General features: G+C 45.3%; 1 protein-coding gene across 1 annotated transcript; it reads left to right on the forward strand.

Annotated features, from left to right (window-relative positions):
* The first annotated feature begins 7,926 nt into the window (after positions 1 to 7,926).
* LOC119401718 (tubby-related protein 3) lies at positions 7,927 to 113,824 on the forward strand. Its single transcript, XM_037668647.2, has 11 exons — positions 7,927 to 8,065; positions 15,601 to 15,697; positions 96,832 to 97,009; positions 97,933 to 98,082; positions 100,593 to 100,759; positions 101,776 to 102,024; positions 105,057 to 105,275; positions 105,827 to 105,925; positions 106,953 to 107,040; positions 108,206 to 108,289; positions 110,896 to 113,824. Exons 1-11 carry the CDS (start codon positions 8,019 to 8,021, stop codon positions 111,027 to 111,029), a joined length of 1,512 nt encoding a protein of 503 aa, XP_037524575.1. The 5' UTR covers positions 7,927 to 8,018; the 3' UTR covers positions 111,030 to 113,824.
* The last annotated feature ends 30,355 nt before the right edge of the window (positions 113,825 to 144,179 follow it).

Genomic DNA, 144,179 nt, shown 5'->3' on the forward strand with positions numbered 1-144,179 from the left:
GTACGGAAGTCCATCGTCGTGCTCTTTGCGAAGAAACGGGATCCCATGGGGATCCAAGGGCAGCTCCTTTTTCAACGTCATTTGTTGCATATCCCAGAAGTAGACCCCTTCTCAACAGTGAATTAATACATAATCTATATCTTCAGGTTTATTACATATTAGTGAGTTCCCCATGGCATGTAGAAACCAGGTTGTTTTAGAAAGGTTTTAACATGCAGTGTCCCTCTATGAAGTTTAAAGAAGAATGTTTTGTATTAAAGTGAATACGTGTATAACTAAACCATACGAATGCCTTGCACCCACGGTGCAAAACAAATGTAGAAAGACGCTTTCTTTGCAGACCTTACCAATTTTTGTTGTAGCGCATTAAACGTCCTCTGCAAGACACGATGCAGAGCCGACACGGAGGATTGTACATATCAGTGAAATTTTTCCTTTGAAAAAATTTAATGCCAAACTTGTGTTTCGGTGGTTCTCCTCTTTACTCTTTACTGTTGTATATTTCTCTATGGTCCCACTACGCGCCCGTAAGACAACACGCGAACCTGCACAGTTGCTCTCTTTGTTGATGTTTTTTTTTGCAGCTGATGATAATTAAACACGTCTGAGCATTTTGTAATACGTGAGCCTTTTAAGCACCCACTCATTTTGATTATTTTTTTATTTGCGTCTTCCTCGATTTTTCGGGTCACGGACAAGATGATTTTTCGCTCACAACCAACGACGCCGACGCCGACGCGGGAATTTCGGCGAAACGAGCTCTTTAACGCTATCGCGCTAACAATAAAAAGCTCATTTCCATGTTAACGGCGACTGGGAACCAAGGCATCAACGAGAAATTCGCGGGTGCCTCGAACGACGTTGCACTTTCAAAGCGATATAAATAAATCCTACCATGAAAGCAAATAAAAAATAGCATCGCTTCTAATTGCATTGCATAACGATAAGTACAACGTGACAATTCGAAAGCGTGGCTGACCACCTGAGCGGGTAGCATGGTCAGAGGCTCCGCACAGCTTATGTACTGTTGCTACAGACAGGCTGCGTCGACAATACAAAAGGACGAGCTCAACGGCCTCATCAGAGAGTCGTCGTGAGAGCTTGTAATTGGGACCTCAATGTAAGCGGCGTACACTAAGCGGTAGCAAACCTGGAATTAGCAGATATAACGCGAGAAACTTTCAGCGCGCCTGCCTAATGCCCCTTTTGCATTGTACTCTAATCGCTGTTCGTATTCATTTGGGCCACAGTGGTTTCACCGCCAATCTTTCCAAGTTTCGTTTGCATACGCCCTTCTACCTACTGCAATCGCTTGTAAGCTGTATGAAAATCGAACGCAATGCACCGAGAACAACGCTAGAAACTAACATAAAAGCTCACCCTGCCTGTTAAAGCTAGTTCGTATCACGCTCTCTGCAGGCCGTGCATGGCAATGTTGGTCCGTTCGAACCATCCCACGCGTTCATTAAATCGCCCCGAAATCACCGCGTCCGCCGTGTACGTGAAACCGTCGCTGGTCACGCGGAAACAATCCGCGGAAATAGCGCTAACGGCAGCGGAGTGCAAATGGAAATCCCCCGATCCAGCGAACGGATGAATCTGAGCGAAAACCACGCCCGTTGTAGAGCAACAAAAGGCGACAACCCTGGGCGTAACGAGAGCCGTTCTCCTTCTCCTGTGCATGCTTGGCCCGTTTATAGCGCCATCAAGCGGCGAACACGCATGCACATATTTCTTGTGTTTTTTTCTAACTGCGATATCAGTCTGAAATCTCTCAAGATGATTTGCTTTGTCGTCATCCGTCCGTTCTCTTTCCTACCCTGTGTGGAACGCGACGTAATTGGATAAGCGTGTATTTTATGACGCACAAGATACGAATACTGCGGGAAACGGGTTACTCTGACGAAGAAGAATCATCAGAACAGGTGAGAAACTTCTCATCCTTTATTGGTCTCAGAGAGACTTTGCAAACATCTAGGCGCAATGCAGACAAGGACGAAGGAAAGAAATGTGGGCGGCTTGCGCTAGTGGTGCAAGGCAGGACTAACAGGGGAACTTGTGGCCGACCTAAATTATTAGCAAGATCTTAATTAGCATGCTCATAAATAACACGATGTTAATCAGAGATGTAATAATTAGCGTTATCATGATGACCATGAGCCTAATTAGCATGGTGGTAATTAGCATGGTCTTCATTAAGAATACCTTGATTGTCATTATCTTAGTTCGCAAGGTTTCAATTAGCGGGGTCTTAATTAGCAAGGCCCTCTCTCTCTGTGCTAGCCTGCCTGGATAGCCGAGGGCCAAAAATTAAACGAGGTGGTCCGAGTCTAGCAAGGTTACGCAGTTTCTTCAGTATGCCGGACGGACTAACGAAAACCTGAAGAGTTCCGCTGTTAAACATTGTAGACAGGACGTCTTCGTCTTCCCAAAACACTGTAGACGAGGATGAAGACAACGCCTCGTCGTCTTCGTCTGCTTCGCGCCTAGATGTCTGCATAAATATATATGACTAACTACCTGAAAACAAAGATTCGTCACAGTCACAAGCGCGAGCAGACGATGAAGACAACGTATTTGGGTATGTAACACCTTCGTTAACACGGCGAACAATTATGCTCTACGGTCTGTCACACCACACTGCAACCTTGACCATTGAACAACCTGTGATCTCTCTTCCAAGCAACGCTAGAAGATAGCGTTGAAACCGAACAGCTTCTTTGGATTTGATCGACGGAAGTTTAGAGTTGCATCGTCTCAGTTAGGAGTGCAGCCTTATATACCTTGCCTACGTTGGCGACTAGAACAGGCTTCGAAGGTCTGGAACCGTAACCGGATTACCCTAACCGATCAATTCGACGGCGTTCAATACCGCTTTGTTCAATTCCTTCCATGGAGCTACCACAGAACAGCTAGCATTGCACAAGTTAACTAAACGCTTATGTTAGAACAATCAACAACGTGCAAAAGTACATTTTGTAGCTACATATATGACTAACTATTATACCGCCCAACTATCTTCTCTGTATTCAGTCATCATTCATATCTTCACAGTAAGGTAAGAATAAATGAAAATTGATTCAACACGAGGTCACCACGACATCGTCGATTGTGAGGGCATGACGCCGGGTACTGTTAGCTTTTTTAAGGAACTTAGCATTACCTCGCACTTTAAAAACGCAAGCAAGAACAGGTCGCAGTAGTACTTGAGAAAACTTCCAGCGCCAGCGTTACATGAATGCCAGCAAATACGGGTGAATTATCTAATGTTCATTTGACGTTTCCCCGCAGAATGCAAGAGAAGGTAATTAGACCTTTACTTCGTTTACTATAGACCAGAACACAGCGAATTCCATGCGCATCGCCATATTTGCATCGCGCGTCGCGCCATCTATCGCACACGCGAGGAAACAACGTGCGCGGGCTGCCACGCTAGCAGACGCCGCACAGAGCAAACGTGAAACTCCCGAAACTCAGCCCGTCGGAGAGCGTGTTTCGCGTCTTTTCTGGCCTGGACATTTTCGCTGATTTTATTGGAACATCAAGAACATCTTGCTCATGCAAGTCCACAATGTATACAGTACGTGCTGAGTGGGCTGCGGAAGCAACCTCGTCGGATACGTACGCTGTTACATTTGTAAAAAAACGTTCTCGCTGTAGTACGCGTGAATCGTAATCGCAGTGCAGCTCGCGAAAGAGTGAAACGATGTTTTGTTGCCCCATATTACAAGTTGTGCACAAAGTTTTGTGAAAGCTCATCATTTCAGCATTCATCGCGTAATAATTAGAGTACGCTTTACGGGTAGTTTCGCGGAACGTAATTTTTGTTTCACGAGCGCTCTTACAATAATGCGTCTTGCTCACAAAAGCGTGCTATCAGAGAGTATCACCTGCAGTGACGTTCATCGATCCCTTTTGGAAGCTATCTGCGCGATTTTATTCTTGTAACGATGGTGTTTTACAAGCGAAACTGTGCTACTATTAGTTAAGCCGGTTAGCTACGTCTGCGACGTAAAGGACACTGGCGCGAGTACTCTTTACTTACGTGCCAATATATGTATTATGTGCAGCTGGATGCGTCGTGTCCAAATAAATTTGGGGACATCGAACACTGCAGTGAAAGCACGAAATTCTGGCCAGCTGTTGAGGAGCACCGTGCCATTTATTACCTTTCGAAGACGAAATCTCGAAGGCGTGGATGCCATCAAAAGCACTAAAGCTTAATACTACGTTGAAAGTGGCAAAGCATGCTGATTTCTTGTGCTTGAAAGCACTACCTTGCACTACATTTTCGTCAAAGGAAACGCTCGAAGGTATGAAGTGCACCCCCACACAAAGCTCGCGCCTGCCTTCAACCCAGCTGCGTGTCACGCAAATTAGGTTCGCAAAACGAAATAGGTGGGCACCACACTGCAGAATACACGCATTTAGTGTACTTACTCGAGCATTTTCACTCGGCTCCTAGTTTTTTTGCTTGAATCACAGTTATCCACTCGCGGCGAAGCTGAAAATACCGCACCGGCACTATTTCCGTGGCGCGTCGTATAATCGTCGCAGACAACGCTATTATCCTCTTGTTGCGCTGCTTGTTTTGGCATCCAAAGACGACGCAGTAGTGCCCAGACGAGCTCTTATACGCTGAAGCGGCGTGAACGGGTACTTTTTTGCACTTTAAAGCTTCAGAACTGCAGCTTGCCCTGTTTACTTAGTGCAGCCGGCGCGCGCCTCGGCAGCCCGGTCAGCCCGGCGTCTGGGTGCGAGAGTATCCGCTCGGCTCGCCAGCAGCCTGGGTGCGAGACAGGCGTGCTCTGGTGTATAGCAATGAAGCATTGTTACGAATAGAAGAGTAATAGAGAGAGAGAGCGAGAGAGAAATGCTTTAATAGAATGCTGGAGGTGTTAGCCTGGCTACTCGACTCACATTCTAATCCAGGGGCTGGGTGGCGATTACGATATATACACTGATAAACACATAGCAGCTAGAACATAAAGCCGCACACAGAGTAATGACATATATATAAACGTATGAAAAAATGCTTTCGTATACAAAAATGCAGGCGGGATATCCTGTAATGTTACAATGAAAGAGGTAATGCACAAAACGCATACTACCTTCTTCAGTCAATCCTTCAGCAGTTACAACGGCAGCAACAAAAAGCATTACAGTATTTAATTGTTTCGAGGAACATAAACAAAGATGGAGTTCCATGCTAAAGCGGCTTTGTGTTACTCCTTATGATCCGCATTAATGCGAGTTCAATATGCAGCATTACGCGTACGGGGTGCATTGACGCCTTTTCGTCATAAAAAACAAAATCAATCGCGCAATCATTCATGCAACGACAGGACGCACGGCCACTTGCCATTCAACTCGCCCTCTTTCAACTCGCCCTCCTCCTCACACGTACATTGAAAACCTCTGCGACCATGGCCTCCTTCTCCTCCATACCGCTGCCTTTACCTGTGTCGCGCTGGCGCCGAAAAAATCGTTACCATCGGCAACCTACCTGGCCACCCCTTTCCCACGCGCCTGGTAACCCCGGGCAACCGCTTTGGTTTGCGAGGAAAACACTCGCTATTGTCTCACCCGCACGTGGTACGGGGACAGGACCTCCCCGTATGTAGAGTCGCGCTACCAAAAAAGTACGTCGTTTGCTCCGTACGAGTACGTCACGTGATAAATTTTTTGTGTTTGCTCGCGTCGCTTACTAGGAAACGCTTCGGGCAACCCTTTTCTTCGATCTGTGCGTGTGACGCCAATCGTCACTCACGGCGGTGCGTTCTTGTCGCCATAGCTGCCGTCGCTTCAAAACTATAGGGATGGAAAGAAGAGACGACGAGAGTGAAGAAAGGAAAGCCAATTTGCAGTGCTCTCGTATTGACGTCGCCTTGATGGTACGGTAGGTGTCGGCAAGGATCTGTCGACAGCTTTCACCGTGGATATCGACTGGAACGACCTCGTGTGACAGGGCTCTTTGTGATCTGTGGCCGCTTCGAGTGGAACACGCCACGCTGCCTACTCACAAGGTAGGCATTTCTGAGTGACACGCAAGGACAGCGCAACCGCGTTCTCGCAGATTGTCAACTCCGTGTAGCGTAGTGATCTTGAAGAAGTGATACTGAAGATGTCAATCAGAGAAGTGATACTGAGGAAGTGATATTGTGAAGAAGGAACCCTTTTCGTGACGAAAGTGTTGCATCAAATCTGAACTCGCTGGCAGTGTTCGTTCTAGTACTGCGTCCGTGATTCAGTTCCGTCGTCGTTCTGTGTATCTAGACGCCTTCAAGAACCCGGGAGCGAGCCTCTTGTTTTGACTGCAGTGGCAAGAACTTCTTTGTTTTGAAGTACTAAGGCCTTGAAGAGCACATAAACGAGGGCACACGTGTTCGATCTCACCACGTTCCTGCAACACATGTCAAATACAAGGTCGGAGCATTAGTTCAAGGTAGGCGCTTCATTCCATTTCGACTCAGGATCGATGACAGTCACAAGGTTGGCGCTAGTGGAGACTGCGGTGGCTCGCACGGCTGCTCATGTCCTTGGCCTGGTGGTGCTGAAAGTATCCAACTATCGTTGGGTACTTGGGTACTCACGATGACATCACCGAAGTCATGAGTACACTTCACATGAAAGGTAGCTGGATCTGCGCTAAGCAATGAGTAACTTCTGCTTAAAGAATGGGGGCCGTGTAGAGCTTAGAAACTTCATTTATATTGCGAGGCGCTGAACGATCTGTTTAGATAAGAGAGATGCTGGTAAGGGAACCTGTACGAGGTTTTTGTTGGGTAAACTGCTGGCAGAGTCATGAAAGCTAAAGCGCAATCAAGAGGCTAGGAGTAAGAAAAGTAAACACAACATCATTATTCAGGTGCGCGTTGAACTTAGCTGGTCTTCAAGCATGCATACTAAGGTTGTGATAAGTAACAGATGCGCGGTTGAATTCGCACACAAGAGCAGTGCATTTACCGATACCAAATTATAGGGTGCCGCTTTTCTCTCGGAACTTCCGAAGAGTACAGTGGCCACTACGCAAAGAAATTTCGTCATTAGGGGATGATCAGAACACTGCAAGGCGTTCAGGGTACCACGGTGGCTTTCAAATGTACTCAACGTGCCCATGCTTAGGTTTCGACAACACTAAAATAGCGTCTGAGTTGCGTTCCGCGCGAGGACAGCACACAGACTAGCATTCTTAACTAAATAGGAACAAGTTATGAGTTAAAGTGTTGGTATTGTTTCTTAAATAATGACTTCGTTCTTTACTATGGGAAAAAAATAGCATAAGACATTGACGATAGACAAGGAAAGGGGAGTACAACGCAATGTAGCTACACATTAAAGCCACAAAATTCATCGTTAGTTGCTCATTGTAGACTTCCGAAAAGAAAAAAAAGAAAGCGTGTGCTTGAAGTGCAGCGAGCATTTTTGGTGAACTCTTGGCGTACGATTATCCATAAAACTTAGTATACCGCACATTGTATACTGCAACTTAGTACACCGCAACTGTATGCACACATGCTTCGACTTGACAGATTACCAACAGAAAGGCAACTTGAAGTGAGACGCAATGAGAAAAGAAGAATCATCGGTCGTAGAGATACTGAAATGTGTCCACAAGAACATCTTGAATTGCTTACCAAAGATATTGAATGGACCCCAAAAGACAATCTAAGTCCTCAACTTAACCCTTGAAGCTATCGTGTACAAGTACCATGTAGTAGAACTCAGAGTTATACGGTAGTGCTCTTCTCAGACTGAAAACAACAGCGACAACAACAATATGTTGAACAGAGTCGTACTCTATTTAAAACGTATAGCTTGCTAACCTGACTCGTTTCAAATCATACCGCTCTGTACGATCTGCATGCGAAACAAAAAAAAGATAGCTGGACTAATTTTCAGTGTTGCTTTCAGATGTCCGCACCGCCATCTACCAAAACTTCAGAACCTTCGAGCAAAGAGTGAAATCAGCGTGACGTCGACGACATACTGCGTCATATACCGAAACAACTTGCAGCATGGTCACTCGCAGTGATATACCAGTTTGGTCAAGAGCGTTCAGCAGGTGAGCAGCTATTTTCTCAAATTTTCTTTACACAGTGCAAGCATCCACATTTGTTCGCGCGGCATAAAAAGCCATATTATCCAGATTTTAGACCTGAGTAGAAATAATAAAATACTGAGCTCTTTAGCAACACGTTCTAGAAAAATACGTCTCTGACCTTCCTGTGCAAGGTTATGACATGTTTTGGGTAAGTACTGTCAGAGCTTCGAGATGTCTGGCTAAACGGATATTGCGAACGGTTATTGTAAATGCTCAATGGACGCTTTATCCAGCTGCCTATGTTCCATTGAGATTACAAAGCACTTCTTTTGTAAATTCATCAATGTCCCCACCACACGACATCTCCGCAAGCTATTCAACACACTAGTCCCGTAGGAGATGAAGTAGCCATTCCTGAATATGCTTCGTCTCAATGTTTTGTCTTATATATGCCCCGTCAAAAGCAGTGAACATACCCCGGAATCGTTCGGGCTGTGCTCACTTGGGTACTATATATTCTTCACGCCACGAAGTACTTGCCCTTGACACACGTCATTCATGAAGTCTTTCTGACGCTTTACCTGAGCGTCTTTCCCATGGCAACTGACACATGCGAGCGATTCGTGGTGGACACTCTGGTAGACTTCTTCTTTGTTATGGAGAAAAGTCGGTATCACTGTTTGTAGGGCAAATACGGGTCAACGTTTCCTGCTCTCGGGAAGCAAAGTGCCTCAGGGCGTTCCTCAATGAGAAAGCTGAAGGCACAGGCCTCTCACTTTCGGCATCGGCTGATAGAGAGAAACGGTACTGGGACATCTTAAATAGGAAATCTGTTCCAGACTCACCGCGGGCGTATTTGTGTACATCCTTCTTGTGGAGCGCAATGCGATCAAGTCAAACGTTGTGTGATCTTTGTGCAGAGGTGTGGGCGAGGAGAGGGTAAATATCCTCAAGGTAATAAGATGTCTCGGGGTTTCTTTTGGTCCCTTGCGAAAGCCGACAACTGGCGGCCTTACAAAAGAAAAAGAAAGTTCCTTTCATCGAATGTTGCGATGTTCTTTTTGTTCACGTGTTGTTGATGCGATTTATCCTCTCAGTCTCAACGTCTTTGCTGAAGCTACACGCCTCCCGAAGAAACAATAAACTGCACGGCTTACCTTCTTTTATTATGAACCCTTACAAAATAGCTTAAGTTTCAGTCGTTTTAAGCAGGAAGGCACTATCTTCTTTGTGCATTGATGCGGGCGAGGTTAAGACGCTGAAAAACAGCTGGACATGAACGAGGTTTCTGTTAACACAAGTTAGTGTTCTGCTTGTGATGCGAGAGTCATTGACAAGTTACCGAAAGTCCAAGTTTAGACGCCAGAATTTTGAGGAACGCGACCATTTGATGTTGTGAAGAGGCCCTACAAACTAATGGTGCCAAAATATCTAATATTAGAGCGTTCTAAACATAGATCAATATCAATAAATAGATTAGCAACTCGGTTTAGCAATTCTTGTGAGGAGTTAGGCACCATTGTACTGTGGGCTACTTTTTTTTCCAGACGCTGCAAGATGAAGCAATATTTGCTGCACATATCTGATGCTTTGAAAATTCTGTCGACACCAATGCTGCCTATATATGTTCAATATGAAACATTCAGAACATCACTCAAGATCAATCAGTAAATTATTCAACTGGTTTCGTATTTGTTGTAAAAAGCTAAGCACCATTGCATTACCGCCCACTTTGTGCCACAACTCTAAAATATGAACCATGATTTCATGCTAGCACTTGATGTTGTAGATAGACCGTGGATATTAATTTCTCCAACATTTCAGTATATGCAACTGATAAATAAATAAATAAATAAACAAACAAATAAATAAATAAATAAATAAATAAATAAATAAATAAATAAATAAATAAATAAATAAATAAATAAAAGTTGCATGGAGGTTTGGCAAAATCTCATCACCACTATTATGCGGCCTAATGTTTTCAATTAACTTGAGAAGATAATGCGACTTGAGTCCAGCCTACATAGGAAATATCAATGCGATTACGGCAGCAGCCGTAAAAAACTGTAGACAGGAGGATATTCTAGTACATAAGCTCATTACACCCCATTACCATGAATAAAACCTGATTTCAATAAGGCGAGGCAGATATCTACTGAATTATTGATGTCTAATAAGGTTAGCGTAATAAGGTTGGGTAAGTGATTGGTAATAAGTTAGGTAATAAGGCTAAAAGCCACAAGTAACACTGATATTGAAAAGAAGGTGTGTAGCATCTTCATGGCCCGCAGTGGGTGCGAGCAAAGATTATTTAGGTCAACAACAACAACAACAACAATAACTAGAATGACGACGATGACAATGATGATCATATCTTTCACCATATTGGCCCTTCCATTGACCTCCAGCCTCCATAACGGATCAAGTGGGGCAGATCAGTGCATAATACGGAAAATGTTATGAGGGCAGCGCATTTGAAAATGATAGTTTGTGGCCTGAATTTCGAGTGTGTTGTGCGATTGCTATAAAGCAAGAAATAGATATGCTGTGAGCCATTATATGAGACTTTAAAACCAGAGGAAACAAAATGCAGTCAAGGAACGCAGGTTTTATTCTGATACTGCAGTGGCAGGATTCGAGTGGTTTATAAAGTTCTTGCTTTCTTGAATATCAACATTCATTGTATTGTAAGAGCTGTGTGGTAATCTTACAAGCTAACAAATTTGATATTTTTGTTTTGACCCTACGCTACTTTTTTCAAAGCGCTTTCGAGAGAACTACCTTCTAAGGCTACAGCTGATATAACCGATATCAAGAAAAAGTAAAGCTCCGTAACTTTAGTAGAATTCGAAAGTAAAATTTTGGGGCCAAGTCGACAATGCGATGACAGCAGAGCAGGGGTGGCGCCAGGATCTCTTTATTGGGGGGGGGGGAGGGGGAGGGCACCCACTACAAGTGAGCTTCTTCTGAGGAAACAGGCAGGCGGGAAACGTATGCGTTGTGTTGTGACTGTTTGCTCTTGGGATGAGAAGAAAATGGGGAGGGGGCATGGTAGGCGAAAATGGAGGAAAAGCTCCCCCCCCCCCCCCCGACGCCACCCTGCTGCACAGACGGAAAAGACAGGTTTATCTCGTTCGTATCTGCAACGTCAGGAACTGTCCTTCGTCATTTCAATTATAGCTCTAGCTCCCATCAAAGAACGTGCGTCGAGCAAATGGATCACACGCTCTGTTCCGGAGAATATCGAGGACAATGTTTTGTAGCCTTTGTTTTTTTATTTATTTACCTACAGGCAGGCGAGTGCACAGTCCTAAGTACCCACACAGGGCGTTATGGTGGCCGGGATATGATTACCACGAGCGCAGCCCGGCAGAAGTGCATTACAGAATAGGCCAGAGGGTAAACCGGTAATAGAAAAACAAAAGCTAGATAAATAAGCTTCGTTGCGCAGGTGTACAGTCGGGAAGCTTTCGATCGACCCCGCCCAGTCACGTGTCAACCTCATCAGGCAACGCCTGACAGAGGCCGTTATGCAACGGCGTCAGCGTAAGCTTGGATGGTGGCGAAAGAAAAAAATGCTACCCTCTGTTTCCTAGACAAGCGCCGTTTGCTACACGAAAGTGTAGTCTGCTATTAACCTTTTCGCGGAGGCCTCCTTGGGCGCCGTCATATACCCGTGACCGTACAAAAAGGCACTGCCGAGGCAGTGGTGTTGGTCTTTGTACTCCCGTGACGCATTCCCTAAAGGACATGTTTCTTCTCTCCACAGATAAAATCTATAGACCTCATCAACGGAGACGGCGAGCACCTCCTTTCTGGAGTGTGGCCTGGAAATACAAAGGCTGACAAACACTAACGTCGTTGCGTCGGCAGTGCACTTTCGCGCGTCAAGCATAATTACCAGAGCCAAGATGGCAATATGGCAGCCCCCAGGGGCTCTTAGTTCAAAAGGTGTACAGACCTTTTCAACGGAGGGAACGAACACCATTCTGGACTGTGGCACACGAATACAGAAGCGGACGTTACAGCCTCGGTAGTGCATTTTTGAGAGATCACGCATATTAACAACAGCCCCGATGGGATAATGGCGGCGCCCTGGGAGCCTTCGTTGACAAGATGCACAGGCAACTAGCGTTGGAGCTTGCGACAGACGCCCCATGAGGTAAAGCCTAGCGAGCGGAAGAAGCGAAATTGCAGTAGCATGATAAAAATTTGCCTTGCGCTGCGTGCTATGAACATTAAGCATTGAAGCGTGTGTGCTGTTCCTTCTAATGTACTCTCATTTTCTTCGTCTCCCGGGGCGGCCGATGTTGACGACACTGGTGCAATAACAGAGCACTACGAAGCGCCCTCTGGCAAGCCCAGGGTGCCTAAGGAAAACTGTCGTCTCACATGAAAAATGTTGTGCTAAGTGGTTCCACAACTGTGGACGAAGAATAAACCCGTCACCGTCTAGCAAAAAACTTGGAATGAAGGAGTAGGAAGAACGAGGAAACCAAACAAAAGAAGCAAATAAAAAAAATTAAGGTAGCTTCGCACTAGGGGTGCCAAGCCTGAAGGAAGTGCGGAGCTGGGCAGCCTTCTTTGTTTCTCTTCAGTTTTATCTTTCTTTCCTCCTCTCTTTCTTTCTTTTTCTCTTTTGGAGTTTTTCCTGTCTTTCTTCCTCTCTTCATTTATATTTATTTCTATTTTGTTCCTATTTTCTACCTTGCTTTTTTTCTCTTTCTATTGCTTGCTTGCTTCGTCTCTTTTTTTCATTTTTATACGTGGTTCTGCCTGCGTTACGCCAAGCGAAGCGATGACAGCATACGACAGCCTGGAACCCTAAAGTGCTCCGCACTTGACGTCATCAAGAAGGCGCTCGAAGAACAAAAGGAATAAGACTTCTCCTTGGCGCGATCGCACGCTCAGTAAGCTACAGATGGCTATGCTATACGTGGTTTGCCAGCGCTACGCCAAGCTATGTGAGACGACGACAGCATATCGTACTACAGCATACGACAGCGCGGGCCCCTAAAGTGCTCTGCACTTAAAACAAAAACTCGCGTGGTTTTGTCTTGTGTTCCAACACCGACGTATCTGCGATTGTGCGCTCGTAGTCGATAACCTATTGTTTCCGGCAAAACACGGTCCTGCCGCTAGCAGCGCCTCGCATTGCTGAGCAGTAGGTAGAAGAAAAGGATGAAGCTGCGAGTCCTGCAACCCTATTATTTGTGCCTCAGAGGGGTGTTTTATGCGCCGCGTCAAACCATGCTGTTCCGCCTCTTCCTGGAACAATATGTAGAACAAAGCAATTCCACAGAAACACAAAGGCGCATTGCTGGAACTTCGTCTTGGTATTTGCAGTATCCATGACAACGACAACAACAAAAGTAACAACAACAGCTATCACTAGCGTTATTCTCAACCCTGCAATCCTCTAGAGATATCGAGATGGTAGGAAAGAATCGTGGTTGCATTTTCCACCCCACATCTACATACGGCTGTTCCTTTTCTATGATTCTTTCTTGGAACAGTTTGCATTTTCTTTCGGCTGATGTTTACAGGAAGCCTACGCTACAACGCATAATAGGACAAAATTCTTGGCATTGCAATCTCGTAAGAACGTTAGCCACGCAACTAGCAAGACATTGCCAACATAGGCCATAAGTAGCAAAAGAAGCTTCCTTTTTCGGTAGAGCTTGCAAAAAAGAAGAACATTGCTTGAATGTGCAGAGGCTTTCACTGAAAGGATGGGAGCGAATAACGGTTTCAAAAGAAAACAGAACAGCATAATAGGCGTTGCACTTTGTCAGGAGCGTTCCATGGAACTGCAATATGTGGCTTGATTGTTTCATTTTCACATTCCATTTGGTGTTCTTGTCTTCTATTATCATTTCAAAAGCATTCATTTCGATAAAATTAGTTTTCTTTCCTTAGTCTGGTGGCGAGGTGATGTAGTAGTTGCGCAAATGCATTGCAATGCCAGTATTTGCAGCCCCGTATGTCAAGCAAGTATATTATTTGTTCATTTTTTGTGAGAAGTGTTGCTAAATTACACCTGAGGTAGAGCTCCGATTTAAATTGCAGTGCGTGAAGAGTCTGACACGATCTTGCGCAATACCAAACCACACACATACATACGTAAAGCACACAAGCATACATGGACAGGCACATAGCAGTATGGTACAGCAGCACTGTATGCAGCCTTACTTTACTCACGTAGAAACAAATGTACCTACACACACACGCATACACACAACACAGACACATAACACACACACACACTTGCACTCACGTACGTACTCATACACAGCAAAACACACACATACGACATGAAGCACACAATACCAACACATAATGCACACAGCACGAACACACGCACACACAAAGACATTGTATATTACACGGTTTTGAGATAAAACGCGAAGAGGTGGACGTATAAAGCAGCCTCCTGCTCGCTGCATATCCTCGTGGGGATCTGTGATGGGCGTGACAAGTTGCGTGCGGCAGTTTCGCTTTCTTTGGTTGAAGTTGACAGTGATTCATTAGGAGGCAGCAAATTAGCGCGTTCCTGCTTTCTTTAAGCATGGAAGCTGTCATAAATGTGTTTTGAACGAAGGGGGCTTCTAACATAATGTTGGGATTAATGGTGCAGGACTCAGAAAGGCGTTATTAGTCTTATTACCAGCTCGGGTAAGCTTGAGTCGCGTGCCGCTTTTGTAAAACAAAAAAAAAATATCGCCATGAATCCCACCATTTCCTGTTCCTTCAAGGAAAGTTTTGAAAGAAAGTTTTAAAACGTTCTACTTACGCCAATACGCCAAAACTTTGGGCAGGCTCTGTGACTTCCCACAAGGAGTCTTTGCAGGTGACATTCCGACTTTGATGTTAATTTATTAGTGGTACCCTAAGGAGAAGCACCACCAGAGGTTACGAATAGTAACAGAAGTTTCTCGACAAAAACACATCCAGAAGATAAAGACATCAATGGCGACGCGGCGTGAACACAAAGCAAGATGGAAAGAAAAGGAAGAATCAATTTAAAAAACCTAAGGTGAAATGCTCGTAGTGTGTGAAGCAATTATCGAAATAAGGCAGAAACGTAGTAGTACGCATGCAATATTTTATTGAACTGTTATGAATTTTATTAACCTATTATCTCTCATGTAAAACCATATGTACAGGGTCCTTGAGGTATATTGAATAACTAACTAAACAAATAAATATACTAGAAGACAGGTAGAAGAACGTGACATTAGCCAATAGTCAGCCAAAATTAGCCAACGTTAGTTTTATGCGAGAAAATACGATATGATTCAAATGACAATATCCCCTTCGAAAGTTAATTAATGTTCTACTGTACAATTTGTTTTCAGTATGGTTTTATATCATAGTCTGTGCGTCCTGCGTTATATCACTTAAGGCTTTCCCTTCTTTTTCAACGCACTAGATGCTCTTTTGAAGCGCTCCTTGCCCTAATTTCTAACATTTTTTTCTGTTTTGAATAATACAATACGCCTCGCAAAGCATGAACAGTGTCTTACAAGCAGCTCATATGTCTTAAATTGCAGCACGGAGTGGCCCGCAGCGCCTCCTGGGAGCGCAGATGAAGAGAAGACCCCTTCGTCACCACCTACAACTCAGCGCCAGAAAAAGCTCGAGCATCAGGTTAGTTACAACACGTCGAACGGAATCGACCGCACGGCAACCTTGCACGTCAGTGCCAGATTACCAACCTAATTAAGGAATGTTTAACTTTCACAGTTTGTTTAAACGGTCATTTGTTATATGTACATGGTGTACATATAAGAAACTCAGTGACGTCACGTGTAAGGAAATGACGCCAGTGAGTCCTCCCATTAGTCCGTGGACAATGCACGTGAAAGGTGTACTCTGCCGTCGTGCTTCGAAGTGGTCACTCTTCGCGAAGCAGGCGCAATAAACGTTGAAAGAGACGCAGACATCTTTTGGCGCTACTCGTTTTTAAAATACATATGTTTCCGTATTCACGTTGAAGTTCAGTCTACAACGCGATGCACTTTAGGTAAGTGCCATATGTGTGTGTAGTCCAGAAGCAACTCCTGCCACGTGACTGCCGGCCGGCAAAATTAGGAGAAATGTATGCAGCGCGACGCTGCTTGCCGCGCGGTGGCGTGGGTGAGTGGGACACCATCGCGGCATGCGTTCCGCGGTAGTTGCGGCTACCCCTCGAAAAGCTTTGTTTAACCACTGAAGCAATGTTTTAGATTGGGTTGGTTGGTAATCCATCTTCAACAATCGGCGCAGAAAGGACAAGGGACAAGAAAGGGAACAGCAGCGCTCGTCTATGTCCCATTTCTTGTCCCTTGTCCGTTCTGCGCCGGTTGTTGAAGTTGTTTAAGAACGTTCAACCACGATTTTATTTTGATAACAATTATACGGATACTCCTGGCGGGTTTCGGACGTCGGCTTCGTCCGTCTCCATCGTGTTTCATCTATCTATCTATCTATCTATCTATCTATCTATCTATCTATCTATCTATCTATCTATCTATCTATCTATCTATCTATCTATCTATCTATCTATCTATCTATCTATCTATCTATCTATCTATCTATCTATCTATCTATCTATCTATCTATCTATCTATCTATCTATCTATCTATCTATCTATCTATCTATCTATCTATCTATCTATCTATACGCAACAAAGACAACTAATTGAAAAGAAATATTTTCCGAAACGCGCGAGCACAGATTCGAAACTGCGACCCCTCGCTCCGCAGCGCGCTGCGTTAGACAACATCACCACGCAGCACACCTCCTCCAGCATACTAACGGCGAGCTATTTATATACACCATTTACCGCTAGCGGTACGCAGAGCTCAGAGGTCCTTCAGCGCGTTGCCTATCGCTCGCGAGACGGCGCGAAGGGTGCGTTTTAACGGTCGTCGCCCCGCTAGCATTTGCGATGCGGACCTCCGACTTGTACTTTAACATACAGGGCATGGTCACCCGTGTCCTCGCACTCATATCTTGAGGGGGCAGGTTTGTAGGCCTTGAGCTTTCAACGCAAAGTGTTCGTTGTAGCACGAAGGTCACTTCGCTGGCTGCTGTGGCCGCGTTTTCAAAAGGAGTGAGCTGCTAGCTAGACAAGCGAAAGTAGGGGCTAGTTGAAGTAACAGCTGTGACAGCTGGTAATTTGTGCTCATCCTGTGTGTGCCTATGCTTTTTTTTTCGTGCATCATTTTTTTGTGTTTGAGCAGCGCCCTGCAAGTGTCGAGCTGTGACGTTTCTTAGTTCGCGCCCGTATTGTATGTGCTTTTCGTGCGTATTTTCGCTTGAGCAGCGCGTTGGAAGTTTCGAGCTGCTTGCTGTTGTTCGTGTGGCATTCGAATTTGTTGCTATCACATTCTTTGCTTCATTCTTGTGGCTGAACTACGGCTTTTGTTTCTGATTCTCTGGCCCTTGGGAACATAGAACACCGGTGTTTTCTCGACTTTGTCGGCTTATGTGTTTTTTTTTCCTTTTGTGCCGTTACATGTGCTCCTTCACGCACACGTAGTAGGCGTTAGTCTCGTCTCGCCTTGGTCTTACCTATGTCACCTAAGCTTTCGGCTTGTTTTTTTAGATATCATTCAGTACTCATAAGCTTAGAACCATTCATATTGCTAAAATAAAACGCGTCAAGTATTGAGAACTTGGCGTGTGTCATACAGTTTAACAGCGTGTGAGTTAGATCTAATTGGTACTCCATACTCGACCACCATCAAGCGCGAAACCTCTGGAGGAAAGAAGCCCCAAGTCCGTGTCTTCTCGTGCTTTCGTGTAAATGCCTTGCGCCTAACGGTGGTCATACATCTGTGTAAAGAGAACTTGGCGTGGTTTCACTTGGCTGCGAATATGCTGCCACACTGCTTCAAAAAGATCGCACACAAGTGAAGCAGGACCGTATTCAGTTTTTCTAAATTGCTAGGATCACATTCACTACTTAGAGAGTCGAACACAGACCTGTCGAGATTGCAGTGCTCGATCGTTATAGGAGAAAAAAAAAGAAAAAAAAAAGATCCGAAATATCTCGCCGCAGGCAACCTGCCCTGCGCTCAAAGTACACCGAAACACCAATCAGAAAGCCCCGAAGCGACTTAGTTTTCACAGAGTGACCTCCAGGCTCAACAAAAGAAAAGCAAACGAGATAAAAAAGAAAGTGGGCACCGATGAGTTCCGAAATCAATTTGTCCCAAGTTGTCCTCCATAAAATTAGGTAGGGCCTTGCCTTCCGGGCACTGAGCGGTCGCTTTCTTCTTGGTTTAAGGCTTCAGAGAAAAGTTCGTTACCGTTAGTATATATATATGTTGAACCCCAAAGTGGCCTAAAAAAAGTTGGTTTCCAATGCCCGCTGGTACGAGCTTCCGAGTCGGCTCTGTATCCTGCAAGACGTGGCTAGCATACGAATGAGTACCGTATTACACGGTAGTGCTGACATCGTTTAAATGCACCCGCACCCCTCGGTATAATATGCTTAAATTGTGCCGTAAAGGGGAGCCACTGCCTTATGCATTATTACGCACTTATTCAATTATTTTATTCATTCGTAAAACCTAAAGGCCCATTAGGGCATTACTTAGGGATAAAGGGAGGGGGGTTAGTAACGATAACCCACGTCCCCACGATGCGATGGCGGCCGTCGTAACCACTTGTCTATCCAGGCACGCTAGCATAAACTCGTATAATATGGTAGAGCAAGATGGTGGAAATGGGAGTTGAGGGTGAGTAAGTTGTAAAGAGGGAGGGGAGACCGAGAACAGAGAGAGAAACAGACAGAAAGAGAGAAATAGAAAAATAGATAGAAAGAAAGGGAAGAAAGAGAGCAAAATATACAAGGCGAGAGAGAGACTACAGAGAGAAAGAGAGAGAGATAGAAACAAAGAAATAAAGGGAAGAAAGAAAGAAAGAGAAGAAAGAGAGAAAGGATAGAAAGACAGAGAAAGAAATATGCAAAGAGAGAAAGAGATCGAAAGACACAGACACAAAAAAGACAGAAGAAAAAGCAAGCAAGCATAGCCATGCGCAGTATAGCATAGGAAGGAGTGGGGGAGAAAAAGGTGAGAGGGTTAAAGCCTATCCAAGCCAAGACCAGCTATGAGCCCACCAGCTCTGTTTTGACGCACCCTTCGGCGACGTAGTGCAAGGTGCACTAACTTTTATTTACGTGATATTTAACCGCGATGTTAATTAATAAAGATTTCAAATATTTTGCGCGTTCAGACTTTTTATTCTTTTCCTTGGTTCTGTTTCCCTAGCTTAGTAGCTGACATTGGAAAGCCTTTAGTGAAGATTTAATCAAACGTTCACAAATATGTTAAAATGTCTCTGCTTGTAGATTTTGATTTTTTTTTGTGTGTCTCACTTGCAGTCAAGTATTTCTCGCTTTTTGCTGATTGGTGGACCGTGATGACGTTGGACGTCGAGTAAAGGGAGATCGTCGTACTCTATATTTTCTAGAAATGGTAGCGATATATCAAACATATTTCTGTGTAACTCAACATATGCCGTTGTGGTAAAGCATCAAAGGCGTTCAGAAGTTTAAAGAGCATATCAGCAGTCGCACATGCTAGCTTAAAGCTTTTCCCACATCTATATATCATGCTACAGGCATAACTTGTAGTGAGTGTTGCCTGATTGGGTGTAGAAATCTACTGATTAGACGTGTGCCGACTAACGCGGCCTAACTCGATTGTCCAACACGTTCCGCGATAAGTGAGCTATAATCTGATAACTCAGTTTGCAGTTCCGTTGCCTGCGTAGAGCCCTGCCCAGTAGTCGTTGCTCCACCAATAATGGAAACACCATATTTTTTCTGCATATTTCTCTATTTTTGTGTTTGTTTCATTTCTCTTGAACCTACCATCTGCTCGAACTTTAACTTACGCTGCGCTACCACACAGCCGGCTCATGTGTGTACGTGTATATTTTTTACTGCCGTGTCGTTACAATTGCCCCTTTCGCGTATATTCTTTTTTTTTTTCGGCGCATATCGACCAAGGAAACCCTCCCACCACAAACAGCCCTTGCTGAAATCAGGCGTGGTGTTCTGCCGCACCAATCAAAATGTCCGATATTCACCTAATGAATGTAACAAAAATTTCTGGAGCCGCCCTTAATCCTTGACTTAGGTGTCTGGTAGCGACACTTGCACCTCGGCGTTCATGTGCCCTGGTGTGTTCATTGCGTTAACATTCTGTTTCGTCGCACAGCAGATGCGGACCTCAAAGGCTACGACGAAAAAAGAGCGTGGCTTCAGATCGGCTTCTCGAGGTGCGTTAGCCATCCCGGTTGCTCACAAGAAAACCGTCTGCAGTTTCAATGAACCAATTCAATTAACTTTCATTCATTATCCTGACAGTTAATTGCCCTTATCATAGGTAAACTTATGCTGCGATATCATGTGTATCCAATATAACTCTTGAGTTCAACCAGAACCATCAATTTCGTTCCAGTATTATTTTTTACGATACTTTTTTCTGAATGTTAGGAAAACCGGAAGGAAGTGATCGACCGGAATTACTTGGAAGAGAAACAAGAATGTCACTCGTAGCACGTGTCACCAAAAACTCATAAGATGTGCTTTCTCAGAAAAACCGGACTGAACGAAACGTTGTGGCTACTCAATGGTAATATTATTGAGCAGTACTTTGACATTGGCATGGACATAAGGAATATGTTGGGTCATCGCAGAACATTATCCTTTCTTTAGATGAGAAAGCATCTTAAGGCCGAACCATATAGAGCGTTTTTGCCGGCGTTTTCCCGGCGTTTCGTACGCCGGCGTCCCTCGACGTCGACGCTACCGGTGACGGTGGCCGAAACGTCCACCTCTGGACGGTCCAGACATCACGGGCGGCAGCGTCGACGCCGGAAGCAGTTCGATGGACGCAGAACCAATCAGCGTGCGGCTGGCAGCGACTTCCGCTACGTAACGGCGTCGTCGGTGCTGCCAAAATGGCTGCCGCCCGCCTCGGATCTAATAAGTCGTCGCCGTGCGCTGTGTGGCCCTTAAGTTCTCAACTGATGCTTGTATTTGACTTAGCTTGTTCCCTAGAAGCTTCGACAGCAAAGGGATCGTGATATCTTTGAAATCTTTCCGAGTGCCGTACTCAAGTTCATCGGTAGGCTTAGCAGGAATGAGTGTATTGGCCGAATACGTGGCCTCAAAGATATACGGCAGCTTCAAGCTCAGAGGCCATATATTACAAGTTTGTGCTTCTTCTTAATGCCAATAGCTGGCGCTACAAGTCAAATAAAAAAAAATAGACTTTTCGGTGGCGTTGTGTCACTGTGACTCGTTTTCTGCACCACAGAACTGCTACTGAGACATAAAAGCTATAATCAGGAATATATCTTGTTGGTCCATTGACGGAAACTGTACACTGCTTTACGAGGTGTCAGGTTCATTCCCTCTGGTCACACTGTGTGACTCTGAGCTAACGCTCTTCATATGGTTTGCCGCCCTCTCTGACGGCGTTGATGCGACGACGCCGAGGGACGCAACGCCAGGAAACGCCGGCAAAAACGCTCTATATGGTTCGGGCTTTATGCTCGGGGCAGTGTCCGTTCTGAGGCGCCCGCACCCATACAACGCATGCGGCAACTCTCCCCCCCCCCCTCTCCTCGCGCGAGCGCGAGGAGGGAGGAGGAAGTGGCGTGAGCGCTGCCTCCGATTCGTTTCTCCTCTCCCATTTCTCTCTCTTCGCCACAGCTGTGCGCTCGTAAATAATACGGCGCGCGCTCGCTCCCGTTGCACTCTCCTTAGCAGCGGCGCTATGGACGCTCGCGAAGCTGAACGTAAACGGCAACGCCTGCAAGCGAATCTAGAAGCTGCGAGGCTACGAAAGCGCGCGTTCGCTGTGCTTCCGTCATTCTCTCTCTGTGCAACGGTATGCGAAACGCCATGAACAACGTCGGCGCTAGTTGCAGCGGCAGCGCTACCGCCGCGGAGCAGAGGAAGGCTCGGGAAGCCGAACGTAAACATCAGCGTCGGCAAGCGGTAATTCAAACGCCTCGACAACCACCGCCTCATAAATCACATAAGAGAAGGGGAAACTCGATGCGCACCCCCCGCGATGCTTTCGCATCCCACCATGGTTGACCGTAGGGGAAGATGATGTGTAATTTTTCTTTCTTTCACGAACCCTTTCTCCTTCCGAAGCTCCCTAACTGTCGTGGTCTTGTCAGCCTATTGCTTCTTGTGCTTGTTACAGGACGGTTGTTCTGACAAATAGTTTTACACACCCACACACACATACGCGCACGCACGCAAACACACACACACACACACACACACACACACACACACACACACACACACACACACACGCGCGCGCGCGCGCGCGCAAGCAAGCACGCAGACAGACAGACAGACAGACAGACAGACAGACAGACAGACAGACAGACAGATAGACAGATAGATAGATAGATAGATAGATAGATAGATAGATAGATAGATAGATAGATAGATAGATAGATAGATAGATAGATAGATAGATAGATAGATAGATAGATAGATAGATAGATAGATAGATAGATAGATAGATAGATAGATAGATAGATAGATAGATAGATAGATAGATGCTTGCACAGATAGGCGCTTGCACAGCTAGCTGCTTGTTACGTCACGGCTCGCGAGCGCGCCAGTGTTGCTCGACTCGCAGGCCGCTTGCGTGTTAATCAAAATTTCGCCACCTTGTTTGTGAATGCACAAGGATGAACCCACATAACACAGATTATAATCGAAAATTGGCTGTCATGGCCCCTTTACCAGAGGCTTGATTTGATCAAGGGAACAAATGGCATAATACGCACTCTACGTATAAATAGCATTGTGGAACTTTCGTCGTTCTGGCATCGAACAATAGCACAGATTCAAATGTAATGAGTATTTGAATGACACGCATATACAACTTCACATAGGCGCACACCTTTGAGTAAAATATACGTACTCCAGCCACTGTTAAAGAAAAAAAAAGAAGTGCATTCATAATTTTGAGTAGGAAACCAGCAATGTCAGCTTTGAGCAAAGGTCGTCAACTCAAAGTTGCATCCGTTTTCAAAGGAGAAAAACTGGCTTTCATAGCCAAAAAGCTGATGCGGGTACCTTACTGCTTACGGGAGCTGATGTCACTTTTGGGTACGAAAACATTATGGCGCTTCCTTTCTAGAGCGATATTCAGCCCGTCAGGTTGCACAGCACACAGATGCTAAAGAAGTACGGACGGAGTTTTATACGTTCATTTGCTGTCTATAAAAAAATAGGTCATCCATTTTTGGAAACCATTTTTTACTGCAATTTCCTTCGTCAAAAAGTACGCTCCTATTAAAGCGACAACGGGACGTCAAAAAAGACCCAAACATTCCCTCTATAAACAAGCAAACACGCAAGTTTTCGTAGCTAGTGTGGCATGGAGAGGCATCGTGAATATGTTTGTGTCAGAGTAAAAATTCGTATCAAAATGGGCTCCTTGCTGATGTGAAAACCACATCCACTACCCTTTCTGGGATATCCTTTTGCACTGGGATATATTTCCGAAGCTAAAGTTTGCTACTTTGCTTGCCGTGTACTTGAGTCCACCACCAGCCTCATAAAATAAACGGGCACAGATATCGGGTAGTCCGACAGAATGGGCCTTCAGTTTTTTAACGCCAAACTTTCTGAAACCCTCAATGATGAAACGGGTATTTCATGCCTTTCTTTACGTTATACTTTTATACGAGGTCGCAGATGAAGCCGATGTTTGCGTTCACCCCAATTTACCTTAGAGTAGCCCCTGTCCGGTTGCAGGGTCTCAAGTTACTGATGACTCGATCGCAAAGCCAGAGCAGTTTGACCCCGTAGTTTCGCTGCATCCTGCATACGTCATCTGTTTATATTTCAGCTTCCGCGACACGGGATATCGCTAGTGTCAACACTATAGCCTGTTCGCCGCAGCCTGCTTCCCAAGGCGGTTGAGTAAATGGGAAAAATAACACAAAAAATCAAGATCAAAGTATATCTACGCAGGTTGTGCAACTGAAAACATCACTTTCACGAAACAAGTTGCCTTTTCTCTGCTTCTGGTCGGAGGTCTGTCGCGGTGCATATTTTTCTTCTTGTCGGGATGCCCTGAGGATACGAAAAGTTTTTTATCCCCGTGTATCTTCGTTCACTTCTATTCTTCAGTGAAGAAGTTGACCACCGTGGAAGTGTTATCGCATTCACTGCCCGCCGGCTGTGCTTTAAACCATTCGCTTATGCTCGTCGGGGGCGGTCGGCTCAGCGCCGGCTGTGGAAGCAAATGGGTTGAGGTTTAGAATAACAGAGAGCTGAGCTAGTTGGTAAGTATTCATTCTAAAAAGACAGGGCGTGCAAACACGGACACAAGAAAGAAGTGAGGACACCACAAACGCCGACTAACCAGGTTAGTCGGCGTTTGTGGTGTCCTCACTTCTTTCTTGTGTCCGTGTTTGCACGCCCTGTCTTTTTAGAATGGGTTGAGGTGTTCGTCAGAGTTGCCTGACTATAAGGCTTTACACGTATCCCCATCCAGTTTTTATTACTTTCAGATTACCTTCCGTATCTTGAAGAGATGGGAAACCATCGCACATTTCGCTAGTTGCTAAACGAAATATTCATTATCCCTCATCTCTTTCGATAAGATGATCGAGTTTTTGAAGCGTCGGCAGTGTAGTGTGTTGTTGGTGCGTTCTAGCAGGCTTTTTGGAATTTAGCTGGCGCAATCGTACAGTGATAGTCGCCGCAGCCTTACTGCCATCGCCTGCGGTCATAATACGGGTTGTGATTCAAAGCTAAACCGAGACGCTTCATACACCGGAATGAGTCGCATGAACTTAAAGTTTAACATTATTTTGTTTAAGACACAACCAGTGGATTTCAGTGCGCACTTTAGTAGCACACGCGAAACGCCATTTACGAATGAGTCACGCTTACCTGAAATTACGCATAATGTATGTTATCTTCGTCGCCATCACCCAGTACCGAAAGCGAGGTAACCGAGAAATATTCACGTCCTTGTTCAGTATTCGAATGGATTACAAGTGATGTACGACCCTGCTTCTAAGCGCTAAATCAAATTACGCATAAGCTATGCTGAATTCTTAGCCAGACGCCTACTGCCTTAAGAAAGGCAAAAAATAGAAGGAGGGTACTTGTTCAAAATTTACATGCATTGCAAGTGATATTCGTAGATGTAATACATAAAATATCTATGTCAGGGAGCACAAAATTTCTATTCGCAGAGCACTGAGCGTGATTGCTTCGTGCCGCCAGTTGCTTCTGCATCAGCAATTTTTCCAACTGGTAGGATACGTGTCAGATGAAGCGTGCAGTGTATCCTCGTAAAAGACTCCCTAGGCTCGCATAAACATATATATATATATATATATATATATATATATATATATATATATATATATATATATATATATATATATATATATATGTGTGTGTGTGTGTGTGTGTGTGTGTGTGTGTGTGTGTGTGTGTGTGTGTGTGTGTGTGTGCCCAAGCTAAAGAACATTTTACACAGTGTTGTACCGAAAAAAGGGGCAAAAATTGCGATGTGTATGCGGCATACATATTGTAGCGCCCGCGATAAGAAATGGGGTGATGTTGGCTTCGAGTTGTTGGTAAACACGGTAACATATTTAAACACATTTACATAAAGCAAGAGGAGTTGAAGTGTTCTCACCAAAGGAAAAGAGGTGCTTACAATATTAATTATTAACGCTAGATGCGTATACCTTACACATATCATATATTTAGTTGGTGCCTCCATAATAAGCATGTAATAAATTGAGCCGTATTGTGCGCTTGAAAGCATTTCTGTGACACAGATTACAATTAGTGGGGGATCTACAAACTTATTATTTTTTTCGTTCAGATATACCTGAGAGTTTCATACTCTCTAATGAATCTCATTTTTTATCGATAGCTGATATTTATCATTTTTCGAAAGGCTATGCAATCAGTTTCGCAAAGCACTCCCTGGTGACATTTGGTGCAAGTACATGTTGAAATACGCGTAGTATCACATATTACTCAAATTACTTCAAATTCCGCAAAGAAAGAACAACTGCCCGTATGTGGTGTTACCTAATCAGTCTTTGTAGAAATCAAGGGAACCAACCAAGTTAGTTCCAGTGAAGAAAAACCTCATTTTCATAATAAATCGAAATGTACAAGACCGCGTTAAAGTGTGACTGACGGGGAACTCAACATGTTTTTTTAATGTATGTAGCCTACACAGTCTAGAGAATGTTAGCTTAAAAGAATTAAATTCAGTTCCAAGGAACTAATTCGCTTCTAATTACCTAAGCGGATGAATTCGCCAGGAATATATTTCTAAAGTAGCATTGCGGCAGATCGGAGACATAATCTATATTTCTGAAAATCCGCGTTTATAAAAGAACCGTGAAGGAGCTATGCCGTGCAGTGCCGCCTGCAAAGTGTGAATTTTCCGAGAAAGAAATCTCTAAGAGAACGCCATCTCCCCGAGTTTGTAAACTTTCACCCAAAAATAAAGGAAATAAGGGGAGAGTTGCTGAGTTTAGGGAAACCGAGAAGCAATCATTCGCACCAAGTCCCCAGAAACAGGAAAAAAAAAAAAACAAGAAATTTCTGAACTCGGAGTGCCACCTCGGAGTGCCAATAATGTGTTTTTGTGCATTCAGGCCAAAAGAGCGAGCTAAAACATTTCGCTTCGAACCCGAACCTAGTCATATTGTTCTATTTTCAATGTGTTAGATTTTACAACTCAATGGAAATGGAGTTGTTCGTTTTATTCTTCTCTTGCGGAGCACGTCAGTTTTTTAGGCAATGGCTTGTACTTTGCGAGAACACACGCGGGATAAACTTTCATATGTGGTCTGCACTTGCGCAAGAGTTTCATAGATACAACGGCCATCTTGCTTTGTTTATTTCGAAAAAATAAAACAACTGACTTCACCTACGAGGCAAATAACGTTTAAAGAGTATCTCGACTCACTGTCAGTTTTTCGAGTTGGGCAAACTAGGAATTCCGGAGGTCCCTGTCTTTTTTTTAGCTCCTTCCGTCACGCATGGCAGCAACTTTCATTCATAAAAAAGCTGTTACTTTTTGAACTACGTTTCGCTTTCTACTCGTTCGACGAGCTCCTGCTATGCAAACTCGTTATATGTCAATTCCAGCTGAAAGCAGTCAGACGCAGCCCACGCTGGCATCCGGGTACGAAAAAATCGTAGATACTATCTTCAAAGCGGAAACTTGCGTCATAACACGGTTTAAGTACGAAATAAAAAGAAAAATATGCACACGCAAGTTGCAGTAGTGGCGTGGCGAAGCTTGGACAACATATCACTAAATATGCAAATGAACGTTTCCACGCCGGATGCGCCGCTGGGTATGCAGAACAGAAAAAAGAAAAAGCCGGAATGTGAGGGACCGGAAATTCTATAGAGAGGTGCTGAACAAAAAGAGTTGGAACTCTAGTAGAAAAACAAAGCTTGACAGCCGGTGTTCGCAGTCGACCCGTTAAATTGCAGCCACAAGGGGGGGGGGGGGGCGCTGCAAAATGTCAAAAACGTACAGCAATCGTTGCCCGAATATTTAGAAAAACTGTTCACTTCTCCAAATGCACCGGGCAAGTGCCAAAGGAACAGGAAAATAGGATGGTTGTTGTATTCTTATGTGAGCTTCCAGAAACTTTCGCGCTGTTTTCCCGACCGTTGTCGCGCTAAAGAGGACTAGCTTGCGCATACAAATGCTGCAAGTCGCGCAACGTTGTGTTAAGTAGTGTAGTCATAGGCTGCGGTTATGCAGGTTCCGTTTAGGATCGTGCGAGGTTGGGCCATGTCTCGCTCGAGCACCATCAAACACCAATTGTTTTTTTTAAATTCAATGTGATTAAGGAGACGTTGGTGCCTTGATCTGGCTCTGGCTACTTCTGTTCCAGGTGCGTAGCCAGGGGGGAGGGGTTGGGGGGTTCAAACCCCCCCGAAATTTTTCAGTTTTGCTTGCGTAAATATACACGTGCACATCCAAACGCACGCACGGACATACATAAAGTATGGTTGAACCCCCCCCCCCCCCCCCCCGAAAAAATTTCTGGCTACGCCCCTGTTCTGTTCTGTTACATAATAGTTTTCATCGTGAAGTTGTCAGTAACCCACGTACTACAATTTTTACACATGAATGGATATTCACATACCTAATCACAGAATTAGAATTACAATATAATTTTCCAAACAGCAGCAGTGTTCACATACCTACTACTACTACTACTACTACTACTACTACTACCACAACTACTACTACTACTACTACTAGTACTACTACCACCACCAGTACTACTACTACTACTACTACTACTAACACTACTACTACTACTACTACTACTACTACTACTACTATTACTGCTACTATTACTACTACTACTACTACCACTACCCCCAACACTACCACTACTACCACTACTTCCACTACTAGTACTACTACCACCACTACCACTACTACTACTACTACTACTGCTACTACAACAACTACTACCACCACTACTACCACTACTAGTACTGCTACTACTACTACCACTACCACTACCATTACCACTACTACCACTACTACCGCTACTACCACTACTACTACTACTACATAACTGTCTATGCATTATCACTGTTCACACGTCCTAAACGACCACGCTTTATGGATGAGTTCATCAAGGTGACCACGCAGCAGTCGCTGTGCACTTGCGCGCAATTTAAACACAACTGTAATGATCGCAGAAACAAGTGCTAACACATACAAAAACACACCAAATCTTCATGGTCCGTAATATGACACCGAATATTCATTGTCATGTTAGTAGTTTTGCTACCGTAGTTCATGATCATACTACCTTTTAGTGTTATTTTTCTCGGTGCAATACAATCATGAACCTGTCCAAAGTTTCAAGCTCTAAGAAAAGATGAAAGTACATTAAGCATGCAAAAGAAATTCTTTCTCCCTGGATGTCTAGCTTGGTTTGCCTATAAAATATGTTTGGGATATCACGTCACCTAGGTTTCAAATAAAAATGTTGCAGTGGCTTAGCTCGGCTATGCCAGGATAACGTAGCGTTAGCAAAGGTTCAGCTGATTCTTCTTAGCTTTCCTGATTGTCTAGGATTAGTCTGATTATCATGCTTACTGCTGCTCCAATGACACACACACGGTATACGTATTATGTGGCACATGTATATTTATTTTGCCAGACAACTACTTCGGGATCCGATGAGTTAAGCTTCTTCGCTCTTCTGCGCACGTTGAGCAGCATTTGCGCTCTCCTTCTCCATGGCTAAAGCACACTGGCCAACGCCAATCAGAGGCGCTATCAAGCGGCTCCAGCGCAGTGCCAGACGGCGACTGCACAGCGAAGGCGAATAGCTGCGCGCGAGCCGGCTCCAGTACGTCTACCTTGGTTACGACGTCACTCCTCTGGAAAGCGCAGACCGGCGGCAGCGAGTCGCGCGCGGCAGCGGCGGAGTGCGCGGGAGGTGCCGGCTCCGATGCTCCAGCTGTGTGACATCACTGATTTTCGCGCATGCGCAGCACGGCTGTTGAGGAGCCACGCAAAACTGGCTATGCAAGGCCAGTGTAGCTAACGCAACAAAAATTGTTACAGTGGGCAATGCGGCTGCGCGGTGAGAGCAAGAGCGACCGAAGCGAGTCACGGTGTTTTGACGCGACAGCGTTAAGGAGCTCGTAACGCAGAAATTCACGTGTCAGCGTTGGCGGTGGCCTCGTTGATTGTGAGCGAAAAATCAGCTTTTATACGTGAGCATAAATTAGAGATAGATGAAAATAACTAAATTAATAAATAAATATTCTTCGGTGTGAGTGAGAATCGAAGCCAGACCTGTGCGACAAGCAGCTGTTCTACCAGGAAGCCATGAAAGTGCTTGGGACCGCTTCGTAAAAATGCGCTATAAGAATGTCATGTACTGAGAGGAGCCTGCTTAATGCACGTAATATTGCGTGGCAAAATCGTAGAACCGCACCAGACGTCAAAACATGTACTGTCGCCCAAATCTTTGTCGTTCGCGAGCAGCAATTCTTTCTGTGTATCTTCGCCATATGACTGAATTAAGTTCCAGAATGTGTGAGGGCAAGTGCACACACACAAAGCACATGCTCACAGAACAATTTTTAGCTACTTCGTTCAATTATCTGGTGCTGACACACATATAAATTGTTGCTGGGCACAATAGTTAAAGATTTGGATGGCTGTACAATGCGCAACGAGTGGGTGGTTTAAAACTGCTTACCCACACAAAATGTGCCGATACGCTTGGCACCTTACGGACACATAGTGGGTGCTCCATCAATTAACAAAAAGAAGGATTATGGCGTAGTAAGCACTTCTCAACTGTAATAGCAATAAGCATTCCAGGACAGTTTGAAACGGAGAATGTTATGCGAACAAACGTACCTGTCCTTGCTGCACGAGGAGTTCCTTCACGAGTAAAAACTCTCGAAGGCAAAGCTCAAGCATCCTCCAGGTTTTTAACGGCAGTACTCAGAATACAAACAAAAGGGCGAGTCACGGGAAAGGCAGTCGACGGTATTTGGTTTTGTTGCTCATTCAGTCGAGCACAAGGTGAGGAAGGAACTAAAGATGCTGTATACAATGTGTCCCGAGCTATTGCGTAGCCAGAGGGTGGTCAGGGGGGTGTTTCAACTCGCTCCCCCCGAAATTTTGCATTTATTGTGTGCATATACGAACAAACCTACAAACACACACACGCGCAGCCATATAGGGGAATCGGACTCGTGTCCCCCCCTCGTCCCCCCTAACGAAATTGTTATCTAATATAAAAAAAGAAAACCTCCAGTGCAACGGCATTCTATAAAACCAAATTCTATCTGGAAAAGTATGGCCAAATTAGACGCATTTTCCCCAATTCAAGAAGAAAAGCGGAGAGCCGCCATATTGTCCAACTTTTGCGCAATGTGCATTCGCGACGTCATAGTGTTAGCCGGTGGAGCTTTCTTATTAAATTTTTTTCGATGATATAATATGAATTCTCATAAGTTGTCTGAAATGGCCTCAACGAAGCAAAAAATACTCTAAAACAGATTGCAGAGACGACGTTTTTTTAATAGTAATTTTGTTGTGAGGTCTTCAAAAAGAACGCACCCTGCAGTACCTCAATTCCTTCAATAGTTGCATGTGAGGAAAAGGGACGACTGATTTACGTACGCGTTGTCAGATTCGCACACCAGAGACCTTAACGAGTTCAACGTAAAAACCTTGAAGACGTTTCGTCCAGTTATCTAGTCGAGGTGCTTTGCCGCGTATATACCAACACTGCGGCGGTGCACTCTTTACAGGCCAAAGTTCATCCAACACAGAAGCAGTTTTTGTGTCGTGCCAAGCTTCTTTCCGGAGATAAGCGTTAGGGCGGAGGGTACCGCTCTTCGAGTTTCCATAGCAAATTACTAAGTAAGTCCAAGTCTGAGCCTAGCCCGTAGTTGAGATGCGCGAAAAGAAAGGCGTCTTGCCCGGCGCGCATTAAATCATTTAACCCATGCGATATGAACGAGTACCTGGTCGTGTAACGAAAACGCCGTTCCAGGTATAAGCCAGAAAGCATGGGTTCTTTCACAATTCACTCGCATTACTGCGTAGAAAAAGTGTTTGCGCGGGACGCATTCGTAACTTTCGGTCTTCTCAGCCACGCAAGCTTAGGACGGAGTCAACCCTGTTTCTCGTTCTCCCCTGCATCCTAACGAATAATCCCACGCGTTCGCATTATGACCCAAGGTAAGGCAGGTCTTGTGAAGTCGCTGAAACCACTACTGAGAATAGAGCACGGGCTCCAAAACTTACTAAACGTTTGTTCTTCCCAACTGCGCTTTAGGAAGGTGTCATCCACGTTTGCGGTATTTCCTGTAACGTTGAAAAGCCTCGACGCGCTTAAGAATTAGCGGCACTGTTCGTTAGCGACTGAGTTCAGGTTAGAACTTAACGCGCGGTTTTATAGTCTGTGGCAGAGCTGGTTAAGATGCTCCTGCGAAGTGCGGTTAGAAGCGACTAAGAAACGTAAAGGAGAATAGCTCATGAAACGAGTTGCACGCGGGAAGAAAAGGTTGCTTTTGTGAGAAGAGTTTGCGAGGTTAATGCAACGCTAAGTGTAAGAAAATTTTATGATAGTAAATGCTTCATAAGGTAGCAGATGCTTCAACAGGAATTCCCCGGCTGGGCAGCAACAGGCGTACCTTTGGAGTGACAGCCGATAAAGAATACAGGGTGCTCAGACACGGACAATTGAGCAGGGAAGCAGCTATCACAAACACCCAAGATGTGACTGTGCTGGTTCCTGTCTCTGCGTCAGCATCTGCACACGTTACCCTCTTCCATGATGAATCCCTACCACGTAGCTTAACACAGTCATGACAGCGTACATATAACCTCACAATTAAATTTAATACAACATCAACGTAAACTTTCTCAGGTCAATAATTAATCAATCAAAAAAGAGAAGAATCTGAAGTGTGGAGCACTTTAGGGGTCCGGGCTGCCATCTCACAAGGTCTCACGTCGTCCCTTGGCGTCACCCTCAAAGTACCAATAGGGTGCCTTGATGCGCGTTTTGTTGCGCGTTTTGATGCGCATTTTGTTGCGCGTTTTGTCCAGGGTGAGGACATCTGCGGCGTCTACTGCGGCGCGGCTGCCATATTTTAGCCCACGGCTTCTTACCGGCGTCTCACCCCTCTACGGCAGCTGCGCTGAGAGGCACGAGACGCGGGGCAAAAAATGGCGTCGTGGCGGCATCAGCCCCTTCAAAGAATGGCAACACCCTAAGCACACTAAGTACCAATATAGGTCATAAGAGGTCGATATAGGTCATGTCATGACAATACCAAAGCTGGCCAAAAGAGGACGCTACAGGCCAAGTCAATACCAAAATTAGCCAAGAGAAGGCGCCACTGCATCACAAATGAATGTTTCCTTTCAAGCCATTCATGGCGAGCAGGCTGCGCGTTTGGAAAACGAACGCGAGCTTGCCCATAAAAGCCAGCGTCGCCGAAGGGCTAATTCGTCTCTCCGAGCCAGTGAAGCGATAGCTAAACGCCAGCGCTAGGAATTATACGAAGACCTCGGCGAATGCGAGGCGAAACATCGGCGAATGCGAGGTAACCCTCCGCTTCGGAAAACTCAGACGCAAGCCGATCGCCAACAAAGAAAGGCGAACCCGCAGCTTCCCCTCAGACAAACACAAGCCCAGCGTCAACAGAGGCAGGCAAACTCTCGGCTCTACTCCGAAGTTTGTAAATTTTTCACGGTGTAGAGCTAGCTGGATTTTTTTAATTAGACAAGCAGACAAAGTATGCACAGGAGCGTGAACTTGAAGACTGACCAGTCTAAAGAAACTACAAGCGATGGCTAATTATTAACCCATGCCATAATACGCTTTTACAGTATTTTCACGAAGCGAGACTTACATGCGCACATTCAATTTCTTCGACATGTTACGCTTCAGGGGCAATACGATGTTGACAAAATGATTCTAATTAGCCGACACACGATAATATCTTTTAAGTATGAAACGTGTCCAGTAGATCGTGTAAACATGCTGATAGTTCATTAAATAAGAGTGTATGGCAACCGCAAGTGCCAACGTCCCCTAGTTCACACCTCACTGGATTCACTGTGATGTTAGCATGGGCTAAAATCTGAAACAACTCAAGTCTTCGGATATGGCGTAGCAGCGTTGTTTGATAACTACCTTATGGAGCAGAAAACGAATTCGCTAAGCTTGCACTAAATCGCGCATGGCTTGAAACAGCGAAACTGGACGTTTCGGAAGTCTCATCTGGTTTCTTCTAGGTTGTTGCTAGGCTTTAGCTAGGTTAGTCACGACACGGAAGTCCAAACTCAAGAACAGAGTGTTCGCACCTCTCATAGAACGAGCGTTTCTTTAGGATCTGCTTTTCTCTCTATCATTCTTTCTCTTTATTTATCTCTTGATCTTTCTATTTTGTCTATCTCCTTCTCTGTCTGCTTATTTATCTCTCTTTCTGTGTTCCTCTTTGTTTCTTTTTCTCTCTCTTTCTATATCTCTATGTTTTTCTATCTTTTCATGTCTTTACGCCCGTTATTCCTCTGAATTTTCTCTCTCTCTTTCTATAGCTTTCTCACTCTCCCTCTGTCTCTTAGTGAACCGGTGGGGAATAGTGGGATTTGCCCAATTTCTGTGGCACATACCCGTTCATGATGATGATAGTTTTCTGATAGGCCACACGAATTACGGCTAGCTTAAACAGCTTTGGTGTTACAAGAAAATTATTCCATTGAACACCTTTCAGTGCCATTTACACGAACACCCTGCGCTGCCTTGCAAAGCAAAAGAAGCGCGAGAGAAAAGCAAGGAACGGCATGCAGATTGCCAGACGCAAGTCCGATTTCCTACCCTGCACTTGGGGGAGAGATAAAGGGGCGAGAAGTCAGAAGAAGAAAAGAAAACATCAAAAACTAATCTAGTTGGTGGACAAAAGAAGCGGAGTGGTCCGAGGGGCTCTTTTCTTTGTTAGAAACAACTAAATTAATCCAGCAGACGATTAAGCTAACGAAGGAATGGAGGACATTTATTGTCTTTTTTTCGCTGCCGTTTGGCAAATTTCATACAATTTGGAATAAACTGAAGTGTACGAAAAATACATCATTTACTATGGTGGAGCCCGAACCCACAACCTTTGAATTACACATCCGATGTTCTTTCAATTTATGTGAGATTTACTAGAGTGCTGTTGGAAACAACAAATAAGGTCTGCTAGCTTTAGTTGGCCTAATTCTTGGTTAGGCTCATTTGAATACGTCTAGTTGGTGCTGATTCAAATGTTTTGTGCAGCAGAAAATTAGTTCTGAGAAGCACAAGTGAAGAAGAGTACAGCACAGAAAGTAAATCACTGCTCAACATTTTTTCGATACACTATGGTCACAGGATGGAAGTGCACGCAGGCAATTTATTTATTTTATTTATTTATTTAAGCATACTGTTAACCCACATTTGTGGGTCATTACAGGGAGGGAGTACATAAAAGTAATAATTGGTATATAAAAACACTCAAGTAATGTCAACTGTCAACAATAACAAAAAAATCATCAACATTGGCGCGCATGTTCCGCATTTCAATTCCGCATGTCCAATTTGACGCGCATGTTCAAGTCCTGCTGCATTAGCCAAGTAGCGTCCATAGAGTTCGAAAGGCTGAGGGTCTCGCGATTTTACCAGCCATCTTTAGCTATTTCTCGAAGTATTGAAGAGCTGCTGTTTGCAGATTAGACCGAAGTGAAAGCTTTAGATCAAGGGCAACTACGATATCACAATTCAAATAAATTTATAACGTAGAAATAATTGCTTCAGGCAGTCGACAGAGCATTTGAATAAATTGCGCGGTTGAGGGAGCACACAAACTTGTAATAACCCGTACAGGCCCATGGCCAGGGAGGCGGGCGGGCCCCTAGGTCCCCCCCCCCCCCCGGAATTTCGGTGAAGTATGTGTTCTTACTAAATCTAAACAATAAAAAGAGGTGTTTTTCTCTAAAAGTCAAGGTTTTTTGCAAGTGCTCCCCCCCTCCCCGAAAAAATTTCTTGGCTATGGGCCTGAACCCGTAGAAAAAGATAAACATTATGCTTGAAAGTTTGAACTTCAAGACCAATAAAGCGGAGAAGATCATAGATCAGTCGAACAATGTTTAGGAATATCTAAATGCGTCTAGAAAACTAAATGCCACAGTGCTCTCATAGGCATCCATAAGAGAGCCTCTAGCAGACAAAATCATCGTACATGTCGCCCGTTTACACATGATAATACATACAGTGGTTCCGCAAAACTATTATTTAGAAATGGCCCTCCGCGGTGGCGCAGTGGTTACGGGGCTCTGCTGCTGACTCGAAAGACGCGGGTTCGATCCCGGTCACGGAAGTCGCATTTCGATGGAGGGGAAATGCTAGAGCCTCGTGTAGTGCGCGATGTCGCTGCAGGTTAAAAAATCACACGGTGTCAAAATTTTCGGAGTTCCTCACTACGGCGCGCCTGATAATCATATCGTGCTTTTGGCACGTGAAACCCCAGAAATTGTCCACTTGAAAATGGGAATTAAAGCAATCCTAGTATAACAAGGCTGCCTGGTTTAAATGCATGATTATTCATGCGATATGAAGTTTTTCTCTTGTATTTAACATTGAGGTAAAAATTTCATAGCTTGAGACTTCAGTTTCCTAAAAGTTCTCCACGACGAAGAAAAACATTGACACACAACATATAAATGCATTTTAAAAAGGTACAACATTTCAGCCGTTTCTTTCAATACAACTTCGGTAAAACTTAGAGGTATACTCCGGCAGTTTCTTTCTTAAAAATACGGTAAATATATTCGGTGCAGTAGCTGCGAAAAAAGAACTATCCCTCTTGTATCGTGTCGTCGGATAGGAGCTAGCCTTCCACTTAGAACCACATCTTCAGAAAAACAAAAAAAACAAGGCCCTTAGCAACTCGGCGAACAGAAGGAAGGCAAAGCTTTGTTTGTTCACTCAACGTAGCCATCGCCATGTCGCAGAGAATCATCGTGCTTCAGTGAATCAATGTTCAAGTCGTTATCATCCTTATAAAGCTTTTAGGGTTTCCCGAGAGACCAAAGCCTCGCAGCGTTGGGACTCCTTTTACAACGGGCGAACACGAAACTTTCGTGAAGCTGTCTAAGTGAGAGCACACAGGCTAAACCTTACAAGAGTTTCTTTTCAAGTTCATCTATTTCCTGCTTGCTCGCGCTTAAGCTTGGAAACCTTCAACAAATGTTCGGTGCTACAAGAAGAGCAAACATTGCTCCGGCAGGAAGATAGGCTGTTCCATTTATACACTCAGAAACGTGGGCGTACTTTTGTGTTGTGACAAAGAAGTCGGTATGCAATGAAGGTTGGCTCCGGGAGCACTCAGAGTCCAGGTAACGGGCTTCAAAAATTGAAGCGTAAAGATTCCTGCGAGTAAGTGCAAGATGATGCTGCGCGGCACACGTGTTCTCGTGTGCGAAAAAAGGTTTGGTCAACTTGAGAGCTTGCGTAAAAAAAATGGCTATCGGCTCTACGGGCATTTGCTGACGAATACATTTCTTTCTGGAACACCGCCGAGAATAGATGGAAAGATATGGTTTTGGTGTCCGTTGGACATCTCGATCTGAATTTCGAATCAGGTTCCCCCATACAAGGAACTTAACTGGCCAAGCTGCTGCTTCCTCGAGTAGATGAGACCCGTCAAGTGCCACAGTTATGGTGATACGGTAAAGCACTCTAGATACTGTCTCAAAGTGAACAGCAGTGGCGTAGCAGCAGCGATGCTGTAAAATTATTAGCGTAAATGTGCATGGCCCCTGCAGTGGCACATCGGTCACGTGATTTATCATAGCTGCATAAATTTACCCCGCTGCAGTGAGAGAAAGTGAAGGTGGTGGTTGATCGGCCCATCACGGCATTTCTAGGGGGTCGTGGTAATTAATCCCTAATTAAATTTAGATAGACAGTCGTCTGTATACCATATCACCATCATTAGTCTCTGCCTATGTTACGTCCACTGCAGAATGAGGGTTTCTCCCAATGCTCTCCAATACATTCCACCGTAAAAACACCGAAACGCCGACAGAAAGCCCCATACGCGAGTTATTTACTGGCCACAGGCACTACGATCGAAGAAGAGCGAATACTTCACTGTTTGTAACAGTTTGTGGTGCGCATGTTGACGCGTCTACGTTCAAAGGAGTCAGTAGGTGCGCTGTAATTTTAGCTGGAAACAAATAAAGGCATCCGAATATGGCACTCGGTTTCGCTCGTACTGATTACTTTTAAACTTTTAACGTAACAAAACAACTTTGCAGGAGCCACTACTAGTATAACATTAATGAGAAATAAGAGACCATAATGCCAAGGCAAGTTATCTTTTCGTCCACTTTCTTCACATTTATATTCTAATGCAATAACATCCCCTATACTTTCCTTGGCATTATGGTCTGTTAGTTCTCAATAATATTGTGTCTAACCAAGAAAAGCGAGCCCTTAAAAGTAATCTACTTTCCTTAAATACTAGTATAACGTGATTTACAGTTTGACACAGCCTAATGAAAACCAAGAGGCAATAAAACCAAGGAAGTTATAGGGGACGTTATTTGCTGTCTTTTAACTGTGTTTTAGCAATTTTAATATAAATATGAAGACATTACCCTTCGCTCGTTGATTTGAAATTTAGCTCTCGCCTCTTTTAAGGTGTGGCGCAAAGGCTTCATGATGATGGCAATGACAGTGTGTATTGACGCAAGGTCCAAGTGTGGCCAAAGGATCATTACTACGGATGTTCATTTAGCAGTGACAAATGAATTACAATAAATAATGTAAGAAGATTGAAAAGTGGTCCTAAAATCAATAGCTCCATACAGTTGTAATATTCTACGATTACGGGCTGTATGTCAGGTGATAATAATAATAACAAAAATGTCAAAGCATACACGCGGCACCGAATCCTCACCTACATCTTTTGTGTGCAAGGTCTTCAAGGCAGGTGCTTTCCTTAAAGCTGACGCAGCAAAGAGGCTGCACTAAAGGTCTTCTGGTTAAATGACTAAAAAGAAAAGTTACGAAAAATTCGTAAACAGTGTTTGTGTGCTGGAGCCGACGTTTCGACTTGTCGAAACGTCGGCACAGGCACACAAACCCTGTTAACGAATTTTTCATCGCAAGCATCCATGCTCTCCAGACTCCTGTCTTTTTTTCATGAGAAGTTAACGAATCTTAAAAAATTTTTGAAAATGATTCCGCTTTAGGGCACAAAGGCTTGCGGCTGCAAAGAGGTGCATTGCTTCAGAAATGTTGATAACTGTCACTGCCGAATGATTAGAGCTCCTGGAAAAGAGAACAGTTCTGTGGCTTGCAGCACGATTTGGCCCGGACAATGGTGAGAACATTAGTGGAGAGTACCCAGCTGAGCGTACACCGTGAATTGCCTAAAGCGAAGCATATTTTGGAAAGAAAAGAGAGAGTGAAAAAGAGGTCCGAACGGAGGGGCGCTGAGAAATTAACCTTTCACTAATCGAACACCGTTCCTGCAACAAGGTATAAGAGATGCGCGATAACAAAGAGATCCTGACTCCTGGGCTCCTGACTTCTTTGTAAGCGTTTAGACCTGCCGTCGCTGGGAACAATGAGCACCTTATCGAGTGCATAATGGCCGCATATAAAGTAGGCCGAGCGCCCCTAACTTCATGCGAGATTTTCTCGGCTACTTTGACGCTTTTTTCAATATATCCTCTTTTACATGACCCGGTGCGTATTTGTTATATTCAATTCTACGGGGTCCTTTTTGTTATATTCAGTGCTGCGATACGTTTGCGATGTATGCGTATGTTTCGTTCTAGTATTACAAACTTATACTGCAAATTGCGCTGCTTCAAAAATATCTCTTCTATATATTCAATTTCTTCATTTGGTTTCATGTGTCTGACACATCGTGAGAGTGTCACGTCATGCATTTGCCTAGGACAAGTGCACTGGCCGTCAATAATGTTTTTTTCTCTCTTTCACAAACAACTTTATGGTGTATCTTTATTTGCATTTCAATGTTAATGCCTCCCTCCTACTGTATTACCCCGCAGAGGTACTACATGTATTGCAAATAAATAAAGAAACAGATCCCAATACCAGTGCCCAATATAAGTAATTAACGTCAGCCTTACAAAGGCTACCGCTGAAACAATTTTTCTTGCCTCTGAGGCCATCTTATGACAAGTGAGCTCGTCTTCAGAGGCGGGAACTGGTTTCCTTAGTTTCCTGGCTGCCCCGTCACGGTGGTCTAGAGGTTATGGCGCTCAGCTGCTGACCCGAAGGTCGCAGGATCGAATCCCGGCAGCGGCGACTGCATTTTCGAGCGATACGAAAATTTTTTAGGCCAGTGTACTTAGATTTAGGTGCACGTTAATAACACAGGTGGTCGAAATTTCCGGAGCCCTCCACACGGCGTCCCTCATAATCATATCGTGGTTTTGGGACGTTGCACCCTAGATAATATTATTAGCTTCCTCGCTTCTTTAGGGTTGCATATGGTGTTTAATTATCATTAACCAATTCAAGCCGCAATTTTGCTGCGAACTTCCCCTATTTTTGTGGATTAGGTAATAAGACATCACTTTTTTTAATAATTATTAAGGTGTTTTCGTCCCCAAAACGAGGAAATGATCATGAGAGACGCCGTAGCGGAGGGCTCCGGAAATTTCAACCACCTGAGGTTAGTTAACGTGCGCCTAAATCTAAGCACTATAGGGCCTCTAGCATTTTCGCGTCCATCGAAAATGCGTCCGCCACGGCCGCGAATAGATACCGCGACCTTCGGGCCAGCAGTCGAGCACTATAACCACTAGATCCTCACGGCGGGTTAATAGTCATTTTCGTTCGAAACACATTTAGCTGAACACATAGCTCTCACATTTAGTTTATTTCTCAGCCCTTGTTATAAGAATCCTCAACGCTCTTTGTACAAAAACATAGAAAACGAGAAAACGAGAGACATAGCAAACGAGAAAACATAGAAAACACAACAGAACAGAGACACAAAAAGCACTTAATCCGTCTCTGTGTTCTCTAGCGTTCAAAACCTCCGACGCTGGCAGCAGTACCAGAAATAGAAACAAAAAAAAAAATGTGCACAGCTTACACTAGTGGCGCAACGCTGGAACAAACAACGGAGCCAGTTTTAGACCTAGCAAACATGTCACGTTGTACTCCCTCACTCATATGTCACGTGACTATTCACGTGGTTTTGACGGGAACATGTCACGTGACTAGTTGATACGTCATGTTACGGGATTTTGGTCACGTAACTAGTTGCGTGCTCATGTAAGCGGTTTCCAAGATGGGCAAGGAAGGTGCAACTATGCCAGGTGGTTGCTTGGTAACACGAGGTGACGTCGAAGCTAGGCAGTTTCTTGTCGATGCGAAACGGGTCTTTCGGAGCTCAAACACCTCCACTGTTTAAAAAGAAAGTTTTATCAACCTTAAAGCGTGGTCTGCACACTTCGTTTGAAAGTCTATTGATACAACAGAGGAGTGATGGGAGGGGTTGAAACGTTGGGAGACCTAAAACTCGCTATTGAAAGCGACAGGCCGATACACCAACGGCGCAGACAGATTTTCGTGTGTTTTCTTTTCTTTTTTTCGCGAGAGAACGAAGAAAGGTGAAAGTTTGACTTTCTAGCTACGCGCGGGCGTAACGCAACAACAAATAAAAAAAGCAAAAGGTTCACTACGGCGTTCGACTGCACTTGACACAACAAGGACCGGCATGATTAAATGAACCCCGAGAACACATTTTTACGAGCACTCCACGTAAACTGCGGAGTTGACAAAAGCCCTCAGTAATCGAGGAGAGCACACGCGGCTCCGGGCCGGGCGTATAGCATGAACGTATCTTACTTTCTTCATCTTCTTCACTTGAAGCTTTATTTATTAGCCTAGTCACCGCTAGGATCCCGCTGCCCTAGTAGTGAGGTAACGTCAACTTCATATAAACAGCACATATAGACTTCTCATCGGCCCAAGGTTTTGTATGCACCCAGCTTCACACAGAGGCAGTATTTCCTAGGCTTAGTGTGGCAATCATAGTTTGCCCCCGCCCCCGGGGCCATATATATTTTTATAGCCGGGGTGGGCGTCCTTCGTAAAACTAAGAGGTTTTCGGTTGGGTTCATTTTTTTTTTCTCTCATAACTTCACTTTCGACATCTCCTCGCGTTATGGTGTTTGGCACGGTTTTCGTATGTTACATCACCGCGTACATTGTTACCGCTGAAATTGCCACAGTTTCCAGGAATGGAGAACTTTTTTTTATGTTCTTTTGTTCTTTCTGTTTGCTATTCCTACCGCGTATCGTCGGCTCGTGGTTCCTTCGAAGACGTGTTTCATAACGGCATCGCCGGCAGGCAGATTAGGTGAGAAGAAGATGAAGGCACACGTTCTGTTGTTCCATCCTCATCGTGATTGGATTCGCAGTATAAGCCCATTCTTGCAGTAATAAAACGTATAGATTGCGTAATACAGCAGCGAGCTGGCTCGGAATATTGTCGCGCCATCTGGCTTGGAGGCGTTCGTGTTTGCCGTGAAAATAAGAATAATAAAAAAAAAAACTAGCCGGAATGTATAAGTATAAACCCAAGGTTCTTGCGTAAACAAGACAGCCTGGGGCGAAATAAATCAGCTTTCAGGCAGGGGGAATATATATTTGTTTTTCGTATGAAAGTACAGTTTAAATTTCGGTATAAGATCCGGAACGCGCTCAGACGCTTACAAAAGACGTTATTTGTAAAAGGTCTGTTGTCTGTGGGCTAAATTCTTCTCGTAATAGGCGTACTTTTTTCTGAAGTGCTATTGGATACCTTGCGCAGGTAGAATGAAAAAAAAAACCCGGGCAAATAGAGTTTGTTTTACTTGTTACATCGTTCATGATCGTTAGTAGCCTATATTATGCGCACTGCAGGACGAAGGCCTTTGCGAATGATCGACAATCTGCATTTTCTCACCCAAGCTGATTTCATGTTATGCCGGCGAATTTTGTAGTTTCACCACTACAGCACACTACAGGACGAATGCATTTGCAAATGATCAACAATATGCCCTTTCCTGAGCAAGCTGATTTCATTTTATTCTGACAGAGTTCCTAATGTCACCACCCCCTACCCCACTGGCTCTTTGCCGTCCTCTTCGGCTGCGTTTCATCTCGCGTAGTATTAATTCCGTCAGTCTCACTGAACAGCGGTTATCTGTCCGACATGCACTCGTATGAAAGCAACAGACAATTAAAGTCATGAAAAGAATGCCATGAAAGGAATAGTTTTTTGTTGTTTTTAAAATTTGAATGCAAAACAAGTAACAGAGAAATGAAATGACAGCTGAGGAGAAGGACAGCTTGTCGCATGCTGGACAGGTTAGGTTAGGTTAGGTTAGGTTGGGTTGAGTAAGCTGCCTTAGGCGAATACTATTTTGTGTGGTATATGTAGCAATTGAATCTTTTTTTGTTATATGTGCGACTAATTTTGCGAAATATAGCACCGGTACGTAATTGTTTGCCCAGATTTGAATACTTGTCAGAAGGTACTGTGGGGTTTGAATTCGTAACAGTAAAGGTGCCTCGCGAATCCGACCGAACGCCGAGCTATTGGAATAGAAGATTCGAAGTTTTGAATATTTGCACTTTCCTAATTGGAATACATTTATCTCATTTCTTGTCTTCTGAACCCATTTCTTAATTCCGTTTCATAGAAGTGAAAAACAACATTGGTGCTATGGAAATAAAGTTAAGCAACCCAGAAAAACGTTAGCAGTTTTAATATAAGATACGCAAACGTACAAACATCACCAATGAACGCGCGGTATTAACCTCAGCGAAGAGAGAAAACTAAGAACGACGTCTTGCATTCTTCAAGTTTACAGAAGCACAAATGGAATTTAATTTGAACGCCGTCATTGGAACATGCAGTGGGCATTGCACAGAATCAAGTACTTTTGATGCTCTCTCTCGTTCTTTGAGAACTATCATTGATGCGTTTTTTTTTTCGTTATTTATGAGTCCGCACGATACGAGATGCCCCAGAGGCAGCCAGCATTTCTCGGGCCAATGCGAAAGGAAAATAGCTAGGCCTCGTAATGGGGAACTCTGTACGTTAGTAATTCCACACAAAAAAAATAAAAAAAATGAAGCGTCGTAGATTCGTATGCGCATCGGTGACCCTCAAACCGAGCGTACCGCAGGAACTAGCAACTGGCTTTGTTCTTTATGGACTTGAAGATGCTCGCCTGTGATCAGGGATTTCCACTGTCTGTCTTCCATTTTATGTTTTTGCTTGCCTGTGATCAGGCGTTCCGTCGACTTTCATAGATATATTTTTTTTGCAACACGCAATCCTGTCGTCAGTGCCTTCTTTGTTCGGAGTGTTGGAAAGACCTCAACTTTCATTCCTAGAAGCGGCACGCTATGACTTCGCAAGAAAGCCAGGAGACCAATAAGAAAAAGGTGTATTAGCAATCGAGCTTTGGAGACGTATAGTCTAGCGTGATGAACACAGCAAAAGAAAAATAGAAAGATTGGAAGAAGGAAAGTGTATTACACGCCTTAGACGAAGTCTCGAAAACTTTTGTTATACGCCGACACACCGGGAAAGCGATGGTTGACGGCCGCTGGCACACACGGGCTGTTCATAAATTTTGCACGAGAGGCCCGGGTCCCAAATGAGGCGGATTATTGACCGCTCCGGCCGGCTCTTCTGCCTCAAATTGATCCGGACGCCTTTGTTCTTTCTTTTCTTTCCTTCCTATTGTTCTCTTCAGCGTTCGTCGCTATAAAACACGAGTGGCGCCAGTTTATCACATGTACAGCTAACTCCGGTCTTCCTCAACTCGACCTTCTCGAGAGAAACGCGCCCGTAGACAACCGAAGTAAAAAACTCACGTCACGCCTCGTGTGTCGTCTTTTTCTGTTTCTTTTCTGCATTTTCCTTTGCTCCAAGATAGAACACGCGGTAGGACTTTACAAAAAAAATTAGGCCTTTCCCTATTGGGAAAAGAGGGACAAGCAAGAGCTGGGCGCATGCTTGCCTGACCTACTACCTTTCTTTCTTTCTTTCTTTCTTTCTTTTTCTCTCTCTCTCTTCTTTCTTTCTTTCTTTCTTTCTTTCTTTCTTTCTTTCTTTCTTTCTTTCTTTCTTTCTTTCTTTCTTTCTTTCTTTCTTTCTTTCTTTCTTTCTTTCTTTCTTTCTTTCTTTCTTTCTTTCTTTCTTTCTTTCTTCTTTCTTTCTTTCTTCCTTTCTTTCCTTCTCTTCCTTCCTTCTTCCTTCCTTTCCTTCCTTCCTTCCTTCCTTTCTTTCCTTTCCTTCCTTCCTTCCTTCCTTCCTTCCTTCCTTCCTTCCTTCCTTCCTTCCTTCCTTCCTTCCTTCTCTTTCTTTCTTTAACATCCCGCTACGCTCCTTCCTCTTTCTTTGCTTTGTCGGGAATCGGACCTTCACCCTCTTGATTAGCAGCGCAACAATTCAGTTGCTACAGGCAACAACGAAGGTCACGCATTCGTAACCAATCCACAATTAAGCGTCTGAACGTGTAATGACAAATGAACTCGATAAAAGATGACATCGCCGTATCAGAAAGGGCCCACAATCGAGAGCATCGGTTATTGGAAAAGGGCACGTGGAATTCGGATGTCACCAGCGCAACTTCGAGGGGCGCATTACTGCACACTCGTCGGGTTCTGCGCGCGCGGGCGCCGCCACAGAAATCTGCGACTCGTAACAAGCGTCGCTCGAAAAAAGCGAAAGGGATGGGTGAACGTAGCGGAGAAAGAGAGTGCGAAGGGAAGACCTGACAAACACGGCGAGAAAGAGACCCCACCCACCCTCACAGAACTTTCGATTGGCTTCGCCACTTGGCACCCAGATGGCGCTAGTGAGCCACAGACGCTCGCGCATGCGTCGAAAGGGCCGAGTGCTCCACGGGCCGGCAGACGATGGGTTCCATTGAGCAGACGACGCTTCTATCGGGAGCACGTTCTTGCGGGCCATGGACTTTGGCTGTTACGCCGCGTCGAGGTGAAAAGTTCTGGAAAGTTCGTTTTAAGAACGTGTGACTTCGTGTAAACGACGGTATTGTGAATGGACATCGAGTGATTGTTCCGTGCGAGTGCGAATTACCGAGCGTCATGGTTCCCCTGATGTTCTTTGTCATGGTAAGTTCCAATGTGGACGCTTCCCTTTCAAAGCCGCTCATACTGTTAACTAAAACGTGACATGGGAATTTGGCTACGGTGCCGGTGGTATGATTTTGTCTAATCCATCTTTATTATCCATATAAGCATAGACACTGATGACAAGTCTCCTAATTTTATTCGAGTTACTTTTCACCACTGACACTCTCTGCGGAACGAAGTGTGCTGCGTGCGTGAATGAATGAAAATGTAGCTGACGCTAATGGTGACATATTTCACGGTAGTTTAGAAAAGATGAGCAAGTGAGCTGTGGCAACTATTCACCCGTCACTATTCAATATTGTTAATTCGAACACAATTTTCATAGTGCGCTTTTCATGTCCTCGGTTGTACTCAAGCGAAACGTTGATTAGACTCACGCATTTAGTCGGCCGCCTGAGTGGCACAATGGTCACGGTGCTCGGCGGCTGACCAGAAGGTCGCGGGATAGAACCCCGGCCACGGCGGCCGCGCTTTCGATGGAGGCAAAATGCTAGAGGCCCGTGTAAACATTAGATGGCCGAAGTTTTCGTAGCTCTCCAGCGCGGCGTGCCTCATAATCATATCCTGGTTTTCGAACCTAAAACCCCAGATTTCACTTCATTATTATTGCTCAGGCCGTTCTTGAAATAGGCATCTCTAGCATATGCAAATGCAATCTCGAGCAAATGAAATCTCTAGTGTTAGTGAAAGGTAACTTGTAGAAGCTGTGATAATTGTTCTGGGGGAAAACTAAAAGTTCCCATATCAGGTTGGTTATCTGCTGTTCCTATAATTGTTAGGGTTCAACATTCCAAACCAAATTCCCTCATATGAATATGAGGGACGCCTTAGTGGAGCGCTCCGGCAATACCGACGACCTGGCGTTATTTAACGTGCACCTAAATCTATGTACACGGGCCTCAAGCATTTTCGCCTCCAGCGAAAATGTGGCTGCTGGGGCCGGGATACCATCCCGCGACCTTCGGATCGATCAGCAGACGAGCAGCACAACCACTAAACCGCCGTGGCGGGTTATCAGCTGCTCCGTGGCCAAGTTACTGTGATGAAAGCTCCAAGTCCCTATCCACGATATGTCTTCAAATAATATCGTGGTTTTAGTGCGAAAACCCCCGGAACAATATTTTTCAATATTTCTGCGTGATTGCTTGCGTTTTTGATGCGTCGAATGAAAAATCGTAGGCTGTACATTTTTAATTTTTTTCGAGTATTTTGCTTACTAATGTATTTCTGTTTCTTGATTTTTTTCGAAGTTATGATATCTGTTGCACACGTGGATACCACTGTTACCTTTTATTTCTTACTCTGAAGCCCAGCGTTCTTCACTTTTTATACGAAACCAGGAAGTGATTCGAAAAGAACGTAGGGTAAATCGTAATATCTTCGTAGCCAGTTTAGAACAAACGTAGAAAAGTTTTCCGAAACGTTTGTTTGGATGAGTGAAAAGTTTCACCTTGATTTCTTCAGAATTCGCCCAGTGTGAAGTTTTAATTTGCCCAATGGATTGTGACATTTTCCATGTCATGATAACAAAGTGTCAGGTTAGTGAAACAAATTGAAACGTTACTAACATTTGAGTTAAAGTCAAATTTTCATGCATCAACAACAAATAACAATAATTGTTAGTAGAACAAACCCGTAATATAATTCATTTCTTGGCTAAGAATTTAATTTATCTAATTCTTCAACCCGCGCTGGCGGTCTAGTGGTTACGGTGCTTAACTGAAAATCCGGACGTCGCGGGATGGAATCCCGGCAGCGGGGGCCGCATATCGATAGAGGCCATATGCTAGAGGCCCGTGCGCTGAGATCAAGCGCCCAAAATTATTATTATTATTATTATTATTATTATTATTATTATTATTATTATTATTATTATTATTATTATTATTATTATTATTATTATTATTATTATTATTATATAATTCTTAGGCTTCCCCGTCAAGTTGCATTGATATCACAATGAGATCATTTAACCTATGTACGTCCTTGTTAACCATTCGATGAGATATCGTTTTAAGTACATCAATCTATATGCAGATATGAAGTTAAATTAAAAACGCAATCTGCGCACGATTCTGGAGCTTCGTCTGAGTGCGGCAAGTGGAAGTCTGTTTGAATAACTGCTTCACTTTGAACGGCTGTCTCCTTTTGCGTTCTGTTTGTTAGCTTTGCCATTGCTCTTTCCCATAAACAAAACGAGAGTGCGCGCATCTTCATTAATCTTGGCCCTCTCGCAATTGCGATCGGTCTTTCAGCAAAGGAGATTGCGCCGATTGCTTTTTTCGCGCGTTTACTACGGAGAACCACCATTTGCACAAATGGCTCGTTAAAGTTGCACGACGAAAAGTTCCAGTGCCTTAAAAGAAAGGCTTTCTTCCTTCTTAGAAAGGGCACTGATGCACTGGTAATCGCTTGCATATGTGCGCCGAAGAGCGCTTCTCAGGAGAGTCGAACACCAGTTATGAATGATGATGAGGACAATGATAACGATGATGATAGTTATTAGTAGCCCCTTTGAAACGGGGACGGTGACATGTAGCCTTGTAGCATGCTTGTTATCCTGAAATGGCGCTGATACAGTGCTAATGACTTGCATACGTGCTTTGAAGATAACTTTGCAGGGAAGTAGAATGTCAGTTGTCGATGATGACGAATATGAGCGTTATTAATATCCTTTCGAAACAGGACGGCGACATGTCATGTAGCCTGTTTGTTATAGAGTAGAGTAGAGTAGACTCTGGATGCTGTGGCTCATACCCTTACTAGGGATTGGCCAAGAACCTGTTAGTTTTTAAAGGCAAACTTGAAATTGAAGTTCAAACTTTGTTTAATTAATACTGAAAAAGTGTGAATGAATTAGAATCAAGATTCTAATAATAAGAATAGTAAGGAATAGAATTGAGGCAATAAAACCGAGAATTTGGAAAAAAGAAAGAAATAGAAATAAAAATTTCAAAAAGTAGATTTTATAACCTAACTCTGTTTGAACCTTTAAGAAACTCTTGCAATGCACCAGCGATCTTCCCCTCACTGTTGCCAAGAGAAAAAGCCCCGAAAGACGGTACATTTTGTACATGTAATTCTAATCTAAGCAATGGAAAACGACACCTAAGGTATTTTTGCGTAAGTTTCAGTACCTCTTACAGGAAATGAGATAGTGCTGCGTCGTCTCACGTATTACGCAAAAAGAACAATTAGGCGAAGCTGCCAGACCAGCTCTGTGTAGATAAAAATTTAGATAGGGAGTCTGACAACGTAGTCTTGTGATTGCGACTTTTAGTGCTCGCGATTGACATATTTTATTATTTCACTGATGATTGTTATGATCAAATGGCACTGATACAGTGATGATCACTTGCGTATGTCCTTCGATGAGAAGACAAAGACCAGTTTATGATAAAGATGATGATGATTGTCGTTATTAGTATCCACTTTAGAGTAGGACGGATGGAAGTAGCCATTTAGCCTGTTTGTTATCATCAAATTGCACTGATACAGTGGTAATGAATTGCGTATGTGCTTCTAAGAGCACTTCGCAGGGAAATGAACGCCCAATTATCGATAATGATGATACTGATGGTTATTAGTATAACTTTTTTAACGGGACGGTGACATGTAGCCGTGTAGTATGTTTGTTATCATCAAATGACGCGACTACAGCGGTAATGACTTGCATAAGCGATTCGAAGAGCACATCACAGGGAAGTTAAAGACCAGTTATCGATGATAATAATGGTGATCGTTATTAGTGTCCATTTTGAAATAGGACAGAATCATGTGACCATGCAGCCTGTTTGCTACCATGACCTGTTACTTTATTATAAGCAGTCAAGCATCATGGCTGTATATTAAGGCGAAAGCCTTAACTACCTCAACACATGAAAAACGCGTCTTTCGGTACAACAAGTGAAGTGACCTTAATAAAAATGAGATAACAGTCAGGATTTCATTGTATACCTCTTTTCTCTCTTTCAAGCACATCCGGTCGAGCACTTACGCGTGGTTTTAATAATGTCCATAAAAAGCCTTCTAAAAAGTAGAAATCGATGGCTGTGGTCCAAGGGTTATGTTGGACACGAATGATATCGCATCACAATTTCACGTAAAATAAGGGCCAATTAACGGTCGGGATAAATAACAAAAATTAATTCAGTGAGGTCACTGAAAGATTGGGAGCAGCTGGGATTGTGTCGGCACATCGCGGAGAAGATCTCAATCACGCTCTCCTTGCTACGTCGTGGCCTTTGAGATCCGCGTCGGTAGCGCGAGGAAATGCGAAGTTAACGCGAGGAATACACCAGAGCACACGAACGCCGAGGTGCGAGCGCCACTACCAGCCACCCAAGTGAAGAATGAGGGTGGCCTCCAGAATTGTTTTGATGCCGGGGTCCACCAAGACTTCAGTGACGTATTTCCGTCGCGGAAATGACGTCGAAAAAATACACACGATCAGATGGCAAAGAACAACTTAAAAGAAAAAAAGCACCACCTAGGGGAGTCGAACCCACGACCTCTCTGTCCGCCACGACAGATGCCGGGCATGCTATGCCCTGCGCCACGACCACACACTGTGCGAGCTTTACAAACGCGCCTTTTACATCTCGCACTTTCCTCTTTCAGTGCTCGGTCAGCGGGGTGGTGCCCTCGTCTGGGAGCGGTAGAGTGAAGTAATGCATTATGACTGCGGCTTCGGCGATGAGCTCCTGCAATGTGTCGTTGCTACGCGTCCGTCCCATTCGGCGCGTTTCCAAGAGAAGTGCACTTTTGTCGACGCCTTAACACACCGCGAGGTGGAGACTTTAGCCGAAGCCTCGGCCTCGCTAATAGCAACCATCCATATTAAATATAGCTCTGCGACGCGCGCCTGCCTTGCCTGGCTGTAACACCGCGTTCCTCGCTTAGGCTCGCCCCGAGAAAAAACGCGGCCGGTCTAGAGGGTATGCACGATGCGCGTTGCGTTTTCTCCTAGTACCGCCGTGGTGTTCAATAACTAGCGAGTTTTAGTATAGCGGATAACAGCAAACGCAAGGATTTAGCGTTAGCGTTAGCGTTGCGTGCTCCTAACTGCGCATGAGCAGAACGTAAACGTAGCCCGAGCTCTTACGTACGAACGCTATTTCTGGAATAGACACTTTTAGTTGGGCGTACGTAACGAGCCTACGTACGCAGCACGGCCACGGGAGAGAAGTGCGCATGCGCAGTACGTAACGTATCTATTCCAGGGATGCGCGCGTACGCCCGTAGCAAGACGCTGCGTACGTAACGCAACGCTTACTACGTTGCGTTCTCGCGAGATCTCGAACAAACCAGAAACGAGAGCCCATGGCGGCTGCAGTGGCGTTCGACGCAGACAGCAATAGTGAACCCGATGCAAGTCGTGTGTACTCCACATTGAAAGGCCATGTTTCCATGCCAGACAAGGTACAATCAAGCGGCACGTTCCGGCGTCCTGACCAGTGGGAAGACATAGCCTGGCGTCTCCCAGAAATCCTCAAGCAACCGTCTTCGACAGGTTGTGTGCGCGAACGCGCTATCTCTTTCTGTCAGGCCTCTCGGCGAATGACGCCGTAAAAAAAAAGAACGTGAGCTTGGCTCTTACTTTTATTCATGCCGCAACATAACGCACATTGAGCGTTGTGCGAGCTTTGATTCCTTGAAAGTACTGCTAGTAGATCAGAAAGTCAAGAATGCCTGCAATACGACCAGTTGTTGTAAGGTATACGCTAAGCCTCATTCACAGCCGCGCTAGATAGAACGCTGTGTTCGATCCAGTGCGGCCGTAGTCCATCAAACGCCATTCTTCCATAGTGTACCCAGCTTCAAAGCTGTGTGCACATAGTAATGTTCAACGTTTGCGGCAAAGGTCAACGCGCGCAACCAATGCAGCCAGGGACGACGCCAAAAATGCACACAGCGAACGCCGCGGCTTCACATGTATGCCAGTGGCCATTACCCAGGCCATCGGGAGGTCCTGCGTGCAGATCACAGAGGCCACGTTACTCCTGGGACCTAGCATTCTTCTGACGTCGGTGGCGCTGATAAGCATGCGAAAACACTCACATCTCGCGTACGACTAATCTATATGAGTGAAACGCATCAGGGTACGTTAAACTAAAACTGTTGTAGCACGCTTCGCTTGCAGCGTACGCAACGTATTGTGCGCAGCGTACGCAACTTCTGCGTACGCCCAACTAAAAGTGTCTACTCTTTTAATATGCGGCGGGATGGCGGCCTTACCTTAAGTTATGCGTCTAATCAGCGACGCTCTTCTGGCCGTGACATCGCTTTCTCTGATTACTCTCTCACCGTTAACTACTACAGCTATCCCAAAGGATTGCTTAATCATTGATCATGGACGATAGTCGTCGGGATGGACACGTGCCACCAAGCGTCAACGTGGGTGCATCCACGTTAAACGGTGCTATAGCTGCGAGACACCAATATTTGTGCAAGCTGCCTTATATTAATGTACAGTGAACATGTAACTACTTCTGTAAAGACACGTTTTACTTTCATGTTATACCAATTCCTACGACAGAGGGATCAACCATGTTTTTTTTAACCAAATGAGAATCTCTGTTTCGTTATTGCTGCTTTTCTCTTCGCTTTACTCTTACATTATCTCCTAAGGTAAGTCCTTCTTCTATTGATTCATAAATATAGGTAGCTTTGACGCCCGATATCAGAACGGCTTGTTATTAACCTTCCTAAAATTGTAGCTCAATCCTTTGACTGAACATAAAACTTTTCGCCGAATTCACAGTCCTAAAGCTTCAGGCTTAGATATGCCGCTTCATTGGGATACGTATGTACCATTTTCGGCAACTTCCTTGCCTTGGATTTAGTATAAACTGTCTCATCCGCGTGTATTAGCCCAGGAATCCTTTCATTCGCCATTTGCCGGTTATGTATGAAGATAAATCGAACCCTAAATCACTTTTCTCCAGTCGTCGTACTGAGTCCATTAGGTAAAGCCCGCACTAGATGTGTTCTCGTGCTTTCCGTTGTTTGGAGAAAGGGCTGAAAAATCACAATGACTCATAAAACTTTCTCATAAGAAAGTCTCGGTGTCAAGCCTAACGCATGTTGCTTTTGTCATTGTTTCGTTGCTCTATCACATTTTGCGGAGCACATTGTAGGAATGAATTTGGGTGATCTGCGTTTATTTTGTTGCCCTGTTTTTGCAATTTTTAATGCTCGTCTTCATCATCATCACCAGTACTACCACCTCTCCCATCTTCATCATCATCAATAATACCACCATCAGTTTCGCTCTTTTATAGGGAAGCTGTATGTATGGCTAGGCGAAACCAAAATTCGCCCGTCCTATGTGCGCAAAAACGTCTAGCCCGTATGTGCCAGATAAAATTGTGAAAGTCCCACTACTCACCGCTGGTCCACTAAAAATAGAAGTCATCCATAGGCAAAATCGCATGTGCCACAGAAATTACGTAAATCCCACTACGCACCGCTGGTCCACTAAGAATTGAAGAAGGGAAAACAACTCAAATTAAGATTTCAGCATAGAGGTAACCAAAAATTGAGAAACACTGAACCGTCCGGATTAACACAGTGATAAACACCGGGGCTGCATGTTTAAGCTTCATTGGGAAACCATCTGTACGAGGTGCTTGGTCGGTGATTTTTTAACACCGCCTACACACCGGACAATATTGCCTCTGCGTTAACCTTTTTTTTGTGGGAATAGTGTTCCTAAGCTTCCCAAGTTTCAACTCGGGCACTGATGATTGTAACGCAAGACAGGGTGAACTGTATTTTTAATCTTAAAGCTGTTCTCGTATAATGAAAACGTACCAGGCTGAGCCCTGAAAGGACTCAGCCTCATTTCCATTTTCATCGTCATCTGTTGATGCTGCTGGCTTATTATAAGATATAAGAGCACTTGCTGCATGTTAATGAACGGGCAGGAAAAAACAAACACGCCTACAAGACTTACACGTTTCAGCTTTCCATCCCAATCTCTCAGAACAAAATTAGTGCGTATGAACAATGTCATCGCAATTTTGACGTCACGCCACTTTGGAAACGTTGTTTGAAGCTTACACTGAAAGTGTATGTAGGACGCCCACGTTCAGACAATTAACAAGGAATGAAAACTAAGGTGCACCTTGACGAATTACGTACGTAACTGTACTGACAACTCTGACAGAAAAAGATAAATGAACGTGTGCACATTCGAAATGGCTCATTGCCATGTTATTTTCTTTATTTGTTTCAGTTTGCTGTACGTTTTTTCTTTACTTATTCATTTTTGTTTTTGGGTAACCATTTGTTCTGCGCTGCAGAACTTGTGCAAATGTAGTAGCCGATTTGTCATAAACCTCAATCTCTCCCCGGAAAGCCTGTTAAAACAGAAGAGAGGAGAAATGGTACGTAACTTCACCTCGAAAGAAAGAGACAGGCAGGAAGCATTCCCAGTTTCGTTAACGCTTCCCTGTTTCTTCTTTTTAAATTGAAACCTGGGATTTTAAGTGCAGAAATTGCGAGACGTGGAAATTAAGATGAATTCTGAGAATCAAGGCTTCCTCTATCACGTGCTTAAATCTTAGGACAAGATTGTTTCGTTTTTCGAGTTTTGCTGCAGAAGTATGATGTCACAGCTGCCGCGGACTTGATTAAAACCGCGACTTTAAAGCTCAGTAGCGTACAGGAGTTGATGCTTCGAAAGACTGGGAATGTCTGTCTAGGCCATCAGAACGGGAGCGTACTCCCTAAGGCAGTGCCGAACGGTTCATCAAAAATTCCCGAAGGGAGCCTAATGATTCACTTAGGTTTCTGGTAGTGGCAGTCCCACGTTCGCGTTCGTATTTCCTGGTGTGTTCCTTGGGTTAACATTCTGTATAGCGCGCTGCTGAAGGGGATCTCAGAGGCAATGTAGAAAGAAGCGCGCATCTGAGAGCTGCTCCGCCAGATGCCGCAACAATGCCAGCTGCTCACAATCTTCCAATGAATTCAATCAATTAGGCTTCATTATTGATCCTGACAATTAATTGGCCCTTATATTAAGTGAAGTTATGGCCCGATGTCGTCTGTATCCGACATTACTCTTAAAACCTGAACCATCAATTTCTGTTATTTACGAGAATTTTTATGAACATTCAGAAAATCGGATGTAAGTTCCGATCGGCTAAGCTTGGAAGAGAAGTTAGAACACCCCTCCGTCTCGTGCCTCTAATGTATGGTCGTCGGATCAGTCATATGCCCTAAGAGAACCCAGAACTAACTGAAAACCCATATGTACACTGCAGTGTACACGAAAATTCATCTTTTGGAAAACAGCGGCAAAATAAACGCAGTTCCATGACAACGTGTAATTTGTAGTACGCAAATTATTCCATTAATCATAGTTGCATAATGTGGCAGTGCATTTTTTTGTTCACCAGAGCTATGTAGGAAATCGTCAATAAAGAGCTATTGTTTCATATAGCTTGATCAAGAGATTCGCACTGTCATTGTACTTGATAAAGAAGTGAAAAGTTCTCAGCTATAAAATCGGCATTGCACGTGCGTACTGCCGATTCTGGTGCATCCCAAGCAAACCCCTCAGCGTAGTTACTGTACCGTATAACAACTTCGAGGACTTCGGGAGTGGTCGGTTTTACATCCCAAGTGGTTTGCACATTACCGGCCACGCACGCATGGCTGCTTAAGTACGCAGAAACACGATTTGCATCTCGTGTAGCCAACAAAGGCGCCGAATTCAAGTTTAACAAACCGGAACATCCTGCTAAGCTCTGGAGCATTCTTGGACAACGATTGCACGACTACGAGTTGACATAATGGGGGTTGCCAGTAGAAATAAAATTCCGTTTCCTTAACGTAGTCCGTGTGCAAGTAACCAAACGTTAGCTCATTGTGGAAAGTCAAAGTAAATAGTCATTCACGCATTCTGTGCAAAGTATTTCCTTCCTACTTCCAAAGGCGCTAGAGTGTTTTGCTGGAAATCGATAAATTGATTCGCAGGTGTTCCCTGACTCGGGAGACTGTTTCTTTTCTTTCAGGGACCAATTGCAAAGGGAACGAGGACCATGCCATACTAACTATCGAGTAAACCACGTTAGCGCAAAATAGCCCAGGGCTAGGCTAGTTGTGCTTGGTGGCGTTTCGGTCGATTATTGCAAACAATCGCCCGGGGTGCCTCGTTTCTGCTCACTATTATTGCTAGTGGTGGTAGTACTAGTTGGTTTGAACACGCTATACAATCAACGAAGAGGGACGTCGATGCAGACGAAGAAACACAACTGCTATCGAAATGAGCACTGCGCCTGGTGAGGCTTTAGGAATGAGGATATAGAAATGGAAACTGAAAAAATGGTTAACAGTTGCAAAGTCGATATGAAGAAAAAAGATTACGAATGGTAAATACGCAGCAAAACCCCGAGACATGGTGGAGTAGCAAAAACAATGGAATCGACCTCAGGTCACGCTAACTACAACACTACAAAATAAGTGAATGGCGGGAAAGGAAGCGTCCCTTCTATCGAAAATACTCGCTGCGGGCTAAACGCCAAGTATTTTTTTCAACTGTAAAGTTTAAAAATTATGCCAGCTTCGCTCTAGTGGTGCCAAGCCTGAAGGAAGAGCGGAGGTTGGCGACATTCCTTGCTTTTCTCTCTTTCTTTCTTCTTATCTTCATCTCTCTGTTTCTTGCTCTCTCTCTCTTTACGTTTTTCTGTCTTTTTATCTTCTGATGTCCTGATTCTGTTTATTTCTCACAATTTTTCTCTTTTTCTTTCGTTCTATAGCTTTCTCTCTCTCTTTCTTTCTTTCTCTCTATTTTGAATCACTTTATTTCTCTCTCTTTTTCACGTCTTCGCTTTCGTTTGACACTCGCACATGCTGCACATGGTAATGTGGCTTGCCCAATTCCTGTGGCGCATAGCCACCTGATGAGTTTTGCGCGATGGAGCACGAGCTACCGATAGCTTAGGCAGCTTCACTACGCAAATTATGAAGAAGCGCGTGCCGATTCATGATGATGATAGTTTTTTACGACGGAGCACAACTTACCGATAGCTTAAACAGCTTTGCTGTTAATAGAGGGGTGACGAGCGTATTTTTTCAAGTCAGATACTGAGCATGAGCTGTCATACTTGAACTCGGAATAATTGTGTTCATAAGAGCTTTGAGCCACACTATTTAAATGGCTGGCTTTCCTAAGGGAGCTCATAAAGTTGAGTTGGCGTACAAGTAGTAAGATTGCCTTAGCATACGCCATGGTCATATGGAAGAAAACTGGCACATAGCTCAGGAGTCTTAATAAATAAAGGCGAATACTACAATTGTTGTGGTAAAGGGCTGTGACAAAGTTGAGTTTACATTTAAGCTGAAAGTGTTCTCTTTATCAGAACTCTGAAAAATCAGAGTTAACATGACTTCAGGGAGAATTCTTCATAGGTGTATTATAGAACACAGACACTTGGTTTGAAGATTGGATTGAGGTGAAGACTTCGTTTGTTCACTTACTGCTAATCACTTGAGGTCTAGTCCCGATAGCCCCTTCCACTCATCAATACGTGCTTGTTTTTGTACTTTATTAAGATGTTACGTGAATCTCACAAGCACTTCAGGCCAACCGTGTGCACCTTGTAATCTCAGCCCACAGTGATGGAGCAGGTGACCTGGCACCCGCTATCCATTGGTGCCAGTTTACGTGCTATCCTTTTGTTTCGTATCTCAGACCTTCCGTCTGCTCCTTGCACAATAAAAAGTTATAGAAGAGATGAGGGCGAAATTTTAACTTTTTAATAGCATCGAATGATCCACCATGACGCGTCTTGCCCGATGTAAATCTGCCATGAATAATTGCAAGTACCCTGAAGAAGTGTAGCGTTGAAGCTTTCGTGGGCCCGATGTCGGGAATTTCTTCCACAGCCAAAAGAGAACTAAGAAATACTTACAAAACTTTCTGCTTGCGTTTGACCTCACTCAAAATACGAACCTATGCTAAACAAAACTTGTAGAAAAAATTCAGCTTTAAAGACACAATGTTAATACCCAATTCGTGGCCGCCCACACAAGTTTGGAGATCATAGAGGTTCGTATTGATGGAACCATGAAGATTGTCCTTTTCTCTATATCTGGAATGTATAGGCTATACTGGGGCAAAACTACGGAGCTTTCATCCCCGAGGTCAACGGATGGGTTTTATTATTCAATTACTGTGCCCCATGTTATTAGCTTCCCTTAGATGCATCGGGGGTCCATTATTCCCAGATATTCATGAGCGCCACTAAGGGGCGTGGTGCAGCCAACTCTCCACTCAGAGCCTGATATTTACACACACCGAGCCTCCACTAATAACAAGATCATGCTTCGCTCAGTCCAAGACAAAATGAGTATGTAGAGTATGTAAAGCAGTTTGGGAGATTACTAGAATACCGAAGATAAAAGATGGATTGAAAAAGAGAGCTCAAAGAAACAAAGTTTATCGGCACACAAAGCGACATTAAAAGCGATACCATCCATGTGCGGAGAGATTAGATTGCTGATAGGCTTGCTGCGTTACTCTAGGACGAAAAAATTCTATCCATGGGCTGGGAAATGAAGACTAATCTTCGGACGTGCAACACGAAGCTTTTCAGCTTGTCAGAGTTTATTGAATAATTTCGGTCTTGAGCAGTTGGAACGTTTACAGGCAGCGAAGTTTTGCATGGGTTATGAAGCTAAAGGGACGCTAAAGAGAAGACACCGCTTCAAATGTATTGCCGAAGCTGTCTCGCTGGGATACTAGGAGACACCCCCATTTCCATGCGTAAGTCTAAATACGCAGCAAAAAAATACAACTAGCGTCGCCACATGAAATTTCTCGCACAACTCGCCTTAATTACAGATAGATTTTGACAGCCCCTGCTGGGACACAAGTAATAGTTTATCGGTAAGCATAAATTACAATGTCCTGAATGGGCGCGCTCTTATCATAGCAACTGGCGGAAATTATTATGCACCTATATGAAAAAACAATGCAAGAATAACGTTGAAATTTGTGACATCACGCTGGTAATCCGGTGCTGAGATTCGGCGAGAATTTCGAGAACAGAACTTTGATCTTGAGTTTGCCTTGCAATAATCAACTTGTGATAAAGAAATGACCAATAGAGTTCTCAAATAAAAATTTACGACTTTAAAGCCGACTTAGTGTTTGGCTTTTGTCGTCTTATCAGCATTTTTGTTTATGTTTGGATACAACGTAATTTTCTCTTACAGACAGTTGTCTTTGCCAAATGTAGTTGCTAACGACAGCCATGGCGTCATGGTTAATAGCCACGGAAGTTTTTGTATCTTGCCTTCACTCTGTATTTTACTGCACTCTACAGGGAGCATTCGCAAAGGCCGTATCATTAGCGCTATAAATTTGGAGCGTCCGTGAACCAGACGCCCACCATGATCGCGCATCTGCATCAAAGCCACAGACCAAGACAGTATAAAGCTCATGTGACACTAATTCGTATATATGTAGAACTTTATCAACGTTACACCACGTAACGCGTTTATTTTGTGTGTCAAGACTCCGATCTATAATGCACTATGTTTCGGTTGCGAACGTAGGCGGTATGATGGAGAGCCTGAGAAGTTCGGAGAGGTCGTGCAAAATGTAAAGATGTCACTGTACTCGCGTTCCCTAACTAAAAGATTCAGCTCAGCCCCTCATCCACACAGGTAGGTGTTCGTGTGCGGCAACTAATGTATCAAGCCGATTCGATCCAAATTATGTAGAACATTTATTCTACCAAATTTCATGTAGCTAACACACGGTCTTTTGAGTTGTGAATGTTGCCAGTGCGTGTAGTTAATAACGAGAGTGCGGCCAGCGTCTGTTTCTGAATTAAGTATCAACTTTAACCTCATCGAATGCCACTGACATTTCAGAATATTAGTGACGTGCTTAACAAGTACGCTGAATGTACCGAAACGTCTCCTGGGTATGGTTAGGCGACGAACAATTTCCGTGAGAAGCCAATCTCTATTCTATAAGAGCTAAATTTTGCGCGAAGTACTTCGAAAATTAACAAGAGCGAAGAAAGACGGGCAGTCAAAAACGAGGCTCTGTTAGAAGACCACTTCCTTATTCCTTGACACGGCTGATATCTTAGGGAGATTCGGTCCGCTGCTTTTAGTGGGCTGCCGCTCCATACTCCGCCCTTTACGTTTCGTGGTTCATATCTGGTGCAGCGATACTTGTTATTATATCCCCGTTTTACTCTAGGCTTCTCCGTGAGTTTAAGTCAACCTAATGAAGCATGCAAGAGGTGAATAATGAAGTCGGTTCGTCCAATGTTTTTATCTAAAGGCCTGCAAGAACGTAAAAGTGAGAATCACTTTTATGGGTAGTGTAAGCTGCTTATTATGAGTTCGCTTATAAAGGGCTAATAGAATATTCCACTCATTTCGCAGCGTTTGTCAACCTAAGATGTTCTTTCGGATAGATAGATAGATAGATAGATAGATAGATAGATAGATAGATAGATAGATAGATAGATAGATAGATAGATAGATAGATAGATAGATAGATAGATAGATAGATAGATAGATAGATAGATAGATGCACAGACAGACAGACAGACAGACAGACAGACAGACAGACAGACAGACAGACAGACAGACTCTCTAGTCTTTGTTCTTCATGTAATTGGCCTGTAATTTCTGTGATGTTAGACGCCAAAACCACGATATGATTATGACGCATGTTTCAGCGGAGTGGTCCGGAAATTTCTACCCTCGGGGGTTATTTAAAGTGCACCTAACTCAATGTACACGAGCCTCTAGTATTTACTACGTGTTTCATATGCACAAGTCCGATGTGGGCGACATTGCTACATAACCATGACATTAGACTACCAACAAATATAAGCGCTTAGAAACGCACAATCACATTTTTGCCATGGTTGTTATCAGGCATTGGAACCTGTTCAACACCTGTGTTGTGGCTGCTTGTTCCGTGCGATTCCAACGTACTATTTCACATAAAGATCTAGGTTATATGTTTGTATGTCTCTACAAGTGGGAACATAACAGATGATTTCCTGAATGAAATTTTTGAATCCAGTCGACCGTAAGTGCACTATAAGACGGCAAAGAGATATAAACATTTAGAATACCAGCAGCCGTTCTGGTACTGCAATGTTCTGTGCTTGATGTCACAACAACAACTGTTGTACACTGCCGTAGTTGCCTTGAGTCGCCGCGAAGCTTTCAAAAGTAGCGCGAAATGTTTGAGACGGCTAAAAGACGGTGACGACATTGGCTTCTGGTGGGTAGGCCGCTATGTTAACCTTTTACGATTTACCTACCGGCACATACTCCTACTCTATGCTCATTTATTTATTTATTTATTTATTTATTTATTTATTTATTTATTTATTTATTTATTTATTTATTTATTTATTTATCGCTCGTTCGTCAGTTCGCTCAATGTTTAACTGTGTCAACTATCGATGCACACATTTTTTATTTTACTTTTTGTGGAGGGCAGCCGCCGCTAACTTTACCGGACTCGCGACTTTGACTTCAGGAGATCAAAGCCACATCTAAACTACCCAGTGACGGGACGTCCTGTATATGTGTTGGGGGAAGAAGATGTTAATGAAACAAATCAGCATTGTCATTTTTGTTGTCATTACGTTTTTGTGTCACTCCGATGAAAAGCTTTAAAAATCCGCTAAATTTCGTTCATGATCTTAACACTAGCAGCAGAAAACGGTTCTTCGTAATTCTCAGACATAACCTCAGAACATATTTCAGATTACTCGCATACCGAAATATCGTCCCGAAAAAAGAAAAAAAAAGCGCAACTCGCACTAGTGGCACAAGGCCGGAACCAACCGCGGATCTAGTGTTCGACCTAGCTAAGTTTTGCTAGCATTGCCAAGCTTATTTTGAGAGGCTAAGTTTTTTCTAGTAGCATGAAGTGTGCCTAGACTAACTGTATGACATTCTGCCGCCAGTAAGGGCAAAACACACAAGAAAGACACGAACACGACAACATGGCTAGACTTGGCTAGACATGTCACGTGACTACCTTTTACGTGATGAGATTTTAGTCACGTAACTAGCTGCTACGCGTTTTTCGGTTGGACCATGTCACGGGCCTAGCTAGCTGTTACGAAGTTTATGGCAGGGACGTGTCACTTCACTAGCCATTACCCGATGTTGCGTGATTTTATTCTCGTGACAAAAATGGTACATGATTTTAGTCACGTGAACAGTTGTTGCGTGATGTTACGTGATTTTGAAAAATTCGAGTAGTTACATGATTTTACACGATTCTAGTCACTGGGCTAGTTAGGTCGCGCTACGTGTTATTAGTCACGTGACAACATGTTACGTGATTTTTGTCACGTGACTAGTTATTACGGGATAGTTTGCACTAGTGTCTCTCTCTCTCTTTCTATGCTATGATATGCTTCTTTCTCTCCTCCTCGCCCTCACTTCCCTTTCCCACAACCTTGATATACAATGCTGTACAAGTCTATGCTATGCTCTGCTGGCGTGCCTAGATAGCCGAGCGGTTAGGACGCTCGCTATCGGATCGTGGGTACGCGGGTTTGATTCCCGCTGCCTCATTAGGAATTTTTTCTACATGGGTTTGTCTTTCTTTACATCTCTCTTTCTTTCTCTGTTTCTGTATCTCGTTCTTTCTCTCTCTCTGCACTCGTTCTCTCCTCTGACCCATAAGGGTTATACAGTCCACGTCGGAGGAATCGGCGCACGTGTTTTAGGAGCGAAGCAAAAGTTCAAAAAGACAAAGTCAGCGCGTACCGCTTCATGATGATGATAATTACGGTTCGCGCTATCCGGCGCAACAAAAAATTTGCAGTGGCTTAGCTCGGCTATGCCAGGATATACGTAGCGTTAGCAAAGGTTCAGGTGATTATTCTGAGCTTTCCAGATTGTCTAGGATTAGCTTGATTGTCATGCTTACAGATGATCCAATGACACACACACGGTATACGTATTATGTGGCACATGCATATTTATTTTTGCTCAACGTCAGGTTGCTTCTTCATTCTTCGTACGCTGAACCGCTAATTGCCAGGCAACTACTTCGGGATCCAAAGAGATAAGCTTCTCGGCTCTTTTGCACCGTTGAGCAGCATTTGCGCTCTCCTTCTCCATGACGTTACCCACCTGAAACGCCAGTCAGAGGCGCTATCAAGCGGCACCAGCGCATTGTCAGACGGCGACTGCACAGCGAAGGCGAATAGCTGCGCGCCATGCGCGGCGCCGACGCGGGCGCCGGCGCCGCGCCAGACAGCCTGGCGCCGGCGCCAGTCTGTCTGCCCGGCTACGACGCCACTCCTCCCGCTCTCCGCCACCAGCATCGGGGAGCCGCGAGCGGCGGTGGCAGACAACGCGTGAGATGCCGGCTCCGCACCGATCCTCGCGCATGCGCAGCACGGCTCATGACGATCCACGCGAAATCGGCTCCGGCTAGACAAGCGTAGCTAACGCTACAAAAGCTTAAATTACAGCGAACACCCAGAATAATCTGTGAAGTTGCCCCGAAGTTAAGCATTCTTTCTCGCAAGCATTTCGTCGTCTTGAATCTGCGGTCGTTACGTTTCGCGATGCATCTCGAGGCAGGTCGGGATCATTTGTTGGTTCCTCCTAAAACTTCCGACAGTTTAGAGACAAAGTTAAGATATCCAAGGTTCTCCGCACCTTTCTCAGGCAAGAGCCTCCACTTAACCTTCTTTGACGCGTTAAAGTGAGACGATTTGGCTGCCTTGATGTGTTTTTAGAGTCCGCAGGGAAACACCCCGATGCCACGGTTGTGTGTGCTTGTGTTCGTGCTTTAGACGGGAAGTTGTGAGCCGGCCGGTGTAGATTTTTCAGCACGTCAAAACTACCCGGAAGTAGCGTCGCTTTCAAGCCGTAAACGAGCACGCCATATGGACCAGAGATGATATCAAAGTTGGCGGGCAGGGGGGGACCCAAATTCGAACAGAGATAAGAGAGTATATATATATATATATATATATATATATATATATATATGAAGGAGGATAAAGTTAGTAGCCCAACCTACGTCGTTCACGCCATCTGCTGTTCCTAAAAAAAAATCTCCCCAAACGGCATTACCGAATACACGCCTCCAGCGAGCGTTGGTATTTATTTCTCGATCACGTATGTCGTATCACTCGGAAAAAGCGCAAAGTGCCACCCCACCAGCCGGGAACAATACATTTAGTGCGGAATACGTGTTCGGAAAAATCACTAAGCTTCGTGATGCGCGCGGCTTTATGTCGGCGCACATTGGAAGCTATTCAGATTTGTAGCTTCCGTGACGCGTTTGGTTTTTTTATTGTGGGTGTGTTTAATTCTTTTGTATAAAAGTTCCCGGATATCGCGAGTTCCGCGTGCCGCTTTGTGTGCCTTCCTGGCTTTCGGAGAACGGTACTGCCAGTTCAGTAATAGTGATAAACAGAGCTGTCACCACCAATACAAAAACATTGAGGGAAACACGTTTCCTATGGGTGAGTGTAATGAGAAGGATTGGCCGTTCATGTCAATCATCGGAAACATATACGTGCGCACGGTTATCCATTAGGGAGGGGGGGGGACAATTTTTACCGCAGCGACTCCTCCCCCCCCTTCCCCCCTCTGCTCCCTGGGCGAGTTATAGAGAAATGAAGCTTTGCAATGGATGCGAAAACGAAAAGGAAGTAACGACGCGTTGCTCAGAAGGACCTGCCTTTGGTTTTCTGCTTTACGGGGGTATACGTGGAAAGTGAACCGTTTTTGCACTGCGACAACAGGGGCCTTGGGCTGTCATTATCGCCAATGCCATGTACGGCCATAACCCTGCACATTTAGGAATGACGGGGCAGTTCCGACTTAGTAAAAATGTGGGACTGACGTGGCACCCCACTTAAATGAATAGAAAGAGCGCCGACTCCCTCACCCCTCCACCCCCCCACCCCCACCCACGAACGCCGTTTTATACTCCTTTTAGTCTCGCGAACGCCACAAAGGCCAAGTGATCGCGCAGCTCACGCGACTCGAGTCATGAGGCGCGCGGGTGGACTTCATGCTGCGTCATGCGAACTCAATTTTTCTTAATCTCTTCATTAACGCGAACGCCGCAAACACAAAGTGAGCGCGCAGCTCGAGGCGCCGAGATCCACGAGGCACCTGGGTGGTCATGTGACTTTTCCAAAGATTCCGTTTTATTGCGATAGCAATTACATGGACAGTCTCGCGGGGCTTTTGCCGTCGCCGCCGCGCTCATGTCTCTCCCGTATGAAGTCCAAATTGATAAGGTCTCCCCGCTCATCGTGTGTTCTACCGCTGGTAAAAGCGCGCGAGCGGGGGCGACGAACGCGGCCGAAGCAGAGATCAAACGAACCGGCCCCTTTCCGTCGCTCGCTGGGTGCATGCGATAACATCACCCCGCTCGGGAGGCCTGCCGTCGAAGCAAACAGGGAACGCCCCACCCGTTTTTAACGAGCCTAAAAGACGCGAAGAGGGGGGGGGGGTGTCGCGCGAGCAGCCACCTTGAACTTTGAATCTAATGGCGCGGTCGCGATCGCTGGCGCGCGCGCTATCTCGACAGCTATCACAGCGAGTGGCTGGTATACTCTTCTACGTGCTGCGCTCTCAACGCGAAGTGACTAAGCGGAGAGCATCTTGCCCTGGGGCGGTCGTATTCTCTTACAACAGCGTTTTGCAGTTACGCAAGATCGGATAAAAACAGTTAGCTGCGAGCCTCACTTCATACAACACTACAATTTGTTGCTATCGCATTCATTGCTTCGCCCTTGCGGTGCAACTGACTTTTTTTCTTTTGTACGATTTCTGTACCACAGCTATTCGCTTGCAGGTCATGTACGCATGAGACAAACAAGGCTTTTGTTTAAATAGATTATTCAATTATTTAATTTCAGTGATACCGGCCCAGATGAACCACTCCGTCTAACACGTCAGTCAATCTGTCACACAGAATATCAGGATGGCAGGTCACAACGCAAATGCAGATGCGTGTCACGTCAAGCTAGCTAGTAACACGACGCGCAAACATTGGCGGCCGTGACTTGGCGAGAGCGATGATGAAATGGGATGCGTTTGACTTCTGTCCTCGTGCATTGATCGCTCGATGGGATCAGAATGAGCCACAAAAAAAAGAATGACCACTACTTGTTTATAATAAAGTAAAGAACTAAATCTATGAAGAATGCCTCGGCGGTGTCATATGGTTTCCAGACATGGCAAACAACGTGCACTTGTTAAACAGTGCATCCCCAATCTCGAGATTTAACGCCAATGTGGATTAGCAAAATTGAGCCTATAGAGTAAACAAATGGCGTGGTAAATGGTGCGGCCCATTCAAGGGACGATGGAATATAGCACGATGTGCTAGGAGTGCTCGCTGGACACACACACACACACACACACACACACACACACACACACACACACACACACACACACACACACACACACACACACACACACACACACACACACACACACACACACACACACACACACACACATAAGAAAGAAACAAAACGTGGACTGCAGCTCATTAAGTGTATGGAGCCTCGCCTCTTAATAGGCCCTTGTCGGCATTCCGCTGCTGTATCTGCATGCGTCACACGAGAAATGTATGTTTGATCTAGATGGGAAAATGAATTATTGCAATTAGTGCACCTTTTTGTAGATATCCACTTCTCTCTCTCTCTCTCCCTATATATGTATAGATATGTAATGTCCACACAATGAAAAGAGTTAGTCGGTATCATTGACAATCTGCGAGTTGTCTAGGGGACTAGGATTTAAAGCCAGTATCCTCGTGTCCCCTCTGTTCTCCTTCTTGTCATTCGAGTATCAATCAATCGATCAATCAACATCATTTCTCCTGTTTTGGAAACAGACCGTGGTGCCGTGAATAAAATCTGTCGTTCGATAGCTTGATGAGCCCGCTGTGCCTATTTCAGGGGATCACAGCAGCACAGACACAATTACACCATACATAACGCCCAATAAAATAATTATATAACATGATAAATATTTCTGGGCTTTCACGTGCCAACACCGTGATATGGACTTCAATCACGCCGTAGTGGAGTGCTCCCGATTGATTTTGGCCACATGGGGTTCTTTATTGTGCACCGAAGTCTAAGTACACAGGCCTCTAACCTTTAGCCTCCATCAACAAGCGACCACCGCTGCCGGGTCCGAACTAGCGCCTTAGGGCCATCTGCCAAGCACCATAACTACTGTGCCACCTCGGAGGATCCATCCACATATATGTACAGATATACATATACACATCAGAAAAAGATGCGCATCTTGCACGAGTGATGCAAGGCAAGAACCAACAGCGAGCTAGTGTTCGACCTAGCTTTTTCCTATTTTTTGCTATTGTTGCCAAGCTTTTGCTAGATACTAACTTTAAGCTAAGCGTGCTTAGGCTTGGCTATCATTCTGCAGTTTCGGTCGGCTCCCCACACTACACACGTACCATGTGGTTTTGTACCACATGGTACCATGTTTATAATTATTGTACCATGTTGTTTTGGCGGAAACATGTCACGTGAGTAGCTATGACGTGATGTTACGTGATTTTTCGCCAGTGCCTATTTTTTACGTGATGTTATGTGGTTTTGGTCACGTGTCTAAATGTTACGGCATGTTACGCCACTTTAGTCACGTGACAAGTTGTTACGTGGTTTTGGCGGGAACGTGTCGCGTCACCAGCTGTTACGTGTTTTGGCGGGAGCATGTCACGTGGCTACCTGTTCCAAGTTTTAGTCCCGCGACTTGCTTCGCGATGTTACGTGATTTTTTAGTCACAGGACTAGATGTTAAGCAATGCCACGTGATTTTTGTCACGTGACAAGATAATACGTGATGTTACTGATTTTTAGTCACGTGACTAGATACGTGATGTTTCGTGACTTTAGTCACGGTACTAGTTATTATGTGATGTTCCACGATTTAGTCCCGTGACTAAATCTTACTTGATATTGCGTGTTTTTTAATCACTTGACTACTTCTTACGTGTTGTTATGTTCTTTTAGTCCCGTGACCAGATGTCACATGATATTACGTGAATTTTAATCACGTAACTACTTGTTGCGTGATGTTACGTATTTTAGTCACGTGAGCAGTTCTTACGTGATGTTACGTTATTTCAGCCCCATGACTTGTTGTTCCGTGATGCTATGCGATTTTTAGTCACGTGACAGACTGGCCCATCATGTATATTGCATTCCATGGCGGAACAAAGCTCACGTGTTGTGGAAGCGAAGCAGAAGGCGAAGAGGACGAAGCTAGCGCGTGCCAGTTAATTTGTGTTCGCACTACTGAGCGAAACGAAAAGCTTTAAAGCTCCGCTATTAAAAATTGCGAGTTGGGCAAACTGGAGGAAATCATCTGTTACAGTACTATTAGTAGACACGGGAGTTGTGTGACTTTCTCGTGTTCACGCTCAGTACCATAATGACCACATATCAAGTTTACGAATTGTGTACTGTCTGTAAATCCGCCTCTTACGCGTTACCTGCATACCGTCAAGGCAGGTACAACAGATTAAGTTGTAGCTTTAGAAGATATAATTGAGGTGGCCAATTTCGTTAGAACCGGATTGCTGATCCTACAAATCAGCACCGAAAAAACCGGAAGGAAAGTTCCCTTTTTAAACTACGCTTGGTAGATTGGAATTTCAGGTCCAGTAATCCTGGAGCAGCAAGGAGGGAACCTTTATCGCAATCCCCCTGCTTTTTGTATTTTTGTCCTTTCTAGAACACGTTTCCTACTTTTGTTGGGCATGCTGGGCTTAGGTGGGCTTACTGGCTTTGTTGGTTTTTGCTGGGTTTGCCGGTTTACATGTTTTGCTGGGTTTCGCTGGATTGACGTTTGTCTCTATCGGGCAAGTATTTTGCATTCGCATAGGAAGAACGGAATAGTTTATATCGGCAGTGGGGGATGCAGATTTCTGGCTGCGTGGCGATAAAATTTTAATGTCAGAACAACAGCTGCAACTTTTATTTTATGACGGCCCAACGACGCGAACCCCAACAAAAGCGGCAGCGCTACCGGGGCGCAAGGCGAGCGTGAGACGCATTTGAAAGCGTCCGTAAAAACAGCGTCAGCGGGCGTAAAAATGGCGTCTCCAGACATTGCGATATGCTGTTGTTACTCGCAGCAGTTTTTAACGGGCGCCCGATGTAATTATCACGTTTCGAAACGCTTACATTTCAAGAAGCAAATAATGCAGATGCCGCTGCCGCCAGTCTTTCGTTTTCTGCCTTTCCGACAAGAAAAGGAAGAGTTAGAGAAAGATCGAAGGCCGTGTTTGTTGGATTTTGTCGACACATTGCTTTGCTGTTTCTGGGCTTACAGGGTTTACAATGTTTTCTGGTTTTGCTGGTTATGCTGGGGTGATGGCTTGAAAGGTGGTCCCGCCAAGATCGGTTAATGTCTCCGGGCACATCGTTCGACCACATCCTTGGTGAAATGTCTGCGACTTAACGCGTTTACTACACAAAACAAATAGTTTTGCTTGAGTCTATGTACTTTTTTCAGCAGAAACTGCAGACACTCCTTTAAACTTCCTAAGGAGCGTTCACCTCATGCGCGCACGACTTAGCATGAAAATAGTTCTTTCGAATATTTTAAACAAATTCTGAGTGCTCCATGCCCGTGGTATTGATGTAGCATTTGTGAGTCGACAGCACGAATTCTTTAAGAAGATACAGAAAAGAGAGTTAAAGTTGTACCGAAAGTGAGTTACGCGAATGACCACAAGGCCATTGGCAGTGTCCTCGAAAACTACGATGGAGTTTGCCGACTACAAGAACTATGCGATGAAATACGACATAAAGAACATGGAAGCTAGTGAAGCTGTGACTACGGTGGGTCTGGCATACTGAATGTGGATATAACGAATTTATATATCATCTTCATTGGCTAATTTTGAGCAAATAGACAAACCCAAAGATTCCGGTGTTAGTCTTGCGTATGACGCATATTATTCCATCAACGGCGGCCAACGGTGGTCTCAAAGTGAGGTGCTGTAGCACATAAGACACCCCGTTACTTCGAAAGTACAAAAATGGCATGGCGTTTTTTTCTTATGCATGTATTTCAGGCAAATTTGCTCACGTCATTTTGCCATGCCGGTGAAATCATACACCTTTGCGTTCACTTTTACACGGCGTCCATTTTCTCGACCAGAAACGATGGATTAGTCGAGTTAATGAGTTCGCCGGAAAATTGTTGTTCGACGTGTCTTTTGTCCGTGGACGCGACCTGTCAGAACTTAGCCATATAAGCCTTCGCTTTAGGGAAAGAAGGAAGGCACAGGAGAGAGAGAGAGCAAAGTCAGGAATATTACACGGCCTAGCAAAACTGCCATGCAAACTGCTATGGAAAGGGACAGGGGATTTGCAAAGTTAGAGGCTGAGATAAAGAGGCGAAGGAAACGAAAGCGTTGCGAAAATTCTTGAAGACAACAAAATTGCACCGGCGGTTATAGACCAATGGCGACATTGTGACCATTAGGAGCGTGAGAACTTTGAAATGAAGTGCAACGGTGAGAACAGTCGCTTTTAAAGCTTTCGTCACCAGAATAAAGTTCGATTCTAGAGCATGGTTCACGGGTGAACGTCTTCGTTAGCGGGGACTCTGGCGCTGCGATCGTTCAGCTACCATGGGAATGATGGGTAGTACACAAATTTGCCTAGTCTTCGTGCTTGCGGCTTCAAACGTACTTGTGGCTTTGTTTAATGCTATGTTTTGGTTTTCTCTCGGATAAAAGAATGGATCGTTGTGAACTTCGTGACCAGATTTGAATCGCTGAGCCTAAAGAAGTTAAAGTGGCGAAGTGAAACTGCTGACTTTTGCTGAAATTTGTCTTGCGACAAAGCGCATGCAGCCGACGCGGAGCCAAACGGAGCCGAAAGTACGAAGTTTACACAAATTTGCGTACTACCCACCATTCCCATATGCTGGCTCAAGCGCCATGCGTTGCAGCTCCCATAGACACTAGCGCCAGAGTTCCCTCTAGTAAGTATTGTAGGAAACTCTATGCCTTTCGTCCTTGTCCTGAGTTCACGCTACAACAATTGTAATGAGCTACCAACTAGCCCAAGTCACCACCCTTCTAAGTTAACTATACCGTTGCTAGACCACGTAGACAACAACACTTAATCGACCGAGGTTCCTTTAATGGTTTCAGGCGCACTTGGCGCTCTCATTCCACTCGACACCTTCTTGGTTTTCTTTCGTGTGAGAGAAAGCACCAAAAAGCAACGCGCTAAGGGGAAGGTTATCTAACTCTGGCAGCAACCTAGACCTGCCATCCCAAACCATTATCTTCGCCCCCCCCCCCCTCCTTCCATCGTGTTACACTCGCCACGCCACCTTGCTGTTTAGCAGTATTTGCCTTTAATGTGTGTTTGTTTTTTTCTGCACTCCTTTCCCAAGGTGTTCGTTAGTAGCCTCGCTTAATGACCCGCAGCCGAGTTCTAAAGAGGAGCCGGAGCTTTTCCCCGGCGTTCGTGTAAATAATGACGCCCATTCTTCACATTTTCGTCACTAACGAACCGGAACGGCCCGAGTATTGTGCTTCATCTGCCTGTACTAAAATTAATAATGAGATAAGAAGAAAAAGCAAAATGCCTAACGCGAGAAACTTGCCACTGCCAGCTCTCTCGTCGTCTACTTTCTAAAGCGTACGACACATGACAAGAGTGTATATATATATATATATATATATATATATATATATATATATATATATATATATATATATATAATCGCAGGGAGTAACTTCTTGGACGCGAGTAAATAATATGAATAAAAAAGATGACACACGTAGAAAAGCAGAATGGTTTCATAACGTGGCGGCCGTGGGACCGGCCTTCGTCAGAATAACCTGTTATTCTGTATTTTATATATATATATATATATATATATATATATATATATATATATATATATATATATATATATATATATATATATTGTTAAGGTATTTAATAGACAGCACTCAACGACAATGAGTAATGGCGACAGTCACGGCAAGGCACGAACTCCCTGCGCGAGCGGCGTTCTTTCTTCAAGCAGCCAAAGAGGATGACCCACTAGATGGCGCTGGAGAGGGTAACCCATTACCATGTCCCAAGGCTTCTCTACAATTACCCCGGGCACGAAAAGGGAGCCGTCCGGCGACCTAACAGCTCGTCACTATGAGTGGGTCATAGTAGGCCTTGAGGCGCTCCACGTTGACAATGTCGCGCCCTCGACGGCGCATGTCCGAAGCTGGTTCGATGGGTTCGATCAAGTAGTTGACCGGGGATGTGCGCTCGACGACCCGGTATGGGCCTTCGTATTTCGGCAGCAGTTTTGAAGAAAGGCCACTTGCAGCGGTAGGGACCGAGAGCCATACGAGCGCTCCAGGAAGGAACGTGGGTTCAGAAGTGGTGGTGCCATCGCGAATGCTCTTCTGCAGCTCTTGTTCCTGCGTCGTAAATGTCTTGGCAAGCTCGCGACACTCTTCAGCGAGCCTGGCTGTGTCAGAAATAGGCGCACACTCAGATGAATCTGGCTTGTATGGAAGTATCGTGTCGATGGTGTGCGACGGGTGCCTTCCGTACAGTAAGAAGAACGGTGAAAAACCAGTAGTGCTCTGAGGGGCGGTGTTATAGGCGTAGGTGACGAAGGGCAGAATGGCATCCCAATTGGTGTGATCGGCAGCGACGTACATTGACAGCATGTCGCCGAGCGTGCGGTTAAAGCGTTCGGTTAGGCCATTCGTCTGCGGGTGGTAAGCAGTAGTCTTGCGGTGAACAGCATGGCACTCTTTCAGAATGGCTTCCACGACTTCCGATAAGAAGACACGGCCTCGGTCGCTGAGAAGCTCTTGGGGTGGACCGTGACGCAGTATGAATCGGTGTAGTAGGAAGGAGGCAACATCGCGCGCTGTAGCCGCTGGGAGGGCGGCGGTTTCGGCGTATCGCGTTAGATGGTCAACAGCGACGATGGCCCAGCGGTTACCAGCCGAACTCAGAGGAAGTGGTCCATACAAATCGATGCCCACGCGCCCGAACGGACGGTTAGGGCAAGGTAATGGTTGTAGACCTGCTGGCGACACGTGCGTTGCAGGTTTTCGGCGTTGGCAATCGAGGCAGGCGCGAACGAACTTCTGCACGTAGCGGTACATCCCACGCCAGAAGTATCGTTGTCGAATGCGGTGGTAAGTTTTGGATACCCCAGAGTGCGCGCATTGCGGGTCGGAGTGGAAGGCCTCGCATATATCAGAACGCAGACTGCGGGGTATCACTAGTAGCCACTGGCGGCCGTCGGCGTTGTAATTGCGTCGGTGCAGGAGGTCGTCACGAACGGCGAAATGGTGGGCTTGACGACGTAACGCGCGAGTGGATGGTGTTGCCGTCGGATCAGTGAGCAAGTCGATCAGCGAGGTGATCCATTTATCTTTGCGCTGTTCGGTAGCGATGGTGTGAACGCTGATTGAAGCAACAGCTATGTGAGATACTGAGCAGGGGGCATTGTCGTCAGGCAAGGGAGAGCGCGAGAGGGCGTCGGCGTCAGCATGCTGGCGTCCGTTGCGGTACAGCACGCGGATGTCGTAGTCCTGCAGGCGAAGTGCCCAGCGGGCGAGACGGCCTGAGGGATCCTTCAATGACGACAGCCAGCATAGTGCATGATGGTCGGTGACGACATCAAATGGGCGACCATACAAATAAGGTCGAAACTTTGTAAGGGCCCATATAATCGCCAGGCACTCTTTTTCCGTGACTGAGTAATTGGTCTTGGCTCTGGTAAGCGTACGGCTTGCGTATGCCACGACATATTCGGGGAACCCTGGTTTGCGTTGCGCAAGGACAGCGCCGAGGCCTACGCCGCTGGCGTCCGTGTGTACCTCCGTAGGGGCCGTAGGGTCGTAGTGACGTAGTATGGGAGGAGACGTCAACAAACGTCGGAGCTTCGCGAACGCGTCGTCACACTCGGACGACCACGAATTTAGGGGTCCGTTACTTCCAAGGAGCTTCGTCAGCGGCGATATGATGGTGGCAAAGTTTCGTATGAAGCGTCGAAAGTATGAACACAGTCCGACGAAACTGCGCAGTTCTTTGACGGACGTAGGTTTGGGAAATTCGGCCACGGCCCGAAGCTTGGCCGGATCGGGAAGGATTCCGTCTTTGGACACGACGTAGCCGAGGATTGTCAGCTGCCGTGCCGCAAATCGGCACTTCTTCAGATTCAGTTGGAGGCCGGCGTTGCTCAAACGTGTCAAAACATGCCGCAGACGTTGGAGATGCGTGGAGAAGTCCGGAGCGAAGACGACGACGTCGTCCAGGTAACACAGGCACGTGTGCCATTTCAAGTTACGCAGAACGGTGTCCATCATGCGCTCGAAGGTCGCGGGCGCATTACACAGACCGAACGGCATGACGTTGAACTCGTACAAGCCGTCGGGCGTGACAAAGGCTGTCTTTGGTCGAGCGTCGTCAGCCATGGGTACTTGCCAGTACCCCGAGCGCAAATCGAGAGATGAAAAGAATTCTGCTCCTTGGAGGCTGTCAATCGCGTCGTCGATTCGCGGCAGTGGATAAACATCCTTGCGGGTGACCTTGTTGAGCCGTCGGTAGTCCACACAGAACCGCACAGAACCGTCCTTCTTCGTAACGAGAACAACAGGAGACGCCCATGGGCTGTCGGAGGGTCGAATTACATCGCGTCGAAGCATATCGTCCACTTGCTCGTTAATTACTCGGCGTTCTGTGGGAGATACGCGATATGGACGTTGCCGCAGTGGTGGTTGGGCGCCAGTGTCGATGCGATGCGTAACAGCGGACGTGCGGCCGAGGGAAGTTTGCCCGACATCGAAAGAATGACGAAATTCATCCAACAAGCACAGAAGCTGCGAACGCTGGACCGACGTAAGGTTGTCAGCAATGGAGGGACCAAATACATCAGTAGGTGACGAATCAGACGTGGAAACGGCACTGATGGTGCGGGAACTGGTACAGTGCGAGTCATCGGGTGCGTCCAGAACTTGTGCGTCTTCAACGGGTTCCACTTTGCCGAGACATTCCCCTTGAACCAACGTAACAATGCACGGGGATGGGTTGGTAACAAAAATAGTGGTGCTGCCCTGAGTGACTCGCACGGTCGCAAAAGGTACCAGCAACCCTTTCCTAGTGCAGACGCGGGCAGATGGCGAAAGGAGTGCAGTGGTGTCGGAGAGACCGGCGCAGTAGACCGACACAGCCGTTGACGAGTTTGGAGGCACTTTCGTATCGTCTTGGACGAGGATCTTGCTCATTGCCGATGGACTGTCTGTCGGCGTCAAATGTGAGAACGGTGAGAGTTCGATTTCGGCTGGTGCGCAACGAATTACGGCGTCGTGGCGGGACAGGAAATCCCATCCCAAGATGACGTCGTGAGAGCATGCCGCAATTATGATGAACTCGACGTCGTACAGAACGTCCTGAATGACGACGCGAGCAGTGCATACTGCTGTGGGATGAATACTCTGGGAGCTCGCGGTACGAAGGGACATCCCAGAAAGTGGCGTCATCACTTTTCGAAGTAAGCGGCAAAGTTTTGCGTCCATAACGGATACAGCGGCTCCAGTATCGATAAGGGCCGATGCGCGAACACCGTCCACAAGCACGTCGATTACATTCGATGGACTTCGCTGAGGGCTTTCACAGTTCGATAGCGTCGCAGCCCTTGCCCCCTGGACTGCGACGACTAGTTTTCCTGCTCTCGTGCGACCGAACGAGGCCGCATGGGTGACAGTGACCGACGTCGGGGAGACGGAGAGCGGCGAGTAGCTGGAGGTGGGCGTGACGTCGGCGACATAGGTGGAGGTGGGTCGTAGAATGCACGGCTTGACTGGCTGGTGACAGGTGACGCGACTCGAGGCGGCTGCACGCGTTGACAATAACGTGCCACGTGACCGGCGTATCCGCAAGCAAAGCAGATGGGCCGGTTGTCGGGGGTGCGCCATCGGTTCGCCGGGGTAGGTCCCGCCCATGTCGCAGTACGTGATTGACGAGCCGGCTGCTGAAATGACTGCATAGTGGGCTGCAGTCGGGGCCGAGGGATGGCGTCAGCATATGTAGCCGGCACACCCGCCTCAAAGAACGGAGGTCTAGCGGCGGCTTCGGCGTAACTCATTGGGGCAGCCGCAGGAATTACTTGGGGCGTCCTGGCGACAACTTGAGCGTAACTCTGAGGCGCAGGAGCCGGAGGTTGCGGGGTGGTACTCAGGCATGACCTCCGCAATTTCCTGCTCAATCGCTCGGCGGAGAGGAGGAAGAAGGGTGGTCGACGACTGTTGAACGTGCGGCGGGTGGGCAAAGGCGAGGAGGGAGATCTGGCGTGCAATTTCCTCGCGCACGAATGACTTGACTTCTGCCAGCAACGCGCCCTGGTCAGATATTGCCGCCAAGCCAGCAAGCTCTGCGTCGCGTGATGGGGACCGACGGGTCATCGAACGTTGCCGGCGGAGCTCCTCGTAGCTCTGGCACAGTGTTATGACCTCGGCCACGGTGGAAGGGTTTTTAGCGAGCAACATGGTGAAGGCATCGTCGTCAATGCCCTTCATAATGTTCCGGATCTTGTCAGACTCGGACATGGTGCCGTTGGCTTTCTTACACAAGTCCAGGACGTCTTCGATATAACTGGTGAAAGATTCACCGGCCTGCTGAGATCGCTCACGTAAGCGCTGTTCGGCTTGCAGCTTACGAACTGCTGGGCGGCCAAAAACGCTGATGACGGCGGTCTTGAAATCGGCCCAAGTCGCAAAATCGGACGCGTGGTTGTTGTACCACAAGCTTGCTACGCCCGCGAGGTAGAACACCAAGTTGCTTAACTTGCCTTCTTCGTCCCATTTGTTGGGGATGCTGACGCGCTCGTAAATTGCGAGCCAGTCCTCCACGTCGGTGCTATCGGCGCCAGTGAAGATAGGTGGGTCGCGTATACGGGATCGGAGCTCCAGGGGCATTGAATGGGAGCAGAGCACTCTCCACCAAATTGTTAAGGTGTTTAATAGACAGCACTCAACGACAATGAGTGATGGCGACAGTCACGGCAAGGCACGAACTCCCTGCGCGAGCGGCGTTCTTTCTTCAAGCAGCCAAAGAGGATGACCCACTAGAAGGCGCTGGAGAGGGTAACCCATTACCATGTCCCAAGGCTTCTCTACAATATATATATATATATATATATATATACATATATATATATATATATATTGTAGAGAAGCCTTGGGACATGGTGCCGTTGGCTTTCTTACACAAGTCCAGGACGTCTTCGATATAACTGGTGAAGATTCACCGGCCTGCTGAGATCGCTCACGTAAGCGCTGTTCGGCTTGCAGCTTACGAACTGCTGGGCGGCCAAAAACGCTGATGACGGCGGTCTTGAAATCGGCCCAAGTCGCAAAATCGGACGCGTGGTTGTTGTACCACAAGCTTGCTACGCCCGCGAGGTAGAACACCAAGTTGCTTAACTTGCCTTCTTCGTCCCATTTGTTGGGGATGCTGACGCGCTCGTAAATTGCGAGCCAGTCCTCCACGTCGGTGCTATCGGCGCCAGTGAAGATAGGTGGGTCGCGTATACGGGGGACACCGGGACATGTGCTCGTTGCGAGAGGAGGCGTTTGCTGGGCGGCGTCTTGAGGCATGGTAGATGGCAAGGTACGGGATCGGAGCTACAGGGGCATTGAATGGGAGCAGAGCACTCTCCACCAAATTGTTAAGGTATTTAATAGACAGCACTCAACGACAATGAGTAATGGCGACAGTCACGGCAAGGCACGAACTCCCTGCGCGAGCGGCGTTCTTTCTTCAAGCAGCCAAAGAGGATGACCCACTAGATGGCGCTGGAGAGGGTAACCCATTACCATGTCCCAAGGCTTCTCTACAATATATATATATATATATATATATATATATATATATATATATATATATATATATATATATATATATATATATATATATTAGAGCACTGCAGGGGCTCGGGCCGGCCCGAAAGCCTGGGCCGGGCCGGTAAGGGATTGTTGGATCGGGCCCGGGCCGGGCTCGGGCCCGTGATCTTCGGGCTCGGGTCGAGCTCGGGCCTGAGCCAGGCCCGTATTAGGCCCGGGTCTCACACGTATCTGTATAGTCACGCTCCGGACACCCGACACGTCACGTCGACGGGGATCGCTAAAGAGGCCGCCGGCTGGTTCACTTCGGCGCTCTAATAGACAGTTGTTTTGGAAGGCCTTAGTCCGGTCTCGCTTTAAGGCGTAACATTCTCAAAGATCGAAGGCGGTCACACGAAGACGACAACACAGCCATCTTCAGGGAACAGCGAGGACGGTGGCTCGCTCTCTAACGGGTGTGCCTCGCTTTGACAGATCCATGGCACTTCGGTGGCGGTGACTCGGGGAAGAAGGGTGGGACGAAGAACGTTCTTGTTTTGAACACGAAAACGTTGTGTACGTTGGGTGCAGTTGCCTGCCGAGGAGTCAACACGACAGCTTTAATTCATGTAATGCTGCCCAGCCTGGTGTATTCCTACCAGAAGCAGCTAGAGCACGTTTTTTTTTTCATTGCCGATTGTGCATAGATGAAGTTTGCATATTTGCTACTTTTACTCAACAGCCCTAGCTCGTATGCAATCGATGTAAAACTTAAACTAAAAATGTCTGCCATAGTTTTTTTTTTTTCAGTTTATGGAGGTATATTTTGTAGTCGTTCTTTGAAATGCAAAAATAAGATTACGTGGTTAGCACTGCGTGCGTACATGAAACAGCCAGCTATGACTCCAATTATATTTTATATTTCCCTGCAATTATTTCGCAAGAGTGGTACGGGCGTAATTAACCGAAAGTATACACAGTACCAGTGAAAGTCGTGACACTGAAAGAAGTTCCCAAAACAATATCTAGAAAATATCTTGCGTGTGGCAGGTATCTTCACAATAACCGAAGGTTGGACAGCGCCTCCTTTATGCTCAAGGCACAACTAGCTGACACGGGCCGGGCCGGGCCGGGCCCAAACCTTTCGGGCCCGGGCCGGGTACGGGCCACATTTAAGAACACCGGGCCGGGCTCGGGCGGGCCGGAGCATGGCGTTTTCGGGCCGGGCCGGAAAAATCGGCCCGTGCAGTGCTCTGATATATATATATATATATATATATATATGCACACTGTCATAATGCATTAAATTCATGATCGCGGACAGCCATGATTGCCATGATTGCGGACAGCTAACCCTCGCGCCCTGAAGTGCGTTAACTCATTGAGATCGATAATCCTTCCTCCCATGGTTCCCATATGAGCAGCGAACCATGTAAGGGTATAAGTTGTAAGTGACTTCTCACCGAGCATGTCTTTGGCCACTTCGCGCACAGCGCCAGCACTGAAAGCCAGAATGGCTGCCCGAGGATCAATAAATATATTTGCATGATTGTCATCTAAGAGAGCGGCGACAATGGCGACCTGCTCGGCTGCATTATCAGTTTGGGCGCATACGGGCGCCGCATCGATGTTAACCCCCTCGTGGTTGATTACCACTACCATATCTTGATGACAGTGTTGTAATGATATTTTTATCACAGGCACCACTTCATTTCAATGTTGCTCACGAATGCATCACCGAAATCCACGCTAAGAACAAACTTAAAAAGAAAGAAAAATAAGCAAGGCAGCGATACCTGCGGTTGCATCGGAACTACTACCTCACGTAACCGAGGCGTTAATGACTGGTCGTCCCTAGTGGGCTCAAAAAAAAAGTACAGTTTACGTAGAGAACCATAAAACGTTTAATTAAAGCGCATCGCTGTTATCCTTCTGGCAGCACTCCATCGCACCGGTAGGAGAAAAGAAAATATCGCCGTAGAGTTAACGGTCTTAAAGTGCGTAAAAGAAAGCCCCCAATTTTTCGCGGTATCGGCCTGGGACGAAAACGATTACGAGCCCAATTTATATCTTAAATCAGATCCCCCCCCCCCCGCCCTTTCGAAACTTTTACCGTACAGCCATCAATAAAGTTACAAAACTAAAGCAAGGTAAACGAAAGATATGAGGGAACAGCTGCCGTGAAGAACGGGTGTGTAATGAAAGGATGGAGGTTAATGGCCTCTTATCGGCCTGGGAAGCTCTGAGCTATGGATCTAACAAAAGAAGCCGACGGTTGGCAACAATAACAGAAACCCTCCTGGCACTCGCTTTGTCTCTTTAATGAGCGAAATGCGGGGGGGGGGGGGTAGGTATGTACGGAAAGACAGCTTCTGAGCCGTCTGTAGAAGTGAAAGCGGTTAGTGGTGTAGTTTCATATAGCTTTTCCTTCACGCTGTCACAGTCCGAAGATAGAGAGAAAGAATGAAAAAAGTAAGACATCGAGAAAGAAGTAATGAGAGATAGATAGATAGATAGATAGATAGATAGATAGATAGATAGATAGATAGATAGATAGATAGATAGATAGATAGATAGATAGATAGATAGATAGATAGATAGATAGATAGATAGATAGATAGATAGATAGATAGATAGAGAGCGAAATAAGGAATGAATATCGGTAGGAAAGAAGGCGAAAGATACCAGAACCGCTCATTTCTGCTGTAAAGAAAGAAAAGTCGTACAAAGCGTCGATCGAACCTAAACAACAAGCAAAAGGCTTGTTTGCTTGAGTTCATGTTGAAAAGGGGCGGTAGCTTTAGGGTAAGGGGCGGTAAACTCGTGAGAAAGACTGTTCAATGTAAACATAGTCACCGAAAACATGCGCAGACATGTGGTAAACGTCCTGCAGATATTTGCTAACTGAGGAACGGACAAACATTAGAAAAACAAAGACAGGCGAAGGTAACTTCGTTCAAACAAGGCTTCGCCATGCGGGAAGCGACGTAGCAGACGAAAAAAATATGGACAACCAAGAAAGGCATAGCAGACGATGGTTCCATAGTTTCACATCGCAGGAGAGACGACGCTCATTATTTCCACGTTGGCCCTCCCCCGTGTAAGTACATACCTCGTTCGTTGCTGTTTCCGTTTAGGCTTGACTTGTCTAGGTACTTTGTCTCTCTCTCTTTCTCGGCTTGCCTTTAGTTCTTCTATTTTACCGTTTCTTCTGGGGCTTGTTATGGACAGCAAATGACGCTTGGCCCCTTTTGCCCACCTCTGCCCCCTCATCTCTCTAGTTCCTTTCCGCTTCCCTCCCGTCTCCCCTTTTCTACCGCTGCTCCTGTGCGTATTCTCGGGACGAAGCGACTGCGAGGCTTATTTCCGCTAATGCAGCATCCATGGCGCCCCCTACATCTTTCGCTTCTTCTTTCTTCCGGTGAAGCCGAGTGTCAACGGAAGAAGGGTCCGTTTGTCAAAGCGTCGCCGAGGATACGCTATTACAGCGAGCTACGCCAGGGATGCCTTGTTTGCTTCAACTGCCGCCGTTATTTGTGCTTGAATACCGACCGAGAGACGCACACTGGAGGCCGTTATTGTTGCCATGGCGTTTCTATGGCTGCTCGGGATAGAGGGAGCGCGCACCATCACCGAAGTTGCATGTATTCAGTGTCTGCCTACACGTATTTTATGTGTCTGTGTGTGTGGTTCTGCGTCTCGGAAAGCATACAGACATCTTCACTACAGCGCCCCCTATTCGGAATCCCGGGAACGACACACGCGTTCCTTTCACTGAATATGACTCTGGCTCATTTTGTGCGACGCGCGGTATTCGTGTCGTTAAAGAAATAAATATCAAAAGACCGGAATCGTTCGAGGAAACGGAATCCCCACCCGCTACTGCAGTAGGCGCTCACGATCCACAGCTTTACCGGTCGCACATATTTTATTGCGATAGCAATTACACGGACATTCTCGGCGGATTTATTCCATCGGCATCATGTCCCGTATATGCATATGTATGTATATATATAAGTAAAAGCCACAAATAAAAATAATTTAGAAGACAAAAATTCCGAAGCGCTCGAGCATGGATTCGAACCTGCGACCCCTCGCTTCGTAGCTCGCTGCCTTAGACGATTACGCCATGCGTCATTTTTTAATGCACGGGAATAATGCCATCAAATCTTGTCAAATTTGGCAGATCACACGCGCCGTGGGAATCGGTTTTATGCGAAGCAGTCAGCGAGTACTTCTATGCGGCATTTCATGGCTTTCAGCGAAGTGTCACGCGGTGGATCGACGTGGTTTTGTAAGTGTAGTAGCTGTGTCCACATCGTCGCTTGGACTTCTGGACGCTTGTGTTTGTTTACCGGATTTTTGAAGATGCTTTGGACTGTGTAAAATTATGCGTCTGTTGTGCCTGTGTGCAGATGAGTGTAATCCTAAAGCGATGAATTCTATTGGAATATACGCCAGGCGTCATTCGTTCTCCAGGGTATGACGGCAGAATACAAACGGACACGGCGTTTTGGTTAAACGGACGAGAGTCCACTCATGGCAAAATTAAAATTATGCGAGACGCGGGCCGTGCTGCATCGTAGCCCGCGCTGCGTCTGCGTCGCATCGCTGGCGGCCCGCGATAGTTTTCCATTTTAGGGTTGTAACGCCGCGCCACTCGTGGACAGTCAGCCAGGGAAAAAGAAGAGTGTCTCGTGGCTCGTGGAGGCACGAGCTAGTTGGAACGCTTTCGCTCTTGCAGGCTTATGTCACAGGAGGGAAGAAACGAGACGGCTGATCTACAATATCCTACTTGTACGTTGACATACAGGGTGTGGTCGACAGGGTTCGCGCGATTATGGCTTCAGGGGAGTTTGGGCGTCTTGTGCTTTCACCGCAAACTTTGCGTTGAAGTTATAGACCGCACGAAGGTCACTTTGCTCCCTGCCGTGGCCGCGTTTGCGAAAGGAGTGAGCTGCTCGCTAGAAGATCCAAAGTAGGGGCTAGTCAAAGTAACAACTGTGACCGTTCGAGCTCGTCCTATGTATACCTGTGTATTATTTCGTGCGTCCTTCTTTGTGACTGAGCAGCGGGCTGCAAGTGTCGAGCAGTGACAGTTGTTAGTTCGTACTAGCCTTGTGTGTTTTTTTTAGGGGCGAAGCTCCTTAAGGCGGCACCCGTTCGTCCCTCGTAGTCGTCGTCATCGTAGTAGTCCGTAACAAGTCTTACGCTTTGACCTCCAAGGTGGTGCCGGTGGGAGATTTCTCCTGTGCGTTGTTGAAGAATAAAAAATTCGCAGCGTGCGCGTTAACTAAAAGCCGAATTCTTCTGTCTCTCATTCCCCATTAGCAGCCATTGGCATGTTCCAGTAGGAAACGTTAGTAGAAGTAGAAGTGTAAGTGTTAGCTAAAAGCCGACTTCTTCTGTCTCTCATTCCCATTAGCAGCCATTGTTTACCTCCAAGGTAGGGCCTGGTGAGATTTCTCCTGTGCGTGATTAAACAATAAAAATTTTGTTCAAAACGCCGTTGATTGATGAAATAAACCAACGAAAGACGCCAGATGTTTTGTAAAGGCAGAACGAAAGAACGCCAGATGTTTTTCTTAAAGTGTAGTAGTAGTAGTTGTATGTAGCCACCTCGCCCGATCGTCAACGGGCGAGGTGGACCGGCAACGGCGCGAGGACCCTGCCGTACGAGAGTTAAATCACACTAAAAGACATACTTTGCGGGCGATACACTCTAGTGAGCTTTCAACTTTTCGTCTTAATGTACATGGTAAAGAAATTATTTCTACGAAAAACGCAAGGCACACCTTGAGCAATATATTTGGTTTTGGGACGCTAAATGGAACCATGAGGCGATGCGAAGCCGGAGCACTTGCACGATCGCGTTCCGTTGGCTTTCGTTGGGCATGCTACCGACCTCGCGTCGTGGAACGCGCGTCCTGTCTTACCTCTAGCCTTGCCTTTAATTCGCACAGGGCGAGCGGGGAATGCGGTCGCTCTTGGCGCTCTTTCGCTCGGGAGCGGACTTCTTCCTTGCATTTCACCGATCACAAGTGATAATGAAGGGACCACGTAAACCAACAGTACAATAAAAGTTTGATGTTTAATATATACACGATGTTTCACACTCTTTATATTATGTACTGGGCGCATTTCACGGAAGAGTTTCACGGTTTACAGATGATTCCCTCCGTAGCTTCGCCCCACTCATCATCATTCACCCCGTGGATATGCTGTGATTTTTTTCCTGCGTGCTATGTGCTTGAGCAGCGCGCAGCAATTTTCTAGCTGCTTGCCGTTCTTCCTGTGAAATTACAATTTCTTGATATCGCATTCATTTCTTCGTTCTTGGGGCGAAACTGTGACTTTTTTTTTAATCTTGCCCGTATAGGTCGGCACGTGCGTTCCTGTCGCGAGTTATGCACGGAAAGAAGAGGATTACAGAGTATTAACTGATGTTTACGGAGCACCTAAGGACATGTTTGCTGGACAACTCACAGAGCCCTGACATCTTTAAAACCTCTCTTGCTTTAATCTTCCTGCTCTAGGCGTTATCTTTTAGCAATGATATCCGGAGTTTTATGTGTCAAAACCACGATATGATTACGAGGCACGCCGTAGAGAGGGCTCCGGAAATTCAGATAATCTGGTGTTCTTTAAGGCGCACTGGCATCGCGCAGTCTACGGCCCTCTAGCATTCCGCATTCATCAAAATGCAACTGCTGCGGCCCTGATCCGAACCCGCGACCTTCGGTTTAGCAACTGAGCACCGCAATCACTCCATCACAGATGTATACAGGCCGTTTGTTTGCTGACATTTACGTTCGAAAACTTTTTCGCGCAGGGACTTCCTGAAATTTCCCCACTGAAGACTAGGCACTTCCAAAGTTTTCTTGCACTTTTGTATCTAAATAATCGGAGGTCTTCAAAGGCCGCATAACGGCATTTGTTCTCGATGTTTTTCACATGAGAGACACCTGTTAGAGGACGCACTAACAGGCAATAAGAGACCAATATACCAGGCAAGTATATTGACTTTTCATAGTAGGAATGAAATATTGCATGAAACGCGCAAATCTCGCATGGAAATCTTTCTTGGGCTCCATAAGCGTGTACGATAAGACTTGCTAGGCGAGTTGGTTCAAACTTGAAAGGTAAATTGGTATGCGGAAATTATGCGCAAAGTCACAATAAAAAGGCTTGTCCGTGTTTTTCCTTACTGTGTCCTTGTATACAATTTGCGCATACCAATTTAACCTTACAAACGTGTACAGATCTATGGAAATAGAAGATCGCGTCCACGAATTTATTGGCCACGTTCAGAAGCGCGTCGACAAACTTTTTCCCAGAGCGAGCGCTCAACGAAGTTCTGGCGCCGAGAACACCCAGGAAGCGTTCTGCGCTTAGATGTTACGAGAGTTGGCGCTTCGTTCGCTATTATATAAACGAGCATCTCATTTGCCACTGCCTCTCGCCATTTAGTTCATTAGAGAGAGAGACTTCTTTTGTCGCTCTTAACAAGGGGCCCAATTGGTGCCTTTTAGACAGTTACGGAGTTAACGTCGTTGTCTTAGACGACTGCCTTATAAGCGAACAGTTCGGTACCGAAAAGTACTTCACATACAACTGTCAATACGCCGTGTCTCGGATGGAAATTGCGTGCAATGAGCAAGAGTACCACGCGGCTGCTGTGGACCAGTTCATGGCAGTCATGTTAACTCGATTTAGAGATTGTGCTCCCGAAGAGCTTATTGTCGAGCTCCTGAAGAGCTCAACTCTGTACAATCCATGCTGCCATTTCAGTTTTTCTTTGGTTATTTCTTTTGTGTATTTTCCGGCTAGATAGACTGCCATGCCTGACACTGCTTTCGCTGCAACTATAACTTATGTCATCACCGTCTGGTATTTGTATTTATTACGCGTCGCTCACCGTGTTCTGTTGTTGCGAATATGCGTACTTAGTAGGCGATGCAAGAGATGATAAGATGAGAAAGCTTGTTGTAGTTCATGTATGGCACTAACTTCAAAAGGAGGGCAATATGCGGTACAGCAACTTTTAAAGACCAGCTGTTCCAGTAGTACGGACCAACAAACCTTCGACGACGACCAGGTCTCAATACAAGGAATTGCCTATAGATAAGGTCGCAGTCCTCTAAGTAAGGAGCGAAATCGTTCAATAAGTATCATGGTTGGATAAGCCGTATGTGAATATGGATGAATGAAAAAACTAGAAGGCTTAACATGGTCAAGGAATAGACTGCTATTTTTCATCCGGGACATTCACGCCTCCCTCTCCCTCTTTATATATCACGTGCTGTGCTCATTACCCATTCCGGATTCATCATCACACTGCACTGAAAGCAACACTCTGCGACCACTCTGGTTCATCTACCACCAACTTGCGCAACCTATTGTACTTTTGCTACGCCAGCCATTTTCTACTTTCGCTATCGTTACCGGTTTTCTCTCAAGGGACCGGTGAGGGCATGGATCAGGGATCAAGAAAGCAGAACACTCAAGATCAATTTCAGAGTGGTGCGACAGGTGGCTGAAAAGATATCTAATAAGCCCAAAGTTTAGGAAGAAGGAATTGAGGGCGTAGATGAAATATTAAGATAGCTTAGTCGTGTCTATGATAAAAAAATTGGGAAAGACAGCCAAAATATTCTACGTCACGCGTGTTGGAAGCGCAATGATGCAAAAATATTAAGCATTATCTATAACGCGCCCTATGTCCCCGTGTTGTACTCGACTTTATATCAAGTGGAGAGCACGGTACATTAAAAGCATTCACCCGGTGAAACATCTGGTGAAAACGTTCATGCCGAACATCCTAATTACGTACCTTCTGCTACGTTCCATGTCAAACATAAAGCGCAGTGCCGTTCGCATAAGCACACTGCGCTGAAATCAACGTGCTGAAAGTTTGATCACAAGCTGTAGAATGATGACGACAAGTTTAGGTCCTTCCCTCTTCACAGTATCCTTGAAGTGCCGCATAGGAGTAGTTCCCGAAACAGGGTTCATTGGGAACATATGCTTATCTTGTGTATTTACTCCTATACCTACGCTTCCCTCACCTAATCTGGCGACTCGATCGTTTCATACAATAAGCAAAATGCATTTCCTAAGATGTAGTATTAAAAATGTGGCAACCTATGCTAAAGGCTAATTGCGTACAAATTTTTTAAACGCATTCGCAAGATTTTTTTTACTTTAGTTGGCAGACGTAGCGTGGCGCACTATAAAAGACAGCTACGATCGTGTTCTTTTACACTACTTCGGCAATGCTAATGAGAAACATATTGTCACGTGGTCGTGACGTTGACGAAGGCAGCAGTCAGCACGTCAGAGATGAAACTCTTCATTTGGCTGAACTTGTCGCCGGGAAACTGAAAGTCAAACTACAGCAATACACTGATAGCGGCGAACAGAGCGTCGACCGTCGATCAACTGACAAGTGGTGAAGTGCGTCGGCATTTATACATGTGACGTCGAATATTCCAGTCTTATCACTGGTGGTCGCGCAAGCTTTGGAATAATCTGGGCTGTTCGCGGCCTGCGCGCAATCTTAACAAAATGACCTACAATAATCGCGAAGCGTCTCGAACAATGCGGCGCGGTTTGCGCTGAGCGTTGCTGACAGTCTTTGTGGGCGAAAACCGAATACAGGAAAATAAAACATGAAGCGGGCGTGGCAGTATCATTTGCTGTTGCCTCCGGCTCAATGCTCGAACATCGCAAGCTGAAGATTATGAAACGAAGATCAAGGTCCCCAATAATGGATGCCATTTTCTAACCCATATTATCTTCGAAGCTCTTTTCTTCCAGAAAAATTGACAACACGCTTGCTGTATTGCAGAACATAGTGTTCAGAACCTTCAAGTATTGATACAGTGTTCAAATTAACGTCCTTCTTATTCGATAATATTCGTATCTGGCGTTATCGCTGTTCCTCATGTCCCGTAGGCCAAGACACAGTGTTTATCGCTAACGTTACGTTTGTTCCGTCCCAATTTATTACCCTTAGTGGTAACTTACCGTGTCCATTACGCGATCCCTTGGCACTACGCACTGACATTTAGAGCAGCATTAAGTTAGGCCTCCAAATGACACTGAATCACATAAGGTAACATAAAGACAACATCCGCGAAGAGATCGCACGTCCTCATAATGTATTCTCTGTACTTTTTTTGCGCAAGAGGGGGCGGGGGGGAGGATCTTGCCATGCGAGTAGTAGCCATATCACTGCTTTCGTATTCTCAACAAGCTACGGCTTCGGTCCAGAATCTCTTCTATTTTTGTAATCCTCAGAGGTGTGCAACTGAGTGGAGAAGGATCTTCCAGAGCGTGTAGTCATGTTTCCCGAGCTTTTACGTGCGATCACGAAGACATGGCAGGCTTAAGTGCTGTCGCGTGTTCTACGCCAAGTAAATAAGTGATCACGCAGCTTGTGTATCACTCTTCTTTTTTTTTTTCTTGTCGCTGCCGTTGCCGCTCCTTCTCGTTGGACATGCAATGCTGGCCCCTAGGGAATCGATCGCGATACTTCGAAAGACCGGTCACTCTGACTCTGTGAATCGCCTTACTTGATGTGAGCCCGTTGAAGCTGCGCTGATGAGTGGTTTTTTTTTTTGCTGGTATACAACACCTTATCTGAACTAGATAATGAAGACGAAAGGGAGTCTTCTTCATTATCGTAAACAAAAGCCGTAAACAAAAACATCAACAGCGTACGTTCCTAACTAAAACGGTGACAAAAAATTACGCAGTTGCAACACGAGCGTTGATATTTGCGTGAAGGAAAGTTGCCGCGTAGAACTTAAGCAAATGCTGTAAAGGCAATTTGTCTTCGTTATCCAGTTTTGCAACATAGCGACGCTGCGCGTACAGCCAAGGCGCTAACATGCCACACCTACTAACTCGCACATACAACCTAAAGCTGGCAACAAAAACTAAACAAAGCACGTAGAATGCACAAAACTTTAAAATACATTCCTTAGGGAACAACGTGGAAGTTCCGCATCCTCGTGGAAGCACCCCCTGGAAGAATCTAGCTGGAGAATAAATTGCATATTCATAGATGGAGAGAAAAAACAAGAAAAGGCAGGTGAAGTCAACCACGTTGCAAGCGGTTTTTAACCAGACACTGAGATAAGAGGAATGGTGTTTAAACTAAAAAGAGGGACACACGGATATTATCAATAGAATGACTTGCATATGGGTCTAGTTGGGCATATTGGGCATGTTGAGTGGTTGCAGCAAATATTAGACGTAAGTACGAAAGAAAAAAAAGCACGAGGACGCTACTATGTTGGTCAATGAACATAATGGAAGTGGCAGGAGAGTCCAGTGGACCTTGAAAAGTACCACAGTGCTCTGGTGCCTTTCTGTGTGAATTATTTCCACGTCTATGGTCCCGGTGTTCTCTCTTTAGCAGTGCTCTCTAAACAGTTGGCTAGAAGGAACACTCAGGGTCTTTTTGTCATAAATAAAAGAAGGGCAGCACGAATGCGTGGATTTGTGTACTATTTTGTACGAGAAGTTAATATGGCACGTTATGGGACAGTAGCAAGTGAATAAAAGGGCAATGATCAAAGGCCACCTTTGGCACATTGAAAGACAAGCACATCTTCGACCCTTTATCCCAGGTATTGTAGGCGCTTTGTAGAACCATGCAGCCAAACCGCTACTGTGGTTCAGAACAGTTATGGTTGAGAGCAAACGTATCTGCTATAGCCATGCGCAAGTATGTAAAGTTCAATCTACTACACTATTGAATCCGCGCGAACAATGTAAACTTCTTCCTTAGCCTCTAGCAGATAAAGAAAAGCGGGGTTCGGAACCCGCGTTGGTCCTCTGGAACTCATTTGCCCCGTGCTAGAGTCTTTCAATATTTCTTATGGTGACAAAACTGCCGCCTCAGTTTCGTAGGAAGCCAGCGGCCGCCGCCAGAGGCACAGCTGTGCATAAAAGGGCATGCGAACGCTGCTATCGCTGTGGTTGTGTGTGGGAGAGCCTCGGTGTTCTAGCTTTCTAAGCTTCCGCGATGGTCGCTTTATTTTCACGTAAGACACAAAATGCGTAAATGAGTGCCTGAGTGCGTCGTAACTCTTGAAATGAGCACCCGGGCGAAAAGAGTAGCCGCTCGAAACGTGCAGCTCAGCTCATGGTGGTTTCAGCCTAAAAGTAAGGAAATTCTGGATTTGATGCGTCATAATCATCATATGATTATGAGGCACGGCGACCTGGGAGAATCCAGATGCATTTTGTTTATCATCCAAGGCCTTGCACCAAATGAAATCGGACGGTAATTTTTTTTCGTCAATTTTTATTCACCCCGAGCGAAATGCGGCCACCGTGGCGTGGTGAGCACCGTTAGTCTCGACGCTTAAATAGGTTCTACGCTTTAATGTTTGTTTAAAATTAAATGTTGCGTACTCGCAACAATGCCCCAGTGGTGCCACTTGTAAGAAGAGGCAAACATCTGGGCTGTTGCACCCACATTCACCCGTAAGAAAGCGCGAGTTATTGATTGCGCTGAGAGCCCATTGTGCAGAGAGCCGATTGCTCACGCAGCACGGCTGTTAAATTTTCTGTCAAACCGTGATAATTATTTTAACAGGCTTGTTTTTGTCCCGCTCTTTCTGCGTTCCGATTGTTTGCGCTGCCCAAATTTCACATTGAATCTATACCAACCCCCCCCCCCCCCCCCTAGCAACCCTTCTGCAATTTTAACAGCAGTTCAATAAATCATTACTGCAAGCGCTGCTTCTGCAGAATGACTTCGTCTAATGACCAAGAAAGTGAAACTGAGGTGCTTCGCCAGCTATAAATTTTCGCCGACGTGATGCCACTTCTGAACAAGGTTTAGGCCATTCAAATTGGAATGGCAGGTAGTGACGATGTGCGAGGCATCATTGTGTTTCGTGCTCATACGCGTGCACATTTATTGAAAACTGGAATTACCGCTGTCTAGCAGAGGTAGCACCCACTTTCATATCTCGCGCTGCTCCTTGTTACTCCGTAAACGAAGCGCGTTTTGGTTGTTCCCTTTTAAATGGAACCACCCACCAGCGCGCAAAACGAGTTCGGCATCGTCATCCCACACGCACACTTCAGCTAAAGAAAACACCAGAAAACACCACAACCATCAGCTCGCGTCGAACCACGCAAGCGTTTCGGCACGCCAACTATGCCCTCTGTGGCAGCTTTCAGCAGCGTATTAAGCTCCTCCATATCGTGACGGTGAAGTTTCGTGACCATGAGAAGTATTAAAGGACTCTGGCGGTGCATAGCAGGAGGGCGTCCCGTCTGAAAAAATGTGGGCAGGCGTCAATGACTTATTCATAGCGTTATCTTGCTAAACCTACTAAGGACACGTGACAATGCAGCGGAACGCATATATACACAAACGCTGTTCTACAGACTTACACGGGCAGTTCTGGGGCGTTGCCTGCCCTACTAACCCTTCCGTTTATTGTTGTGTAATGTATTTTTGTGTGCTTGCGCTCCTATCGCCATGCTTTTGGCAAGACATTGCATACAGAAGTGGCAAGGCATTGCATACATTGCATACACGAGTGACGTAGGCGCCCGGCCAAACACACTTATGTAGAAGCTTCAACAGCTTTTTCAGGGCTGAACAAGCGTGAAAAGCGGGCTAGTGGGACAAGTTTTTAAAGAAGGAATAAACAGCGCAGATCCGGGACTAAGCGAAGGAAACACACGACGATGGGCGCTTTTCAGAGCTTAGCCGATCAGTGTACTTTATGTTTCTATGCGCAAAAGCGGATGCGCATATACATGTCATTGCTCTTGTCTTTGCTCCTTCTTGTGTGAGGCATCGGGATATGCAGCCCCAAAGCTGATACTCAAGGGTGACGTAAAAACAGGCAAACGCAAACACCCTGCGCCGTAAAGTAGGCAATTGCTTTTTTTATTTATGCTGTGCGCGACAATACTGTGTCGTTTTTTTCACACCCGGCCATTGCCACTGCTTCAACCTTACATCGTGAATAACTCATGGGCTTGCCGAGGAAAGCTCTGCAGAGCCTGATAAGGGAGGCGTCTGTCCTTACACTTGCCCCCAGATACGTGTTTTTGTAGGATACACTTAATAGGCTGTGAAGGAACTGCTAGAGGTCTTAAGGACAGAGAACCTGCTATTGCGGTTTTAGCATTCGGTGGGTTTAAGCGTGGAACGCGCGATCACACGCATGATAATGTGCGGAGATTGTGACTGGCTGGAAGTATACATACATTCTTCCTCCTTGCATCTCTGTTCTTTATGCACGTTCTCGTCTTTCTTACTCGGCCTTCTCTGTCGCACACTGCACAGCTTCGGGACCTGATTTACCACTGCAATTCGCTTCCGCCCTCCTGGCTTTGAAATCTCTCGTCTCCACCATATCTATCTACTCATGATGACTCAGTGCGAAGTGCGTACTGTACTCATGTAAACAAATGCGGCAGGCAGAGGGAGTGGCTGTTACGTGCAGTGCCGCCCGTGGCCACTGTGGAAAGGAAAGTGCTTCGTGGTGGTGAAACGTGAGACACGGAACATTCTTTGAGCAGGATTACTGCGCTGTGTCGCCGCTAAGCTACGGAGCGTGTAGCTGAGCAGTACTGTGGACAACCACACCACCAAGGAAGTAAGGCAGAACCAATCCACTGTTGTCCATATATATGCGAGGCCATAACAGGATCGACCCAGATAACATACCTGTTATATAGCTGCAGACAGCCCATCCCATCCACTTATGATGATGATGTGGTGAAAACCAGACCAAATTAACAAGTTCCTAAGGCTGGCAGTACGGATGTAAATATGGCACTCCAAGAAACCACAGCTTACTGTGCACCTGTCCACTGTTCGCAACTCGCACGTGCTTCAGCACTTTCCTCTTATCTCTATGATGTCCCACGGCTGTTTTTATTCATTGTACATACCATACTCATCACCCGACACCCCGAGTAGCAAGCCAGGCGACAAAGCAGGCTAACCTCTCCGGGATTTTCATTAAAGATTATTATCTCTCAGTAGCTTATTAAAGCGGTGAAGCGCTGTTTACGTTGTGCCCTTTATTGCCTCCATATATCGAGTTTAATGGCCTCCTAGCGTTAGGAACTCCGTAGCGGGGTACACATTGCAGACCCTCTGTCCACAAACAAGGAAGCGCTGGATCGGTACTACCGATCAAGCCAATAATGGCCTTTTTTTACAGGTTATTGTAACATTGCCCAGGCTCCAGCGAATCACCAACACCGAGGAAGTCGTGATGCATGCATGGTTTAATGAAAAGTATTGCCCCTTCTTCCGCATGTTTACCGCTTGATACGTTCGATAGAAGCCCCATTAGACAAGGACTAACTTCAAGCGTTCACACGGAGAATGGCAATGAGATAAGCTCCGCGAATCGAACCGACGATGTTGTGCTCGTTACCAAGCCACCGTGGAGACAACTGAACCCAACTTCCCTTCGTCCTTGTCTTTTCGCGCCCACATCCAAGAACCAAACAGCCGATTTTGATAAGAAGTAGTGAAGAGCTCTTGTACAAACGACACCTAAACGACCTCTAGTATTGCTTCCTAGATTGTCTTGATACACCGCTACACCCTCGCAGGGCTGCAGCGAAAGTGCTGTTCGCCTCAAAACGCTTCGTTACCTCTCGTATCTCCAGTTTCACGAGCTTAGAAGCGCCATCTAACAACAGGCGTGGCGTGTTTTGGAGAGCACCGTCACAAATCACGAGGCGTCAGAGGCGCACTACTGGTCCGGTACACTTCTTTTGCTTCCTTATCACTTCCTCTCTCACACACTCTCTCTCTCTCTCTCGTTTCATACTTTGTCTAGCATGCAGCTCATCCTAAACACCAACAGGAAGCTCGCGATTCTCGTCTGGCTTAGGGAGAAACGTATTGCATTGCCTTTCGCGTATTTACCACATGATGCGTTATCTAAGGACACGTTTAGACCAGGACAAACACGGGAACATCCACTGTAGTACGTGGTCCGTTGAAAGCGAGATAAGCTCTAAGCTCCGCTACCACTTTTGTCGATACTTACGTTGCCTCCCATAGCTGCGCGTGGGGCTTCGTCGAGTGGTACACGCCACATCTCCCCGAGGAGGAGTTTTAATCGGACGTAATTATGGATAATTAGAAGCGACGCCTCCTTAATGGACGGGTCCGTTTTCCTTTCTTTTTCTCGGTTCGCGCTAGGTTCTAACTGCGCTCCAAGGGTCGACTTTTTCTCTTGCTTCATTTTCTGTCTAGTTTTCTACGTGCACTTGTCAGACATTCGTAGAGTTGGCGTTTGCATGAAAAGTAAGCGGAAGGACTCTCATTCCCGAACGTTTCGAAGAGTAATTAAAGTTAACGAAAGCACCCTGCCCCACTTGCGGTACAATTAAAGACGCCCTCGACTCTAATTACAAGAAAAAGTAAGAATAACTGGATCTTCAAATTAGTCGGGACCCTTCCTTTCCCTACGCAGTTGTGTCTGTTTTCTCGTGAGTAATGAAACGTGCCTGTTTTCAGGTCGTCTGGAATATATTATTTGCAGATGCCTTATGAATAATGATAAGTCAAAAGGACATCGCCCTATAAGAGGCAGAGGCATGTGAGTTCTCATAATATAGCTGCGTATACTCACTCAGTTTGACTGCTTGAAATATTCAACTGAACGTTGGCGTTCGGAAAATGCAAAAAAAGAAACGATAGATAGGTCTACGGGCGTTCATTCAAGAACTGGGTTTATCTGACCACACAAGTTCACATGACAAGTTGGGTTTCGTTGATTTTTGAGGTCATTACCTTATAGAAGAGATTGTAATCATTAGGCGATACAGGCTACCATCACTCGCGTAAAAAGATGAAGTTTCAACAACTACCATTCAATCCTTGAATACATTCAGATAGCGCGAACACATTAAAATTATTGAGCACTCTTTTGATATCCAAAAGAAGCACCTTCAGCAAAAGGTGAAAATCTTCCCATAAATACTTCTTAGTGGAACGAGGGACTAGATGAGCGTTTGTAATGAGCTGTCATATCCCGCTATAAAGTAAATGAAGTGATTTGCCATTTCTTATACTGTGGGTAAAACTTGGACAGAAATGTGTTTGTGGGAACGTTCTATTTCAAAGTGAACTCCCGCAAGAGAACTGACCATTGGCATGTTATTTTATTTCTTGGTTTCAGTCCGCTATATGTGTTTTCTCTATTAGTAAATCTTTTTGTGTCACCATTGTCTTTTTTTCTTTTTGCATGACAGAACTTAGAGAAATCGAGTAGCCTAGGGGATATAAGCCTTAACCTCTGCACAGCAACTCAGAACAAAACAGAGCTGGTCTGAAGTTAGCCCAAGGACATGGATAAGGAAGCGCGATTATGCATTCTTATTCAAAAGCTTCATTGAAGAGATAACGAAATTGCCGGAAGCAGTCGAACAATCAGGTACGCATGTCAGAATGTTGAATACGACTGTCGCTTGTCTGTTGAGTGCTCTTCGCATCTGTCGTCGCCGTCGCCTCAGTTGCGCGGTCCGATAAGCGACATTTCATTAAAATACGCACTCCATCAGATTGCTTCCATCAGCGTCGTTCGATTTCCGGCAACAAAGAACTCGCGCTGATGGGAAACGCGTTCTATCGCGGCGACGCCCAATAGAAATAGAAAGAAAAAAACTTGCCGTTTTTAATCAAAGCCTCCATTCCCTCTCTCCTGCTTCATAAATGTAAAGCATTTTCAGTCACTTCACTTCCAGGGGCATTTCGAAACAACCTCGCAAACGTGACATGTTATTAATATTACGGTCAAGCATTGCTGTTATCAGCCGGTTAAGCTGATATTGGCAATTGTCCGTTTGTAGAGGGACAAAGACTGAGCAGCCGGAGATAAAGTCTCCTCTGACGGCTCAAGATTAAACTATTACGAATCCATAGAGTGGGGCCAATGCAATCAGGCCATCGCTATCTTTATTGTTGCTCAGTTGAAATACACTTGTTTAAAGTTTAAAAAGTGCATAAAAAGTTTAAAGAGTGCAGTCACTCCATCAGTTAAAGTTTAAATAGTGCAGTTTAAAGAGTGCATAGAATCTTCACGGATGTTTGGTAATTACCCCCACGCAACGTTCAAGAAAAACGCATTGATTGCATGTTTCATTTTCTTATTAATATTGTCTCCTCGGAATAGCAATATTTCTCGAAAGACCGCTCTCTGTAGCTGATACTCACAATAACAGAATAACTCCACACAATGGCAATGGTTCACATGCAGTTTCCAGGCTGTCCCTGTATGACAGTTATAAATCTCGTTCTATATCAAAGAAAAGAACAGAAACTGAGGTTAAAGTTCCCATAGGTGACACTTGTTCACTCTTTTGAACAGACAAACCCCAGCATTTACACTTTGTCTCCAACACTTTGCTCATCTCTTAATCTACAACTTCGAGCCTCCGTTTGTGACGCCTACTTTTCCATCTGGAATACCATATACCCCTCCTTTCTTTGTTTTTCCTTTTTTGCTATGCGTACATATTTAGCGTTCTCTTCCACGCCGAGGTCGGGAGCGAGTGACCAGGGAGTACATCAAACGGTGCTAAGGAAGGCAGCTGGTGCCTTGGCCCAGTCATCTTGTCAAAACGTTCCACCCAGTGGCATCCCATGTTCAACACTTTCCCATCGCTATGAAGAAAAAAAAACGCTATTTTACGGTACCGCACTTTTTGAGAAACTATGATTTTGCCTATTGGAGCTTTCCTGTGGCGGTCTCCTGTGCTTGTGCTGTTCTGATTATCTCCCTATTTTTCTCTTTATGATTCCTATTTCCTTATCCCCAGTGATGGGTAGCAAATAAAACGTTTGTAGGTTAGCTGCCTATTTTTTCTCTTGTTTCTTCCCGTTTTTTTTACCTCGACGTTACTTCCTCACTGATTGCGTGTTCATGGATACTTCTTAATAAATCAGCCGCAGGGGTTATTTATAGTGAGCGTTCGTTCTGTGTTCCTTTTAATTTGCCCTTATATGTACCAGTGTTAAGCCAGTGTGAAGCAAACATGTTCGTTCTTTCTGTCCCGCAGCGTCAGCTGCTGGAGGAGAAGCAGCGCCACAAGCGGCAGAGCCAGGGACTACTGCAGGCCTCTGATGCACGCCGACCAGCGTCCAATACGGTTATACGAAGCAGACTCCGTAAGGACGAGTCGCGTCCCCTCATGGCAGGTCTCAGCATAGAAAGGCCCGTGCAGGATGTCGTCAGCTGTGAGTTGCCATGCCTAATCACTCTCTTTCAATGGTGTGATTTCTTTCCTTCGCCTTGCGTTTATCACGGAATCTTTCTTACTACCCCGTGTTGTGCAGAGCCCTCCGTGAACGTTAACATGGAGCTCACCTATTCACGCCTTTCTTTCGTTAGGTAGCAGATGCCATGTTTTAGGCCTCTCAAGTATTTCAGTGAAGTTAACGTTGACTGTCAGAAGCGTTTGTAAAGGTTATTGTAATGCCTTTACGCTCTCATTTTTTATTCTACGGTCTGAGCGATTAACCACGCGCGGGAATCAGGTGGCTACTTGCGTCAGCGTTTATAGTAGCTGCGAAAATATAAAGATAAAAAAAAGAAGCCCGTCAGGCACTTCACCACCACATTCACTTCAGCTCAAAAGATTCTAAAAAACAAATATGTCCCCTAACATTCACAATCCATAGACTGATGTGAATACACGTGACTGCGCTAGAAACCTGCTTGTTCCTGCACGCAATATTAGGATTAGGGAGTGGCATCATGTGAAGGCGTGCGTTCTTTTATTTCATAAAGGTGTCTGGTGGAAGGAAGCCCTGGTGAGTAATAATTGTATTGTCAACAGTTGGTATACAATTATCGGGCTTGTGGAATGAACCAAAAACACAGCTACGTGACTCCTGATAGGCAAATATAATAAAGTGGACATTTGTGTTCCATGGTAAGCGTGCCTACACAGTGGTGTGTCTCGTGCACTTTCCTCTGATGTTTCAACCATTCGCGCTATCTTAAATGAGGTGTGGAAGGATACTAAATGATCCATCGTGGTATCTAAACTCATATATTTGCAGTGTTCCAACTTCTTTGTCACTAATGAATCCTCCTCAATAGTTTAAATAGCCACATCTGTTTCACTGCTTCGAGCCATCCGTGTCTTTACTTTCAGGCTACGACGGCCCGATGCTCTTCTCTAGCACCGACACCCTCGACGCACCCGTCGGCGACAGCTCCAAGGACACTGTCGTGCAAGACGACGTTGATGGAGAGAACACCCTTGCCATTGCTTTGAATAGCAGCCCAATTCCACCGTCTCCAGGTAAGTGACGTCGGATACAACATCTCTACTAAGCTGTCGTACGAGCGAGCCTACATGAATCGCACGTACGTGGTATAAAAGAAAGGCAACATCAATTAAGATACTCTACCGACTTTTTAGTTTCCACTTTGATACAAATGGATCCTCCTCACTAGTTTAAAGAGCCACACCTGTTCCACTGCCCATCCATCCGTCCGTCCGTCCGTCCGTCCATCCATCCATCCATCCATCCATCCATCCAAAATTTGTTCACCGTCCAAATACCATAATCTCGATAACGACGGAATGCCTTTCATCATAAGGGTAAATATTGTAGTGAACATGATGGAAGCATGGTGAGTGATGCTCGGTTTTCTCGTATGTACGTATGCAGTAATGAGTGTCGCATACGTTCATCGAGTGGATTGCCGCAATTTTCCAGCAATCAGTGCAAAGTACATAGGCTTGCGTGTACAAAAGACAGTGCGTATAGTCAAACATTGATCAGCTCTTCCTGGTCTGGCTCTCCCTCCTCAAACGGCCACGCGTGCTCTGCAAGGTAAATATAACAGGTAGGAAAGCTTCCATAGAAGCCCATACGTTAAAAAAAATGGCGGCTCATCAGCTGCTCATGGGGCCTAGCGCCATCTGTGTGAGGAACACCTCCGGCGGGAAAAAAATAAAGCGGACGCGATGCAGTATTCGGTAAACAAGTGACGTTATTTTGTTGACACAAGCGCGAAATTGGACCTAAAAATAGCTATTGTAGGCTCTGATCGCTGAGGAGTCGCGCTAAAGCAAGCCGGCGAATCCTTGTCGAGTGCTCTTCAAGTCAACGCCTGCTAAACTAATATTGACTCACGACTAGACGGTGTTGTTTAGGTGTACTGCTGTTTATTTCGCTTGGTTTTAATTGAAAACTTATTCTTGGAACTTTTATTCGGCGTTCCTGGCACTTCCGCAGATGTATAAAACAAGCAGCAGCGTAACTCTTATTCGCAGCGTTGAATGTTTGCTTCGCACATTCATGGAGTGCTTCAATGTGCAATGTGCCTTCAATGTGCAATGTGTCTCGCGGGCACCGAGGCAAGCGCTCGTCGTTAAGTGTTACCCGCATCGTGACGTCGCCCGTTGGACACTGTATTCAACACGTTCACCAACGATGACATGCACCTCACAACTCGTCGCACAGCAAAAATTAAATTCCCACCACAAAATTAAGAGAACTCAAGCAAGAGCGAAACACCAAAACACGTTAGGGGCGTGTCGTCGCATACGAACTTTACAAGTGCGCCTTTCCATGCGTCGCGAGGGCTGCAGCTGCACCAAATAGCAATGGAGGGTGCCTCTCTTACAGGGCTCTAATAAAACAATTTTTTGTAATAATTAAACACCGTCCTAAATTTTTTATTCACATTGCATCTACATAGTATTGTTGGGAAAACAAATGTCCTTTGTAAACCATAACGATTGTGCCGCTTTTGAGTAAAACTTGTTTTTTTTTCGTTATTAGTGTTTGTTCCCTCCACGCCTAGTCGCGTTTCAATCGCATCACCCAGAACTCCCTTTGCTGATATCGCTGGCTATAGTTTCCGAACCGCGTTTCTCCCGAAGGTTCGCGACCTATTTGGATCGACGTTGTGCACTACATTCAGCGATCTACTCATAACGACCAATTCTCCAATAGTACTAAGTAAGATGTAATTAATTTTGAAGGTGAACATGCGAGGCTGTTCTCTGGACCATAATTTTATGCAAAACAGCTGAACGTTTACTGTGCGAAATGCTTGCCAGAGATATTGTTCCCGAAATGAATAAGTAAAAACAAGGTTATTCGTCTAATGACGTTTCAACGACAAATTACGTATTGCGTTAAGCTGGTAAGTTGGGTATGTTGCCACTGATTCATGATGTCGAACAGCGCAGTTGAAAAGGGACGGTCGTAAAGACAATAGAACAGGCTCTCATCGCAACGAAGTTTAATCACATACGACTGGAAAAAGTGTACATTGGCACACAAAACACAGAAAGAAAACCAAGAGAAGAATGTGATAACAATGCGAACAGAAGGTTATATGGGCAGATGAAATTAAGAAGTTTGCGGGTATAACGTGGCCGTAGCAAGCAGAGGACCGGGTTGATTAGCTAAACATGGGAAAGATCTTCGCCCTGCAGTGGACGCAGTCAGGCCGCTGATGATGATGCTGTTGATGATGATAATTTCGTTGTAAATTCTTGGGATCCAAGAGAGCCAACGTGTCTCTTTAAAAGGAGTCATATACGTGGAACGTCAACATTTATCTAAAAGAGTAACATACACTCTCTTTTTTTTTTGCTTAGAGTCTACCTGCTCACGTGCTTTCTAAGTTTCATGCTCCCCCTCCTAATTCTCACAAATAATTCAATAAGTAATTAGGTAACCAGCTAAATAACTAACCAGCTAATAAAATAAATAAACAGCCAATAAATTAACTAAAATAAATAATCTGAGTAACGTTGGAAACATTGGGCTTTTTCTACGTAACATGCAGATGTGGAGAAGAAACTCAAGCAGCTCGACCTCAGCGATGACCTGACGAGCATCAACGGAGATGAAGACCTCGAGAGCACGCCTATTAAGTCCGAGGTCCTCTCGAGTCGAGGAATGTCTGCGACAGTTCCAGACACCCCAACGGACGTCACGGACACCATAGCACAGGTCCTTATGCTTTCCGACTCAGCACAGCGCAGCATAACCAATCGGACATGTTTCTGGCTAACCTCCCTGCCTTCTCCCTTTTGCTTTCTTCTCCATTTACCTTCGGCAAAGCCACATAGAAAAGATCCACCGTGGTTTGTGCATGGCGACGGAAGCGTGGCGTAGCGTTGTGAGTAATATTGAGGAAGCGAATGCGCACTGCGCACGGCGGAGAAGCTGGTGCGGAAAACATGACACAGTGTACAGGGATGTGCTTTATAGATAGGGCTGGGCAAAGAACTGTTAAGGCTGGATGTAGGGAACCGAATGAAAGAAATGCACTTTACGAAAGAACTGGCCTATGGGCAAGCAGCGCGATGAAGTAAATGAATTGCAATTTATAACATAGCACTGTGCAAGTACAAGCTAGAACATAGCACATAACAACTCAGAACACTGCTCGTCATGCGCAGGAGGACAACCGCGAGGTCTAGTAGTGTTTTAAATGTTCCTGCATGGGTCTGGTGGCATCCCGTGCATACGACTGTGGAGTTCACTTTTTATAGCAGTAATGTGTTGTGTTCATTTCTTTAAATATTGTTCATATTAATAAGTCCTTGCTTGTCGCGCTATTAACGTGAATGCTTGGGCTAGGGAGTACTCCGTTGCAGTAGACATTAACAGCGCGAAAAAATATCAACGAATGTCTTGCGCAGTGGAGTACCAACTAGCCTACGCATTAAGGTTAATAAGTGATATATCTGGTACATCGGGCCCTTTTTCCTCTTTAACCCTTCATCCATCAACCCTTGCAACACTAATAGCGGTTCACGAGTCAGAGCTTGTCTGTGTCGCCTCGCTTAGTCCTTCGCCGATATTGTTTCGTGCTGTAGCCTGCGAATGTCTTGCGTGTCAGAGCTTGTCTGTGTCGCCTCGCTTAGTCCTTCGCCGATATTGTTTCGTGCTGTAGCCTGTGAATTTCTTGCGTGAGTATACGATGCGTTGTTCTCGAGGAAAGTGTCCTTAACCCTGTGCAGGTGGAAGACGTCAGCGGTGGCGTTGGCGGCGTAGATGGAGGAAAGACGCAGCCAGCCATGTCGGTGCCTGTGATGGACCTTGGTCCCCTAGCCGAGCTGCTAGACAGGGGTCAGCTGGAAGAGTTCTCCACGATACCCTGTCCACAGGGGACCACGATACGGTGCCGCATCACGCGAGACAAGAAGGGCGTCGACAAAGGACTGTACCCGACCTACTACCTCCATCTCGAAAAAGAGGACAACAGAAAGGCACGTATTGAAGTATTCTTTTAACAGCGGAATTCTTCAAGCTCGAGGCTAGGTCATGCAAAGTGATCATGATCGGCTTCTACTTTCTAGCGCGTTGGTCGGCCGGCGCGCTTTTTCTTCCTCTTCTTCATGTTCTGAAATCCTTGCTGATGAAGGTTAATAATTTATTAAGACGTTGCTAATTCAGGACATGCTACCTAGGACCACGCTAAATAACACTTTGCTAATTAATACAATGGTAATCAAGACATTGCTAAACAAGACCTGGATAATTAAGATGCTAATTAAGGTATTGCTAACCAGAATCTTGCTAATTAAGACTGATATAATTAACGACCTAAGTAATCGTCCACTTCTCTTAGCCACGACGACACTTCGCCAAGCAATATAGTTGTACGCTCCACACAGCCAAGCTGTGTGATGCCTAGCGAAACCTATCAACATTTTAGTCAAGCTTGTAGAAGCAGAAAAAATGTTAGGTCGGCCACATGCTCTGCTGCTAGTCCGGTCTTGCACCACCAGTGCAAGCTGCCTACATTTTTTTTTTGCTGCCTCCTATTTTGCTGCCTACTATTTATTTCTATTTTGTCTATTTTTTCCTTTCTTTCTCTCTCTGTCTATTTCTCGCCTGCATCCTCTTTTTTTCGATTTATACGTGTTTTCGCCTGCGTTACGCCGAGCGACAACAGCATGCAGCCGCATACGACAGCTCGGGCCCCTAAAGTGCTCCGCACGCAAAAAAACAAATGAAGGGAGCGGTAGAAAGAAGACCGAAAATACAGCACTGCGCCAGCTAACTAGAAGGCACACCACAAGACATCGCTTTGCTTCACACGCAGTGGATAAACTCTAGAGGTTACTATCGAGTTAAGCTGTCGGTATGCTGCTGCAAACGCATTTAACTAGCGCAGTGTCAGAGAAAGTATGCAGTGCCGCTTAAAAAAATAACGAGTATTTTATAGTTTGAACCACGTGTGGTATAGTTAATCAATATTCAATAGCTAATCAATATGTAATGTAGGTAATGTTCATCAGCATGAAACTTAACCTAACCTAGGTTAAATAAAATGTATACGCCAACGCACATACATTAGGATTCCAGATAGGTGCTGCGTATGCGGCACTTATTCCTTATGCCATCAACACATTATATACACTAAAAACATACAACAAAGAAGAAAAAGTTGGCAGGCATTCTAGCACGCACGACGCTGAGAAGCACGCATTTAACGTTAAGGTAAACTTTCAGGGTATATAAATGTCTTAAATATAAAAAAATGCAATAGAAATATCTATTGATCGCAATTTCAGAAAGATCAAGCTGCAGAATCTTGATTCAAGACGTCGATTCTTTCCCTCGCAATAGATAGTAAACTAGCCTCAATTTTGCTTGAAAGACACAGGCTCAGCAAAGATTCAGCTTTGGCCACACTGCACGTATTTCGAGAAACAGAGTGAACAGGAAGACAATATGGAGCGGACGTGCTTCTTTGTACATCTAAAAAAATACGTTGTCACCTGTATGCCGACATATTAAAGAAAACTATGCAAACTCATGATACGAGAGCACGGCTTCTCAACGTAGGCGCACGTAAATCCTGCGGTAGATGGCACTGGGAAGATCATATCTTTCCTACTGTACATTTATAAGGTACGTATATATGTATACACTAGGTGTTGTAAGCTTGGTCGGCATAAGTGAGTGTTGTATAGCTCACACGCATCCGGGATGTACAGGCCACCTTGTTCGAGGTAAAGCGCACTCTGCAATCTTCTTACGACTTGGAACTCACATTGAGGGCTTACAGCTCACATTCCGCTCGGACTACGTGGTGGCAAGAACGGCTCAAAGTAGATGCGTCAAGATGACTAGGTCCGCCGCGAGCTTTCTTTTCTGCATGCACGAGCTTGAACGAAATAGCGAGAGCCGAGCGTTTCGGGCGTCGTTCGTTCAAACGAAATCACGCGCGCTTTCCTTTGCTAGTTTTGTTTTGAAGTTTAGGAGAAGCATGACGATACCCCAGAAGTGCACACATACGAAAAGCATTCTTTGTGGTCTACCCCGTTATTTTTCTCTCAATCTAGGGATTTAAAACACCAGGTGCTGAATTTCCCCAACCACTTTTGGAACGTCTTGCCAGGGCAATCTTCAAGACGTATCGATTTTCTCTCTATCACTGATTATGCGGAGTTTTGCGGTGGTATATCGCGGTAATCGGCCTTTTGTAAGCCGCAATTCGATAGCCGCTTCAGGGGAGATCAGAAAATTTTGAAGAAAGCTACGGTCATTGCGGAAACAGGATTTTCTGGAGAAAAATATGAACGGTTTTCTTCCGGCGAGCGTTGCGGTGGAGGTGGTGGCACTCCTTTATACTAATACAACACAAAAGTATTTAAAAAGGTAAGGAGCGAGGAAAGTATGTAACCTTGCATGCTTTTTATTGCTGATACGTTAAAGGATTTAAGCTTTCAATGGACGTTTCGCCCTTCTCTTCAGTCACTCTATTCTTGACTACTTTCAAAATAGGAGAGTCTATAGAAGAGAGAGGGAAAAAGTTAAAGGGAAGTTAGGGACGTTAATCAGATGAAGTTTCCGGTTTGCTACCCTGCAGTTCGTAAGGGGAAACGGGTGTAAAAGAATCAAAGAAAAGAAAGTCATGGCTAAGTACCGCCCAAGTACACTCTAAGAAAAAAGAAGTGTAGGCGTGACTCTTGTCGGTGAGTTGTGGCTTGCCGTGTATACGACCCTATTTAAAGATGCACGTTTACTCTCTTTTGGGCCCCACAACTCTCCGATGAGAGAGTAACAATCTCCAAAGAGAGTTCCCGTGTCTCTTTAAAGAGAGTCATATACGTGGCAAGTCGGGCCTCACAAAAAAGAGTAATAGAACTCGTTTTCGTAGAGTGTAAGACACACCAACATTGTCTGTGAACAGTTATAATTTGTCTTTCAGTCTGGCTTCGCGAAATAACGGCAACAACGTTAGACGTAGAATAAAACTCTCTACTGAGTTCATACCTGATTCCCGCAGGTGTTCCTGCTGGCCGCACGGAAGCGTAAGAAGAGCGCCACGTCCAACTACCTGATCTCGGTAGACCCGACCGACCTGTCGCGAGGTGGCGAGTCGTTCGTGGGAAAGCTTCGCTCCAACTTACTCGGCACCGCTTTCACCATCTACGACTGCGCCGAGAAGCCACGGCAAAACACCGAGAAGCGGTCGGTTCGCTCCGAGATCGCAGCCGTTGTTTACGTGAGTGTGTTTTCCTGACTATCTGAGTAATTCAAGAATACTAAATTGCGAAAAACAACGAAGACAGAAATCCAGGCAAGAAGGAAGTTTAGGGGAAGATGGAGGATTGAAGTAACGCGAAAATGTTGAACAGAGAATATCGTCGGAGCCAATGTTTCGACAAGTGGAGTTGGCTTCGTCGATGCCTGACGAAGACGGGCCCGCTTCTCTACGTGTTGGCCTGACGCATTAGTCTGAAACAAGTCTACTTGTGTTGTGTTAGTTTGATGTGCCTTCGTCAGTGCCTGGTGAAGAGACATCAGATTAATAAAAAGATGAAGCCGACTTGTCGCAACGTTGGCTCCAACGATATTCGCTGTTCAACAATGTTTTCATCATCAAGACAGGATATTCACGAACTGAACTCTGAGTTGCCATACAACAAATCCCGTGTCTTTGTCTTCTTTCGCACCACATCGTTATCGATTAACCATTTACGATCAAGTGTGTGCAATCAGCGGAACACACTTTGAATCGCTCACATTGCAAAAGCTCATCCACACGGCTCGCAGGAGACCAATGTTCTGGGATTCAAAGGACCTAGGAAGATGACTGTCATCTTGCCTGCTATGACCAAAGACCACAAGAGGATTGAGCTGAAGCCATCCTTCGTGAGTTGGAATTTTCACATGCAATGCGGACGTGTATGCAAGCACATCATTGTCATCATCATGACTATTACCGTAATTATTATCGTGGTCCTTGTTGATGATCTTACTTGTAGCAGTAGCAACAACAAGGAGTAAGAGTGGTAATAACGGCAGCAGTAGCAGTGCTAGGAGACATGGCAGCCAGGAAAGCCATTTATGTGTGGAGTATATAACCGTTGTAAAAAGAAGCGATGTGCACGCATGGACATACGTCTTAAACAATTTTAGGCTTATCTTGTTTTTCTTCATAGTACATGTCAGAACGGCCATTTTGAAATGGACGCTGCTGCAATATAAATATGTCTCTGCACCACGGGTATACAATACCTCGCGGCATGAATCTGTGCGAAGATAAACTCTTATCGGAGAGCAAGCGAAGTTCTTCGCGTGACGAGGGAGGCCTCCTATAGTCCCGAAGACTCACAATCTAGAACAGAAAAAAATATTTCGCTTGGCTTTTATGAACCCTGTTCGGACCCTAACTGACGAATGAACAGAACAGCGCAACAGGAGCAATGCGCTAAGAAGAGACGTCCGTTATGAAAACATGAAACCTTTGTTTTGACAACTGGCAAAACTACATTTATCGGAAATAACTAAGTCATGGGGTCCGTGGTCGTACTATTTTATCAGGATTATTGCATTTTGAATCGGTCACGAAAGCACTGACAGCTGTGACACATTCCCCAGTAGTGTATACACGACGAGCTAGGCGTCATAATAAAGAAAAAAAAGGATATGTATAAATAATTAGGAAAATATAAATACGTAAAAAGGGACATTTTGAAGAGGCTTAGTCATGAAAAAATACGAATAAGAAAAATAATGATATATAAATAGTAAGCTTAGCGTAGGGGGATAAAAAGAAGTACATAATTAAACATTAATTTTTAACAGTGTCCTTTTAATATATTTTGTAGGGGAGTGGCGTTCCTATTTATGCATTTATTCTTGATGTTTTCATGTTTCTTTTCATGTAATCCTGAAGGAACATGGTGGCCTGCTGGAGCGGTGGAAAAGCCGGAACTTGGAAAACCTCCTCGAACTTCGAAATAAAACACCTGTCTGGAACGAAGGTCAGTTCTCCCATCCTAATCAAGCAATTATTTATCTATAGTGCTTCAGTGCAGGACGCCAGGCTTTGTGTACACGTAAACGGGGCTTCGTTCTTGCTTTTTATTTGTTTTAACTGTTCATGATGTTTGCGAAATTCGCGAAATAGCAGATTCCACTGAGGTGTTTAAGGTCACCTTAGTCGAACCTGCTAAAACGAGGTAAAAGAGGTTCTCCACCAAGGGTGTTAAATTGTTTATATCCGATTCGTTTCGACGAAAATATCGTAATACGCGACATCATGCGATTTTCTCGCATGTGTAAATTTGTTGTACATGCAGTAGTTGTGCCATATCTTCCTGACGATATTTGCACATTTACCAGGCGCTGCGCAGAAGAGATTGCGTATAAATTTCCTGAGTGCAGTACGCAGTGGCGTCGTACGCTTCGTTGAAATATTCTGAATATATGCTTAGAAACATGTAAGAAAAGAAGTCTGCCCTCCATTTTTGTAAACGAATTTCTACGATTGCAGAAATAAATTTATCGCCTTCGTTGAGAGAAAGCAACATTTCTGTTATCGAACGTTTAGAAGAAACCTCTGATGTGCAGGATACCCAAGCAGTATAGATAACAACCGAAGCTGTAAAATGAGAGATGAGTGCATTCAGTAGCAATAGCAACCTATTGTAGAAACTGGACTTGAGGGAAAGCAAGAAAAACGTTCGGTAAATGGCAATATATAAAATGAAAGAAATCCTTTTGGGTCACTGGTCTTTTTCGGAAACATCATCCACAAGTATCAAACGTGCAAAATTTTTACTGCACTAATATTTAAAGTCTTAGTACCAGCGAAAGACATATAACTTTCGTAAAGAATAATATAAAACATTCAAATCGAAAGCTACAGTGTTCACATAGAGTGATATAACAAAACCGTTCCAAGATTAGATAGACGTGCAGTAAACAATAACTGCCTCTTTTGTTTCCTAACTCTTAGAAATTCAGCACAAAAGCACGAGGTCACAGCTCCTGTCTTATGTCAAACTTTCTTAGAATAATCATTGTTCAAAATCTCTAGCATTTGATAAAAGCGTCCTTGTACATCATTGCGTGAAAATTTGACATGGGGCAAATAGGCAAAATATGCCGAAATATGTTTTTACAAATATTGCTTAACTCTTTCAGACACACAGTCCTACGTCCTGAACTTCCACGGCCGTGTGACGCAAGCATCCGTCAAGAATTTCCAGATAGTCCACGAAAACGACGGTAAGACTGGAGTCGAGAGGTATTATTCTTGGTCTTTGATTCGTGATTATTTATATTGTTTTGATTTACATCAACAACATTGGAGGACGTCGGTAATCGTAGTTTACTGACAGCGTAGAGCTGATCAGTAGTTAGAAAGCAGCCGTGTCGTTGAGAACAGTAGTACCTATTTTCACATAGAAAGAATGGAAAGCATCGTCTCAATACACAAGCTTGTGATAACAGCCAAATCGTATCTCATTTGTTCAAGATAAAAGCAAATGGTGATCCTTTTGAAGGCCATCTATACAAAGGTGACTATTTTGGACTCCTTATTTTTCTTCAACATGAGATCCATAACAACGAACTCTCAATCGAAGCCCTTTAAGTTACCTAGGTGACTCTACTGAACCTAGAAAATGTCATATCACACACATGAACGAAAGAAGAGGAATAGATCATGGAGCTCGTTTCTTCGATGCACACAGCCAAATAAGGCCAACTTTAATTCGAAGGTTGTAGGTTCTTTGGTCCCTACCGAACGCAAGTTTTTTCGTTCACTATCCTTTTGATTTCTGTAATAACTGCTACATTGCAGTAGAAAACTACAAATAGCGTCCCCTGTGTCTTCCTTGGCATCTCTGTCTGTCACCTACCTTACGTTGTATGTGACACATGACACATATCTACCATGTGATATACATGTGTCAATATGTGTTCATATGAGGTTATTGGAAACTTATTATATGCGTAAAATGAGATTTGTCGGTAGGAGTGGTGTGACGTTTTGGTTACACATGGAGATATATGCACTGCAAATGACAAATTTCAAAATTTTTTGATAAGGTTGTTTTCAGTGATATACACAATAATTTATACACGTTAAAATGATCAACGCCTCATCGGGCAAGGGAAATTTCTAAATCTACAGGTTCGGTGTTTAAATTCCAAAGACATGCGGGAAATTAGCTGCAGAGGTGCACACTGCCTCAGCGAATAGTACAAAATGCAAAGCAGTAGGAAATAGCATGCTCCATTTTGTCCTTGAATTGGCGTTTGGCTTCTGTATTTTGAAAGCAGAATCATCGATCGTAGGATACAATAAATATATTAACAATAAACAATTTTCTTGACACTCGTAAGAAAAGTACCCCTACTACAGCATATATTGCGTCAAGTTTGTTTTGCAAGTAAGACAACATGTGAAGCTCGCATTATTAACATCGTTTAACGAACTCTAAGGCTAACTTCATTACAACAGAAACATATAACTCACACATTGTAAATAGGATTTTAAAATTTAATGTTCATCTTCTCCCATTTTGGCAAATGACCATAATGCGAATAGAATTATGTATTGAAAACCTAAATTAATAGTATACTCATCTATATTTCTTTTTAGACCGAACGGTTGATGAGATTCTTTTTGTATCTCTATAGCATTTTTTTCATTGCACTTATCGCTTGCTATTCTAAGCACACATCGAATCAGAGCAGTGTTCTATATTACGAAAAGATGGCACCGAACGCAGTGCACCCCGTAGAATTGTCCGTTGCCTTGTTTAATGTCACCTAAAATAATGCCATGTCAGTATCACGCTGGCAAATTAGTCCTAAGCTCATCAAGTGAACGCCTCCACTTTTGTTACACCGAAGCCGGCTGTACAGCACTCGTTGGTCTGAATATTTCGTGGTGCCAGCACAAAACTCCTACAATGCTTATGCGCCACAGAAATTGGGCAAGTCCCACTACTCACCACAGAAGCTCGCGTGCTTCTCTGCTAGCAGATGCGTGGGCTCCTTGCGTTTTCACCTCGGACGCCCAGGAAGGGCAGTCGGAGAGGTGGACAGACTAGCCCACGAGCGCAGCGTACCTAAGGAAAGAGTGAAACGAGCAAACGCGTGTAACTCCGTTAGCGTTCGCTGTAGACATGCGCAGAAGTGCAATGCCACAACTAAATTTCGACCTCTGTCTTTCTTTGCAATCAGGCATACAGCACAGTATTCGCTTCAATAAAGAAAACCATAAAACAAGCATCAACACCGCATGATGGATGGTAACGCGCCTGTAAACAACGCGAACATCCCCTCACGCGTTCTTGGTAAACTTAGGATTGCAGCGGCTTTGCACATCACACGAGAGCTTCGAATGACGTCAAACGGTCCTTCCTTCTCCCCGCGTGTGTTTTCCACTTTCATATATAACAGGGAGACCCATCTAGCAACTCATTCAGTTCGTTCTAAGACTGCCATGGGTAGACCACGGATATTAAGGGCACCAGAAGAATAACGTGAATGCAATGCTCGACGAAAGAAACAAATTCATCTTGCTGAAAATAGTCGCGGATCCAATCACGGTCCACCACAGTGACCACACAGCGAGTATCACTGCCGTTACGCTAAAGTAATATTAAAACACACCCCTATCAGCACCGTGTGGTGCTTTATATAGTTTCGATGGACATTCACGTTCGCTGGGCGAGATTATGGCCAATTTTTTTTAAAGGATCGCTGTCTTCAATGCTTAGTGAATAAAATATTGACCGAATGCATATTGTGATGTTTAAACACCTAAATTCTCACTCATTTCAGAAGCTCATATATCTCTTTCCTCCTCTATTTTCCAGCGGATTACATCGTGATGCAGTTTGGACGAGTGACGGAAGAATGCTTCAGCATGGACTACTGCTATCCCCTCTGCGCTTTGCAAGCGTTCGCCATCGCGCTGTCGAGTTTCGACAGCAAGCTCGCCTGCGAATGACTGTTACTGAAGTCGTCCAACGACATTCCCATGCTGCGGAACAATCGAAAATGGCGGCGCACTCTGGTTCGCGCGAGACAACTCCACCTGATGAACTTGAACTGCCACAGATTTGCCTTCAGCGACGTACAATTGATACCACAGATCTCAGAGGCAACGGACAATGATCGCTCGTCTGTCAATGCGGAGGTTTGCTAGTGTGTTTTACGGGCAAGCACTGTGAAGTCATAACTCGCTGCATCCCCCTTTTTTCCTTTCCTTCACCACCTTCCCCTGATTCCACTGGTACTACAATCTAACCTCGATATAACGAACATGACGAACAGTGCACATAGCGAAAAACATAATATTCTATTTCCATATCAACGTGTACCGAATACAGGTTGATAACGAATGTCCGAAGAAAATAGCCGTATATCGTTTGTAATAACGTGTAAGGACTACGCTCTTTTAACGAACATCTATTATGACGAAGTTTTTTGAATAGTAACCGATAGGACTTCGTTGATTCTGAAAAAACAGGGCATGCAAACACGAACACAAGAAAGAAGTCATGACACCACAAACACAATGTTTTCGTGCCTTCTTTCTTTTCCGCCGTTGTGCATCTCTTCAGTTGTTAGTCGGCGGTTGTAGTGTCGTGATTCTTTCTTGTGTGCACGCCCTGTCTTTTTAAAATGAATACTTACCAACAATCCAGTTCTCTGTTATTCTAAAATGGCTTCGTTATAACGGGGTTCGGTGTATTTGCCACGATCTCTACTTTACCTTTGAAACTGATGGAGGGCCTCCGCCGACGGAACCTTTGGAATGGACTTAAAGCCTATGCCCTGGTGATCAGGCACAATAACACTCTGCACTGCCTCAGCGATTACTCACTTGCCCAACACCAGTTCTACCGCAAAACACCTACAACGTCACGAAACGATATTTGTTGTTACTCGTTGACCACATCGAGCGAACCCGATCCGGACATGCTGCATCAGTTACAGCAATCCTGAGAGAGCTTTCTGCTATATAAGATACAATAAATTACTATCACTGAGATAAATGTTGTAATTTAGGGTATGTGAATATTGATACATGATGAAAAGTTTGAGACTGCATCTGGTCAATTTCGGTAGTTTATTTTGAATATTAACAACCAGCCTTACAAAACGCCTCCCCATAAGCGTTGTTCGAACGCAAACTATAAGTTTATTTGCCCCTGTGGCTGATGATGAACCACCCCATCTTACTTAAGGTTCCATGCACGAGCGTTATCACCATAAAAAAAAAAAAACATCTCAAGGAACTCATATTGTTCGTACCCTACAATCACATACATTTAATTATCTTTCAAGTCATGGTCGCAGCAACTGATGGACAATAGTTTCGAAACTCATCTAATATTCCTGCTTACAGAGCTTAGAGTTGACGGTTGGTAAGCTCTCGTTCCGGTACTTCTAAGGCAGTTTTGATATAACGACAGTTCATACAAGAACACACTGAAACGAAGAAGAAAGATGGTGTATGTACAGTGGAAGGGACTGTCAAGTTTTTGTTCCGAAATAAGCCGGCACCACCTTGTCCAGTTTGTATCCTGTCCTTAGCCCTCTGACAAAATGTTGGTACAGGAATCGTCTCCGCCTGTCTGTAATTCCAGGCTGAATTATCGGAGGAAGATGGCAGTTTATCAACAGTGGACTCATCTAAGGATTGGGCTAAAAAAAATAGGTTACCGTTAGAGAGAACTATATACTGCAAATGTCATTGCGTACTCGCTTAATAGATACTATTTCTCAGGACTTCAAACCACGTAATACAGCTGGTCGGGACATCGATAGCAACAAATGTAGCGAGTAGAACACCACATCGGCCCAGATGCAAATTTTGAGAAATGTAACATCTTCAAAGAAGATTATTCTAGGAAGCTTTTGAAAGAAGGCTACAAAAAAGCAGGGGCCGAAGTCACAAAGCTTCTCCATCGTAATTTCGTTTTTCCATTATTCAACTCGCTTCGCCAATGATATGTCCCACATCGTGACTGGCTGATGTATTCTCTTCCAAAAAAATTCATTTGAAGGCGTTTTGTGAATACGCGCCCCGATTATCGATCTGACACGCAGTTTTCTTTATTACTTTACCCCTCTATAAATTTGAAACATATAGAAAGCTTCAAAAGTCGCTCCTTATCTCTGAAAATGATAAGGCAGAGAAAAAGGACGAGAACGAAAGTAGAATGTTATACCAACGCAGAAGTTCTTTTTGACTTATTCGAGTCATTATTTTGTATGAATCTCGCGCTGATTTCTCGTTTACAATGTTCAACCACTAAGCCCAAGCCACAAACCTGGTAAATCCCTATACATAGCCGTGGCCTTCCAAGTAACTGTCATGCTGTACAACGCGAGAAAATGTGAACACATGTGGGAGCCAGTACGAAAGTTTATTATCACATCCTGGTGGACACGTCAATGCATATTCGACAGCCCATTTGTCCGCGCTAAAAATACGACAGAAATTCCCGTCTCATTCTGTCACATATGCAACAATTGCTCCACCAAGAAGTTTCAATACACTTCTGCGCTGACTTTAGATGTATTCGCATTGTTAATGTGTCGTTGTGCGGTTGTGTATTCACACGAAGAGAACTATGTTAATATCAGCGCATCAACGCCTTCAGATTCTGGAGTGTTTTTACACGCGTCACGAAACTATTCGTTGTTTTAAAAAATACTGTACAAGAGATGATAACTTGTTTATGTTGAATAAAAGTATGTCTGTTTTAGGTTTGAAATAAACTTTTTGGAAATGTGAAATTTTGTTTTCATTTAACGACACTATGGACGTTCTCACACAAGTAAAGATGAGCAAGATTTCCGGTAAGCTTTGGGACTTCTCGCAAACCATAAGACCGCCACCTAAGTAGAATTTATGAGAAGTAGGATGAAGGATAAAAAGATAAATGAACTTTCCGCTGCGCTATCCACGAGAGGCGTGACGGACTAGGCATCGATTTGTTGATATTTGGCTACGTGTGCATATCTGCTAGTTTTAGATAAATTTCTGATGAGAGCCAAATAAATTTTCGTTCAAACCTACTAAATTACCGATGACATTATCCTCTAAAAAAGGGGCTTGCTGCGTCTAAGAACGTGTAAATATAAGGTTGAATATGATATGCAACCGAATTGGACACTCCCTCACATCGACTAGAAGAAATATAATGTTATGCTATGGCCGCTAGCCTCGAGTTCATAGATAAGTGTTGCTGACCATCATCTGTAAGATGATGTTGCAATTTCTTGGTCCTAAGCAAACAAGTATCAGTGCAACTACAGTGTATTACGGTGGCAGATTGCTGCAGCTGCCTCTATTACGTCTCCAGGGTCATGTCTAGAAGAACGCTGCCAGTTTTAATTTAAAAGTTCAGCAGTCCATAAATAAGTAATTTTGCGTCCTCGAGTTTAAAGGCATCCAAGACGGTGTTTTGAATGTCCTTATACAAAGCGGTTTGGACATTCAAAGCACAGTAACGCTGTCCTTGGAGCTCTCCCAATAAACCTGGCCATACCGACAAACTACAATTACTCTTATTAGACAAGAACTCAGGATGTTCAGTGTAATGACGGATTGGTGGGAACACGTTCACATTAATTAACTTGGAATGCGTAATTTTTCTACACATATGGGCGAAAACTGTCACTCATTATTAACGAAAAGCAACTGCAATGCTTTCCACATTTCGTTCGGTTCACCGCAGGCACAGTATGATTTGTACTCGACTGTGTTTCAAAAATTAGCATTCGCGCATTGCCTACAATTTCCGTTGGAAGTTCAGTGCAAACATAGGCGTTCGCAGGCTTCCCTTATAGGGTTAGGGCAAAGCTTCATCCCAGCGCCTGCCCCCTCCCCCTTTCTTAGAGCCTCAAAGGCAACTTGTTTCCCAATGGATAATAAAAATTGAAAATGAAGCAATGACGGGCTTCTCACAAGGACCTTTGGTCCTTGGCTTTCCGGGAGTAAAACCCCGCTTTGGCAGTCTAGCGGGGCTTTGCTGCTTACTCTAAGGTCGCTTACTGCTTACTCGAACATTTTGGGACGCAAAACGCCCACAAATATGATTTCCGGGGGTAAAGTTGGGAAGTGAACATTTCTTAGAATGCGACATCTGGTTCCATCGGCCGCCGTATTGTCAAAAACCTGCTTCACCATAACCCTGCTCGTTAAACAATAACGCGACAGTTCCGACTGGGTAAAAGTACTGCGCAGACTTAGCTCTCCCCCCCCCCTTCCTCTAAGGTGATTAGAGAGTGGAGGCAGCCGGCACCCTGCCACCCGTGTGCTCGCCTATGAGTGCGACGCAGAGATCTCGATGCTCGAACCTTAGGGTGCCGCGGTGGCCGCGGCGCCCTTAGAGCTTCCACGAAACACCCGTACGTCTTGCAATGTTTATCGAGTGTAGTTAGGGCGCAGCAATTGGCGGCAGCTTATTTTGCGAAGGGACAGGTCCGCGTGCAGCTGCTAACGCAGTCTCTCATCCTCCTTCACCCCTTTACGACTCTCAATAAATTACGCTCCCGAATCGACCACACTTCGCTGTAGCTGCGTACCTGGTCACGCGAGGAACGATAACGGCCCCTCCGCGTTGCCAAGAGCCCCTTAATTTATTCATTTCGGCACGCCATCGGCACGTGGCACTTCGACGAGGCTTGAGAACTCCGCAGAGAATTTCAACCTTACGGCTGCCGAAAGCATAATTGTGTAAAGCGCACAGGTCGGCAAACTCACTCATGAGTCGACTCATTCAGACTCACTCAGACTCATATCGGGCCATGAGTCTGAGTGAGTCCGGATGAGTAGTATTTTGGTGAGTTTGAGTCCGAGTGAGTCCAGCTGAGAAAAATTTTAGTGAGTCAGTCCGAGTGAGTCCGGTTGAGGAAAATGTTGGCGAGTCGGAGTGTGAGTGAACCTTAAACGCAAAACATATTTCGTGAATGAGTCTGAGTGAGCTCTACCTTTCATTGCCGACCTATGCTGCGATATACTCATCTTCAGCATTCCTATCAGCCTTATATCGGCTTACGTTCATACTCAAGTCTATTCATACATGTATCAACGCACTAGCGTTCAGGCTCCACCTCAATATTTATGGATCAAAGGCATCAGTCTCCGCAAACTCTTTCATACGAAGTTGATAAAAATATCTCGCGTGAGTCGTGTATTTCACAAAAAGTGTCTTACTGGATTCAAACCACTAATAATTCGTGTTTGAAGCTACAAGATCAAACGCCGTTTCGTGGAGCATCGATTATTTGAGATATTGGTCTTGAGCATTGGCACCGTGATCGAAAAAGCCAATTTTACGCTAACGGACTCATGATCGACTCACTCAGGCTCACTCAGACTCAGGTCAAGCCATGGGTCTGAGTCTCAGTGAGTCCGGCTGAGTTATACGTCGGTGAGTTTGAATCCGAGTGAGTCCGGGTGAGCAAAAGTTTAGTGAGTCCGAGGCCGAGCGAGTCCGGTTGAGGAAAAGTTTGGTGAGTCTCAGTCCGAGTGAGCGCTCATAACAAAATATATTTCTTGAGTGAGTGAGTGAGTGAGTGAGCTGCAATTCTTTTGCCAACCTATGGTAACGCGTTCATAAAGTTTGTTCCTGGGCCTCTTCAAGGGCATGGCGAATATTTGGCGAAAGTAGAGTCGGCGTCAGAAGTTGAGAAACCACTTGGTCTGAGAAAATTTTGAATTTCTGAAAAGTTTGTGACTATATTTGGTTGAACTGGACGGTACAGGTTGTTAGCAAGCTTTAGAACAGGCGGAAATCTAAACCCAAGGAAGGAAAGAAGGAAGGAATGAAGAAATCTTAAGATTACATATTGCATTGGCAGTGCTGCTCTTCATGATAATAGCAACCTACGTGACTGATGAATACTCGCGCTCGTTGGAGGGACACGCAGCACGGTGATGGATATAAGATTTAAAACGGGCAGTAGGAAAGTTCGAATTGGTTCAAGCTAAGAACGCGTCATGCGTTAGTTTTGTTTTGCAAAGCTTTACAGTGCCACCGGACGAATGCAAAAGCTGAACTTTTATAATCGAACGCTTTCGATTCGATCATTTACCCGGGGATATAACGCGAGCGAATACCAGGGATTAAATAACCGTAACTGAATACCTTCGTGGATCATGCCCAATCCGGTTTACTTTGAGGATTATTGCGTTCGCAGTTAAGTTTAAAGCTACTGGGTAGATATTACACGTGGGCAAAGTAAACATCCCAAACCTTTGCTCTAAGTACGCAGACAGATTGCTGAATGGCGATTCACCAGCATTTTCAATCTCCTGCACGGTCCTCTTCGCACGTTGTGTTCGCCTGTAATGAAAGAATAATCCTCGGTGTGGCTTCCCTCTCATAATGGGAGCCCATATTTCCATAAAAGACTCTTGCGTGGTCGTGCAGCCACGTACGATATGCGCCACAAATTATACCCGGAGCCACATGCTAAAGGTGAAACCCGTATGGTCGGAAAGGAAAAAAAAGGAGAAAATTTGGCCGGGAATTAATGATATAGCGTTGCCTGTTTCGGTGGCGGCAGCAATTTCAACGGGCTTCCCGTATCGCCGACGAATGTGCGGTTCCTAAATGGCTTTTAATATCCGGTACATCTCGCTCTGAGGGGACGGGGGTGCAGGCAACGCTTATTGCTACCGGCCCGTCGAAATTGATTGTACTGGGATATGTGTACTATTTTATTTATTGTTGGCTTTGTAACGGTTGCGTTCATATTTTGTCTTCAGCGAGCGTCGGACATTTCTAACGGTTGTGTAGCAGCCAATTACCTCGCAGAAAGAAAAAAAAAAGAAGGCGAAAATTTCTGTAGCGCCTCGTACGCAACGACGTATACTTACACGGTAAACGAGATAAGGAATGCGTGCATTCGCATCGGTGTGGGCCTGTTTCCTCAATGACAGCCAATAATATTGCTATGTCGGGGTATTCACCAATGTGTTGCTGACTTCTCTTCAATTTCTTAGATTTGAACACAATCCATATTTCATTTGATAATGCTCAAGCATTCTCGCCGATTGCCGACTCAATGGTTTCGTGCGTTGATACTGCAGGCAATTGATGAGACCACGTAATATCGAATTGAATAAAAGCGCAGTGCTAACTAACTAACTAACTAACTAACTAACTAACTAACTAACTAACTAACTAACTAACTAACTAACTAACTAACTAACTAACTAACTAACTAACTAACTAACTAACTAACTAACTAACTAACTAACTAACTAACTAACTAACTAACTAACTAACTAACTAACTAACTAACTGACTGACTGACTGACTGACTGACTGACTGACTGACTGACTGACTGACTAACTAACTAACTAAACATGAATAACTAACTAAACATGAAGCAGAAAAACAAAATGAACGAGCCTCGGTTTCCAGTCACGCACCAAAGACAGATACACATATCGATATCAGTGTTGCCACAATAAAGCCATGCGGGATAGGGGAGGAGGAAACATTGCTGCTGGTTTCACCGACTGACAAAAAAGATGTCGCAGCAAAGATAGCCTTACAAAGGACGAATAACATGTCCAAAGGCGAATGCCCTGTGTGAGCAGGCATACGTGAACAGATCTCTTACGATAGACGCGATCAAGCCACCGGCACAACGCCCGCGTTATGAGGACCTCAGGCAGAATTAAAGCAGCACATGGCGCTGCCTCTCGCTTCGTCGTTGCTCCGGTCTTGCGGCGCCTGTCCGAAAAGTCGCCTCGTCTAGAGGATCAGAGCTAGAGGATCAGGAGGCGCACTCACTCGCGCCTACTTGAGCATCTGCTCCCTTGCGTGTCTCCCAACATTATCACGTGACCTCCAGCGTGGCAAGATTGCGTGCAATAGGCCGACATATACTTTTCTGCTGTCGCAGGTTAGTGGAAGGTGCCTGTGATAGAGCCTTAACACGTTTAATATTAACGCGGAATATCACGGCAATGGCAAGCTTCATACCCTTGGACGCCTCTCCCAGAGTAGCTGTCCTAGGGTAGGCGTCCTGTGTGTGGGTCTTGGGGTAGGCGTTCTAGTGTAGACGTTTTAAGGTAGGCATCCTAGTGTACGCGTCCTGTATAGGAGTCCTGTGTGGATGTCTTAGGTGAGACATTCTAGTGTAGACGTTCAACAGTAGGTATACCAGTTGAGGCGTGCTAGTGTAGGCGTCATATTGTGATAATAATTACTGGGGTGTAACATCCCAAAACAACGGTATGATTATGAGGGACGCCGTAGTGAAGAGCTCCGGAAATTTTGACCACCTGGGGTTCTTGAACGTGCCCCTAAACCTAAGTACACGAGCCTCGGGCATTTTCTCCTCTAATGAAAATGCGGCTAGCGCGACGGCGCTTTGATCCCGCGACCTTCGGGCCGGCAGTCGAGCACCATAAGAACTAGACCACCATGGCGTCCTAATGTAGACCTCCTAGGGTAGACGTCCTACGGTCGGCGTCGTAGCGTAGGCGTCTTATGGTAGATGTACTAGGGACAGGCTTCCTAAGGCAGGAGAGCCGCCTACCTTTAGGAAACAAATGATTTGTGAGTTGCACGAATGTCTTGTGACTTGTGCACAATTTTTTTAACAAGTTTCGTTCGACATGTATATATAAAGTAACGAAGCTAATTAGCATGATGCATGCTACACAGCCTTCATAATGTTGGGCGCATGAAGCCGAAGCAGAAATGCGCATTCGACTTCGTACTGTTTTTGCGTTGCTGTGTCTTTGGTATTCATTGACATTTATTATTTAGGCCACGCGTCCATCAATAACGGTCTCTAGGCTCGTCGTTAAAGAAGAATGACCTCAGTTTTATACAAGTACGGCGGCTGCATTATAAATAGGCCGCATGGGACCGACTTAATTAAGCTGGAGTTGTGTTTTCGACGGTCTAATTGCTATCATTCGTGTCCATTTTGATCAAACTGCTGCGAATGCCACATAGCTTTCATTCCTAGCACATGGTTGCAGGCAATTTTTTTCTTAAGCAAGTAGTTAGTCGCTAGCAAATTAAAAAATCTATGGGCCTACTGCGCGACCAAATTATCAAGATGAAACAGAGCGATAACTGTAAGAGTAGGAAAAAACAAACAAAGACAGCGAAAAATAACCAAAAAGGCAAAACAGTCACATGATCCATTATGAATTTGCCTAGGAGTACTCGAAAGCCGAAAGCCGTCTCCGATCCCGGAGGCAGTGCAAAACCAGGTTAGGTGCAGAAAGGTACAAGAGGGGGGCGGGGGAGGATCAGTACCTCGACAGAGAACAGAAAGATTATGATGGCTTTCGTGTTTGAGTCGTCTTAGGTTAATGCATAAGGAACCCTGGAGGTTTTTTTTTTGCATATACTAGTGAAATAATTTGACCATAGATGACGCAGTCATCTGCGAATAGTTCCACGCAGGATTGTATGTTAACTAAAAGGTCGTTTATGTAAACCAAAAGCAAAAGCGTGCCCAGAACGACACCTTGCAGCACGCCTGAAGACAAGCTTAAATACGATGACTTTCATCATTTAGAAGTACTCACTGTTTGTGACTGCTTAATTGACTCGAGACCTATGTTTTTTCTTTAAGATTGATGCTTAAAGAGGTGAGTTTCATGTCTAACAAATATTGAGCTACTGTGTCGAATGCCTTGCTAAAATTGAGAAGCAAAGCATGGACAAAATTCTTATTGTCAGGCGCAATTAGTACGCCATGTTCTAAATAAGCTAGTTGAGTCATGCATCAACAACCCTGCCGAAATTCATTCCGAGAATTAGCAAAAATTAAGAGATTAGATTTTTTTTTTCTGTAAGCTCTTTTTTTTTCCCTACATAAGCTCCTTGTTATGCGGCTTGATGGTGCACGGTTCTTGGAAACCGTTGTAATTTTAGATTTATCTGATTTTGCGGAGACTAATTTGTTTTCTTGAACGTTGTGTAATACTCGCATTCCGGCTTCTGTGCCACGATATAACAATGACCAATGCAAAATAATATTTATGCAACGATGACGTTTAGTCGACGTTGCTAATAGTGTTGTCGCTTCAGAACATTCTCGTTAAAAAAGTTACCTCGATTTCGGTTCCGCTCTATAAAAACGTCGCATTTTTCATCGACTGCGCACACTGTTGACCCGGAAATTGGAGCGCAGGCGATTAACAGAAAATGTCGACAAATTAAAGCTTAGCAATTATTACTTCTTGTTTTCTTTATGAAATGAAGCGCTGTTTTCATGAGGGCCTCGCGTTGTCGGATGGAGCCGTAGACATAGGATGCGAAGCCCACCAAGTGATGTTCATATTGCGTGCTTGCAGAGCTTCATTACATGGATTAATAATGGAGCTCCGCGCTCGCAACGCGACGCCGTGGACCAAGCTTTGTCATCGAAAATACGGAAACACTAGTATGTAATTTCGCCGGTCTCGCATAGTGGAGTCCCCAACGGGATAGATAGATAGATAGATAGATAGATAGATAGATAGATAGATAGATAGATAGATAGATAGATAGATAGATAGATAGATAGATAGATAGATAGATAGATAGATAGATAGATAGATAGATAGATAGATAGATAGATAGATAGATAGATAGATAGATAGATAGATAGATAATGACGAAACAGGAGGAGGAGGAGGAATAAACTCAACGGCATTGCAGTCAGACTAGTGCTGATGAATGAAGATGCCGCCATTTTTGTTCTCGCTGGCCTCAACTCAATCGCGCGCGGAAACGTCGGATATGCTGTTCCCTGGTTGCTTGGAATTATGTCTAATGCGTAATAATTTCGCGCACACGGGATTGAAGATTGAGCGCAGTAAATGGAAGACTTAACTTAACAGAAAAGAATATCTTAAAAAAAACTATATCGAACAGGGTTCCAGGTGACTCATTTTTGAAGTTAAAGGGACACTAAAGAGCAAGCAATTTTTCTCATATTAGTAGAGTATTCTTTCACGACACCAAAAACATCATGCTTGCTGCGAGAAGACGCTTAGTAAGCGAGAAAACGCGCAAAAACAAAATGTGGGTGGTGACGCCACCTTGAAGTTTCCGCACCATTTGCGGTGACGTCACATGTTTTCACAGCACCTACTAGGGACTACGTAGTTCCTAATCGGTAAAAATGAAGCACATTGTCCTCTGAGGGGGCCATAGACTTACCATACCAAGTTTGGGGTAATTTTATTGAGCCAATGGTGCCAAAATACGGTAAGTACACTTCGAAATCCGTGACGTCACGCGGGGAGATTTCGTCGCGAAATTTAAAAACGAAACTTTGAATTTGATTTTTTCCTCTATTAATAAACCTATCATGCCGAAATTCGCGACATTAGAGTTCTCAGAGCACAATTTATCGATCTAAACCGATTCATCGTTTCTTTTTTGTGTCCCATAATAATAATAATAATATCTGAGGTTTAACGTCCCAAAACCACGATATGATTACAAGAGTCGCCGTAGTAGAAGACTCCGAAAATTTTGACCACCTGGGGTTCTTTAACGTGCACCTAAATCTAAGCACACGGGCCTCAAACATTTCCGCCTCCATCGAAAATGCAGCCACCCGCATTCGATCCCGCGACCTTCGGGTCAGCAGTCGAGATTTTTTTTTGTGTCCCTTTAATTAAAAAAAATGTCCAAATAGTATTTCAATATTGAGTTTAGTGGGCATATCAATAGAATTGTAAATTATTTCTGTGTTGCGTTGTGTGTTCGCTTATACACCGTTCATGGCGTTTTGTTATGCACAACAGTAGAAAACGTGGTCCGTTCTTCGTCTATAGTCAGCCATATAGTGGTTGTTTTCACATTTTAATGAACATAATGTTAAAGGTCTCGGGATCGAATCCCAGCCGTGGCAGCCTCATTTCGATGGAGGCAATGTGCTAGAGGCCCGTCTACTTAGATTTAGATGCACGTTAAGGAACACCAGAGGGTCACAATTCTTGGAGTCCTCTAGTGGCGTCCCTCATAATCATATGGTAGTTTTGGAACGTGCATCCCCAACAAGTATTGCTACGAAGATAATGTTACAGGACTTCGGGTTCAGTAAATACTTGTGCGACAGCAGATAGACAAAACGCACAGATCCATTAGGAAGCGCGAATAAAGACGGCATGTGGGAGCATGCATGACAAGGTCAGCTAAAGCTTGCCACGGCGCCGAACGCAATTGCACAAACTCATGATAAGATTCAACAACAATGCGAAGAAAAGTGTCAGTTTAGTCGCAAGGGTGATGCAATAAATTCGAGAGCAACAAATTGGAATGATATCGAAGTAAGGCTAACAGCTAAGTCCTTCAAAATCCGATCTGGCGTGCAATAAGAGAATACGGCCGCTCCAGTAAGCGAAGTTTTTGCGTGCTGTCTTGTGGCTTCAACGCAAGCTAAGCGGCGACAGCAGAGCACGTACTAAGGTATGAGCTGTCAGTTGATCTCCATCGAGATAGCGTGTGACCGCTCCCAATTCATCAAAGCTCCCAGTTGCTGCCCGAAAGACGTAGCCTTACCCCTCTCCCACCTCCATTTTGACACTCCTTGATGCTCCTACGTCCTACGGAGCCGTCCTGTGTGTTTCATCTATGCTTGAGTCTCGCCCATTTGCAACCTTCGCAAGCTTTCGCTCGCACATAGAACATTCGAGGATGATGATGATATCTGGGGTTTAACGTCCCAAAACCACGATATATTATGAGAGACGCCGTAGTGGAGGGCTCCGGAAATTTCGACCACCTGGGGTTCTTTAACGTGCACCTAAATCTTCGAAAACATTCGAAGAGCGGGGCGATTCGTACTTTATACGGAACATGACGGCGACGGCAAAACTGCTCCCCGAGTGTCCATACAATTGATACCCCAATAAAACGCGGACACAAAGGTCTCCGTATTGAATCCCGGCCGCGGTGGCCGCATTTTCGAAGGAGGAAAAAACGGCTGAGGCCTTTGTGCTTAAATTTAGGTACACATTAAAGAACCGCAGGTGGTCAAAATTTCCGGAGCCCTCCACTACGGCGTCCAGCATAATAACATTGTAGTTTTTCGGACGTTGAACACCAACAACTGTAATAATAATAAAACGCGCGAGTAAATGTAAGAAAATAAAAAAAGTATTTATTTTTAGTGGAAGCCACATCGCTTCATTTCCCGGCCGTAAAATCTCCGAAGGCGATAGATACATTCCCAATGATGCTGTATCGTTCACTGTCGAGGCGATCTGATTTCCCGCACAATAGAGCTTTGATAACGGAAACGAAAGACGTATTAGTTTGGAAAAGCTTCGCAACAAACTGACAGACCGTCCCACAACTACAACGGAAGCACTGAACGTGTTTGGGTCTTTGGAGTACAAGTCACCGGACGGCATTCAAACGTCCCCAGGTATAGTTCCTGTAACAATGCTCTCGCGAAATCGTACGCTCGCTCGAGCCGGATCCGTGGTAATATGACTGCCCCCTGCATAACTGTGGAGAATACGAGCTGGACTGTGAAGACCATTGTGTTCGCCCACCGGGACGAGAGAGAGTCAGCTTTCTTCTTCGCTAGTGATTCCCGCAGCCCGCGACTTTCGCACAATAATGTCCGGTCGCGCATTCCTGGAGACTTGGCATGTTTCTCAGATTTCTGAGCGACGCGGACACTGGTATGTACATCTTTATATGTACACTTTTCGGAAGTGTGTGCATTCGTGCAATGCCACGCGCGGAAGCAGATCCTGCTGCCTGCGTCAGACAGCGTCCCCGTCGCACTTCCTGTTACACAAAAACGTCCTCGAGAACCCATCAACAAGGACCGCCATGTGGACGCGTATGTGTACGCTGGCGCCTGTGTGCGCGTTGCCCTGCGCTAGCGTTCGCGTGAACTTGTGTGCTAGGCTACCAAACGTGTTTTTCTTGCTTTTTAGCAATAGTGAGTGTTAGCTTGAATGCGTTTTGCTTGTTATGTGTTCCTTAATCTACTCTGTATGCATCAGGCGCGTAGCCAGAAATTTCTTTCGGGTGGGGAAAGGGGGAGGGGGGAGGGACTCGGCCACCTTCGATGTATGATCGTATCTGCGTTTTTATGTGTACCTGTATATATACACATGCCAAACTGAAAAAAAATTTCGGGAACTTTAACCCACCCCCCTTCTCTGTACGCCAATGGTATCCCCGCTCGCTTGCGCTGCGCTAAAGGTGTTTTATGTGCGTGCTTGCGTCCGTGTTGCTGTCAAGTTTGTTTATGTGCTTGCTTTCTTACATATATGTGTGTATGTATGTGTGTGCGTGCTTGCGTCCGTGTTAAGTTTGTCTATGTGCTTGCTTGCATACGTGTATCTATGTATACATGTATGTGTGTAAGTCCGTGTTTGCCTGAACGCGTTCTCTAGTTAAGTGTTTCCTCCCTGAGGTGTTTACGTACGTGTTCTTCCCACGCTCTTGCTTTCATGAATGTGCGCTTTCTTTTCTGCATCCTTGCCTGTTTGTGCGTGTATGAGAGTGTGTCTGTGGCGTTGTTTCTGACTTTGCATCACTTCTGTCAGCGCGTGTCGCCGCATGTTTATTTGTCTATCTGCTCGTGTTAACAGAGTGCTTCGTACTCAGGAATAAAACAAAAATGCTGCGAGAAAAGCAAGCCATCCAGCCTACTCACGCCTTATAGCGCAGTCTATAGACGCGCTTTGTCGAAGGGACCCTTCTTCCGTTGACAATCTGCTTCAGCGGAAAGAAGCAGTCAAAAGAAAAAAAGAATATGACGTGCGGCGGAGCCCGCTGCGCTGGCGGAAATAAGCAGCACCACCGCTTCGTACGTGGAATAGAGGGGGGGGGGGGGCACTCTGGAACAAGCGAGGGAGGGTCGTAGCCAGGGGATGTGCGAAGGAAATAGAGGGCAAGCGTCATCTGTGGTCCACAAGAAGTCAAAGAAGAAACGGACAAACAAAGCCGAGCCAAGACAAGCACCTAGCCGTTGCTCTAGGAAGTCAACCCTGAAGGGCCAAAGAAGCGTACATGGTCAACGTGGAAATAATGAGCGACGTCAGCGCAGGAAGCTATGAAACTATCGTCCGCTTGCCTTGGTTCCCGTATCCATTTCCTCATGTTCTTTTTTTGTCTGCTTCTGCTTGTTTTTTCCTAAGAACCTTGTCTTCTGCTGCATCAAACTATCGCCTGCTACACGCCCTCCTGAGTTCTGTCCTTTTCTTGTATTTCCTTCCGAGGCATTGTCCGCTGACGCTGCGGTGTGCATTAGTAAGAGCCGTATTGCTTCTCTGACAAAGTTTTTTGTTCTTTGTTTCTACGTTGACTTCTTCCGCACCGACGATCTGCAAGTACGCGCGTTCGTGATTGCGCGGCATCGGGCGCTTGCGAACAGCTCACAGATGCTTCAAATCAAAACATTTCATCCGCGATCTCCGGTAACTTGCCATCTCTTGATAAATCCTCTATACCCTCTATTACAGCTTGGGGAGAGGTCTCAAGTCCTCCTTTGTGGTGATCGATATTGCGTTTTGGGTCTCCCGACCCGGGAAAACACGCAATATAGAATACGAAGTTTATTTCTGCTTTGAATATTACATCCTGCTAGCTCCCCAACCCTCCGCACACAAGAATAAGACAATCGGCAAACAGAGATAACCGCATGGACGTAACGAATGGCACAGAAGAGTACGAAGCCTTCAGCGAGAAAGCTAGTTAGAAAGTGCTGCTTCGCTGGCCATCCTATGCAAGCGCTTATCTTGCCTCTGTAATTTGCCTCGCAGTTAGTCATTAAAGAGACAAAGCCTCATCCATCTACCCGCTTTTTACAGCATCCGACAGGGTATTGTCTAACCCTCACCTCAGTGGGTCCGATAAGCGCCCATTGGCGCTGCTGCTGTCGTTAAAGCCCCTTTTAAACGTGTTTGTTTAACCCCCCCCCCCTTCCTTTTTCTCTTCCATTGGCAGCTTCGAAAGTGGCAATAGCAAAGATAATAGCGGAAGAATTAATGATCGCACTTATCTGACGCTGAGGCCGCAAGGTGGAATCGCTTTGGAGAGGTTGACTCTCGGCAAAGTAAACAGAATTGCTGCAGTGTTCTGAATCACTTCATGAAGGCTCATTGCAAAGAAAAAAAAAAGGCGTAAACTCCGCAGCGATTTAATGTTAACGCTCATGCCAGTAATGATAAAGGCTTTCTTTTTATTTTTAACGAACGAACCGCAAAGCAGGTACATAGAACGCTAACGACATTGTGGGAACGCATCAATGCTGTCTTAGTGTAAACGCTGCGGTGTATTAAGATGCAAAGAAACAAAGCCAATGAACACCGTTAGCTTCCCTGCTCTCCCCCCCCCCCCCCCCCCCCACCCCGCAAGCGCTAATATTAATGAAGAAATTCAAGCAGATTCACTAGCGTAACGTCGCGAAGGCTGGCTCGACAACGGAGGTCGTGGCATCGCACTGGTAGATATGGTCTTCATCAGTAAGCTCGTGTAGTTCTAAATCCTGCGCTTAATGCAGCTCCACTACCGTGAAAGCTGAGAACGTGCGTAGCACGGGCAACCCAGCCATTTCCTTGACAATCGCGCGCTTTCCGAAGCGGTGGCTAACGTGAAAACATTTGGGCTACTCGCCAAGGCTTTTCTGCCTGATCAATGTTAGTAGGCAACGTCAGTGGACTACTCTTGCGTGGCGCGGGTACCAACCGGATGTATCGGAAGCGTTTCTCGAGACTTTAGGTCAATTACTGCTATTATTCTTGGTTATATCTGACGCCTAAATTATTTTACACCTTGTTAGTTTGTTTTGCGCGGGTTTGGAGCAATGCTAGCCTTTTATTAGGCCTGTATTGACCACTACGTGACCATGCGACATGAGACTGTGGAGGAACGACAAGCCGGGCCCCTAAAATGCTATGCACTTGGAAGTACGGCAGCAAGTTACATACACTGTAGCACTTCAAGTCGAAAGCCTGCTACACATTTCATTATGCATTAAGTTATGCAACGAAGATCCAGACTGCTTGCAAGACATAAGAAGCCACAGTGTGATAAATGCGAATTAAGTTATTTTCACGTTCTCAGCCGAGTGCATTGTTTTCGTATATGCTTTACCAATACGTTTCAGCTAACACCTTATTCAAGGTGAATGTCTTAGATGCCTCATCAAACGGGAAAATTGTCCGTCGGCGTCATCAACACGAGTGATAAAAAAAATTCCATGATAACATCACCACATGACGTCCTTATGACATCACAGATGAACAAAATTTCTGATGTCGTCATGAGGTCACAACGTGGCGCCACATGATGACGTCATCAAATGATATCGTCGCTTGGTCAAAGGTTGTCCCATGATGGAGGCAGTGCAAAACCAGGTTAGGAGCAGAAAGCACGCAATGCCTCCGATTCAGGAGGCATTGAAGGCCACGATAGGTGCGGACAAATATCGGAGGGAGGGGCGCGGGAGGATCAGTACATCGACTAAAAAGAAAAAAGAACAGCATGGCTTTCGCCTTGGAGTCGTCTCAGACGAAAGCATAAGGGACCCTTTGAGTTTCTGGTGTTGAAGTTTTATTGTACGCGCAACGTGGACAGAAACGAACGAGAACAGAGTATACATTTCACAACTAGACACTAACCCACTGATTTATGTGAACTTTTTCACTTTACACAAAAAGAGGCCCTGAGCAGCTGCCGGTGTTGTCCACTGACGTAGCCTACTAACATTGATGAGGCAGAAAAGCCTTGGGGAGTAACCCAAATATTTTCACGACTTTTCTTCCTATGTCTTGCCAAATATTTCGAATAAATATTCTTCTAAATTATGCAGAAGATTAGCCTTGAATTTTGTGCGCCTTGCTTTTATTTCAAAATGTCATGAGACTTTTCTTCATATGAGATAACTTGTCGATGCGAAAGCCTTAGGTACCTAATGAAACGCGTAAGGTGACTATCGGCACTGTCAACATGAGTCATGCATAAAATCATCACCATGTCATGACGTCACAGATGCCAAAACTCGTGATGCCATAGTGACGTGACATTATGAACAAGGTTTCCGTGTCGGTATTAGAGGTTGCATAATGCAGTGACCAGGATATATTTTGGGCCTAGCACTTGTTTCTACCATCGCAATCATGACACCCTCTATACAGAAATACCATGAAGCAATGGTCTCGAAATGCCCCAGCAGAACAATGCATAACACGACTGCTCCTTAAGCGGCGTTAGTGTAAACCCATATAAAACGACCTCCATAAGTGCGCCGGCGGCTCACTCTCTTGTCTGAAGGACAATGCCGTAAAATGAGGTCCGTGTCCGGTTATCTTCAAGTACACGCAGCGACGCGACGATGAGCACAATCCTTTTAAGAAATCGAGGGCGTCTACGTCCACTTTCTCAAGGCGTTTAGTACGACGCATCCGCTTGATCGGCCTCTAAGCAGTAAACGTTGCGCCATCTCCAGAATTTGATCCACATCTGCAAACAGTCGTGCCGCCATATAGTATGGAACTCTACGCGTTACGCAATCGGTTGAAGGTCCGTCCGCACGTGGCCTCCGCGATTAGCTCCGGCAGCTTGACGGTGCGCTGCCGGAGCTAATCGCGGTGGCCACAGTCCCCAGTGCCCACATAAGACCACGCTATACTCTATTTCATACATCAGGCGCAACGCTTTGCAAGGTATGCAAGTTAGCGAAATGTTCGGTCCGCGCGTGTCGCGCTTGGGTATCCTCGTTGTTAAACGTGGTCCCGAAATTTCGACCATCTGGTTTTACTTAACGTGAACTGACGTCACACGGTACACGGGCCGATAGCATTTCGCTTCAATCGAAATGTTACCTGCGCGGCCAGAATCGAACCCGCGACCTTGGAGTCTGCAGCCGAGCACCGTAACCGCTACACCAACACGGCGGATGGTCGCTCGACCAAGTCGACTTGCGACCAGTCGCTTTGCGACTGGTCGCAAGTGGCCGCCTTGGTCGCAAAGCGACTGTTTCGGCTAAGTTGCCCGCTGCTATATTCTTCAGTCGCGCGACTGCAGCCGCAATCCTCCGAACCAATCACGTGAGCAGAAACAGGAAGTCAGCTTATATTGCGCGGCAATGGCAATGCGAGCCATGCGCGAGAAGACATGAATTCTATGTGGTGACAGGTCGCACTTAAGTGTGAACATCGGTCTCCGCGAGTGCCTTTTTGGTCGTCCATCGCAAATGGTCGCGCGGCAGGTGCAAGTCGCAGGTGTGAAACAGCTCTTACTGTGTAACTCATGGGATCGGGACAACAGTTGCTGGTAAATCGCCGCAGGCAAATAAAAGAAAATGGAAGCAACGAAGATGGAAAAAAGATTCATCTTATAGTTCTATAGATTGTCATTTGCACCGCTAGTGTGAACGATGCTTGACCTCAATCGCCACATTTGCGCAGTAACAATACCACGCCGAATATCGAACACGAAAACGCGGCGCACGTTTCCCATTCAACTTCGGCAAAAACCGATGGGCAGAATCAGCTACGAGCTACGGTACATGGTTTATAAGCTTTTTTTCACTAACTATAATATCCCAATGCTATGCCTGCAGCAGTACATACATGAATTGTGATGCCTTAGTACTCTCCAAGTAGCGGGAAGCAAGATTGTTTTCTCACCTTTTGCTCGTAACCTAAAGTTCGGCATCGTTGGGGGGGTGGGGGGTGGGGGGGGAGGGTATGGTCCGTGCTTTTTCCATCCACGAAATCCGCACAACACACACGTCAATTTCTGTTTAGCGCAAAGTCTTTCCTGTTTGTCGATGAAATCCACCGACCACACACGGCGAAGTTCGCTTCGAATCGCTGCAGCAGAAACACGCCGCATCCACGTTGATCCTGCTACACAGCGTGTTTTTCGTTCAAGCCATGCGCGATTACCTTTCGTTGTCGCGCCTACCGCTGACCGGACGATGTAGCCATAGTGAAATGTATTCCTGCGGTTAACTAGTGCACAGAAAAAGATCGAAAACACATTGAACCAGGCACGTATCACCTCCGGTGGAGCAAACCTAACAGCCCACTGCGACATCGACACTGTGGGTTAGAGGAAGCGGAAACGGCGAAACACGCGCAGTGCTTCTGGTTCGATAGTATACTCGTGCTCTTCGTAAAATCATGTATAACGTCTATAACGCTTATGGACGCTTCTAAGTAAGACGCATGGGCGCCGCCATCTTGGAATGTTAAACGAATGTTTTCTGAATTTTTTGTATCGCAACATTAATTAATAAGGTCATGCAACGTTGAATACCCGAACGAAGCCGTTTTCATGCGTGTGCGTCAACGGTAGCGCTGTTCATTTAGTAAAACCTAAAAAAAAACGGCAGAGATACAAAACAATATGGCGGCACCGAAGCCCATCAGTTAAATAGTCTATAGCATCCACCTCTTGCAGCAGTTCATTTTCACCTCGACAGCTCGGGGCAGCGTGATGTGAGCTGAACCAAAGAAACAAAACAAAATACCTCATGGAATCGCCGCTTGCGTGCCGTGACTGCAGTGCTCCCTAACGTTTCACGTTCAAACGATCTGCTTTCCTCGTGGCGGCTCACGAGAGTGATAAGCAGATGCACCGATTATCGCTTGTGTTGCCGCCAGCAACATGTTCTTCATCGCAGGCACCGACATTATCGCTGCCATCTGCCCTTTAAGCATCAGAACACGGGGCCTAAATGCCATGGTCGTTTGCAGGAGAAAACTTGGGGAGCACTTCGATTACAACGCGCTAGCGGGCGGGTTACTTGGCATTTTTCTTGCGTTTCGCCGGCATCTGCATGAAGCAGAAAAACACTAATACTCAATAGACAGAAAGCTAGAAACTCTCTAATCGGATGTTTTGCAAACCTATCTAGAAATTTCAAACAGGTATTTTTCGCCCAGCTTGGTTGCTTAAAAAGTTGATTATTGATTATTTCCCAATTAAGCAGTTATGCAGAGCACGAGAAGTGGTGTGACTTTCTTCATGTAATAGTCAGCAACATCCATTTGGTCGCGTCGTCACAGCGTGCTTCGCATATTTTTATACTCTGGCGAGAGTTATCTGCGGCCACCTCTGTTTGTGTGTGTGTGTGTGTTTGCGCTGGTGCCTTTGTGTGCGTGTATATATATATATATATATATATATATATATATATATATATATATATATATATACACACCATATGGGTTGTGGTCGGCGTTTCGAAACTTGATTTGCGGCGGAAGCCTTAAAGGCAGTGGCGGACAAAAAATGGCGTAATTACACCGCTGATACGTGCGAAAAAGAGAAAAACACTTATAACTACACGTGATTAAAAAAGCAGGTTTCTGCGTAAATGAATCGCATTCAGAAATTTGCAACACTCACACTGTTCATTTTTGACCATGGGCAAGGCTGTCAGTTAAACGCGCGCGGCCAGCGAAGTGTCGAAACTCGCACGAGGTAATCATGTCTACGAAGTAATAAGAAATGGCCTATATATATATATATATATATATATATATATATATATATATATATCGTCACATGGTCGTGACGTCGACGAAGACAGCAGTCGGCGTTTGCAGAATGAAACTGTTTATTTGGCCGAACATGTGGCCGGAAAATGAGAACTACAGCAATACAAGCGCGTCGGCTTTTATACAGGCGCTATGGAACTTTCCAGCAATATCGCTGGTGGCGGTGTTATCTCTCAACAAAGCTGGAACATTCGCGTGCGGCGCGCAATCTTAACAAAACGATCTACCAAAATCGTGAAGATTCTCGAACACTGCGTCGGGGCCAACCGTCCTTGCTGGTCAAACTCGAACACATCAAAATAACAGAAGAAGCGGGCGTGGCAATATATATATATATATATATATATATATATATATATATATATATATATATAGTCACGCACAAAGTGGCATACCAGTCACAAGCCCCAAAAAAGGGAATTTCTTGCTGCATGTTGAAAGTAAAAAAAAAAATCTACTTTATTCAACGCTGAGTCAGTCTTCATGACAGGGGTGACAGTTTTTGGAGACAGGAAAGCTTATGGTGCAGCGTCGGCAAACTTAGCGGTTCGTTAGCGGTGAGGAAATCGAAGTTACGTGCTCATATTTCTGTTTTGTTTGAATGCCCGACGGAGTAGTAGCACGTCTTTGTAATTAGAATTACGTCACAACTGCTGTCTGAATCGTTGCTGATGGTGGGAGTGCTTTGTAGGGCGCCTTTTTGTAATTATTTTTCTTGTTTTTTTACTTTAGATAATATATATATATATATATATATATATATATATATATATATATATATATATATATATATATATATATATATATATATATATATATATATATATATATATATGAATATATATATATATATATATAAAGTAAAAAATTGCGGGATGTATTTGTTCGTTATTTTCGCCAATGCTGGGATGTCGATGTCATCTCGTCTCCAGATGATGACTTGCCGCCATTGGAAAATCCAAGTCGTGGAATTAGTTAAAGACGCTCCATACTTTTAAAAAGAACCTATTAAAGTTTACGATGAACTACAGAACGACACCAAGCAGAGAGAGAGAAAAGTTTCCGCTGCTTAAGAGAGCTTGACGTTTGTTAATCTGGCCTTGATGAGTCTGCTATTCGTCGTTAGTGTACTTGGTTTCCGCGTGGTAACGGTAGAAGTCTGGCCTTCCAAGAACTTTAATTACCGCGTATCATACCGTGAGCTTTTCGAAAATAAAGCAGAAATAATTGCCAGGTACCCTGCCTTGATTGGTGACTGCAAAAGCTGAACATCATCCGCTCGCGTGCCGTAAAAACCTACCACGTCGTCTTGGTTAAGGCAAGAGTACTCCGATGAGGAGACAGAAGTTAGAAAAAAATACAAGCTTTACGAATTAACTAGGCTGCAGGTACAATCGATATTGTACGGTGGTTTTGCTTTGTAGAAAGAACAAAAAAAATATTGAATAGTAAACAGAGTGAACCTCTTCATGGATAAGTTATGAAGTTCTTGCAGCAAGGCAAATGAAAGAAAGAAAGAAAGAAAGAAAGAACGAAAGAAAGAAGGAAAGAAAGAAAGAAAGAAACAAGGAAAGAAAGAAAGAAAGAGAGAAAGAAAGAAAGAAAGAAAGAAAGAAAGAAAGAAAGAAAGAAAGAAAGAAAGAAAGAAAGAAAGAAAGAGAGAGAGAAGAAAGAAAGAAAGAAAGAAAGAAATTGAGAAAAGAATAAGGAACAGGCTCAGAAGACCATAGTGCATTAATGTCGTAAGAAAATCTCAGTAGGGTGTCTTCAGGTGAGAACATCGGTGCATGTCCGCGGAGCCCCTTTAATTTCGCTGCAAAAATATGTTGCTGTTGGAGTTCCCAGAGCCACGAAACTATTCTAACTTTTGCGAAAAAAAATTGCCTTAGTCGAAAACATTGGGAATTCTCCACTCAATAGAACCGCTTTATGCGAATTGCGCGAAAATGGGATTTTCACGAGGTCCTCCAAAATACCTATAGTAGCTGTGTGTCTCAAAATTTTTCTTAGCATACTACAGGTAACATATTGTTACGGTGAGAGATGTTTATTTTACAAGGCGGGATGATGGATGGTCGCGGAAGGCTTAGCCCAGAATCCAACTCCACTTCTTCCTTCTTCTCTTTCACCCTTCGTCGAAAGTCCAGTATCAGTTCCCCCGTTGCAGACGATGCCCACCGGGCGAGTCAATCAGTGTCGCGCGTGATATGGCTTCAAACGGGCGACATGCACGACGTCAGTTCTTCTGGAGCGACGGCCGGTTGATGTGAGCCGTGAGACGACGTACGTAACGTCGCTAAGGCGCGACAAAACGACGAAGGGACCTGTGTAGCGGGCCAGAAACTTTTGATACAAGCCACGCTTGCGGTATGGAGTCCACAGCCACACCATATCTCCTTCACTGTACGAGACATGTCGATGTCACTTATCGTAGCGGGCCTTCGAACGGTCTTGGGATGCGAAAGTCCGGAGACGTGCGATGCGCCTTGCTTCCTCTGCGTGACAGAGGGTCTCTGCAAAAGGTGGCGTTTCCTGGTCCGAAAACGGGAGAATGGTGTCAAGAGTAGTGCGTGGCGGCCGGATGTAGAGAAGGTAAAACGGGCTAAAGCCGGTGGTCTCATGCAGCGCAGTGTTGTAAGCGAAAGTCATAAAAGGTAAAATAGCGTCCCAGTTCTTGTGCTTGGAGTCAACGTACATACGCGTAGCAAGCATGTTAACGAGCGTCCTGTTGACGCGCTCAGTCAGTCCGTTGGTCTGAGGATGGTACGAAGTGGCGTGACGAAACTGGGAAGCAGACCGGCGGAAGAGCTCTTCTACGATGTCGGCGACGAACTGACGGCCACGGTCACTGATAATCGCGCGAGGCGACCCATGCCGGAGGATGATGTAGCGTAGCATGAAGTCCGAAACGTGATCGGCCGTTGCGGCAGAGATGGCTGCGGTTTCAGCATAACGAGTGAGGTGGTCAACACAGATTATAATCCAGCGGTTCCCAGTGATCGATCGCGGAAAAGGGCCCATCAAGTCAATACCGCCGACCTCAAAGGGGAAACACGGAGGCGGTATGGGATGGAGAAGTCCCGGCGGCGCACTAGTTGGACGTTTGTATCGTTGGCAATGCTCACAACTCGCGACGTATTTGGCTGTATCTTGACGCATGCGTGGCCAGTAAAAACGTTCCAGTGTGCGGCGATAGGTCCTGGCAAATCCCATATGCCCGGATGTTGGGTCGTCGTGCATAGCTTGCAGCACGTGGGGTCGCAAAGCCTTTGGGACAACCAAAAGTGGGCGGGCCCCCTGTGCAGCAAAATTTCGCTTGTAAAGAATGTCATCCCGTATAACGAAAGGGGACTGATGCGGCTTATTGGTGGCAGATGAGAGAAAAGGAGCCAGACTATGGTCTTTGCGTTGTTCAGCATGGAAGGTGGCCAAATTTGGAAACGGCGAATCAAGAGCTGCCAGACAGTCGTCTAAATTGTCGGCGTCACATTCAGTCGTGGGAAGGGGAAGTCGCGACAGGCAGTCAGCGTCCGCGTGACGGCGGCCACTCTTGAAGCACACATCAAAGTCATATTCTTGCAAACGTAAGGCCCAACGTGCAAGACGGCCGGAAGGATCACGGAGACCAGTGAGCCAACAGAGTGAGTGGTGGTCTGTGACGATAGCGAATCGGCGGCCATAGATGTACGGGCGAAACTTGTGCACGGCAAAGACGACCGCCAGGCATTCTTGCTCTGTAACGGTGTAATTTCGCTCAGCTTTACTCAAGCAACGGCTTGCGTAGGCAATGACATGTTCGACAGCTCCGTGACGCTGAATTAAGACTGCGCCGATACCAATTCCACTGGCGTCACTGTGCACCTCAGTTGGGGCTGATGCGTCAAAATGGCGAAGTATAGACCCGGAAGTGAATAGAAACTTCAGCTGAGAAAACGATGACTCGCATTCTTTCGTCCACTGGTAAGGCACGGCTTTGTTGAGCAGATGAGTAAGGGGTTGAGCGACATCAGCGAAGTTAGGAACAAAACGCCGGAAATATGAACACAGGCCCAAGAAGCTTCGAAGTTCTCGTAGCGAGCGTGGTTGAGGGAAGCTGCTTACTGCGGTGACTTTATGGGGATCAGGTCGAACGCCGTGCTTGTCTACGAGATGTCCAAGAACTATAGTCTCACGATCACCAAAATGGCATTTCTTTGAATTCAAGGTAAGTGCTGCTTTCTCAATGCACGTGAGAACAACGTCAAGTCGATGATTGTGTTCCTCAAACGTGCGGCCAAAAATTATGACATCATCAAGATAACAAAGACATATTTCCCATTTTAAGCCACGAAGAACTGTGTCCATAAAGCGCTCAAATGTGGCAGGAGCACTACATAAACCAAATGGCATGACATTAAACTCAAATAGACCGTCTGGAGTTGTAAACGCTGTTTTTTCCTTGTCGGCAGAGTGCATGGGAATTTGCCAATATCCAGATCTCAGGTCTACAGAAGAAAAATACGAAGCAGAGTGCAGACAATCGATAACATCGTCAATTCGGGGAAGCGGATATACGTCTTTTTTTGTGACAGAGTTCAGCCGCCGGTAATCTACACAAAATCTCCAGGAACCATCCTTCTTCTTTACAAGTATAACAGGCGCCGCCCAGGGGCTAGATGACTCCTGAATCACTTTCTTTGCTAACATTTCTTCCACCTGCTCAGCAATAATTTTACGCTCAGACGGAGATACCCTGTACGGTCTCTGGCGGATGGGATGGGCGGAACCAGTATCAATCACATGGCGAGTGCGTGAAGGTGGTGCAGAAACTCCGTGGCCATTCAGCGCGAAATCAAAGACGGATGCATGGTTGGAGAGAATCCTAACTAACGCTTGTCTCTTCTCTGGCGATAGCGACTTGTTCACCGTGCGCATGAATATGTCATCACTGGGGCGGGCCACATGGGATGCATCTTCGTTGTCGTCGCTAATGACCGCGATGTTGACGTTACTTCTTGGGTCTACTTCAAACACAGCCAGCCGCATTCCACTAGGCAGTACAACCGGCTCGAAAGAGGAGTTGATCGCCCATAACGCGGATTTTCCACGGCTCGCAGAAATCACACAACGCGGTACCAACACATCCTTCTTTGCACAGCTCAGCTGGATCGGGTCAACAATAACATCAATTTTATCCGCTGCGACACCACAAACGTCAACAGGCACTCCAACTATGGACTGCGCCGGCAGAAATATGTCATCAACGGCTGCAATTGTCTGTTGGCCGCGCGTGGCCTCCTCACAAAAAGCAGACAGTAAAACCTCGCCGGCAGCGCAGTCCACGGTGGCTCCGCATTCTTTCAGAAAGTCGATGCCCAGGATAACGTCATGAGTAGAATTCCCAAGAACTGCGAACTCTGCCTGGAACAATTTTGCGCCAAAAGTAACAGTTGCAGTGCACACTCCCACTGGGCGCAATGGTTCCCCACTCACTGCACGAAACGTTGTGTTGGTTCCCCAAGAGAACATCACTTTCTGACCGAGCCGAGTCTTAAAATCGCTGCTCATAACGGAAAGAGTTGCTCCCGTGTCGACTAAAGCTGAAGTGGAAACACCATCTATAAGAACACGGACCTTATTCTGTAACATGGAAACTGGCGGAGGCATATCTTCGTGCAGTGAAAAATGTCCGGCGACCTCACCTCCATCGGCCGCGGCGCCTAGTTTGCCGGCGGAGGAGAGGTGAGACGCCGACGACCTGGTGATGGTGATCGACGCTGGCGGGAGGTTGGTGGCGTCACACTCCGCACAGAAGCAGGCGAATCGCTGCGGTAGCTCTGTTGGATGTCGTTTCGGTAGTACCCGTTCGGTGGCCAGCGATAGTCACCACGTGTACTTGTGCGACGTGAGGATGCAGGGGGTCGTTCATACTGCGGTAGAGGCGCCCGACGTCGCTCCGGGCAGAAGCGGGCTATATGTCCACGAACGCCACAGTGGAAACACACAGGCGCTTCACGCACCACACGCTGCTGAAGGCAGTCAGCGGGATGATCTTGCCACGCTGTGATGTCGGTGGGCGACCTCCTGATGCCGTCGTTTGGCGGCTTATAAATATGAGTATGACGACGCGGCTGTACCGGCATCCTTGCGTCGTCGAAGCCCGCAGCATTGATGGATACAGGAAGGGGGCCGCACGGCGTGAAAGCACCGCGAACATGTGCTATCGAAGTAGCAGCAGCGTCCCGTCGATCGAGTTCTTCGCGTACTATTTGTCGTATAGTGGACGCCAGATCACTGGACGGAGGGCCCACGTCGATGCTCGCGACAGTGGTGACGTTGGGGAGTCGACCGAACTTTGCCGAAATATGTCGAGCTTTAAGGGCCTCGAACGTCCGGCAGTGTCAGATGATGTCATTCGCCGACTACAAGTCATCCTTGCCGATGAGGTAGTGATAGATATCCTCAGCAATTCCCTTGAGGAGATGCCCCACCTTATCCTCATCACTCATGACTGGGTCCACACTTTTGCATAACTTGAGGACTTCCTCTATGTACATGGTAGACGTCTCGCCTGGGACTTGAGCACGTTGGCTCAGCGTCTGCTCGGCCCGCTTCTTTTTCATGGTCGGGTCGCCAAAGCACTTCTTGATCTCGTCGACGAAATTTGCCCACGTTGTCAAATTCTCCTCATGATTCTCGTACCACATCAACGCGGTTCCCTCAAGGAAAAATGGTACATTGTTCCGCTGGCTGGCAGTGTCCCAGTGGTCATAAAGACTCACCCGCCGGTAGTGCTTGAGCCATTCTTCGACATCCTCTCCAGGTTTCCCAGAGAACGGGCGTGGCTCTCTGTAGTGTTGTCCAGGGGTGCTAGGCTGAGGCGGCGGGATGTCACCGTCAGTGTTCATCATGGTTGGCAGTGGCGGAAGTCCTGCGAGTCTGCGGCTTCGGCGAAGCTCCAGTGGTTTGTCTTCCGCCGTGCTTTCTCGGGGCTCCAATGCGTTACCCAGCACTCTCCACCAATTCTGTTACGGTGAGAGATGTTTATTTTACAAGGCGGGATGATGGATGGTCGCGGAAGGCTTAGCCCAGAATCCAACTCCACTTCTTCCTTCTTCTCTTTCACCTTTCGTCGAAAGTCCAGTATCAATATGAATAAAAAATTTTGTTATCTTGCAGTCTTGTTGCCTGTGTTTTATAAAAAAACGCAATTGCGGCACACTGCTCAATAATACTCTAGTTTCAAATATTTTTTGCTTCGCGTCTCTAATACTCAGAATCCCCAAAGTTTCCCAGAGTGTTGCCACGCATTACTTTAACAATTGTGTTAAATATTAGTGCTGAGAAAAATGTCGAACGCCAACCAAAAATCCATAAGTGAAGGCGTGTCTCTAAAAATGCAATACTTTCAATTGCAATTGCAAAAAAAAACATCATCTTCGATTTTCTTTTCCTTAAACTGCCCAGAAAAAAGCCCAGCGCGTGCTCTAACTCAGTCTGTAAGAACATGTTGCATCATTTTTTTGAGATAGGAGTTCCAAAGCGGCCAAAGTGTTCAAATGGACGTTCACGTGCAATCACATAAATGAGCGAGCATGTAGCTATAGTTGCCATTGTCATAATTTTTAGGTTTTAATTATGTTCTCTCGCGTTCACGAAACATAAAATTGACGGAAAAAAGATGAGTTGCCTTAAAGTGCATATTTCTACGACGGGTTTACAGTTAAATGGAACACTTGCGTGAAGGGCATGTTTGGATTACGGGCTCTTGCGAAAACATAGTGGCTTAGATTTGCATAAAACAACTGATGATTGAAAGTTCTGCCTCTTTTTGACAGACTTATGCAGTGCATGAAAAATGTTGTCCTGTCCCCTTGCTGTTAAAGGGCCAGCAAAATGAAAGGCGCTTAGTGGAATGTTCCCTTTAACAGTGGACCGCAATGTACATACGTGTGCTTGTACTCGTCATAGTATTGTTCTTGTTGAAAGCAATTATCAGGAATAGTTCATCTAGATGCACACTCGAGTGCGGTTTTTGCATGCAACAGTTTATTCACCCCTAATGCACATAGGACGCGAGAGAGGCATTGAAGGAAGACTGGTCCCCGAAGAAAGTGTCGTAAAGACGGCACTCAGGACCTCCGCCTTCTAGCGCTTGGCGTAGGACGTCCGAAAATGACCTTTCCCCTTCACCGCCATCTTCAGAAGAAAAATTTCTGTTGAGTAAATGGCTAAGTCTAGCTCCTCAGCAGCATTTTAACAGGAACAAAAAATTTTGACAGATACAGACCCGTCTTTACATTTTACGCTGATTTGTTTGAAGAAATTTAAGCGGCTTCCAAGGCGGAGAGAGTTTCTTCGGGCATAAAGCTCATGAACAAGGCGTTATCCAAATCTTTTAACTCCGAAAGTTCCGCTTATAGCCAATCTTTTTTTTTCTTGAGCTTGTTCAGATAGCGGTAAACGCTCGTTTTGAGCTGTGCAACTTAGCCATAAATTTCCTGGGAGTGCAAGAAGCGCGGCGTACTGAGGTAGGCTGCTCACTAGAGGACTGCCGGGCAGTCGATGACACTCCTGACGGACATGATAGCTGGTGCGCTGGGGCGATCTCAACCTTTATAAAGTGTACTAATTAAAAAAATCACAGCATATCCACGGAGTGAATGATGATAAGTGGGCGAAGCTGTGGAGGTTCATCGGTAAACCATGAATCTTCCGTGAATTCTGCCCAGTACATCATAACCGACGTGAGATCGGGCGCGTCTATACTAAAGGTTCGATGAGAGTTATGACGACTTGTAGCTCACTTTAATTTTACATGTACGCTGCGAATTTTCATTGTTTAGAAAACCATTGCTTTAGAAAACATCTGGCGTCTTTCGTTAAGCAGCTGGCGTCTTTTCATTTTGCTTTAGAAACATCTGGCGTTCTTTCGTTTTGCTTTTAGAAAACATCTGGCGTCTTTCGTTGGTTTATTTCATCAATCAACGGCGTTTTGAACAAAATTTTTATTGTTTAATCACGCACAGGAGAAATCTCACCAGGCATCACCTTGGAGGTAAACAATGGCTGCTAATGGGAATGAGAGACAGAAGAAGTCGGCTTTTAGCTAACACTTACACTTCTACTTCTACTAACGTTTCCTACTGGAACATGCCAATGGCTGCTAATGGGGAATGAGAGACAGAAGAATTCGGCTTTTAGTTAACGCGCACGCTGCGAATTTTTTATTGTTCAACAACGCACAGGAAAAATCTCCCACCGGCACCACCTTGGAGGTCAAGATCTGGTACTAGCGTTACGATTGGTTACGCACTACGACTACGAGGGACGGGCGGGTGCCGCTTTAAGGAGCTTCGCCCCTAAAAAAAACTTGAAAACTAGAAAAGATAGCTCGCCGCCTGCAGCGATCCTGTGGGGGTCTCTGCTGGAGGCAAGTTATCTTTTCATTCACTTTACTTTCTTCACATTTACTTCATAATTACTACAAGTGGCATCCCCATATTTTTCTTGGCTTTACTGTCTGTTCTCATTTCTACACAGAAGAGAAACACGAAAACAAGTCGCACTTGAACAAAAGTTGATAATTAATTGAGATGTGTGCAACGAGGATAGAAAAAAGAAGAAGAAGGATACGTCTAATTTCTACGAAGTATAATTGTAAGCTTGGGCATAGAAATTGCGGAGTGATTTTGCAAGGCCTCATCCATGTGTGGTGGTAACGACATTACTGCGTTCGTTAATAACATTGCGAGGTAAGCAAGTATGTCTAATAAAAGGAGTTGTCGGCACCGCACATAGGCGCGCAGGGAGCACATATGGTGTTCCAGTCGTTTTTACGGTGGTCAATTAAACCAAGGCAGTTATGCGCCATGGAGCTGAGAAAGAACTGGTGAAAAGCAAACAAGTGAGAGATTTGTGTCCCGTAAAGCAATCCACTTAATTTACACAGTGCTCTAATGGTGCGGATTATAAATTTTCTTTCAGCGGTAGTTTCTTCAACGTAAGAAAGAAATATGTTAATAGTAAATTGATTGCGCATAGAATATCATTAACAGAGGGATTGCCGTCTAATCTTTGCTTGCACTGTCACCAGTTTAAATGCATGCAAAAACTTAATGAACTCGCAGTCTTGGAAAGGTAAAATAACCAAGAAGCTCGTCTAACGATTAAAGCTGCGAAATGAGAATACGCAGCTTTAGTCTCATGCGTGAGACAGCGTTCGATTACTTCACTTAGAGATGAAATGTCATGTTCAAACAGTTCATCTCTCGCTAAGACTAGCGCGTGTGCCAGATTTACAGGTGAAGCTGCAATTTCAAAGCATGCACAGTAAAGTTTTGCGTCTGCCTTCTTTTGCGCCACATTTGATAGTCGACGTTCGTATTATCGTTCTAACTTCCATTTTATACAACTCCAGGCGGTAACGAGCATGCCGACGAGGCAGCTAAGAATGCTCACGAAGATGGCGTGATGGAACATATCCCACTATCAAGAAGCGACGCAACAGCAAAGATTAATATGCTTCCGCATGATGTCGCAAGGTCTATGTGGAACACGCCCGCTTTTCTCCACACCCGTCTTCACCGCCTGGATCCATGCCTACGACTCACGATTCCATCTGGCCTACCCCGACTCGAGACGACCCTTCTTTGCAGCATGTGGCTTGGGGTGTCTTTTACGAACACCTTTGCTTACCACATCGGAATGACAGACAGCGCTGCATGTGACCACTGCGGCAATGACGAAACCATCGAACACATTTTTATGTCAGTGCCCTTAGTACAGCTCTCAGAGACAGTCCCTCTCAGCAGTGCTTGCTCACCTCGACGACCAGCCGCTTTCTGAGCAGTCAATCTTGGAATGTCGGAAAGATCGAGCTTCACGCCAGAAAGCAACTGTCTCTCCTTCGCCAGTACGAAGTAGTAAACCAAATATGTTTTCTGGTTACCCTCCCTGCCCTTCCGCATTACATTTCTCTCTCTCTCTCTCTCCAGGCCTTTCTTTATTCTGATATGGCTCCGTAGATCAAGCTTTTTCCATTCTAAGCAGGAAGCTATCGTTAAATAATTTATTTTAGAAATACGTGGTTTGAAAAAAAACGAACATTTTTCGACTAGGCTTATATCTAGTTGCTGCTAATATGCATAAGGAGTTCGCCAATTCAATTTGTGGCTGCTGTGGCAGTTTTTTGGTGAGGGTGAAAGGCAAGAACCCTGCATATTAAGTGCATGCTAAACAAGTTCCACGTGACTAAAGTATTTCTATGTTTTTCTGTGTTTTTCTAAGTTACGTCTGATGAAACACTGCGTAGCTTCAGGATGTTAAACTGCAGAAATTACCCAACTACGTGCTCGCTATCAAGCTCAATTTTATGCGATGGCCCCCGTACGCGTAACTCTTCAGAAGATGGTGAGCACATGGTGTGATGAAGACCATTTGCGATAAAAAGACACGGCCGGTTTAGTTCGGGTGATTTACTAAATGACCATGTTGCCAGCATTATTTTTCGTGCCTGATATTATTATGAAAGTATACCCCCGTGTGGTGTGCTATATCAGTGCACGCTAAAGAACGCCAGATGGTCGAAATGTCCGGTGCCCTCCACTACGGCTTGACTCATAATCACATTGTGGTTTAGG

This window comes from Rhipicephalus sanguineus, chromosome 8, assembly GCF_013339695.2.
Source record: "Rhipicephalus sanguineus isolate Rsan-2018 chromosome 8, BIME_Rsan_1.4, whole genome shotgun sequence".
In the NCBI taxonomy this organism is placed as follows: Eukaryota; Metazoa; Arthropoda; class Arachnida; order Ixodida; family Ixodidae; genus Rhipicephalus; species Rhipicephalus sanguineus.

Excerpts from the sequence above, each read along its gene's own strand:
- LOC119401718 (XM_037668647.2), top strand. The coding sequence starts at position 8,019 with ATGGTCACTCGCAGTGATATACCAGTTTGGTCAAGAGCGTTCAGCAG. Across the intron at positions 8,066-15,600 it reads TGGTCAAGAGCGTTCAGCAG|CACGGAGTGGCCCGCAGCGC; the intron begins GTGAGCAGCTAT and ends CTTAAATTGCAG. Across the intron at positions 107,041-108,205 it reads AACACCTGTCTGGAACGAAG|ACACACAGTCCTACGTCCTG; the intron begins GTCAGTTCTCCC and ends TAACTCTTTCAG.